Source organism: Erythrolamprus reginae, chromosome 5 (assembly GCF_031021105.1).
Source record: "Erythrolamprus reginae isolate rEryReg1 chromosome 5, rEryReg1.hap1, whole genome shotgun sequence".
Taxonomy (NCBI): Eukaryota; Metazoa; Chordata; class Lepidosauria; order Squamata; family Dipsadidae; genus Erythrolamprus; species Erythrolamprus reginae.
Window position 1 is genome coordinate 58735902 of NC_091954.1, and position 121896 is coordinate 58857797.

Below are 121896 nucleotides of genomic sequence, written 5' to 3' on the forward strand. Positions count from 1 at the left end.
AGTCATCGAAGCATCACATCTAATTTAACACTCTGCTGCAAATACGATCCAGGGCTGATAAACTCATGGTGTCACAGCAGCATCACATGACATATCAGGACTTTTTCTCCCTTAGCTAAACTGTGCAGAGGCGTGGCCAATACATTATGTATCCGTCCCATGGTCAGGAGTTTGACAACCCTGCTCTAGAACATCTCTGAGAGAATACTATCTAGCTTCTGTTTGAAGACTTTTGGCAAAGAAGAAATGATGGCAACCCTATCAGATAGACTCAGCTTAAGAAACAGATACTACCCAGATCTTATCCCAATAAAGTAGCTTATCTTGTAAGTCAGAATGTGCTTCCTTCCTTTTTCATCTTGATGAAAATTAACGAGAGGGGAACGCTGTCTGAGAAACTTTCTCAACGTACTTTCTTGGGCTAGGCTCAGGTTTCATTTATCTGAAGATCTTGCTTTTGTCCTTTAGGGTCATTCTGTTTATCTACCACATTCTATCATGTCCCATGCATCTTACTCCACTCACATATAGCTCAGATAGAGAGGACACTCACCTGACATCTAATTTGAACCTACTGTAGTTCCTTATGGTTTTAAGCCATTGATTCTCGCCTTTCCCTCTGGTCTAGGTTTTAAGCTATTTTTTATATATATCATAAAGAAAGCCATTTCAAAATATTTCCCTTCCTATTATGGATAGACCATTGCAAAGGTATTATTTGGAGACATTTTTTGAACCATGAAAACATGGTTCTCAATTTCCTATGTAAATTTGGATCTCTGCTACCTGATTACTGTATAAATAATTTAGCAGTTGAATTCCATGTTACAAACCATAGGACCAATCTTTAAGGCTAGAAAAGCCAGCTAAACTGTTTGCTGTGTCTCTAACTGAAACCTGTTACTCAGCTCCTTCAAGGCATTAGAAATACATCAACCTTCCCCAAATTGAGATCTCCAAATGTGTTGGATTATCTCTGGAATTCCAGCCTTCATGAACAACTCTGAAAATTCCATCCCAAATGTAACAGGAAAACATGAAATTGGGGACATACAAGATATGACACAATGCAGACAGATTGCCTCTATCAAAAGAAAAAAAATATTCTTATCTGTGTGTCCTGATATTTCTGGTAAGAAAGTGGGTATTAAAATTCCAGCATTTCAAATGCCAATTACAAATAGGGTAAGGCTTTGCACTTTTATTATCTTGTTTTACTTCAACAGGGAAGAAGTGACTATCTCATTTTAAACCAAACGCAAGGAAAAACAGTAAAACTGAAAAACCAGCAATCTGATTCATATATACTGTAAGGCCTGGCCTCAATCCTGCTAAATTGCAATACCTTTGCAATAGACATACAATGGCAGCATTATTTTTGACTGTGTGCTGGTGTATTCATCCCTGTCCCTATCACACCCCCATTGTTTGAGCCCTTGGATTCTAATACACATTTTAGAAACAACTCCATATAAATAGTATGAATTTCCTTGCACTGGAAAATGAGTCTTTAAAAAAAAGAAATTTTAAAGTCTGGGTTAAAAACATTTGTAATTAACTCTTTAACCTTTTTAAAAAATGAGCTTTTAGACAAGTAATATCTTTGATGCTAATAACTTATTTTCCTTTCCCTTCGCTATTAGCATAGTAGTTTTAGATAGACTAGGAGTGGCAGTCTAAAACTACTCTTTTTTATTTAAGAGATTGGATATGTATCCTTACAAAATGAAGCATACAAGACTGAAGACTAGATATCATAGTATTTGATAGAGAAGGGTGGCATTTTTAAAGAAGGCCGTATCATCCATATAAAAATTTGCACATAAATCAAGAAAGTATCAACTTTACAGCTTTAAAAGAAAGTGTTTTTCCAGCATCATCAATACAAAGTACTTAATCAGATTGTAAATATGTTGTCATGATATTGAAAATAAAATTCTGATATTTTCCACTTCCCTTTTAATAGTACTCAGCATATTTATTTGATGAGCTGAGAAAGTTAACTTGCAATAGGTATTTCTGGGAAAACAAACAAGGAAGATAGTTAACAAAGATATTTTATCCTATGCCAACATGATTTTTACATGTTACAATTATTCTGTTCATTTTCTTTCTCCTTTATACTCATGTACAACATTCATTATGCAACTATAATCCAATTTTGCAGTTGGAAGAAAAGATTTATATGGTTTCATATTAGGTAAAAGGTAAAAATAAACTTGCACATGAAAATATGTTTTTTGTACAGGAGAGCTAGCACAAATGAAAATGAAAAAAAAATCAGTGTGAATCAAATAGTATTGTAAACAGAGAATTTCATCTATGGTATCTACAACTAGAGAAAGAAGTAAGTTGAACTGAACAGATCTCAATGAAAGGATCACAAAGAAAGAATACTTTCTCTTAAACCTCTGAGGTCTTAGAAAGCTCAGCTGTTTTGACAGCTGAGCCAAACATTTCTAAGTGTGAAATCCTTCATATTTGATTCTTTCAATTGGTACAGAATAAAAGATGCAGCCTTTTAACTGCATTTTAAAAAGACAAGACAAATATGATTTTTTTTAAAAAACAAAAACAAATACAGATAGTGAATACAATCAAACACTGGCCATTGTGTCAAAGCTTATATTACCAGTTGTTATATCCCAACATCCAGAAACATATTGGAAATTTTGGAACTTAATACTATAATATTTTAAATCGATGATATGGCAGCAGGGGTCCACTCAAATGTGTGTCTTTCTTTTCCTTTTCATACAGAATGTGTGTCCTCAAGAAGTATTTAAACAGTTTAAAGCTAATTTTCCTACAAAAGTTAAAGATGAACAGATCTCAAAGATGCAATATCATAATATCAGGGACCTTAGATGGAAAATAGAAAGAAAGTGCTTCTGAAAGATATGACTTACATTTTCCTTTCCCAGCCTCATTTGTTCAATGTGCTGAAGTACATAGAAAGAACACACTAAAATAAGACTTTTCATCCATCCCTGGGCACACATCCCCTTGGGTTCTGGTTGTGCACTAATATTTTATTTGTTTTATCTCACCTGAAGCCTTTGAAGAGCCAAGGCTCAGTAAACAGACAAGGTGCCACCCACTTCCAATATCCCACCAGTGCTGAACCTAAAACTTGCCTTGCAAACAGATCCCCGCTTCACCCAATTCTTTTCCGGTTGATTCTGCAGAGAATTTTTTTAAAGGACCTCCTAAAGTCATGGTTGAAGATAGTATAGATGACAGGATTCAGGGAGCTATTGCAATAGCCAAACCAGAAGAAGAACTTGAAGAGGGTATCGGGAACATAGCAGCTGCTACAAACAGCAGTCAATGTGTAAGTGAAGAAGAAAGGAAACCAGCAGACAACAAAAACTCCAATCACTACTGCAAGTACAAAGGTGAAGCGTTTTTCCCTGTTCTGTCTCCCCCTCCACCGTGAAGCTTTGGCATTCCTATCCTCTTCTACTTGATTAGGCAAATGGTCTCCAGGCTTAATCTGGCAGAGTTTGGTTTTGCCCTTACTTCTGGGCAGCTTTTCTCCTTTCCTAGGCTGAGGAGTGTCATTGTGCTCTGAAGATGATGTGTCGTCCAGGTCTATACCATTGGTGTCTGTTTCTTGGCTTCCTCTGGCCAATGCTGTCTTCCCACCATTGAGCTTGGTTATCGCAGGCGTATTGTCTTTGTTATCCAACCCATTCTGTCTGCTCTCTACAGTCTCCCCTTGCTTGTTGACAGGCACTCGAGACCTCCTTTTGGCAATCTGGTAGATACGGATGTAGACCAGGATCATGATAAGGCAAGGAGCAAAGAAGGAGCCAATGCTGGAACAGATGATGTACCAGGTCTCCTTGTTGATACTGCAGCTGGGCAATTTGTTCTCAGGCTTCGCTTCTGTTTGTTTCTGGTGCGGAGTCTCGGGCTCACCCTGCTTCATGATGGAGATAAGTGGTGGGAAAGAGATGACCGCGGAGATGACCCAAACCAGGAAGATGATGCTTTTGATGCGGCGTGGGGTGCGCTTGAGGTTGTATTCAATGGCCTGTGTAATGGACCAGTAACGATCCAAGCTGATGGCACAGAGATGCACAATGGAAGAAGTGCAGAATAGTACATCCAAAGCCAGGTAGATCTCGCACCACACCTTGCCAAAGTACCACTGGCCCATCACCTCATTGGCAAGAGAGAAGGGAATGACCAAGGTGGCCACCAGGATGTCCGCTGAGGCCAAGGAAACCAAAAAGAGGTTCTGAGGGGCCTTCAGCATCCGGCTGGTGAAGATAGCAATAATGACTAAGACGTTGCCAAAGATGGTGACGATCATGAGCAGCGTGGCCAGGCAGATGAGGGCTAAGGTAGTGGGCAAGGGGTAAGGAAGGCCCTCCTTCTGCCCGCCCTCGCTTCCATTCAAGCTCCCATTGCCATCCATGTGCTGTGGGTAGCTGTGCTCCAGCTGGAAAGTGGGCAGGTGGGCCAGGGAAGCGAATCCCCCTTGCTCTGAGTCTGGGCTCTTCAGCTTCAACATTAACCCAGCTTCATGGACGTCACTTAAGAGGGGCACGCCCTGCGAGGACGAGGAGGAGGAGGAGGTCCCGCACCTGTTTCCAGCAGGGCTGGTCCTTTCTGCAGAGCACCGGAAAGCCACAGATTCCAATCAGGAGCAAGAGAAGCGGCTTGGCTCAGCTTCCATCACTGCCTAACCGCTTTCCGTTTCAGTCCATTGCCGACCGGCAGGGAGACCGAGTCTCTCTCTCCTTCCTTCCTTCCTTTCCCCACCGCCACAGATTTTCCCTACAAAGTCCACCCGAGACGGGAGGGGGGGTATGGGGCTCCTCAAGAGGCTATTCGCGGCAGGCGGAGCGGGAATCAAAAGTTGCTTCTTACCTTCACCCCGCGTGAGGAAAGGCGAGGACAGGATCTTCGCGGGGGAGAGGCGGCGGAGAGGGAGCCCGGCTTCTCCCGGCGGAGCAGCTCCTGCATGAGGGGCGTCGAAGGGCTCCGTTCTCGCTCAATAAAACCGCGCGAAGAAACGCCAGGAGCCAGTGGGGGAGGGGAGCCGCCTTCTCCTCACACTCTCAGCCGGGCGCCGCTGCTCTCTACCCGTTATAAAGACCGACAACGGAAGCGATTTGGGGCTGAGGGTTGGAAACCAGAGGCAAAGCCGCCGCCGCCGCCGCCTCCTCCTCCAAGAAGGCAGCGCTGGCTCTCCCGGCTGAAGCTCGAGCCGTTCTGGGCTCCCGGCTGAAGCTCGAGCCGTTCTGGGCTCCCGGCTTCACTTTATAGCCCCCCGGTCGGCTCGGCGGTTCGGCGGCTCAGCGTCAAACGCCACGTGGGAAACGGCCCCCGGCGCTCTTCCCCGCCTCTGCCTCGCAGCCGCTTGTCCGGCGGAGAGGAGCTTTGCAGCCGGCCGCCTGAAGCATCAGCCCGCTCGCTCGCTTTTCCCTCGGGGAGAAGGTCCTGCCCGGTGCACACGCCCACCGGCCAACTTCTCGTTCGCTCGCACCTCCACCTAACGCGGCACGCCTCCCTCCGCTCCGCCGCCCTCGCTGAAAGGGGTCAATGCTGCACGCAGGCAACTTATCTGATCCTCCTCCCCGGTGTTATTTACACCCAAGTGTTTTTCCTCTCTACTCGACCCGCTTCCCCTACGTGGAAGTCAAAGCCCCAGTTAGGACCGAAGCGGGAGGACGGGGAGGCGTCCGAGCAAGCAGTTGAATGGACGCCAGGCCTCCACTGCTGTTACACTTTTATACACACACACACACGTATGCACGACCATAATTTGTTAGCCGGGTTTGAGCGTCGCCCACTAATCGGGCATATGGTGCGTCGCACCTATCACCATCCTCTTTTTCTCTTCCTCCTTTCAATTTTATTTTAGTTATTTTCATATATTTTAACTCTGTGAGGATAAGGAGTTGTTTCCTTTCTTGGCAAATCGCACTGGAAAACTTTTTAAGTCGAAGAAAGAGGTTCTAAGCACTTTAAGGTTAATAACATGAATTCAGAGTGCAATTGCACACATGCACAGTGTACATATATGCATGCCCTGGACGCTATTAATTTCAGCGTTTGCGGATTTTTCTTCACAAATGTATCTTTTTCTTTTATGTGCACTGAGAGCATATGCACCAAAGACAAATTCCTTGTGTGTGCAATCACACTTGGCCGATAAAGAATTATATTCTATTCAATGGTTGAACAGGCTGATCTCTCTAGTAATATATCTATGTTTACTGATGTGTCATGGTACAGTATTCATTGGGACTGGCCTGAAGTGATGTGCAAGATTGTGCTATGAAGCATTTTGACAGTAATTCCATCAATCATCAGCTATGGATTGTATCTCACCTGGATAATGCCCAGTAAGTGTACTCCCTCAAAAGGTTGCTTGCATTGAACAGTGTATGACTCACTGTTTCCTTCCAGGAAATTTTCTGACTCCTTGCAGCCAGTACCAAGAAGATGGACCATAATTTAGCATTCAGACAAATCCGTCATCAATAGGCATATAGAAATAAGCCATATTTGCACACCATTGAAAAGAGACAATAAAATAGGTAAGAAGAAGAAAAAACCAGAACATCCTCTCCAGAAACCAACACCCAGATAAACAGGGATTAATACCAGACAAACAACCAAGCAGAAGACAATATTAAGTAGTTCCTAATCAAATAACTACCACAGAGAAAACTACACTCCCATCAACAAGGGGAAGGGCAAGCTGTTATATGTAAACCAGGAGCAAATCTCACATTCAGTAATCTTCACTGAAACTCTAAGCCTAGTCAACTAATGAAACATATGCTACAAACAATCAAGCTAAGAGGATCTCAATGATTCCACAGTTCAATTTGTGTGTGTGTATAAATACACATTAACAAGATATCTGAAGTTATAGGCATATTATACTTCAATAATAAGATCATAACATTTTATGCACATATGAGCACAGTGCAATTGATTGAAAATTTTATTAGTATTGTAAAATCACACAGTTTTGATAGATTATCACAAATGAGTTGTATAGTACCAGCTTCAGAAAGCTTTTCCAGTTATGTAGCTACTTTGGAAAAGCTAAAATACTTTATTTGGTGATAACTTGCTGAATTTTATAAAATGTGAGTCTGCTTAGCTTTCTTTGGATTACAGTCTTTGTGAAATCGAACGATTCAATACCTTTCAGCTCTACTTGTCATGCCATAATTATTCTCTAGCATACATACCTATCCATCATTCAGTTCTCTTTGAGAGTAAGTATCTTTATATAAAACACAAAACCCCCAATAAGTAACAATGAGCAAAAAAAAAAATAAGACCATATTTAAAAGAAAAAGATATTTAAATATTTTGTTAAATCAGTGCAATTTATTATACAGGTAATCCTCAACTTACAATAGTTCATTTAGTGACTGAAGTTACAAGGGGACTGAGAAAAAGTGACTTATGGTCATTGTTCACACTCAACCACTGTAGAATCCTCATCATCATGGAATCAAAATTCTGACACCTTTTGCAACCTTCTGATAAGCAAAATCAACAAGAAATCCGGATTCACTTAACAGCCTGTTACTAATTTGACAACTGCCAACTTACACACTTAACAACTGTGTAAAGAAAGATCATAAAATGAAGAAAATTTTGCTTCATTTTATAATCACTTAGCAATATAAATTTTCGGCTGAATTGTGGTTGCAAATTGAGGAGTGCCCATACCCTGTATAATTCTGCACTTATATCCATCTGTTGGATGTTCAGTTCTGACCGGCTCAAGGTTGACTCAGCCTTTCATCCTTCTGAGGTCAAGTAAAATAAATATGTAGATTGTTGGGGGCTATATACTGACATTGTAAACTGCACAGAAAGTGCGGTAAAGCATATAGAGTGGTATATAAGCCTAAGTGCTATTGCTATAGCTATTACTATGTTATCCTAGAAAATCCTGGGTCTGGGCCAGATATGGGCCCCAATGAAAAACAGACCAGGGTCGAGATGAAGGATATTGGGATCTCTCCCACAGTTTCTGTCACTCCCACCACCTTGTCCTCAATTCTTATAGTAGACAGGGAACATTTCTTATTGTCCTCTTAGCAATTTTCTGTTATATTATTAGCAATTCAAGCTGCATTTTCTACAGGTGCATATCAAAATAGCTTCTATAACCACAAGTTTCCATTTCTTTATGGATAGGTTTCCCCACCCCACCTTTTTTTTTGTATTTACCTTTGGCTCTTTGCTCCTAAATTTATATATGTTTAATGTTTGGATATAACAAATTAATGGTATAATTAATATTAACATGGGATCACACTAGGCATCTCACATAAATCTCATAATTTTTCTACTGTTCTTTAAACTTTTTTATTTTTCATGCAGTCACAACTTCCTTGGCCTTCTCTTTTGATTAGATCCATTCATTCATCCTTCATATAGTTGTGATTAAATCATTATTCATTTTCTGTTTTATGAACCAGAGCATTTCAATGTACTTCTTCCAATGTGGTCACTTATTTTTTAATCCTGTCCCATTTCTTCAGTATTAAATCATTTTTTTTTAATCTTATGACATTATGTGGTCATTTTCATTACTGAATTTCAAAAATGCCTTGTTTTGAGACTCCTATCAACATTTTAGAACACCTTTTGAAGCTGGAGCCCTTTAGATGTACATACTGAGACTGCAACTCAGAGAAATTCCAGCTAACATAGTTAACAGCCAACGTTTTTGTACTGTGGCTCAGCTTCTAATTTTCATTCCTTTTATGTGATAATGTATTGATCATCATATCATAACGTCATAAATGTGCTTTCAATATCCACAGTTTTTATTTAAAATATATTTAAGGGGTAATAGTAGTATCATTAGGCAAACTTGATATAGTATCTTCAAGGAAAGTATCTACAGATAGTTAATATACATGAAAGTCATAATAGTAACATAGCAAAAACTTCCGAAGAGAAGGATTTAGTGGTAGTGATTTCTGACAGTCTCAAAATGGGTAAGCAGTGTGGTCGGGCAGTAGGAAAAGCAAGTAGGATGTTTGGCTGCATAGCTAGAGGTATAACAAGCAGGAAGAGGGAGATTGTGATCCCCTTATATAGAGCGCTGGTGAGACCACATTTGGAATACTGTGTTCAGTTCTGGAGACCTCACCTACAAAAAGATATTGACAAAATTGAACAGGTCCAAAGACGGGCTACAAGAATGGTGGAAGGTCTTAAGCATAAAACGTATCAGGAAAGACTTAATGAACTCAATCTGTATAGTCTGGAGGACAGAAGGAAAAGGGGGGACATGATCGAAACATTTAAATATGTTAAAGGGTTAAATAAGGTTCAGGAGGGAAGTGTTTTTAATAGGAAAGTGAACACAAGAATAAGGGAACACAATGTGAAGTCACTTGGGGGAAAGATCAAAAGCAACGTGAGAAAATATTATTTCACTGAAAGTAGTAGATCCTTGGAACAAACTTCCAGCAGACGTGGTTGGTAAATCTACAGTAACTGAATTTAAACACGCCTGGGATAAACATATATCCATTGTAGGATGAAATACAGGAAATAGTATAAGGGCAGACTAGATGGACCATGAGGTCTTTTTCTGCCCTCAGTCTTCTATGTTACTATGTTTCTATAGTGATATTACTTTACATTAGAATTTAGCAGCTTCTGTTTAGTTCAATGAGATGCCAGAGTAAAACCCTCCATGTCCAATAAGTTTAATATGTCCAGATACAGATATCTAAGCATACCCATGTGTATGCATACATGAGAGCATCTGTGTTTACAATACAGACTCCATTCCCAGGCAGTTTTCTAAGAGCAAGCTTCACTGAACTCGGTGGGCTTCTCTGTTTATTGCACAGTTGAGGTTGCAAAGTGCAATGAGCTTGAACAATTGTTTATTATTAGAACTGATGGGTTTAACCTAAACCGGCTTTGCAAAGACTGAAAATTGTAGCCCCAATTGTAGCTGCTTTAAAGAAAAATAAGAATCTATACTGTTATCTTTTTTTTTTTACACTTTTTACATATCAGACACAGGCAAATTACATTACTACTGTACAATTTGTTTTGTTGCATCACAAGAAAGTGTCCACATTCCAGGCTCACTGGCTATTTTATGACCTGCAGTGATTTAAGTCAGTGCAATCTTTTTCAGGTACCAATGGTTTGTTTGATTTTTACATTTTAAAATTTCTTGTTAATGCCTTTGTCCTTTTCATTTTTATATTATTATCCCAAAGCCTCAGATACTGCCCTTCTTCAGAAAATAAATTGTCTGTAAAATATTTTTATTTTACAGGCATACCTATTGCCTATTGTAGTGTTTCAGAATAATAATGCAACTTGAAAACTCTTTAGGATAAAGCAAGGAATTCTGCTTTATCTTAGAGAGAAAATGTAACTCTGCTTTAAATACCTTCAATACCTATGTGTATGTGCATGTCATATGTAGCAGATAGATATTGTTGTCTTTAGAATGTTATAATTCCGTCATACTGAAATAAAATTAAAAACATCAATATACAGTGATACCTCATCTTACGAACTGAATTGGTTCTGGGATGAGGCTCATAAGGTGAAAAGTTCGTAAGACGAAACAATGTTTCCCATAGGAAACAATGTAAAACTGATTAATGTGTGCAAGCAAAAAAAAAAAGCGCAAAAACAGCGCTCCGCTCTTTTGAAACATCCGGGTGCTTCTCAGCGTTCTCCCGAACTCCTAACCCGGAGGTTCAGCAAAAGTTTGGGTTCGGGCTTGGGTTCAGGTTCAGGAGGCCACTGAGAAGCGCTGCCGCCCGGCTATCACCTTTGCAGAAGAACCATGGAGCTGTTGGCCGTTCGGGAGGCTCAAACGGAGGTGGGGAATCCCAATAGGGAATTCCATGGGAGGATCTTTGATGTCACGAAGACGTCCTTCCTGGAGTCCACGTTTCGGCCGGCCAAGAAGGACATCTTTGTGACATCAAAGCTCCGCCCATGGAATTCCCTATTGGGATTCCCCACCTCCGTTTGAGCCTCCCGACCAGCCGACAGCTCCATGGCTCTTCTGGAAAGGTGACAGCCGGGCGGCGGCGCTTCTTGGCATTCTCCCGAACCCGAACGCCAAACCCGAACTTTTGCCGAACTTCCAGGTTTGGCATTCAGGAGAATGCCGAGAATCCCCCCGGCTGTTTCGGAAGGTGACAGCCGGGCAGCGGTGCTTCTCGGCAGCCTCCCGAACCTGAACTTTTGCCGAACTTCTGGGTTCGGCGTTCGCAGTGGCGGGTTCATAAGGCAAAAAATGTTCGTAAGAAGAGGCAAAAAATTTCCGAACCCCAGGTTCATATCTCGAATAGTTCGTAAGATAAGGGGTTCATATCACGAGGTACTACCGCATTTATTTAAAAATTGATCCGAATTATTTTTGTGTGATAATATCACCAAACATATATACATGAAGTAGTAGAAAATTGACTTCACTTTAAAAAAAACTAAATTAACTTTCCCCAATCTGTTGCCCTCCAGATGTTTTAATCCATAGATGTTATCATTATTGGCCATGTTCTCGAAAGTCAACAGGAGTTGGTCTGCAGAAATGCCATTGTTGGTAAACCTGAACTGCCTTTATAATATCTATTTCAAATGTTGGCACTGTAAATCACACACATAATATAGCATAGGAAAGGGGACACATATGGATGGAAAGTTGTGCCAAACTGTTTATGAATGGCCGTCTGCACACAATCTTGAAATTAAAAACAAGTTATATTTCTAAGGCATCTGCTTGAAAACTAAGTTTGGTCATTTGTGACTCTAAAATCTGTGGAATGGGATGACTAAAAGAACAAATTAATTTCTGTACATTTGTATGAAATAGGAAGAAATATAAGAGAGTGGTAAGCAAGATCTTTTACTTCTTTGTTTGATCTTCAGCAAAATAAAGCAAATTCAGTAACTGCCTAGATGAGATTCCTGAAAGAAAAATCTTTCTTTGCCAAGATTGTTTGCATTAGGATGAAATGTTCCATCTTCTCAAACAAGCATTCTCTCAAATCGAAAGGTAGGGGAATTCAGTTTCAAATGTTTAAACTGTTCTTTTGAGAATCTGTTTGTGATCTATCAAGTGGTAACCATCAAAATGTACTCATGTCTTTTCCCATATCCATCACTGAAAAATTCCCAGTTATTCAAGGTAGTGCATATTATCATCATGAAAAAGGGTCTTTCTGGATGCTTTTTTCAAGGATTATGTATATATTAAGCAATGATTACTTTACCTTTTGTCACTGCTCTACGTTCCACAGTGAATGCTGTCACTGTATCTGTCCATTGGCATTGCTTGTTTACTTTCTCTCCCAGTCAGAACAGATATGCTTAAACCTCTTTCTACTCTATCAGTCACAACCACAAAAAGCAGCACTAAAATCAGAATCAGGTTTCATTTTCTAAATCATGTGCTTAATGGATTTAGCAAGTCATCTGTGTATAACAGCCAATACATTGTAAGCAAAACATTCCTAACCCTATGAACATTTTAAACATCATTTTCCAAGCTATGAGATGCAGTAACTCAGGAGCTGTATTTACAAACTCAATAATTTTCTTTCTAACCTTGGCTTTTGAATGGTATTAATGATTTTACATTTGGCTTTCATTTAGTTTGAATTGTGTTTTAAGGCAATAGTCACTTTGTTTGTCATGTGAATATAAAGTTAGAATAGACATTGAAAACATTCATAATCATAATTCCCTTTCATTTGGAATGCAATGTCACTTGGTGGGACCCAGGAGAAGAGCCTTCTCAGTGGCGGCCCCGATCCTCTGGAACCAGCTCCCCCCAGATATCAGAGTTGCCCCCACCCTCCTTGCCTTTCGCAAGTTCCTTAAAACCCACCTCTGTCGTCAGGCATGGGGGAATTGAAATTTCACTTCCCCCTAGGCTTATAGAATTTATACATGGTATGCTTGTATGTATGAGTGGTTCTTTAAATTGGGGTTTTTAAGATTATTTTTTAATATTAGATTTGTTTTCATTGTCTTTTCATTGTTGTTAGCCGCCCCGAGTCTTCGGAGAGGGGCGGCATACAAATCTAATGAATGAATGAATGAATGAATAAATAAATAAATAAATAAACTTTATTAACAGTAGTAAAATAAAAAAACAACCCAATTTTAAACAGTAGTGTAGCTTTCACTCTTGTATCTCAAGTATAAGAAACTGAAAAGCATTCAGCTTCATTTCACCTCTATCCCATTAGTTGGTTTCATAAACGAGGAGTCATTAGCTTCAGTTCTCCCATCTAAATGACAAGGCAAAATTAAAACTTGCAGGGGAGATGTTGTCAGTCCTCTCCCTGGAACCACATAACAGGGGTGTCAAAGTGGCGGCCGATGGTCAGATGTGTCACACCCAGGCCACGCCCACAAACAAGATACATCACAATATATCCCGTGATGCGATCAAATTTGATGTGATAGCATAAGCATTAAATATAATAGCATAGCATTAAATATAAATGTAGGGGGTTTGGAGTATAATTATGGGATTGATTAAATTTTATTAAGCAGGACTTTTTAAATATCAAGACATTGAAACCATAGAAATATATTGAGTAATTTTTTAGTAAATTGTTATAAAACTGACCTACAGAAGATAATGGAGGCATATAAAGAAATATTCTTGATATTTTAAAAATTGTGCGTGAAACTATAAAGAACAATAAGGAGACAAGGGGATTGTTTAAAGACACATAAAAGAATGTAAAAGTCACTCAACAATTGGGGAGAAAAGAGCAACATAATATTCAGGAAATAGATGAGAAATTAGAAGAAGCAGTTGAAGGGAAAAATCAAAATGAGTTGCAAGAAGCTAAAAATAAAGAAGAGAAAGGATGAATAAGGAATCAATTAGATAACTCCTTAAAAGTTTATAATAGAACGGAGAGAGAAAAGAAAAATCTCTTTTAAAAAAGGAAGTCTTATTGATGTATGTTCAAATAATACAGCAGAAAGAGACAAAGGGCACCCAGAAAGGAATGTTCAGTAGGCACAAATATATCAAAAAGAGCTACAAGATTCCAAGAGAGAGAAAGAGAGAGAGAGATAAAAATCTGACTAAAAAGTGAATAAATGATGGAATTTTAAAGAGGTTGATGGATAAGGACAAAATCAGCGGTGGGCTATTAGCCGTAATGCTAAATTGCACTCACTGCTGTGGCTCTTAAGTACTTGCAGGGCCAGCGCGATTTTGCTTCTGCACCTGTGGAGGTAGCAAAATCATGCACGGAACTGCAAGTGCGCCCGTGTTTTGGTGAGGGTTTTTTTCTTTCATGCATGCCAACACACGGACCCACTTGTGGCTCTGTGTGCGATTTTGCTACCTCCACAGATGCAGAAGCAAAATCACTCTGGCCCCACAAGTACTTACAAGCCGCGGCAGCGAGCGCAATTTAGCGTTCCGGCTAGTAGCCCACTGCTCGACAAAATAGATCAATAAAATGGAAAATTACAAATAGGGAAAATAGTAGTATATATACACTGCTCAAAAAAATAAAGGGAACACTTAAAAAACAGAATATAACTTCAAGTAAATCAAACTTCTGTGAAATCAAACTGTCCATTTAGGAGGCCAACACTGATGGACAGTCAACTTCACATGCTGTGCTAATGGAATAGTTGTGCAAATGAAATATTCAATGAGAATATTTAATTCATTCAGATCTAGGATGTGTTATTTGAGCATTCCCTTTATTGTTTTTTTAGCAGTATATTAACAGATACAACAGCATAACTAAAAATAAGTTAAGCTTAGTAGATGGAAATTTAGGATTAGGGAATCTAATTGTATTATCAACATTAATGGTGTGTTAACGTATATTGTGAATTTAAAATATTAAGGACTAGCTGATACCTGTGCTTTGCTATGAAATTATGTGATGGGGCTTGATAAATTGACACTTAAAGCTTGAAAATTAACGAGTAGTTAAGAAGGGGACCATATTATATTGTTAGAAATGGTAACGTTTCTATTGCAGATGAAGACATTATTTGCATAGCATAGATTTTCAATTCGTCTCTCGGATGAATTGTTCAGGACCTCCCTGTAAACAACATTCCTGATTTTGCTGTCTGGCTGGAGGGTGACAAGGCTGTCAGATGAACTGACTTTGGAGCATGCCACATAGAACTGGCCATGGGAGAAACAGACGGCTTCCCTTACTTGTGTTTTCCTAATCACATCTGTAAATCTTTTCCTGCATTTTTCGTCTCTTCAGTAGAAGGAACAGATTCATCTGAACTGAAAATAAGGTGGTGGTGGGGGGAATCTTTTTCTGCTTACCAGCATCCATTGGTATTAATCTGGCTAGCTTCCTGTTAGTGTATAAGAGAGTTGAGTGTTTGGAAACTCAAACAGTATTTGCTGTGTGAGCAAGGAGAAAGGAAGGAGTCTGTGCATGGCTTATTTCAACTGTTTTGTAGTAAAGCTGCTTGCTGCTGTGAAAGTAAAATCAAAAGCGAAACTGAAACGCCTCTGCTTGTATTTTGTATTTGGATCATATTTCTTTTCAGGCAAGGAGTGGGGAGTAGAATTCCTTAGCATCAGAGCTTGTTAGTAATAATATAAGAAATATTCATGCTCCGATGGTCATTTTGAAAACTCCTTTTCTCATTGAATACTTGTTCTGTACAAAGTTGAATGTGCACAACAGCATGTGAAATTGATTGTCAATCAGTGTTGCTTCCTAAGTGGACAGTTTGATTTCACAGAAGTTTGATTTACCTGGAGTTATATTGTATTGTTTAAGTGTTCCCTTTATTTTTTTGAGCTATGTATGTATGTATGTATGTATGTATGTATGTATGTATGTATGTATGTATGTTGTGGTTATATAATAAAGCACCTCATATCTTTTCTTGATTCCATTTACTCCCTTTAAGAGGTAAGTAAGCAGTGACCTTTGGAGGTAGTAGAGTGGCATTTTTATAGTCGCGTAGCATACAGATGGCATTAGGTATTATTTTCATAATAATAAAAAAGAATGACTAATCACTACAGCTGTGTACAGTGAAAACATTTTAGATGACGTGTTTTGTATCTCATATAAGCCCGCAAAACAAAAAGCTTCCACTATAATGAATCAAATCATTATGAGATTTTTATAGCAGCAGCCATTTTTTTCAAGCTTTTTGTAAAAGTCCAACAAAAAGAAACCATTCTGCTTTAATGAAGAACAGAGTGCACTATTTATGGTAACACTTGAATATTAATTACAACACTTCATAAAGGACCATGAGGACAGCAATGATTTGTCAAATGCCCAGTTTTTACTATTTTGAACCTACAATTGTTTTCTTAACTGCTGTAAACACAATACTGCAGAACATGGTCTCGTTATTTTAGTTATGACATTTTAATTATTTATTTCCACATATCAACAAATGGTGTATAACAGGCAACTCTTCACCTTAGTCCTAAAATATATCCTAGTACACCATAATTTCAAGGAGAGTCAACCTAGGACCATGATGGCGAACCTATGGCATGCGTGCCACAGATGGCATGTGGAGCGCTATCAGAGGGAACCCGAAGCATTGTCCTATGTCAGCTCCAGTATGCATGTGCATGCTAGCCAACTGTTTTAGTCTTTCCGGAGGATGGAGAGGTCGTTTTCACCTTCCCCAGGCTTCAAGAAAGCCTCCTGAAGCCTGGAAAGGGTGAAAAATGGCCCAACCAGAAGTTCAGAAATGGGCTGTGCACACATGTGCAGGAGGCATTGCATTATGGGTGTGGGCATCCTTTTGGCACCTGAGCAAAAAAAGGTTTACCATCACTGTCCTAGACAGACTTTCCAAATCCAATTTACATTTCATTATTAAGCATTGTTGCCTTCACCCAATTCCTGACCACCTTCCTCAAAAATTTGCATTTTCTTCCCTGCTATTTAGAGACCTCTTCCATAATCAATGGAAGAGAAAATATCTAGCTCAGGATTGAATTGACATAGCCTCTAAAGAAACCTGAACCTGTTAAAAATAATCTATCTCCATTGAGTAGTATCTTTAGATTTCCTTACCCTTTCAACCCTCCCTCTCTTTCATTAGTACTTTGCTAAATACCTTGCAGGTTTTATTACTTAAGTAATTCTTCTGTTGCCTAGAACATAACAATTATAGAAACCACAAAGCTAGAAGAGCACTTTAAGTCCTTCAGCCAATTCCAGTCATCATCAATAACAACCTCAACAAGATCCAATTCTGTCATAAACCTATTCCAGAAATAAAGCAATAGCACTTATATACTGCTTCACAGTGCTTTACAGCCCTCTCTAAGCAGTTTACAGAGTCAGCATATTTCCCCAAACAATCTGGGTCCTCATTTTACTAACCTCAGAAGGATGGAAAGTTGAGTGAACCTCGAGCCGCTCAAAATCAAACTCCTGGAGTTAGCCTGCAATATTGCATTTTAACCACTGGGCCAGCACAGCTGTAAATGTCCATTTTTCTTGGCTTGTATTCTTAAATTCTCTAGGCTCCAGTGTTATCTTGCAGATATTTCATAACTAGGCAGGATAATATGTAAAGGGAGTGGGGTTTGATGGCTCTTTATGTTCAGTATTTGCTCTGCTAGTTGTAGTTGAGATGTGATTGCCTCCTTTATGTTTCCTTAATTAAGATTTATTTGCTTCCCTGGTTGTCTGCTGCAGTTTTCTTCTTATTTGGGATTGCTTACCATTCAAATCAATTGGGAAAAAAATAAGAAATTACTATTGTTCCAATTTATCTTCTATAACATAAGCAAGAAATTTTCTTAGATCAGATTGACTAAACTGAAGTCTCTTCACAGATTGTTCAATATCCATAATCTCTGCTCTCATCAATCTGTGCTTGAGCATTTTTTGCTAAATAATTTTTCCTCCAGTACTTAGCCCGTGTCAAATATGAAGGAAGAATTTTTAAAAAACTGAATTGGAAAGAAAAATGATGGAGAATAAGTATACAACGACACCTAGTGACTCTGTTAAGTTACTGCAGGTCTGTTTGACATCCTTTGGAAAAATAAATACTGATCTTGATGCTTGTACAGTACTGTGGTGAGAACATAGAGATCCATTACATCCATCTACAACTAAGTGTTACTGACAGTTTCCTCCTGTGGAAGTAATAATTTACAGTCAGTAGTTCTTTCTGTTTCTTAAAAGCAGTCTGACAGCAATCAGCAGGTTTATTGTGATAAAAGCAAAAATGCATTATTTTTTAAATACACAGCTCCATTTGAAAGTATTTCAGGCAATAAGGAATCCTGAGCTAGAATTGAAGCTTAAGTACTTTGGTTGCCTGAACATATAAAAGTAAATGCAACCTGTATCCACAAAAGAGTTCATGGTGGAGAATTAATAAAGGACTTTCAGACTTAATGGTTCCTTAACCACCTTAATAGTTTAAAGGTCTGCAAAATATTTAATGGGAGCACTGAGGAAAAAATGGTTTCAGCCAAATTATAAGCAGGGAAGATACCTGCCATATTTATGGAATTTTATGGCCAAGAGAATTTGTCCATGATCTCCCATATGGAATTCTTTCATTGTGTTTTTCATGCCATTTACTTTAACTCCTTTTTAAAAAAAGAATCAAACAAAAATCTGCAACTGATTGGCTGCAGAGGGCACACTACACCGCATTGTTGAAATCTAAAAAAAATTCCTACCAGTTCTGTGGGCGTGGCTTGGTGGGATCATGTGACTAAGTGGGTGTGCCTATGCAGTCATGTGACTGGGGATCAAAAAACAGAAGCTCAATGTCCCACTGTGCTGAAGCAGGATTGGACTAGATCAGTGATGGCGAACCTTTTTTTCCTCTGGTGCCAAAAGATTGTGTGGGTGTGCTATCACACATGTGCGAGTACCCACACCCATAATCCAATGCCTGGGGAGGGCAAAAACAGCTTCCTCCGTCCCCTGGAGGCCCTCTGGAGGCCAGAAACAGCCTGTTTCCCAACTTCTGGTGGGCCTAGTAGGCTTGTGTTTCGCCCTTCCCAGGCTCCAAATGCTTCCCTGGAGCTGGGGAAGGGTAAAAATGCCCTCCCACATCCCCCGGGGGCTTCTGTGCGAGCAAAAAATCAGCTGGCCAGCACACACATGCACATTGGAGCTGACCTAGGGCAATGGCTCGCGTTTCAGCAGATATGGCTCTGTGTGCCACCTGTAGCACCCATGCCATAGGTTCGCCATCACTGGACTAGATGAACTCCAAGTCCCTTCCAGCTTTGGGTGATCCTTTAAAACTGCATCTAATGCCAAGTTTGTAGATCTTTCTTCCTTTCCTTCCTTCCTTTCTTATTTCCTTCCTTCCTTTCTTATTTCCTTCATTCCTTTCTTTCTTTCTTTCTACACCCACCCCCCTTCATTTTTGGTCTGTGCCCCCGTTTTTGGCTTAGGAGGCTTTGGGGAAACCTGCTGGGAGCAAAAACTGAAAAATCCCTCTCCCATTTTTGCCCAACCATTTTTGGCCTAGCAAGCTTCAGGGGAGCTTGCTGAGATCAAAAATAGACCCAGTCCCCACACCATTTTTCACCTAGTAGGCTTCTAGGGGGAAAACAGTTCCAAAGATCAGCTGTTTGTTGTTGTTTTTTTAAAAACCTTTTTTTTAAAGTATTTTTTACTAAACCGGTATCATTTTTTACTACTGGTTCAGGCAAACTGGCCCGAACCAGTATCATTTTACCCCTGCTACACCATGACTTTGGATTGGTTCATCCAATCCTGTTGGAAGTTGCACATACCTTTTCTAAAACAACGTTGGTCAAGACAAGTAATGTTCTTTCAAAGATTGTGCTTCATTGCTTCTTTCGATTCAAATAATTCAATTTATCCTACAAGAGAAAACTAAATGTGTGTTTGTGTGCTACCTATTTTATTGCTACAAATAACTACAAGTGTTGAAAATGTCCAAAACCTTACTCCTTTTTCCCACAACTACTCGTCTGAGAGTTGAATTCGGCTCAGAGAGAATGACCAGCCAAAAGTCACCCAGCTGACTTTTGTGGCCAAGAGAAGAGTTGAACTCAGACTCTCCTGTTTTCTCTGCCTTAACCACAAGACAAAACTCCCATTCACCGGCTATTACTCTGGAGATACTTTCTTTCAGTGGAAGCCCCAACCCAAAGAAAATATATGATAATTTTCCATGCATTCATAGGGGCTTGGTGCACTCCTCCAACTCTTCTTTCTGAGGTCAGTTCATATTATCCAGTGCCATTCTTTGCCTCTGTCTCCAGTTTGTTCATAATAGTTGCCAAATGAGATAGGGGACATTGTACAATTTTGACTGTCATGCCTTTTAATAACCCCACAATCATCTCTCTTATTTGGGATTATTTTTATTTTTTGTTTTAGTATTTTTTTAAAAAGTCTTAGAAAATTGTATTTCACTTGGATATTGAACTGAGCAACAAAAGACTATAAATCACACTGAATCTTCCTTGTAGTTATTGTAGTTACCCTTCCACCTCTCACAATACTAGACAATATAGTATCAACAGTAGAGACCTTCAAATTTCTAGGTTCTATCATATCTCAAGACCTAAAATGGTCACCTTATATCAAAAACATCATCAAAAAAACACAACAAAGAATGTTCTTTCTGCACCACTTCAGGAAGCTCAAACTGCCTAAGGAACTGCTGATACAGTTCTAGAGAGGAATGCACCTCTATAACAGTCTGGTTTGGTGCTGCAACCCAAAAAGACCGACCCAGACTTCAGAAGATAATCAGAACTGCAGAAAAAACAATTGCTGCCAACCTGCCTTCCATTGAGGACCTGTATACTGCACGAGTCAAAGAGGACAGGAAAAATATTGACTGACCCCCTCGCATCCTGGACACAAACTGTTTCAACTCCTACCTTCAAAACGTCGCTACAGAGCACTGCACAACTCTACTAAACAAATAATTCCCTCACCATTGTCAGACTTTTTACTACTAGTTTCTATTAGTTTTTCTCATCATTCCTATCATCCTTTTCTTCCCACTTAGGACTGTATGACTGTAACTTGTTGCTTGTATCCTAAGATTTTTATTAATATTGATTGTTTCTTCATTGCTTATTTGACCCCTATGACAATCACTTGAGCAGCTTATCTTAAGGGGCAGTCAGGTAACGGAGGATATTGTATAAATCTTTCTGGCTTCTAGAAGACTGTCCAGAGAATGCATACATTCAGCAACCTGGAAGGTTTTCTGTAATTGATGTTTTCAAAAGGAATGTTTTCCCCTAGTTCTGTCAATATTGGACATCCAATAACTGACAAGGCCAAACTGTATGAATGCTTTGTATGCATGTGATTATGACTATTTTATAATTAATGAGTTCTTTTTAATACAGAGTTTTATAGTTTTAGATATTATATTTGACTTCTTATTTTTCTGTATCTATTTGTATTTATATTATTACTGTTAGCCGCCCTGAGTCCTTCAGGATTGGGCGGCATAGAAGTCAAACAAACAAATAAATAAACATTTACAAGGAAAGTTACTTGAATACAGTGAAAGTCTTTCAGAGAAAGCAAAAAGCTATAAATGTATTTGCCAAAACAATCAGGGTGGATATTTCAGCTGGCAAGTGTCCCAGAAAAAGAGAGAAGCACAAATAACAATTACCCAGCTGGAAATAATCAGAAGCAAAAAGGCACCAAAACAATCCCTGAAGTTCAGAGTTCTTCCTAAAGCCAAAAATGTTCTTTCAAACACAAAATAATAATCACAAAACTAGATGCCAGAATAATCCGTTGTTCTCTGCACCGGGGTGTGACTCTGCTCACTCCTAAATAGCCTGAGGGAATGACCCATTACCCAGAAGTACTACTCATGAGTGACTCTTCTCCTAGCTAACCATTCAAGTCTATTAGATGCTCTTTGCACCCTACCACTCAGAAGAGGCTCCTCCTCTTCCCCTGAGTCACTTAAGGCAGGAAGTGCTGATTGATTCCTGACAGGAAGTGCTACCTCACCCATGTCAGGAAGTGCAGAAGGCCCTGGTTGTTCTGACCCTAACCTCTCATCACTTTCACTGTCACTCTTAGGGGCCAGGAATACAGGATGCCTGCCTCGCCCCTCCACAGTCTGTGAGTCCATCGTTATTTGTGCAAGACACGAGCAGACCACAACATTTCTCCTTAACCCAAACCCAAAACATTTCAAAATGAAACCTTTTAACTGAAAGCTGCAATCTTCTTTCATTTCTGTTACCAATTATTGTCAGTCTTGTTTCCACATCTGTGTACATAGCTTTGTAAAGTCAGAGCCGGAATTAGCAGTAAAATAATAAACATTGCTGTGCAGTTGCTTCTTTCATGAAGATATTTGTTAAATGACTATTGATACTTGTGACATGCTTTAATTACAAGTACAATGAAAAAGCATGCTATCTCGTTTCATTCAATACAGTCAGCAAGATAGCCTGTAATAGATTTGCTGGTACAATGATCAAAACAAAATTTGCAGCATATACTCTTATCACTGCAAAGGAAGAAGCAATTTATTCTTCCCACTCACCTATCCCCAGACATACAGAAAAATGCAATGTACTGTGTTTCTCTGAAAATAAGACCGTCTTTTCTTTTTTTTTGAACCCTGAAATAAGCTCTTGGCCTTATTGTCATGCACTCAAAAGCCCAGTCTGGCCGGCCGGCCGGCTGGCTGGCTGGCTGGCTGATTGATTTGATTGGATTTGATTTGATTTGATTTGATTTGATTTGATTTGACTTGACTTGACTTGACTTGACTTGACTTGACTTGACTTGACTTGACTTGACTTGACTTGACTTGACTTGATTTGATTTGATTTGATTTGATTTGATTTGTATGCCACCCCTCTCCGTAGACTCGGGGCGGCTAACAACAGTAATAAAAAACAGCATGTAAATCCAATACTAAAACAACTAAAAAACCCTTATTGTAAAACCAAACATACATACAAACAAACATACCATGCATAAATTGTAAAGGCCTAGGGGGAAAGAATATCTCAGTTCCCCCATGCCTGAGGGCAGAGGTGGGTTTTAAGGAGCTTACGAAAAACGAGGAGGGTGGGGGCAATTCTAATCTCCAGGGGGAGTTGGTTCCAGAGGGCCAGGGCCGCCACAGAGAAGGCTCTTCCCCTGGGCCCTGCCAAACGACATAGTTTTGTTGACAGGAACCGGAGAAGGGCCACTCTGTGGGACCTAACCAGTCGCTGGGATTCGTGCAGCAGAAGGCGGTCTCATAGATTATTATCAGGAGATGTCTTATTTGGAGTGGGGAACAGGGTAGGTATGTAGGTAGGTAGGTAGATATAGGCAGTGAAGGGCTACCACAATTTTTACTACCACACTGTGGGCATGGCTTATGCAGGACACCCTGCATTTTCTTTAAATATCTTTCAGTGCAAATTGGGTGCTCTGAGGTGGAGCTCCATTTTCGCTACCCTACTGCATTCCCCTCCATCTGGGCAGTAGCCCACCCCTAGATATAGGTATAGATATATAGATATGCATATATATAGATTAGATATAGATATATATGTATATAGATTTATTGTTTATATTTACATGCCATTCTTTTTAATCTGAAAAATGACCCCTATATATGTCAATCTACTCATTTTTATGGCTTAATTCTTTGAGGCTTTTTTCTGCTCCATCGATTATTATGACCAATGGAATAATTCCCAGGAAATGAAAGATGAATAAAGTTGCCTTTAAACAAAATATAAGTATCCTCTTAAGTGTAATAAAAAAAAAATGATAGCACGTTAATAAACCCTACAAGCAACTGCGGTCCTGACATTGAGCAAAATCCTTAAACCTCAGCAAATCATATTAGTACAATGAGTATTGTGAAATGTTAATCTTTTAATGATGTTTTTCTCAAGTGTGACCCTTTTCTTCCTGTACAGATATTCCAATTCCCAAAAGCCTTTCATTGCATGCAGTGAAAAACAGAGAGGGGGCCCGTCTCATCCTTTTGTTGTCACACCTGGTCATGTGGAGCAAGGAAAATAAATTTGCATTCACTTGTATACAGGGAAAATGCCTTTAGCAGTCCTCCAGCCGCATCCACAATTGGTTTTTATGTGTTAATTTGGAGGATCACACATTTCTTGCTAGGCAGACTGAAAGCTTTAATTGAGAAGTACAATAAGTAAAGTAAGTTAGTAAGAAGAAGCAAAAAAATGTTCATACTAGTTGCCTAAAGCAAAAATCTGCAGGCAAGGTTGAAATTCCCTAAAGAAATTAACATAAGTACTGTTTTAATGTGTCTTCATATGCTGTAGAATATCTGGCCTTAAGTCTTGCCATTTCAGTATTAACTAAATTTATTTATTTACTTACTTACTTACTTACTTACTTACTTACTTACTTACTTACTTACTTACTTACTTATTTGATTTGTATGCCACCCCTCTCCGCAGACTCGGGGCGGCTAACAGCAACAATAAAGCAGTGTACAATAGTAGTCTGATGTTAGATTATGTCAGTTTAAAAGAGAGAAAATGGTCACACAGATTTGCAAAACACAGAAAACGCTCAATCATGATGCTCTACTTAAATAGCATCGCTATAGTAGTTGTAAGAACAGAAGGAAGCTGAAAAAAATGACCCAAGAGGGGTGAAACCGAAAGAGATTTATTTTTCTTCAGTCGGAAATAACTGCATGCTTGAACCGCTACTAAAGTATCTAGACGCGAACTGAACTCGAACGTGGGTTCCTGGTATTTATATTTCTTTTTCCCGGCAACGGCTAGGCTGACACTGTTACAAATCTCCCGCTTAAACGAAACAACCAATCAGGAGGATATATTCAAATTTGAACTTGTGGCAACTATTTACATTAATCTATTTACATATTCCACCGTAGCCATGACCTTTGCAGAACTCCACTTGATGTGCCAGTTGCACTTTTTCCAGGACCAGTTGGTTGTTCAGACAATCATTTACACCTCATGGCTGAACTACTGTAAGGTGCTCCATGCAGAGATGTTCTTGAAAGCTACTGGGAAGCTTCAACTAGTCCAGAATGTTATGCACCTCTGCTTCATGAACTTCAATCATTGGGATTGTGCTTTCTGGTGCAACTCAAGGTGCTAATTATTACTTATAAATCCCTAGATGGCATAGGACCAACTATTTGAGGGACTTTCTGGGATTTCTGCCCATCCAGTAAAGTGGTTATGCTCTGTTCTGTCGGCTCTCTGGTAGACTCCTCCCAAAAATTCACAGGTACAAATTTCAGACACACACACATTTGAAAATTCAAAACAATGTTCTTTATAATGAAAATTCACTTAAACCAAGCCCTCTTTTGGTATAGCCAAGAGCACTCGTCTCCAAACAAACTGGTAATTTGTACAAGTCCCTTATCAGTTCTGTGGTACTTAGCTTGAAGCTGTGAGGCAATTCACAGTCCTTCTTCTTTCACACAGTGAAACACACTTTGCCCTGGTTTAGTTCCAAAGCGGGGGGAAATCAGCACACAAAAGGTCAAAGTCAGTAAAGCAGTCACGAAACAGAACGATCAGATAATCCTCCACAATGGCCAAACCCACAGGCTGCTATTTATAGCAGCCTCACTAATTACCACAGCCCCACCCAACCACTGGTGGCCTCATTTTCTTTGATAATAATCTCTCAGTTGTTGTTGCCTATGCATCACTCTCCGCATGCGTGGCTGTATCATTAACTCTTGTTCTGAATCCAAGGAGGAGATAGATAATTGATCTCCTTCTGAGCTGTCTGCCACACTCTCCTCCTCCCTGTCACTCATGTCTTCTTGGTCAGAGGAGCCTTCATCAGCAGATTTCACCGGGGCAAAACAGGCCTGCAGCATGTGGATGTCTCCCCCACATCCACAGTCCTTGGGGCAGGAGCTGGGCCAGAGCTAAACACAACATGCTCCAAATTATCTTAATTAGAGTGTCATATTTTGGGATGCAGGAACCTCCTCCTCTCTATCCCAGTACCTGCTCTCTAGAATGAGGTGCCCCTAAAATCTATAAGGCTCCCACCCTGATGAAATTCTAAGCCACTTTAAGAACCTGGCTATGTTCCCTCTGTTGTTTGCATTGCCGTATCATGATTATTTTCTAGTTACTTTTGTACTTGTTCTGGGGTTTTTTATTTTTATATTACCCCTTTTGCAGTTAGACTCTAAGAATCATATGGAGTTCAACTTGAATGAGTAGGTAGAGATAAAATAAGACCTGATTTGCGTTGTGCTTATGTGTTCAGTTATGTAAATTGAACCAAACCAAACCAATAAAACTAATAAAACATCACAGAACTAATGTTCACGGCTCTTTGATGAGAGAGAAAACATGGCCCGCTATGTTTTATCTTTGCAGCTGATAGCTAAAATCAGAATTTTGTTAGCATACCATGGGTTAATAAATAAAATAACTACCATGGAAGAAAGCTTGTTTATTCAAATACACATCCCAGTACAACTCCACTGGATTTGGATAGGTATAATAAATTTAAATAAATAAATGAAACAGCACACACAAAAAAATATTCTTTATGGATGTTTTTTTGAACTAGGTTGCTGATGCAAAGTAAACGCTAAGCTAAAGCCTAAAAAAGAAAGTATAAGCTAATGGTATAATTATATAACTATGGGGTCTCTAGTGCTGTATTTCTCAGCAAATCTAAGTCTGGTCTTCAGCTCCCAGAATACTCCAGCCAGCTGGTGCCTATCTGACAAAAAAACTGTAAGAACAGGATTGAAAATATATACATCTTAAAGTCACTGGGGTTGAGAAACACTATTGTAATCGTGCAAGAGTCTGAACTTGATAAAAAACACAAAGTCTAGGGAGAAACTTTAAATTTACTCATTAGGTTCATAGTTATTTTATACTGGTATGTTTGTGTGTGTGTCAATTTTTAACATATATATATATATAAGAAATGAACACTCTGGGCTGCCAGAGCCTTTCGGTGGTGCTTAAGGAGGCTTTGGCAGCACAGAACGAACGAAGCGTTTTCCTTTCTCTGGGTGCTTGGAGAGGGAATAAACAACTTTGCGGCAACTCCCTCACGCTGCCTCCCATACACTTGGCGCGAGGTTGTCTCCCAGAGCATCTGGGCATGGAAAGGCAAAAGGGGGGTTCGCCCCGGCCAGATCAACTTGGCTTCAGCCAAACTAAGAAGTCACCACAGTGAAGGAAAGGTGCCAGCTAAAATGCGAATGAGTGAGAGGAGAGGGGAGCCCTACAGCATGGGAAGGAAGAAGAAGCAGGTAGCAGCAGCAACAGCAGCAGTCACCTTTTGGTCAAAGCAGGAGTTCCCCCCTCTCACCCGCCTGGTTTTCTATCTCTGGTACAGTGTTTGGGAGGCAGCCTCGCACCAGGTGTATGGGAGGCGCATGCTTCTCCTCGTCACCTCAGAGTCCCCCTTTTTTTAAAGCCTTAAAAGTTGGATTTTTTTGATTCCCCTCACCTCACCTTCTTCCTTCAGCAGTGACTATCCTCCTCCTCTTCTTCCTCCTCCTCCCACCCAAATTCCAAGCTTTTATTTCTCTCCTAATGGATTATTTGCATGCATTATTTGCTTTTAGATTGATTCCTATGGGAAAAATTGCTTCTACTTAAGAACCTGGTCATGGAACGAATTAAGTTCTTAAGTAGAGGTACCACTGCATTGTGTTCAGTTCTGGAGACCTTACCTGCAAAAAGATATTGATAAAATTGAACAGGTCCAAAGACAGGCTACAAAAATGGTGGAAGGCCTTAAACATAAATCTTATTAGGAAAGACTTAATGAACTCAATCTGTATAGTCTGGAGGACAGAAGGGAAAGAGAGGACATGATAGAAACATTTAAATATGTTAGAGGGTTAAATAAAGTTCAGGAAGTGTTTTTAATAGGAAACTGAACGCAAGAACAAGGAGGCACAATCTGAGGTTAGTTGGGGGAAAGATCAGAAGCAGCAGACATGGTTGGTAAATCCACAGTAACTGAATTTATACATGACTGGGATAAACATATATCCATCCTAAGATAAAATACAGGAAACAGAATAAGGGCAGACTAGATGGACCATGAGGTCTTTTTCTGCTTTCAATCTTCTGTTTCTGTGGACCTATAGAAGCAGCCTCATTCTGCAAAACAGAGCTGAGATGTCATAAAATATTGTTTTTGAATATTCTTCTCTTTAGATCCCATAGGAAAATGTTTTAAATAGTGTTGGGGCAGAGCCTAAAGTCTACTTTAGATTTGCTTCTCATATTGTTAAAAGTGTAGCTTTCAGAGAATTCATGATGGCTTTACAGCTGCAACTCCCATTTATGCACAAAAAGCTGTAATGGTTGAAGGCAGTGGGCCAGAAATTAGGGAGATGCAAGTTCTAGTCCTGCTTTAGGCACAGAGCCAGCTGGATGACTTTCAGCCAGGCACTTTCTCTCACCTAAGGCAGCACCAGTGGCATGCCACTTCTGAAAAGTTTGCTAGGAAAACTGCAGGGACTTCTCCATGCAGTTACCAGGAGTCAAAACTGACTTGAAGGTGCACAAAAATGTTCATGAAACTTAATACACAGGTGGTACATTTTGACCTTGAAGTGAGATGATGGCAGGTGCATTATTGCCTCAGTTTGAGTAAGCAATGCTGAGAGAAACCAGCAAGCAGGATGGATGGATGAGGCTTGAGATTGAGCTCAGAAACAGCGGCATCAAAGCTGTAACACCTACTGGGAAATCACAAAAAAGGAGGAAGATGCATAAGGCTGTAGGAAATTAGCACCTACACCACTCCTAGGCAAATGAAATACAGTGTTCCCTCGATTTTCGCGGGTTCAAACTTCGCGGATAGCCTATACCACGGTTTTTCAAAAAATATTAATTAAAAAATATTTCAGTTTTTTTCCTATACCACGTTTTTTTCCACCCAATGACGTCATATGTCATCGCCAAACTAATAATTTTTGCAAATAAATAACAAAAAAAATAATTATTATTAATAAATAATTATGTTTATAAATATCAGGATCACTAAGTGTCTTATTCAATGGTGAGTACCAGTAATAATGGTGAGTAAATGGTTGTTAAGGGAATGGGAAATGGTAATTTAGGAGTTCAAAGTGTTAAGGGAAGGCTTGTGATACGGTCCATAGCCAAAAATGGTGTATTTACTTCCGCATCTCTACTTCGCGGAAATTCGACTTTCGCGGGCGGTCTCGCAACGCATCCCCAGCGGAAATTGAGGGAACACTGTATTTCAAGAAATATTAAAAAGGCAGAATATTATATTTCCCTGGATGAAAAAATGGAGAAACATGTTTTAGGCAGGGAAAAAGACTCACTCCTTGTAGTCTTTGTCAATGTGCCATTAAGGAATGAGCCCCCCTCACTCATCACCACCATCATCAACCACCACCACCCATCTTTGTCAATGGGCAGTCTATTCCACATAATAAGCATCTATAGGAAGAACCATAATCAGAATCCCAAAGCCATCTCGCCTGAGAAGAGCCAAGCCTGGTGGGACATAGACAAAAGCCTACAAAGTTAGCTAAGACCCCCTATTGTTGGGAGTCTGACAACCAATGGAATACATTTCTTACACAGAAACAGGAAACTTTTAAGGAGGGGCCAACAGAGGGTATAAAACCCAGGCACTTTCATCATCTCAGCCCTTCTCTTCTTCTTCAATATCTTTGAGGCATGTGGTCCCTTTTTGTCCCAGGACCTCAAACCATGTGACTCTGCTGTCCACCACTAAAACCATCTTTCCAGACAGCCTCCATGCTTAGAAACATAGAAGACTGACGGCAGAAAAAGACCTCATGATCCATCTAGTCTGCCCTTATACTATTTTTTTCATTTTATCATAGGATGGATCTATGTTTATCCCAGTCATGTTTAAATTCAGTTACTGTGGATTTACCAACCACGTCTGCTGGAAGTTTGTTCCAAGGATCTACTACTCTTTCAATAAAATAATATTTTCTCATGTTGCTTTTTATCTTTCCCCCAAGTAACTTCAGATTGTGTCCCCTTGTTCTTGTGTTCACTTTCCTATTAAAAACACTTTTCTCCTGAACCTTATTTAACCCTTTGACATATTTAAATGTTTCAATCATGTCCCCCCTTTTCCTTCTGTCCTCCAGACTATATAGATTGAGTTCATTAAGTCTTTCCTGATACGTTTTATGCTTAAGATCTTCCACCATTCTTGTAGCCCGTCTTTGGACCCGTTCAATTTTGTCAATATCTTTTTTTAGGTTAGGTCTCCAGAACTGAACACAGTATTCCAAATGTGGTCTCACCAGCGCTCTATATAGCGCGATCACAAACTCCCTCTTCCTGCTTGTTATACCTCTAGCTATGCAGCCAAGCATCCTACTTGCTTTTCCTACCGCCCGACCACGCTGCTCACCCATTTTGAGACTTCCTGTGTCTTTTTCCCCACTTGGAAGCAAACCCAGAAAGAACATTTCTTACAAAAAGGCATTCATTATTGATTCATCGGTACTATCCACAGCAGAGCAGGAAATACGGTACAGAGTTCCCTCGATTATCGCGGGGGATGCATTCCGAGACCACCCGCGAAAGTCGAATTTCCGCAAAGTAGAGATGCGGAAGTAAATACACTATTTTTGGCTATGAACAGTATCACAAGCCTTCCCTTAGCACTTTAAACCCCTAGATTGCAATTTCCCATTCCCTTAGCAACCATTTAAATTATTACTCACCCTGTTTATTTATTAAAGTTTATTTTAAAAAAATATTTATTAAAGGCAAACAAAAGTTTGGCAATGACATATGACATCATCGGGCGGGAAAAACCGTGGTATAGGGGGGAAACCCATGAAGTATTTTTTAATTAATATTTTTGAAAAACCGTGGTATAGACTTTTCGCGAACTTTGAACCCACGAAAATCGAGGGAACACTGTACTCCCAAGTATCACAGTGACATTCTGTCCCACTTCCTTTCCTATTTAAATGATTGTTTTAATTTAAAACTTTGCTGCAAAACATCAATATCTGGTATCATCTTTAGATGCAATAATTCTTCTGGGCCTTTAAGTGATTTGTTAAATGATACAAATAGTATATGGTCACTGACATTAAACCTTCAAGATTTTTCTAGTTGTAACAATGGATATCGAGAATTGAATCTGGGGTAATAGGACCATAAATACGTTCCACCATTGATTTGGGATCCAAAATCTGTGAAGTAAAAATGCAAAATTGACACTGTTTCTTTTCATGAGCAAAAAAGTTTAATCAAAAAGAATATGCATAGATTATCCTACCCCTGGATCTGCTCCCAATATCCATATCATGCTAGTACCTAAGTAGATACCATGACACTAAGCATTTCTCTCACACAAGTTGACAACAAAAAAGATGTTTGCTTTCCACATCTTCCAAAAATAAAGAACCTAGAAGCACTATTCTCCAAAGCACCTGAAGGTAGGACAAACAAAAATGGATAGAAACTAATTAAGGAGATAAACAACCTAGAACTAAGGAGAAATTTCCTGACAATTGGAACAATTAATCAGGGGAATAATTTGTCTCCAGTAGTTGTGAATGCTCCAACATTAGAAGTTTTTGAGAAGAAATTTGTTTGAAAATGGTATGGGGTTTCCTGCCTGAGCAGGGAGTTGGACTAGAATACCTCCAAGGTCCCTTCCAATAACATTATATTATTCTGTTCTGTTATTCTGTTATTAAAATATAGTATTTATATTATAGTACAATTATTATAATACTTTTTTTCATTTCTAAGTGATGAGGTAATTCATAATATTCACTCTTGGTTTAGTCCAAGTGAATACAGTGGTCCCCCGGGTATTGCGGTCCCGATGATTGCGAAACGGCTAATTTGCTATTTTTGAACCCGGAAGTAAAAACACCATCTGCGCATGCGCGCCCTTTTTTTCTATGGGCACGCATGCGTAGATGGCGCCGGGCAGATCAGCTGCTGGGCGGCTTCCCTGGGTCTTCCCCCGTTCGCCGTTCGCCCGCCATTCGCCCGGCTCGCCCGCCGTTCGCCCGGCCACCCGCCGTTCGCCCGGCTCGCCCGCCGTTCGCCCGGCCTTCGCCCGGCCACCCGTCGTTCGCTTCGCTGCTCGCCCGGCCACCCGGGTTCGTTTGGCTTCGGGACATGCCGGCGGCGACGTTTTAAAACAGCCGCGTGGTTTACCAACTGAGTCCCGAAGTCAAAGGCGAACTTCGGGACTCAGTTGGGAAGCCGCGCGGCTGTTTTAAAATGTCGCCGCCGGCATGTCCCGAAGCCAAACGAACCCGGGTGGCCGGGCGAGCAGCGAGCGAACGGCGGGTGGCCGGGCGAAGGGCGGGCGAGGAAGAGACAGAAAGGGGGCAAAATTGCGTTTTTGGTTGCTTGCTAATAACGGGCAGTTCACCTTCAACTCGTTCCTCCTTCCAAAAAACCAGAGCTGCCCTTCGGCTAGCGTGAGGCTGTATTTGCACAGCGAGCTAGAAACGAAAGGCGAACGTGGGCGTGGGCGGCGGGGAAACCCCAATCTTCGGCTCCTCGCTGCTGGGAAGTAAAAACACCATCTGCGCATGCACAGATGGTGTTTTTACTTCCGCAGCGCTACTTCGCGAAAACCCGCTCATTGCGGAGGGTCCTGGAACGGAACCCTCGCAATGATCGGGGGATCACTGTATAGCATTTGTATTAGGTCTTCCTATGTGAGCAATACCAATCACTGCTAATTAGGGGGGAAATATGAATGACCCTCCCTATAACAGAACCATTTTCCAACAGCTACCACAGCATGATAAAGAATAATTTTAGCTTTACCATACCATTTTCTGTCATATTGAGCATTAGCAGGTGAGTCACTGCTTGGGGCTTGGCTGAAGCTATTACAGCCTTAAAATGTTTATTGCTTCACAAAGACACAAATCAATAGGAAGATATTTCTGAATGCAAAAAGACAACTAGATTATGAAATAGCATTTTTCTTCCATCATTAACTCAGAAGCAAAATCTATCGTAATTCTATTAAAAATATTTACAAAAATGTGCACCAATGGCACATTTGCAGGGTTCTCTATCTAATTCATTCAAATTTGGTGGAAAAAGTCTGTTGAGGCAAGGAAATATCTGAAACTATGATCAAACAGGTCATGAGCTATTTAGTAGACTAATGGGATGAAAAGGTGAAACTAATTTCAGTTGATGTAGACATATCAGAAAAACAAAGAAATTGTAGACAAACTGGAAATACAAATAATGTCAAGATATAAAAAATGATGGTCAAACATTTATCATTCAATTTACAAAATGTGATTTCTTAAAGCTTTGTCTTGAAGAATTCTTTGAGACACAAGAAAGTAAGTTTGAATGAGATTCAGCAAATTGCTGAGTTAAAAAACAAGATAGTTATAAGTAAAGGAAAGGATTATAAACTTGCTTTGTTTGATCAAGGAATATTTCTATAAAATTCTGGAAATTTGTGGACTTTTTCCACTTGGACATGAATACTCATTTATTGAATGAGTAAAAGATGTGAATTATATATATAATCTTATAAGGAGTGGGGTTAGAGTAGGGAAATTTTAAATCTGCCTGTATTTGTTGTAAGGAAGATCAGGAATATTTAATTAATTAATTTAATCAGGAATATTTAAATCTTTAATATTCCTTTTCTATATTATTTGTTTTATACTCTTTTCACTTTGTTTTCAGTTTGTATTATCTTTTTTTATTTATTTATTCGGCTTCTAGGCCGCCCAATCCCAAAGGATTTATTAGTCGCTCAGAATCCGTTTTGGAGTGAGCAGAATATAAAAGCAATAAGCCTTTGGAAGTTGTCCTTCTAGGGAGAACAAGTCACAATAATTAAATTACTCAATTGATCTTGCCATTACAAGAAAGTTTGCAGTTTGTGTACTCCTGGTGATATACCTTTTTCCTTTTTCTCAATCTTATTAAACATTCCAGAAACTTTTCATCCCTAACCTATAATTTTTCGAACAAGTGCAATTTTAAATTAAGCAGTGTTAGACACATACTTCCTGATTCATACTGCTGGCACCATTCCACTTTTTTGTCCTAGGGAATGGTAGGTACACAAGCATACCTGATAAAGCTAAGAATGAGAAAGAATAAGAATAAAAAAGGAAGAGATTTTAAAATATTACACTTCCTCATATACTATTCATTCAAAGAATGCCAAAGTTAGCATGGCAGTGTAGTGGCTACAATGCAGTACTCCAGGCTACTTCTACTGAATGCCAGCAGTTTGGCAGTTCAATTCTCATTGACACAAGGTTGAATCAGCCTTCCATCCTTCGGTAAAATGAGGACCCAGATTGTTGGAGGCAATATGCTGACTCTGTAAACCACTTGGAGGGCAGTAAAGCCCTGTGAAGTATAGAAGTGCTATTGCTATTTTGCACTCCTATACTCAAATACATTGCCTGCTTAGTATAGCAATTGTAGTCATGTGATACTGGTGAATATCAGTAGCTAGGGTATAGGATAAGGGTGAAGGTTCATTCTTTTAGCTTGTGGGTTGGTTTCTGGACATTTCATTACTAGACTAACCTCTTCAGCAGACTTTAGGGGATGTCAGTATTCTTCTGTTTATAAGGGCTTCAGGTGTGGGTATGTCAAGTGAGAATCTTGTCATTAGTGAGTCTTGTGATGGGGAGGTTACATCAGGTGAGCGTCATTGGGAAGTGAACAGGTGGGGAGGGGCCTGTATGGGTTGGTTGAGTCATTGTGGTCATATATCATATCATTGTAATATATGAGAGGGGGGAGAGAAGGAGAATAAGAAAACTTTAGATTTTAAAAGACTATTTGTCCTTTTAGTTTCCAACATGACATTTAAATGATAAAATGCAAGGTCGTGAGTGGATAGATAGGTCATGAATATTAATTATCCATGATATATTGCTTTGTTAATCAAATTTATATAGCCATAGGTCTAAATGGCCTTCAGAATATCAAAAAGAATTGGGGGCAGGGTCAAATTTAACTTTTGGGAAGGAAGAATATTCCACAAGACAGGCACCATAACAGAGAAAAGGCACATCTTCTGGGACCAATTAAATGTAGATCCTTAGATGAAAGTACCCAGAGTTTTCTTCTCTGCCAGATCAGATGGGGTAGACTTAGGTAAGCAGAGAAAGGCAGTCTCTCATGTTTCATATGCCAGAATTTTTTCATATTGTTCCATACCATATGTGATACATTCACTATTGCTTTCTAAGATAATATATTCAGCATTGACCATAATCAGTCATAGCTGTTTTCTGAAGTTTATAACTGAGGGTTAAGGTAGTATTCCTTATATTCAGCTAACATATTAAGTGTTAAAATAAATACCGATTACTTTCTCCTAGTGGCACAGTAGCTATTAAATGATATCAAATACCATAAATGATGCCTCAGCATGATTTCTAAACATATTCACAACAGTGAAGGAATTTGCATGTACAGGTAACTACTTATAATTGATATCCCAAAGAACACCATAAAAATGTAGATGCAAGGACAATGAACTGCATGATACCCAAGGGAACCATCACCAAATTATATTTATTCCCTACCAATGGTGATAAAAAATACTTACATGCCGGCTTCTTTTCAAATGCTGTATACAGTATTTGAAACTTAGAAATGAAAGAGATAATTAATTAGGATTTTTTGTTCAGGTATGAACCAACTCTCAATGGGGCTAAAACTTGCAAATCAATCCCCCCTGGTAGGAACAATAAGTTCCTTGTTCCTACCTTATTCTTATCTAACAGCTAGACTTTGAAGGAATGTAGATATTACACTTTGCCACGATTCAAGGTCCATACTACTAGTCAGGATATCATGTACAAAGTCTGTTATCATTCACAAACAAAACTTCCAGAGTTTGAAACATTAGCATTAATTATTTCACTTCAAACCAAATTTGCAGAATACTTCATATTAAGGTACCGTATTTATCTAAGTATAAGCTGGAACAGAATAAAAGAAAGGAACTGATGAACTACAGTGCTAAAAGCTTCAATCCTCAATAAAAATTCTTGGAAACAAAAAGCTGAATTTCTCTTAGCTTATTCAATTATCAAATTAAAAGCAGAATGCGGGCCAAAGTAATATAATTTATAACTAATTTAATCATGAAAAAATAAGCTGATTTCTCATTTGTATTCCAAGTTATAATTAGATATTTTCTAATCATAATTCCTTTGCATTTAGAACTCTTCTTACCCGATTTCACCACACTTTAATAAATCCCCACAGTACTCCTGTGTTATCTTAATTATATATTACTAACAGCAGAAAAAGTTAAAGAAGTTGTCATGAACTGGAATAGTATAATTAACGGCAGGTATTCTTGGTTTATTTTATACTTCAGCAGCTATAAAAGTTAAAATTAGTCTGCATTTTGAAGTGACCATGAGAAGTAAATCTAAAAAGCAAATAAACTTTTGAATTCTCAAAGTGTTGCAAGAAAAGCAGTGAAGAGCTTATTTATATCTCTATAACACTGGGGGGGGGGGGGGGTTTCCCCCAAATAAATTGTACTATCTTCTGTCATGTTTTTATTTAACCTTGAAGTAAGGTTAAGCACTTTAAAGATCATATCAATTATTTTCTATTACAAATGAAACCTCAAAAATGTGACATGTATTTCATTCAAATAACTTGGAATGCATCTACAATGCTTGAGGAGGTGGAGTTTTTTAATGCTTGGTTACCTCCAGGAAAAGATGCCTCATACTTGCAGCATATGGAATATAAAATGCAGTATGTGTCAGATATAAAAGGTATTATTCCATGTATTAAATATTGCAATATTGCTATACTTTCCATCCATCAGCATTCTTTTTGTGGAGGGGGCAGGGAGAGAAAACAGAAAATAAAGGTTTTAAACCAAGAGTTCCTTTATAAAAGTTCAGCTTTTTATCTCTCGTGCTTAATTCAAACAAGAAAGAAAGGTTTGCAGGTTACAAATAATTCTGAAAAAAATGAGTCTAGAGTATCAATTAACTGCAATGCTGCAGTTTTTAGACAAGATTAGACTTGATTGGTAGAAAATGTCCAAAAGACTCATCAATGGCTCATTTACAAACATACTATTTATAATGGATACAGAATTGATACAGAAAAAAGCAAGCCAATCTTTTATAGACATAACAATCAACATTACAATTCAGAAAGTACATTTGTGTTGCCTATTTTACATGTTTTTATTATCAATTCACAAATTATTGTGGACTCATAGAATCAGGCAGAATTATGTATCTTTCTGCTTAAGACTGCAATATTGAAACAATAAGCAAAAATTTCAGATCTTTACTGAATAAAAAAGCCACCAGGGTTCATATAATTAATCCTAAATGTGCTTTTTAATGTTGGTATATTGTGCACATTACTGCCAAGTGTATACCTAATTAAAAACAAATTCTGACATACTGATTAAAGATACAAAACAAGTGCAATATAGGATTTATAAATGGTCTTTTGTAGTCAGGATTTTGAATAATCAGGAAAAAGTCCCGTGTTCCCCCCTCCTCTCCTCCCTCCCCCCCATATTTGAAGAATATAAAACCATTCCAAGGTTCAGTTTCAAAAATTGCCCAAGTGAACCATTCCATTTTAATTTTTTCTTGTCTTGATTGCAAGTAGATCTCTCTTCTTATAAGTGTCTAGCAAACTATTTTAGGGTGCAAAATTCTCTTCCAAACCCAATGGTGGAATTCAATGCTGTTTTTCTGCTGATGGGTGTCCTCCAGAATTAGGGGAGACTGATTCATTACCTTGAAGATTTTACCTCATAGTCAAAATGCCCTGAGGTGGGGATGCACTCCAGAGGAGCAATGGGAATTCTGGTGAAAATTGGTGACAGCAGTGGAGAAAATCCTGTTTTTCCAGCAAAAATTCATTCATAATCATACAATTTCACATTTGCAAAGATAAATCTTAAGAACTTCAAATTATTAACAAATGTTTAAATAGCCACCAAGGAATTTTAGGAAAACCTTTTAAGACAATGACAATGTTTAATTATTTTTCTTTAACTTGTTCCTGAATGTAGCCTATCAGTTTCTATTAAAATTCTAAGTATGAGCTACAACAAAGACATATAAACTCATTTTGAAAAGACAAATAGTTCCAATTAGCATTTCAATGTTCTAATTTATTACTAGGTAATAAGATTGAATTTTATATTTCTCAAAGTATCATTAAGAAAATAACCATGTTTATAATTGTGTAATAGGCTATTATAATAATGCAAGTAAAATTGACATTTCCTTTCTGTTCTATTTGCCATTAAAATCCTATTAGGTACTATACCACACCACCGTAAGACTCATCCGACAAAGTACTGTATATGATATTGACAACTATGCAGTGACATGTAGTTAGGGGAGACTTTGTTTTATTCCACAGGTGTGGAAACTTGTGGAACTTTTTTTAAATCTAAGAGCTGTACTTGACCTTTGAACACATGTGGAAGACATTACTCCAAGATTGAAGTCAAAACAAAAATTAGATTTAATATATTTAAAGATTTTTTTATCTATAGCCTCCTTCTGCAATATTAAAATTTGATAGCAACTGTTGAAACAGGACTGAGGATTTTTCCAGATATATTTACTTAGACATTCTGAATAAATGTATAGCTGTACAGTAAAACCTCTGGTCAAGACCATAATTTGTTCCCTAGCTTTGCTTGCAAACCGATTTGGTTGCGGGACCCAAACCTAATTTTGGAAATTTGGCACATACAAAAAAAGGGGGGTGCACAAAAGGGGAAATTGAGGGGGGGGATGTTGGTTTAAATTTTTGGTTGGAACCAGATTTGGTCATGGTCAGAAGTGTTCATGACCAGAGGTTCTACAGTATTCATAAATATTAAACCATGATTTATTTGGATTAGGGTTGTTGAACACAGACAAAACATAGTCAGTATTTCATGAGTCAGGTTGGTTTCTTTTTGCCAACTTCTTTCCAATAACCAGAAAAATGGGTAAACCACAAAAACAAAGACAAGCCATAGGAGGTGTGGGTTTTAAACTCAAGTTCAGTTTGGAATTGTATTTTGTGGAAAAAGAAAATTACTGTTTCTTAATTGAAATTGATTTACTAAACCAAAAATTAAATCCAGTACAAAGCTTATTATTATATACAAACCTTATTAAACAAGCTTAACTTTTCTGCATTTTTGGAAGATATGTATTTGTTTGCTATCAGAATCTTTCAGAGATTGAATACATCCTAATGTTTAACCAAAAGATGGAGGAGTAATATTACAAAATCTACAGGTAGTCACTGCTTAATGACCATTCATTTAATGACAGTTCAGTTACAAAGAAAAAAAATGATTGTCACACTTAAGATCACTGCAGAACCTCTGGGTTGCATGATCTTGATTCAGGTGCTTAGCAACTGTCACACATTTACCACAGTCACAGCGTTCTGCAATCATGTGATCACCACTTGTGACCTTCCTATCTGGTTTATGACAAACAAAATCAATGGGACAGCTGGCTGAAGGTTGCAAGTTATGGTCATATGATATTTTGTTTAATGAAAAGGTAATTTGCTTAACAACTGCAGCAAAAAGATCAGAAAATTGTATGCAGTCATGTGATGCTTCACTTAACAACTGCACTATTTGACAACACATTTTCAAGTACCTATTGTTGTTGTAAGTTGAGGACTACCTGTACAATAAACAAGGGAAAGTAAAATTCTCTACAGATATAGCCTTAAATGTTTAAGTAAAAATCAAATAATCATAGAATTTCCTCTTAAGTCTGATGGCACCAATACAAAAAGCTACATACTTTTCAGGAATCATAAATTCATTTTTTAAAGTAAAAAATATAATTTTTTGCAATATGTATAATGCTCTTTAGTCAATAATTATATTTTATTGTAAATGTATTCTCGTTTAACAAAAGCTAAATCTAACCAGGAATTGGAAGTATTAGGATTTCTGTTCCAACTATCAGAATATATCTCGCAATATATTCTAATATATGATTGATATTAATAAATCATACTATGCTAAAGCAGGTTTTTCAGTTTTGCTGTTTTTTATAAATCAGTGAATAAATAAAAAGAGTTTCTAACATGCAGGTAATTTTTTTAAAGAAGAATAGTCAAGTAATCATTTCAACATGAACAATTACAGTACATCAGTATATTTACAGATTAAATGTATAATTAATGTATAATTTAATCTGCCACAATTCCACTAGGGGGTAGGGGATTCCTGCCTGCTATGAGTGTACTATGCTACTTACTCTGTAAAAATTTACTGAAATATCTTCAATCTTTCCTAGAACAATTTTTAACACGTGGCTAAACTCTGACTTTAAAAAAATAAAAGAAACAATTCATTGGAAGATGATTATTTCCACCTAAAATAAAAGTGCATGTGGGCAACATATTAAATACACACATACTAAATAAAATGGAACAAGTTTACAGCTTCAGCAAAAGTAGATTTTAATCTTTTAACCACCACTATAAGCAACTTTGTACTGTATTTTAACACTTCCGTATTCAGACAGATTGCTTGTAGTCAGCTGCAACTATACATCATTATCAACGTATCTAGGTTAATTAGATATTCATATATTTACTTTAAAGTAAGTGGTGGAAAATAAGATGGTATGAATTCAACTATCCTGGTTAATAGAACTGATAAGACTGGATTCCTTTCTCCACATTAGTTTCTGTTGACCTATGGTCTGAGTTTCTCCATGGATTTTCCCAATATCTGAGAGACAAAGAGGGATACTCTTAGGAAAGACACTGTTAACAATTATCTTTTTCTTTAGCAAACAATCCCAAAGCCTTGTCAAATTCAGCAAATCCCTTCATGAAATCCAGTAGTGGGCTCCTACCGGTGCACCTAATTACACGCAACTCCGCAGGTGCGGAAGCAAAAAACCTTGCCAAAACATGTGTCTCCCCGCGTGAGATTTTGCTATCTGCACAGGTGCAGGAAGTAAAATTTCGCTCCAACATGCGCTCATGCGGTAGAGCCACAAAACTGCACACAATTAGGCGTACCGGTAGGAACTCACTACTGATGCGATCGTTTTAAGCCTGCTTCTATTAGATATGTATTCAGTATGGATCCAACCCAATAATATTTTGCAAATCCACTGACATCTAAAATAGCCCTTTAAGGTTTTATATCTGTACCTGCCTTTCTTAAAGGATTTCTTCCTTGCCAGAGATAAAATTAATGAACGCTAAAATTCATGTCACAGATGAAAGAAGTAAATTATGCTGACTCAATCTAAAGGAACATGCACAACCACTAAAATCAATGACTCTTACAAAACAATCTTGAGAAATATTTACTCAGAGCTTATTGGTGATTATAAATGAAACCTTCAGTGAATTGTGTTGATTTTTACAGGATAAGTAAGTATATATAATGATCTATGGTTTGTGGCTATCAAATAGACATTAATATCAAAATAAAAATACAAAACCTTTTTCCATAGATGAAAGATTTCTCTGAAATCTGTGATATATAATTTAAAGAACGTCCCCTTTTCTAATACTGTATCCCTTAAGAAAACCCATCATAATCAATTTACACTGAAAATAAACTTATCTCAAATGTAATTGCTATGTGAGCATCCAATTTGAAATGGCAGTAGCAATCAAGTGCGGCAACAAAAATCACTGCAGCATCATTAGCCCTTTGTACAGCCTTGAAAAAGACAATAAACCGCATGTTTTCTATTCAATCACTTAATGTTTTTCTACTGAGTAATCACATTCTAAATACAAATGAAAAAATGTCCTTTTTTTCCAAACAGACCAGTCTTTAATACTGAGATTGATAGGATGAGGTTAAAAGAATAAATCATGGTACTGAACTGATTATTTTGAAGCAAGTGTCCCATCTTTACAGGGAAAAGTGCATTTAGTTCAGCAGCAAAACAGCACAGCATGAAGATATTGTGCTTTGACGCAGACACTCCATAATCATGGGAGGATGTACAAGGCAAGGCAAGATATAAAACCAGAGTAACATTGTCAACCGACCATAAATTTTACGTATACTGCAGGGTTTCCAAAAAAAGACACATTCATTAATTGCACAAAGACCAAGAAAAACCCTTACATTTATCAGTTGCGGTTCAGATCCATCATTGACGCAATACTAAATCTTAATAGTACATGATACTTTTCTACAAATTTGTCACTTCTTTAAGTGAAAAATGTTGCTTATGTTAAATGAGGCAACCGTAAAATAATTGACTTTTCAGTATGATATGCTTATAACTGATGAATTCAAAGGAACTCAAGCTTCTGTTGGACTTATTTTTTTTCACTAACTAGTTGCTTATATTTTTGCAATAATACGAATCAGTCAATAAAAAGCCCTCAGCAGAAGAATACAACTTCTAGATTCAATTAAACAGAGTAAATCCCAACCTACCCCCAATCCAGTGACATACCCTGACTGTAAACATACAAAACCATTTGTTTTAAAACTTAAAATAAGTTAAAGGATTTTCTAAAATAAAGGAAAATACAAATAATTCCAATATTTTTGTCACAAAATATGATCCACAAGGAATTTAAAAATGATTTGTGTGACTAAGTTGCTTTTTATCCAACAGGAAAAGACTTGGTTTAAAAATATTTTCCCTTAAATTGATCAGCAGTTAATTGACATTGTTTTCAGTGAACTGGTACCCCAAATTATCCAGATAACCATCAAATTCACTAAAGAAAACTTTAACAAGCATTTATAATGGGGGGGGGAATCTAAATGGCTATGTTTCTTCTATGAGCAGGAACATATGTGTGGTCTGAAATTTGCCTGTTTTATATTATTTATGTTTTATAATATAATATACAATCTATATATTATATTATATATACACACATGCACAATACTAACAATGCAGTTTGCATTTAGTAGAGTGTATGGGACAATCCATCTTTTATCCACACTGGGCACAATGTAGCCTAGATACTATATACATAATGACACCACAAAAGCCATTTATATTTTGTACATCATCGTGGAAGTTATCAGTCAGACCATGGCTCGATATGGTCCTTGCATTTTGAGAAACTGGATGATAAAGGAAGGTCCACCTGCAACAATCTGAGCTGGAAGGGTACTGAGCGGACAGTTCTCAATGCTCATTATAGATAGTTTGCTGCAAAGAGCCAGTTCAAAAGGAAGGCTGTTTAGATGTGGGTTGTCATTTAGATACAGTTCTTCCAGATTCTCCAGTGTACCTGCAAAATAATGAGCATTTTTGAAACCAAATATATTAGTCATAAAATAACAATAAGTGACATAGAAACTATTACTGGTTAACTTGTTCTTCTGTCCGTTACCATGAACATCAAACATATCATCTTTTGCATTTAAACAGGTTTACTGAATTCAAAGCACATTTCTAAGTTTGCAGTAACAGCAGTTTATAGTGCTGGCATGAAAAGAAAAATTAATATGAATTTATAAGGGATAAAGCCAATGGTGTGGTGGAGCTGTTTTATATGGCTCATGAGAGCAGATTGTTAAATTTTGGAGAATTTGCAAAACACTTGACAGCAGACATGAACTATAACACCTAGTGTGCCGATCGGTTGTTTCACAGTTAGTGGTGCAGTGCAACAATACCAATGGACCCGGCAAACTTGGTTTTAAAACATTTGCCAGCATACTACTGGATAAAACACTTAAGTTTCTTCAAAAAGCTAAGGCCACTTTCAGCTAGAAAAGTATATTTCTTTCCTTACTGACATCCAACTCCAAAACCTTATTTTAAGAGAGCACATTAAGAACAAATGACAAAATTTTTCAAACAGAGTTGCAAATTTAAACAGAGTTGCAACATTTTCAAAATATTGCAATGAAACAAAATCATACCTCTGTTTGGGAAACCTGAGTACAGTGTTCCCTCAATTTTCGTGGGTTCGAACTTCGCAAAAAGTCTATACCACGGTTTTTCAAAAATATTAATTAAAAAATACTTTGCGGTTTCCCCCCCTATACCACGGTTTTTCCTGCCCAATGACATCATATATCATCACCAAACTTTTATCCACCTTTAATAAATATTTTTTTAATAAACTTTTAATAAAGAAACATGGTGAGTAATAATCTAAATGGTTGCTAAGGGAATGGGAAATTGCAATTTAGGGGTTTAAAGTGTTAAGGGAAGGCTTGTGATATTGTTCATAGCCAAAAATAGTGTATTTACTTCCGCATCTCTACTTCGCGGAAATTCAACTTTCGCGGGTGGTCTCGGAACGCATCCCCCGCGGAAATCGAGGGAACACTGTATATGATGCTGTGCTAAATATCAGAATTGATACAAAATGAATCTTAAATATCATGATTATTTCTCATTCTGTGTGGGAAGCTCAATTTTTTTCAAGAACTCTCTGTTAATTGATGATGCATGATAAGAATAGAGGTCCAGCAACAACAATGGGTTTTTTTTCCCTGAACACTACTACAAATTATTAGTTATTAGCAAAACTAGTCATATGCAAAGTGGGAAGAAAAACAGTTTGGCAGGCATGGTAGAACTTTAAAATACTACCTTTGTAGTTTGTGCATTCCCAAGATTGGTCTTGAGTGGGAAATAATTTAAATATAATAAATACTGCCAGATGCTGACTTACATTGAATATCTCATTTCAGCAATATTTCTCAACCTCAGCCAAATGTGGATTGCAACTCTCAGGGTTCCCTAACTATTGTCCACTGTTGACTGGGGGAATTCTGACAGATGAAGTCCATAAAGCTTAGTTGCTGAGGCTGAGAAACAGCATATCAGAAGTATCTTATCAATACCAGCCCATTAATTTATGGATCATATCTTACCAATTTCTTCAGGAAGTTGTGTAAGAAAGTTTTCTCCCAGCCCAAGATGTGTCAGATTGATAAGGTGACCAATTCCTCTAGGAAGAGTGCTCAATTGATTATTTGTTAGGATCAGTCTCTGTTTAAGGAATATAATAACGTAATCATAAAATTAAAATCCACCAAAGAATTAACAAAAGCAGGTGTCTTTTTTATCATTAAAAGAACAACTTTTTCTTCAACTGTCAACAAATAATGACTGGACTTGGGACTGCATTATTCCAAAATAGAGTGGTACCTCTACTTACGAATTTAATTCGTTCCATGACCAGGTTCTTAGGTAGAAAAGTTTTTAAGAAGCAGCAATTTTTCCCATAGGAATCAATGTAAAAGCAAATAATGTGTGCAATTGGGGAAACCACAGGGAGGGTAGAGGCCCTCTTTCCTCCCAGAAGATTCTTAGAGAGGCCCCACAGAGGCTACTCCCCACCTTTTCCGGCCCTGTTTCCTCCAAGGAGATTCCTAGAAAGGCCCCACAGAGGCTTCTCCCAGCCTTTTCCAGTTACAGTTTCAGAGGCTCAGGATTGTAAGAGGCAAAAAAATCTTGCACACCCGGTTCTTATCTCGAAACGTTTGTAAGTAGAAGTGTTCTTAGGTAGAGGTACCACTGTACATAACTAGACAGTGGTACCTCTACTTAAGAATGCTTCTACTTAAGAACGTTTCTAGATAAGAACCAGATGTTCAAGATTTTTTTGCATCTACTTAAGAACCATCTTCTACTCAAGAACCCGAGCCTGGAAAAATTTACCAGGAAATTTGAGAGCGGCACAAACGCCCGACCAGTTTCCTGCCATGCGCCCTTTAATCCCGGCCACCATGGGCTTTTCTGGGCTGCCAGAGGAGACTTTTGGTGGCGCTTAAGGAGGGTTTGGCAGTCCAGAGCGAACAAAGCATTTTCCTTTCTCTAGGCACTTGGAAAGGGAATAAACCTCTGCCAGTGCCCAGAGAAAAGAAACGTCCCTTCACTGTGGGCAGCCAAGGAGTCACCACAGCAAAGGAAAGGCGCTAGCCACAAAGCGAGTAAGCGAGAGGAGAGGAGAGCCCTTTAGAATGGGAAGGAAGAGGCAGCAGGTAGCAGTAGCAGCCAGTGTATGGGAAGCAGTGTATGGGAGGCAGCCTCGCACTGGGTGTATTGGAGGCACATGCTCCTCCTCGCTGCCTCAGAGTCCCTCTTTTTTTTTTAAGCCTTAAAGTTTTGGATTTTTTTTTATTCCACTCACCTCACCTTCTTCCTTTCGCAGTGACTCTCCTCCTCTTCTTCCTCCTCCTCCTCCCACCCAAATTCCAAGGTTTTTATTTCTTTCCTAATGGGTTTGCACGCATTATTTGCTTTTACATTGATTCCTATGGGAAAATTTGCTTCTACTTAAGAATGTTTCTGCTTAAGAACCTGGTCACAGAACAAATTAAGTTCTTAAGTAGAGATACCACTGTATTATTGAACATGACATATGAACCAGAACTGTCACAAAGTAATATTTCTCATTTTTTATTACTTTATTTATTACTCAGTATAAATTCTCATTTTTTCAACTATAGGGCACTCAAAGTAGCTAAGCTTACAAAAACACTAAACATGAATGTAACAGAAATTAGAAAAACCTGCAAAAAGTTCTGAATGAAGAGATAGGCTTTAACTTCTTTCGTAAGGCTGAAAAGGCTGAGATTACATTTTATGCCATTCTATTTTTAAAAAATAATGTTTTACACTTATACAGTAAATGCATTTAATACATTCTATACAGGGGTGGGTTCTGCTTTTTGTCACGGCTGGTTCACTGACTGCATGCTTCGCTACACGTGCACAATTCAGAGGGAGTAGAACTTCCATGTTGCAAACTGTTGTGATTCAGCCTGAGGCTCCTCAGGGACTGGCTGCGTTTCTGCTGGATCCAGGCCCGGAGGAGGAGGACAGTGAACAGGAGGGGGAGGACCAGGGGGAGAGGAAAGTCAGGAAGAGGATGAGGGGGAGCAGCCTGAGAGCCCCGGGGGGGGGGGGGGGCCTCTCCCCAGGCAGTAGCCTGGCCTCATTGGATGAGGAAGCACAGGCTATAATTGACATGAGACAGCGACGTGCAGCTCAGGGACGGGACCAATTAGAAAGGTATTGGCATCACTGAATTGGCAACAGCTGGGTTTGGGTGTGGTTCTCCTCAGCAGGGTTTAAAAGGCAGGCAAGCCCTTTCAGCCATGTGGAGCGTTATCAATTGGAAGTTCTGTGACCCTGCTTTGCTTCTCGGCGTCTCTGATCTTGGCTTGTGGCCTAGAAGACTGGAAGACTTGGGGGAGGCGTATGTTTGTTATCGCCAGCGTTGTTTTTGACAGCAAGAATCCTGTTTTACTTCATGGCCTTCGTGAAACATCTTTGAAGTTTCAGCATGTTCCTGTTTGTAAGGACATTTTCTGTTACCTGTGTTTGCTTTGAATTCTATAAACTGCCTTTGATTTTTACCAGTGTGTCTGGATACTCTTTTTGGGTTGGTGTTTGCTTCTGGAGGGACCCAGACAGAACACAAACTAGGCAAGAAGCACAGAAAACAACTATGGAGCAGCAACTCAATCTGCAACCCTTGATCAGATGAACTTCTTAAGCAGAGATAAAGGTCAGTATAACCCAGGGGCAGATGGGCGGGCCCACTTTCAGGGATACAGAGAACCGGTTCTCTCTCGGCTTGGAGTCAGCGCTACTGGTTCTAAAGAACCGGTCTGAACTGGCAGCAACCCATCACTGATTCTATTCTAAATCCAGTACGGTAAAGTGGCCAAAGACACCAAGCTACTAAAAAAGAAGTGAAACAAAGGCAATCAATCACTCAATTAAGAAGGCAGGGAGATATTTATATACACTTTGAATTGGACAAAACATGTTTTACCATGTAATTATTTTACCTGTAGATCCCTAAGGTATGCTATTTCATTTGGCAACAATTCCAGCTTATTTTCCTCTAGATCCAATTCTCTCAGTTTCCTCAAATTGCCAATGCCATGTGGCAGATTTCTTAGGAGGTTATTTGACAAAACAAGAACCTAAAATAAAATTATCAGAACATTTAATGAACTGGCTTAAATAATACATTAAATAATGGCAGAATTAGCTAAATATTTTTTTAAAAAATAAAAAGAGCTAGAGACTGTTTACTATTAAACTTTAATGCCATATTGGTTCCAGCAAATATGACTTGTGAAATAAGTAAAGTATTCTTTTTTGGGCAAGAATGAAGGAAACATTTTTCTGGAAACTATAACAGATCTGTAGAAAAATCTAGATTTACACATTCCTGTCAACTGATTTTTAATTTTATAGGAATGGATTTCCATGAATAATTTAATTACAAAAGCATTTAAATTATTTTGGGCATGTAGTAAAGAATTGTTACCTATGTCCTGGTCTGAAACCTACATAACTCTTATCCCCAAGGATACCCAAAATAGACACCTTCTGGAGAATTATAGACTAATCGCACTACTCAATACCGACTATAAAATATTTACATCTATAATTGCGGACAGGCTAAAAAATATATTAAACAAAATTATTCACCCCGACCAAAACGGATTCTTACCAGCAAGAAACATCTCTACAAATACAAGAATCATACTGAATACCATGGAATATTACGATAAAAACTATGATAAAACAATTGCACTAATATTCATGGATCTAAAAAAAGCTTTCGACAGTCTTCAATGGCACTACCTTATAAATCAAATTGAATACATGAATTTCGGCTCCAAATTTCTCAATTTAATTAAAACCATTTATACTACTCAATCGGTCAAAATCCTTTTCAATAACGATATCACAGACACAATCTCTATAACCAAAGGTGTGCGCCAAGGATGCCCTCTGGCCCCACTCATTTTTATTCTGGCTATAGAAACATTCCTGAAAACTATAAGAAACAATCCACAAATTCAGGGTATCACGATTAAGAAAGAACATTACAAATTACAGGCCTTTGCGGACGACATTGTATTTATCTTACAAGATCCCATACAAACAGCACCCATTCTATTTGATGAAATACATAAATTTGGTGAAATATCCGGTCTGCAAACTAACAGGAACAAAACTCAAATTTTGACAAAAAATATGATACCAAAAGATATATTTTCCTTGGAAGAACTAATTAGAATTAAAACCACAAAAAAAATTAAATATTTAGGAATTTGGATGACCTCAAATTATACTACGATTAAAAACGATAATTATGAACGACTTCTTAAAGAAATACAACAAGATTTCAATAGATGGTCGAAACTAAATTTATCCATTATGGGGAAAATATTTGCTATAAAATCAAACATTCTTCCAAGGTTTCTCTATTTATTTCAAGTTGCCCCAATAAATTTGAAGAAATCTTTCTTTAATACCCTGCACAAACAAATAAAGAAATTCATTTGGACAAAGAAAAAGGCCAGAATAAAACTGAAAAATCTTCAAGATCATAGATCCAGGGGCGGACTTGGACTTCCAGATTTCTATATTTACTACCAAGCCACAATCCTAACAATGATAAAAGATTGGATCACTCTCAAAAATACAAGACTCCTAACTTTAGAAGGTTTCGATCTTCTTGCTGGGTGGCACGCTTTTTTAACAACAGATTATCACAAAATACCTAAATACTTTAAAAATCATTATTTGCGTAAAACTCTAATAACAATTTGGTTTACTATTAAAAAAAAATTACTATACTTCAATACCAAAATGGATATCTCCCAATGAACTACTAATTTTTCCTAACCTTTTCTCCCACACCAAAATTTTGAGATACCAACAGTTACTTGACAAATCAGATGCTCTCATATCCAAACAACAATTGAACGATCAAGGAATTAACATAGATTGGCTAACATACTTACAAATTAAATTAAAATACGAGCAACACAAAAAACAATTTGGATTCCAAAATGACAATGTAATAGATACGATTCTTTTCGGGGGCCCTACAAAAATGATTTCAAAACTATATAATTACTTACTAATACAAGAAAATCCTGAAGAAGAAGTGAAATGTTGCATGATAGCCTGGGCTCAGAATTTTGGGTATACGATCAACTTAATCGAGTGGGAGAAAACATGGACATTAAACTACAAAATGACAACGGCAATGTCTTACAAAGAGAACCAAATGAAATTTTTTTATCGATGGCATTTGCCCCCAGCAAGAATATCCAAAATGTTCCCCAACTTTTCACCTACCTGTTGGAAATGCAAAACTAAACCGGGAACATATTACCACACATGGTGGACATGCCCACTTGCACAAAAATATTGGACAACTATCCAAAATCTAATCGACCAAGTCATGTCAATTAAATTGCCACTTAAACCTGAGCTTTACCTTTTAGGTATATTTAGGCAAAACCTTACTAAATCACAAAAATATCTCATCCTACAAATTATAACAGCAGCTAGAATATCGTATGCCTCCTTTTGGAAACGTGATCAAATACCTTCTTTTTTCGTAAAAATTACAAAAATCATAGGGTGTGCTGAAATGTCTAAAACAGCAATGGAAGCACAAAATAAAAAAGATTCAGAATATTATGAAATATGGGAAAATTGGTATAAATGGGTCTCTCAAAAAAAATATCAAAATTACTTATTGTAAAATCTCTATTCCACCGAACTATTAAATGTACCTTCGAATACTCAAATCAATTTCAAACCAATTTAAAAATTGAGCACCAAAAACCAATTAAATTTGCAATAAAATTCATACTATATCTCTTTTTATTTGTCTTTCAACCAACTCAATACACATTATAACACTAACAACTTCCATCAACATAACTAACTTCTATACCTACTTATCATACTATTCATATACTCCCCATACTACTTCCAGACAAAAGTCGTCCCTAAAAACGTATACGCTAAAGGCAGATTTTTCTTTTCTCCTCTTCTCTTTTCCTTTCCCTTCCCTCCCCTCACTACTATAACTTTAAAAAACTTTTCATTTTCCTTATCTACTTGCTATTTACTGTACGTCTATAGTCTTTAGGAAATATATTTTTGTTAAAAACATGACTTAATGTATACACACAATGATTAAGAAATTAAGAAATATAATACTCCTTCCAAGAAATATATGCATTATAATTTATATGTACTACAATGTATTACCATAATTGTTTGACTTTGTACCCCTCCCCTTTTCTCTCTTCCGCCCTACCCCAGATTTCCTTCCTCGCCTTTCCTTCCCTTATTTCCTTTTTCCTTTTTATTATATTTGTAAATAAAGTATTTTTTTTTAAAGAATTGTTTATGTATATTCTTTTAAACTTCAGAAATGAAGAGGAATAGGGGGAAAAGGGCAGGGTAAAGACATGTGAAGATGAGAAAAGAAGGCAAGTGTTTATACAGGTTAGCTATACACACCAATTACAAGAAATACTATATCTTTTATGAGCTGAATGGAAAATAAGGAGAGATTAGATAAAAAGATTCCCTCTATCAACTACTTTCCATACTCACGCTATCAAGCTTGAATTCTTTCTATTAGAATTCATATAGAAAGTCATACAATACATGATTTTTATAGTTTTACCAAGAAAAAACCCAATTGAACATGCAGGTAGTTCTCGACTTAATTACCTACTGACCATTTTACATTATATGGACCTCCCAGAGATTTAAAATATGGTTTTGATCTTTCGCCAGCTGACCCTATCCCTGTGGTAATGTGATCACATTTTAGACACTTGGCAACTGGCCTGTATTTACAGCTATTTGCAGGATCCCATGGTCACATTATCACAGTTCCCCCCCCCCCAGAATGTTTACTTTCAGTTTCCAGCCAACCCCCCCCCCCCAGTGGGTATAATAAATTTGCTTAATGAACACTGTGATCATTGAATGACCGCAGCATAAAAATGTAATAAAATTAAGCTTAATGATCACCATGTTTAAGAACATAATTCTCAATTACAATCATAAATTGGGGACCACCTGTATATATATATTCACCATACAGGGAAATAAAAACTTGCAGATTAAGATAATATAATAGCTGTATCTTCTTTCTCCTCACATAAAACTAAGTCATAATGTGCACAACATAAGTACTCTAATGTGATGCAAATCTGGTATAAAGCTTGTTTAAATAATCGTTCCAAAATTAGGTTGTTTCACAGTATATTTCTAAGTTTGATTAATTATCAATTAATATATCAAGATTGGTCAGGTTTCTTAGAATTTGTTTAGCTGGTCTGCTATATTCTACTTTCTACCACCTCAAGAGAAACAAGTCCAGACACATCTTCAGGAATTTTGTTGAGCTGATTTGTAGCTAAATTGAGTTCTACCATACTGGTCCACGTTCCAAAATCCAGGGGAAGTGATGTCAGCTGATTGTCCTGCAATTTAATATAAATAAAGTTTAGGGTTGGTTTGTCTGTTTTTAAAGAAACATTCACAACGTAATTTAGCCAAGGACAAATGCATTCTATATCTTCAAAAAAAAAAAAAAGGCATGAGGACTATCAATGTTAATTGCCTTTCCTACTGATTCTGAGAAAACACCAGTTTAGTATAATTGTAGTCTTATCGCCCATACAACTGCAAGTTGTCTATGTTAGCTTTTCTATTTTCAACCATCAACAATTTAAATTAAATATGTGTTGCAACAACTTTTAGCTAGCACTTTAAATAGCACTTTAATGATTAATTTATTTGTTTTTAGTTTTAACCAACAGACATTTTCCAAAAGAGCAGTCTAAGCTTGTACTTTTATGAAAAATACTCCTCTGTTTACAACTCCCTAATTTCAACATAACTCATCACTTATGTTACTACATTAGAAAACTGATACTAGTTTTATAAACAAACCTGATTGTTATCCTACAACATCAGGTATCCATGGTATCTGCCACAATTCTCTTTGGCTGCACTTTCATACAATATTTTATTTCATGCTAGAAAATTCATATTCCTGAAACAAAGCCTCACCTTCATGTTCAGCTTACTTAATACTTTTGCTCTAGAAAAAATTCCAAAAGGAATTTTGTTAATGCGGTTATGTTCCATATTGAGAGCGTAGATAGTAGAGAACTGTGAAGGGCCACCCACGGGGTAAGATTGAAAACAGTTCCTTGCCAGAGTTAGACTAGTCAGATTCACAAGACTTGATAAGAGACCCTATGAGAGCAAAATGAACAAATCAAATTATATACTTTATGTACTCTAATCTCCTTGTACTTGAATAGATATTTTTCTCTTATATGCAACCTAGCTATCCTGTTTTTTTCACATAGAAATATCTTTAAGTGTCATGCTTTCTGCTTTTGACAATACTTTTAATAGCTTTAATATTTGCAGTTCTGACAAGTCATAGCATATGTGAGCCATTTGTTAAGTATTTTAAAAGATAGCTCGGTCTCTGAGTTTACTTTACCCCCATGCAGACATGTAAAGTTTTATAAAACAAAAATTATGTCATTCTCAAGAAGAAATTTAAGCTTCAATGTCCCATATAAAAAAGTAAGAGGTGACAGACAAAACTTGCCACTCTTTTGAACTGCCATATCATCACAGGATTCTTCCTTCAATTCTAAGAAAAATGATGTGACTATGGAAGATTTAAACGTTTAGCCAAAGGAAAACAGATCTTTGCTTGAATTTTAAAATGTATAACTACAAATGCAGAGAAATTAAGAACATGAAACACTAATCATTTATTTATGTCATTTTTAAGGAGAAAATATTATTCTTCACTCTAAATGCAGGGTAGGATATTCAGCTGTTTATTCCAAAACTACAGTGAAGATTTTGCATAGCTGATTTTTCAAGAGATCTTGAATGTTTCCCAAAACTAGCTCAAGGCTATCATAATACATTTTGAAACGCATCAGTATTTTAAGAAGGGGCGCTGGTCTTACCTGATACACCTCTTCTCAGAGATGTGGACATAGCATCCAGGCATGGGAGATTTCCATCTGCTCTCTGATTGGATGTTAAAGCTGTTCAGATACATTCCTGTTGCTATGCCTGATAGCTTGAAATGAAGAAGCGAAGCAACAGACTCTGTTGTGCTATATACTCTTAATCTAAACATGTTTCTCCTGAGTGAAGCCCATAGTCTGTCTTAATGTGCCTGCGCTCTCCTACTGTGCATGAGCTATCTGACTGCCGAAGGGATTCCCCTGCCTTGTGACTGTCACCGCCGGGATTTCCCATTTGCTTGCATGGGAATTCCCCGCCCCCTTTTGCTTGCACCTGAGGCGGGGAACGCTGGAGCTGCCCCATTTCCCTGCCACTTTCCTCTCTAGCCGTCTGCTTCCCCATCCTGCTGCCAAAATCTCCCCTAGCCTGCCGCTTCCTTCACCCCATCTCGCTGCTAAAATTGCCAGTCCAAAACCTTGGTATCTTGCCCCAAATCTCTCCAAAAATCGCTCTCCCAAAAGCTTCGTATCTTGCCCCAAATCTCTCCAAATATCGCTCCCCCAAAAGCTTCATACCTTGCACCAAATCTCTCCAAATATTACTCCCCCAAAAGCTTCATATCTTGCCCCAAATCTCTCCAAAAATTGCTCCCCAAAAAGCTTCATATCTTGCCCCAAATCTCTCCAAAAATCACTCCCCCAAAAGCTTCGTATCTTGCCCCAAATCTCTCCAAAAATCGCTCTCCGAAAAGCTTCACTTCTTGCCCCAAATCTCTCCAAAAATCGCTCCCCCAAAAGCTTCGTATCTTGCCCCAAATCTCTCCAAAAATCGCTCCCCCAAAAGCTTCATATCTTGCCCCAAATCTCTCCAAAAATCGCTCCCCCAAAAGCTTCCGAAGCCACCCCAAATCACTTCCAAAGTCTTCCAAACTCACCTCTCCTTTCAAAATGCCTCGTTTCTCCTTGCTGCCTTTCTTCACTCTATTTGCCTGGCATAGGAAGCTTTTGGGGGAGCGATTTTTGGAGAGATTTGGGGAAAGATAGAAAGCTTTGGGGGGAGCGATTTTTGGAGAGATTTGGAGCAAGATAGGAATCTCTGGAGCACCTAAAATGGCACCCAGCAATTTTAAAATGGCTCACCGCAACTGCTGATTTCAATAGAATTCCAGCCAATATATTTCAAACTGCTGTCAAACAAATGGCCAAAGCCTTCCAACTATTTAAAAGCTGTTAAGCAGTCTATCCAAAGTGATAGAGCAATTCATAATAACAAGCAGGCTGTCCAAAGCGATAAAGAAAGCCACAATGTTAGTCAGGCAATGTTAATCAGTACTTCAAGCTGTGATGTTTAAATGCTTGAATCCAAGCCATTAAGTGCTCTCAGAGGTCACAACAATGGCAGGCTGCCTAAAGGGGGCAAGAGCCACTCCTTAGCCTTTAAATAAAACTCCAAAACTTACAGTTCATAGTCTGTAGACTGAAATATAGTTCAAAGAATTTTAAAGCTGCACAGGTGTTATAGCTTCCACTCACTGGTCAATTTCTATAAGAGAATAGGCGTTGATTGCTTACCTGAACGCCTCTTCTCGTACGGTGAGCGGGTACAGCAGTCACATGGGTTGCTCATGTCCAATCCGGTGGAACTGAGCCTAGTATTAAAAAAGCTTGCCGGATCCGCCCCTTCCCCAGAATTCGCGAATCCATAGACTAGGCTCAGTTGTGAAGCTCTTTAGTGTTCAACTCTCATTGTTAGAGGAAGAAAGATATAGAAAGGTAAAGAAGACACATATAAGGGCGGGAAGTGACTGCTGTACCCGCTCACCGTACGAGAAGAGGCGTTCAGGTAAGCAATCAACGCCTATTCTCCGTACTGAAGGAGCGGGTCCAGCAGTCACATGGGACATACCCAATAGATGGTCCCTAGGGTGGGATTAGCTTGCTATCGTGTGAGATAACGGATTGGAGTACCCTTCTGCCGAAGGCAGCGTCCGCTGAAGCGTAAGAATCAATTTTGTAGTGCCTGATGAAGGAATTTGGCGAGGCCCAAGTGGCTGCTTTGCAGACCTCCTCCAACGGGGCTTGAGTCGCCCAAGCGGCCGAGGTGGCTGCGCTCCTGGTGGAATGCGCTGTGATGTTCCTTGGAACTGAGAGGGAGGCCGACTCATAGGCCTTAGATATAGTCCCTCTGATCCAACGGCCTATTACTGTTGAAGACACTTTGGCCCCCATGACTCTGGGATGATAGGCTACAAAGAGTGCTTCTGACCTCCGAAAGGGTCCTGTGCGTTGGATATATATTCTCAGCGCTCTGGTGAGATCCAGGGTGTGCCATCTAATTGCCAAGGGATGGTCTCGTTGGAGGCAGAAGGAAGGTAGGACAATGTCCTGAGATCTGTGGAACATGGAACTGACCTTGGGTAAGAAGGTGGGGTCCAGTCGCAAGACTACCTTGTCCTGATGGAATTGACAAAGGTCCTGCCTGATTGAGAGGGCAGCCAGCTCCGAAATGCGTCGGGCAGAGGTAATAGCCACCAGGAATGCTACCTTAAAGGATAGGTACCTGAGGGACGCCGATTTTAGGGGTTCGTATGGTGCCTGCGTGAGGGAATGGAGAACCCGTGGCAAATCCCAGGAAGGGTACCTGTGGACCTTGGAAGGTCTGAGATTGGCTATGCCCTTGAGGAATTCCTGAACTTCAGGGAAGGATCGGAGAGGCTGTCTGCGGGGACCCCCTAGGACAGATGAAATGGCTGCCAGATGACGCCGGAGGGTGCTGGTGGAAAGTCCTTTATGGAAGCCTTGCATAAGGAAGGAAATAATTCTGTGTATGGGGATGCACAGAGGGGAGAGACCTTCCTGTAGACACCACTGGTGAAACTTGGACCACGTGTGGTCGTAGATTCGATTGGTCGAACCCCTTCTGGCCTTTAAAATGACCTCCACTGAATCGGGGTCATGACCACGCAGTTCTAGATCTCTCCTGATAACAGCCAGGCGGTGAGGTGGAACCACTCCGGGTCTGGATGGAAAGAGGCCCCCTGCCGCAGCATATCCCCCGAAACGGGGAGTCGCCAAGGGTCCTGGACGGACAGCTGTTGGAGATCCGCGAACCAGGGCCGGCGGGGCCAATGAGGGGCGATTATGATTACTCGGGCCCTCTCGGTGAGGACCTTGTGAATCACGTCCGGGAGGATTGGAATTGGAGGAAATGCGTAGAGTAGGCCTGGAGGCCATGGACTCCGGAGGGCATTGATTGCTTCCGCTCCCGGGGATGGAAATCTGGAATAGAAGCGAGGGAGTTGGGCGTTCGCATTGGTCGCGAAGAGATCCAGGATTGGTAGGCCGAATCTGAGAGTGATTTGATGGAACAGGTCTTGATGGAGGTTCCACTCTCCTGGGTCTATCGTTGCTCGGGATAGCCAATCCGCCTGGACGTTGAGACTCCCCGAGATGTGATCGGCTAGGAGCGACTGGAGATGTTTTTCCGCCCAAAGGCCCAACTTGAGGGCTTCCCTCATGAGAGCCTTGGATCTCGTGCCTCCCTGTCTGCAGATATGGCTTTTTGTGGCAATGTTGTCGGTGAGAATGAGAACGTGCCGGTTGGGGATGCGAGGAGAGAAATGCTTCAGAGCCAGGGAAACGGCTCTTAACTCTAGCCAATTGATTGGCCTGGAAGCTTCCTCCGGGGACCACGTGCCCTGGGCTATCATCCCCTGGGCGTGGGCGCCCCATCCCGATAGACTGGCATCTGTAGTGATGACAAATTGATCCGGGCACCTGAACGGGGATCCTTTGTCCATGGCCGGAGACTTCCACCACTTGAAGGATCTGCGAACACTCAGTGGGATGACAATGCGTCGATTTGAGTTGCTGTGCCCCGATCTCTGAAAAGGCAACAGGAGCCACTGGAGTTCCCTAGCATGAAGGCGAGCCCAGGGAATGATGCCTATGCATGACACCATCTTCCCCAAAAGGGAAGATAGAGTAACTATGGATACTGAAGCATTAGATAAAATGTTAGAAATTAACTCCACTATACTGAGTTTTCTCTCGGGAGAGAGAAAAACCTGGGAGGATTCTGAATCAATAATGGATCCCAGGTGAGAAATGGAAGTGGAAGGTTGGAGGTGACTTTTATCAAAGTTGATGGAAAATCCATGGTCCTGAAGGACTGACATGGCTACCGAAAGGTCTGTTTTCACTCTCTCTAGGGAGTTCCCATGAATCAAAATATCATCAAGATAACATAAAATGTGGATGGGAGACGCCCGGATATAGGCCGCCAGGGACCCCAAGAGCTTTGTAAAGACTCGAGGGGCCGAGGAAAGGCCAAATGGCATCGCCCTATACTGGAAATGCCTGCCTTGAAAGGAAAAACGTAAAAATTTTCTGTGGCATTTGGCTATAGGAATGTGAAGGTAGGCCTCAGTGAGGTCTAAGGAGACCATGAAATCTCCCGAATGAATGGCGGCCAAAATAGAAGACAAGGAGTGCATCTTAAACTTCCTATATTTGATGAATAGGTTTAGTCTCTTTAAATCCAAAATAGCTCTCCAACCTCCAGAGGACTTTGGAACCATAAATAGGATGGAGTAAAAACCTAGGCCCTTCTGATCGGAAGGGACCGGTTGAATGGCTCTGATGGACAATAGATGAGAAATGGCCTCCTCCATACGGTTACAATCTGAGGATGACCTGGGAGAAGGGCAGGAAATAAAACGTTTAGGGGGAGGAGAAATAAATTCTAAAAGAAGGCCTGATTGAACAGTGTCAATGACCCAAGGGTCCTTGGAGGTGAGACGCCATTTAGAGGCGAAATGGGCTAGGCGACCCCCTATGGGAATGGAGGTAAGATTACCATCTAGGTTTTTTTGAAGCCCTGTTAGAGGAAGCTCCCCTTTGGAAGCGAAACCCTCTACCCCTGGAGTTCCTACCTTGGGAACGAAAGCGGGGGGAATACTGACCTGGAGATCTCTGATAGGAAGCCGCTTGATCTTGCTGGCGCCCTGGGCGACGAAAGGACTGCGTTTTGGTAGCCTTTTTTGTGGTTGGACCCAAAACTTTCTTCTTGTCCGTGGTCTCCGTGAGGAGTGGATCCAGAAGATCACCGAAGAGAAGGTCGCGCTTTAAGGGGCCCTGGGATAACTGCCACTTTTGGCGAACTCCCGCTTGCCAAGGGCGAATCCATAGGAGTCTTCTTGCCGTTGTAGAAGCTGCAATAGACTTAGCAGAAAATCTAGTAGATTGCAAGGTGGCATCAGCCACGTACTGGGCAGCTGCAAAGACCTTGTTGAAGTCTTGTTGACCTCTCAAGTCATCGGGAGGAATATGCTGTTGAAGTTGGCGAAGCCACAGCAGCGTGGCTCTGGAGAAAAAGGAAGCCGCTGCAGAACTTTTAATGGCCCAGGAATCAGCGGTGAATCCTCTTTTGAGCATTTGCTCAATGCGCTTGTCCTCTGGGCGGAGGACTTCCTCCGCCTCGCCTGGCACAGCCGCTGCCGAATGAAGAATCTTGACAGGTTCATCTGGTTTGGGAAAGGATAGAAGCTCTTCATAGGAAGAGGAAAGTTTGTACAACTTTCTATCCTTGGTGGAGGGATTAAGGCCAGATGCTGGAAATTCCCACTGTTTGAGTAAGGCATCTTTAAATAATTTAGGCATAGGAATTACCTCGTTATCCTCCTGTTCCTCTGTGAAGTAAGGTAAATTCTCCTCTGGGGGATCAGTGGAAGTGGAGGATTGTTTCTCCTGGGCCGCTAATCCCGTAGAAATTCTAGCTTTGAGGAGGAGAGATTTGAATAATTGAGAGGGAAAAATAGTAATTGGAGGAGGAACCTTTATTTGGGATTCCTCATCATCTGATAAGCCTTGGAAAGCATCCTCATCATCCTCTATATCCTCATATTCATCCTGGGAGGAATCTGAATCATCCTGAATAGGAGCTCTGACCGCTGGGGAAGAACCCAAGGGGCGGGAGGAGCGAGAAGGAGGAAGAGGTAAGGAAGGCTCATTGATGGTGGAGAGTTTGGCATCAATGGCTTTGGACAGCACAGCAAATATAGACTGGAACTCAGGAGGTAAACTGGAAATATCAGCAGAAATGGCAGAAGAATTCCTAAAGGCCTGGGAAGATCCTGGCTGGGGGGAATCTTCAATAATATCTGGTTCCTCTGGACCTATGCCCCATAGGTTAGGTTGGGGTCTGTCTAGGTTTGGCTCATCCAGAGATAACACAGGGACCCCAGAAGGAGGTAGACTAGAAGCCTCTGGGGGGTCTTGACTACTGATTACTTGGGCCTGTGATTTGTCATGGATTTTTTGTAGGGCTAGGTCCCTTCTCTTCTCGGCCCTGGTGACCTTGGTCGAGGGGCGGGCCCCTGGAGAAGAGGAGGAAGAGGCCTGGGGGATACTAGTAATTTCATCGCCTGTAGGCCTGGCCTCTCTGGGACCTTTAGTTGTGCCTCTCTTGGGAAAAGTAGCCATAGTCTGACAATTAACAGAAGACAAGGCTGAGCCAATAACTGAATAATAAGGAGAAGAATTTCAAGGACTTCCCAAGAGGAATGGATCCTGCTTCGAGGCCTCGAAGCTGCTGAGACGTGAGGACAATCTGGGCAAACCCAGAGTTCGTGCCCCCAAATCCAGCGGGGCCAGCCTCCCTAAACTTTGTAATTAAGTAAACCAAGGCACTCTGGTTGGAGGCTTAGCCGGTGGAGAATTTAGCCTGGGACCCCCAAGGCCCGCTCCGGGATCCACGCGGTGGACTGAGGCCTACGGGGCTGGCAGGAGGCCAACACGAGAGGCCTAGATTTAAAAAGGGCGCGAAGGCCTTCGCGCCGAAAAAATCGCCCCGTAAATACTTAAAGGGGAAGCGATCGACTAAGTCCAGGAGACTAGAAGGCGTCTCACTCCGCAGGAGGTATTTCTTAAGCCCTTAAATATTTTTGTATACAATAAATAATCAATAATTCAATAAATAAATACTTGCACCAAGACCTCCAGGCCAAAGGATTAGAAGAATCCACAAGCGGCCGCAGGAATCGTAACCGGCAAAAACCGCCGGGGGAAAACGAAACCGCAACTTCTCCCAAGGAAAAAAGCCGAGCCGCTTTATTTTTTTATTTTTTTCTTTTAAACGGCTGGCGCAATTAGTGCAAGTAAATGAATAAAGACAATAAATCTTACTACTTTTTGAAGGAAAGATCGAAGGGAAGGTGTTAGAATGTTGAACGAGCTATCACAATACAACCGCAGGATATGCGAACTGAGCGAATTCTGGGGAAGGGGCGGATCCGGCAAGCTTTTTTAATACTAGGCTCAGTTCCACCGGATTGGACATGAGCAACCCATGTGACTGCTGGACCCGCTCCTTCAGTACGGAGAAACCTAAAGCACAACCGTCTTTGCTGAGCGATTAAGTGAGTGAAAAAACTATCAAGCATAGCAACAGGGCATGACCTGAACAGCTTTGACAAACTCAGTCCATTCAGAGAGCAGACAGAAATATCCCATGCCTGGATTCTATATCCACCATGAGGAGAATTAAAAGTTGAATGTATTATTGTTAAAAGAATCCCAATATAAACAATTTATGAATAGAGTTGGAATAGAGTGAGGCAACCACTTTTTTCAGCTAATATTTTAAGACATGTTTACTTGGCAGGCATTTCATCATTAAAAACTATGTTTTGCAAGTCTGCAGGTTTTTTAAGAAATGCATTTTCTTTCTTCTGCAGCCAAAGTGATATGCTTTAATGGATTACGCTATTTCACTAATAAGTGGTTCATTTTAGAAGCAGTTAAAAATTATATACAGATCAGCACTTAAAAATGCAAACGTCTATTTGTTAACAGTGCTTTAGACTGGGAGCCCATTTATAAAGCAATTTGATTTCTAGTCAGTTTCTTTTGTGTGTTTAATTACATACACTTAAGTAACTTTCCTAATGTTCTTGGGAGGGGAGATTAATTACTAAGCAACTTTCTCCCATTAGCAAAGTCTACAACCAATATTTACTCGTTCCCAATCAACTTTAGTATTAATAATTCATATGATACTTGATGAATTTCAGTGCCTTATTTCTACATCATTTCTTATTTGATGCCAATTCCAATAATTCATATCAACATTATATATCACTTTAAACTGAAATATTAATCCATATTTATTACACAGATATGTAAGTAACTTTACAATCTACAATTTCTTCCTCCACATTACTGAGCTAATACATTTTTGTTTTATATACAGATTTTTATTTTAAAATTTAATATGAGACGTGCTTTGAGGTGAAGATGATGGGAGACATCTCCAATATCCAAAATAAAACTGTATTATTTGTAATAATAATATTTTAAAAACTAATTTGAAATAATAATATTCCAAATCTTGGTTTATAATTTGGAAATATTTGCTGATAATCCTGGTTTCTTTTAACAGGCATTTAATATTGCCTTTTTAATGTTTTTAATCTGTTTGTACATTGTCAAGAAATCTGCATGAAGTCAAGGTCAATTTATGAAGATTGTTATAATGGCTACAATATTTGAAAAATTTTGTAAATTTGATTTAGTTTCATTTATCACATTTAGAAACTACCTATCTTCCTAAAAGATCAACCTTAAGCAGTATAAACCTTTAGGGTTAAATCAATCAGTATGTCATTTGGCAATGTTAAACAAATCAAAAGATCTCTTGCATACACTCCTGTTTACTTTTCAAAATTAAACTAATATAATGAAGCCAAAATAGAATCAAGTGGTTTCTACATTTAATAAAATAAATAAGCAAATCTGGTCCTCAGACTTTTATTTAGTATTATATAATTTATGACGAAGACACTTTTCTTATTTTCCTTTACTCAAATTGAATAATTTATTCAAAAGTAGAGATTCTTGCTTCTCAATTGTCTTACCTCTGGCAAAGTAGAAATAATGTTATTTTCCAAATTTAACTCATCAAGTTTACTGCACTGTGCTAGAGTCCTGGGTATTGCTGAGAGACGATTATATCTCAGACCAAGGCTTTTCAAAGTAGATAGATTTCCTGAAAACAAAACAAAATGTTTAAGAATCTTTTGTTTAGAAATTCCTATTAACCTGTATTTATTCTTGGGAAAGGACAAGTCCCTCTTCTCTTTTATTACTGTTTATTGGAAAAGGCATACACTTTTCACACAAATATATGAATACCTTGAACATTAGGATAATTTTCCAACATATAAATATACTACTCTAACAAATTCATCAATATTTCAACAATATTCCATTAGTCAAGATAATTTTCCACCACTGTGCTTTGCTCTCATTTCTGGCTTCCCAGCAATACTTTTAATGCATAAATCTAAATGCTTTGCAGTTTTTTTAAATCATTACTAGCTGTCATCACCACAATACTTTAAAGCAATTTACACATTTTTAGATTATTATGATAAGTGTTTCCTTATGCAAGGAGGGGCAACATTAATAGCTTTCAAAAGCAGTGAGACAAAAAACCTTGCAACTGAACTTCATGCCAAAAGCTAATTAATGAAAGATCTTCTGTCGTCTCCTGAAAATTGCTTTTGAGTGATAGATACTATTTAGGCAAATAATGAGTACTGGGGAAACACTGTCAAAGTAAACTAATTTATGCACAAAAACCTTAGTTTCACTCATGTGACTCATGTAATAAAAACTCAAGAAATTAATCGGTTTTAAAAAGTGTACTAATGCAAATACACTTAGATACACTAACTAAAAACCTGTAAATTCTGGAAACACAGCTAAAAGTAGGAGAAAAAAATTAGACCTGCCAGCTCATAGCACAACTCTAACTTTAAAATGTGTCTGTAGATAAAAGCTGCACTAAAGCCAGATAGATCTGGACTTTGAGCTAATTTCAGAATTAGATAACCGAATATATCTTGATAAATTCCTCCCCCCCCAAAAAAAGAGGGGGTTGGAGAAAGGACAACCCCCCCCCCCCATACTCAGAATCTTAGCAAAAAGATGTTCATGACATATGGACCTTGCCTACTTTGACTATATTACTAGATTGTCTACAAAGATCACAGATAAAATCTAGTAGTATTACAAATAAATTAAACCACATATACATGTATACAGTGGAAGTTCATTTTAATAGACTAATGGGAAGAAATAGTTTGTTCATAAATGTGCATTAAATATGAAAGAACATCATTGTATGAACTTACATCTGTTAAATACAATATTGAAATTGTGTCCTTTTAATTATTTGAATAATGAAATAATTATCCAAACGCCATAACCCGGTCCATTGCATGAGAAGATCTGCTAAATCAGCATTTTGTTGTACTGTTTATGCCTGAACTCTTTCTGTAAACAAGGAATGTTGCACAGTGTATGGGTAGTATATTAAAATTTAAAATTAAAGCTAGTATAGAAAGTTTTCCTTCTTATTTTACTAACTTCAAATGATTTAATTCACCAAACAACGATGGCAACAGTTATCAATATTTATGAGCCCATAAATATATGGAAAACCTATTTAGAATGTATGAAGAAAATGCTAAAATGAATCAATGCATGCATGCATGATTGAATGAATGAATTGAATTAATCTGTATTGAAAGAAATACAGTTATGTCTTAGCTTGAGAATTTTTAAAAAGGAGGATATAACTAATTATGTTCAGATCTAATGGACTGATAAACACACTCTTGATGAAAACATTCAGTGGAAAAGGCAAGAGTGATATTAATTTCTGAATGAAGGATAGATTTGGACAAAGAAAAGTGAAAGAAACCAGACTGAAAAAGAACAGCCACAGGAATAGATAACTCCATGTAAGAAAACAACTGTTTGTAAAATTATAATAAAATATATTCTATACTATTTATTCAGAGAAAAGGGTACAAAAAGTGCAAAGAATGTAGTCAAAAAACAAGGAACAATTTTAAAAGGCACAATACAGAGAAAGTTTGATGGGAGTTTAAAAAGTTTCAGAAATGGAGGGAAACAGCCAAATGAGAAGGCTCCAATACAATGAATGAAATAACAAATTAAAATTATGAGATGACTTGGGGTTACACCGATATGAGGAAATTTTGGAAAGAGCATTGCAGAGATTTGCATAGTAGAATCAAAATAAATAAAATCAAAATTACTGCCCTTTACAAAAAGCAAGTTAGAAATGGTGCTAAAATCCTGAAAAATACTAGTTATAGCTATAGATGGGCTACCCGGAAAAATGTTAAAATAAGAATGTGGTCTGTTTAGAGTAGTTGTAATGCTTGTTTAACATGATTGTAAAGCCTTCTCCTATGTCAAAAATGGGAAGAATATAGTTATTGTTCTTTTATATAAAGAAAAATATAATAACAGAACAAAAAACTATATGTGCTAAGAAGGAAGATATTTGGTAGAATTCTCACCAAAAATCTATGAGATCTAACAAGTAACAATTTGGAAAATTCACTGAAACTTTATTCTATGGAGGGGATATGCAGATCAGATTTTTGTGGTCATTACTATTTTTGACAAATTTATGAATGTGAGAAAGAGAAACGTTTGAAAGAGAAATATAATATAGTTGAAAGCATATATTTGAAAGTTATATATAAATAGTGAAAAATGAGAGTAAATAGAAAGCTTAATTTTGGGGCATCTTCAATATCATCTACTTCATGTAGTATATTCTTGTTCAAAATGAACCAAGACAGTCATTCCTCACTTTCCTGGAAGCATATGTTTTTCAGCTCATGAAAACTAATCTTTCTTTCACTAAAGTCTTAACATGGGAAGCCATCACCAAGGAGAAGTTTCTATCTCAAAGAAATGTGACAGAATAGGCGTTGATTGCTGACCTGAACGCCTCTTCTCGTACGCTGAGCAGGTACAGCAGTCACATGGGTTGCTCGCTGTCCAATCCACATAGGACCGAGCCTGTCTTTAAAAAGATTGCTGGATCTGTCCCTTCCCCAGAATTCGCGAATCTGTAGATTTAGGCTCAAAAAGTGGTGGCTATAATAGTGCTCTGCTCTGATAGATAAGGAAGGAAGGAAAAAGGCACAACCATACTCAGTAGTACATAGGGAGGGAAGTGACTACTGTACCCGCTCAGTGTATGAGAAGAGGCGTTCATGTAAGCAATCAATGCCTACTATCCATACTGAAAGAGCGGGTCCAACAGTCACGTGGGGCACACCCAATAGATGTGTCCCTAGGGAGGGATTAGTTGGCTATCATGGGAGACTGCAGATGTGTTTCCACCCAAAGACCCACTTTCAGTGCTTCCTGCAACAGGGCCTTGGACCGGGTGCCTCTTTGTCTCCAGATGTGGCTGTTCGTCACCATATTGTCCGTTAGGATCAGAACATGTGGGTTGAAGATGTGTGGTTTGAACTTCTTGAGGGCTAGCGACACTGCTCTCAGTTCCAGCCAATTGATTGGCTTGGTTGACTCCTCCGTTGACCACGTGCCTTGGGCTATCAGGCCCAGAACATGGGCTCCCCGCCCAGCAGACTGGCATCCGTGGTGATGGTAAACTGGTTTGGAATCCTTTGTCCAGGGCGGAGGAGGTCCACCACGAGAGGGATCTCAGGACGACAGGAGGAACGAGAATGGAGCGTGCCAAGTTTCTGATTCCTGATCTATGGAATGGCAACAAGAGCCATTGGAGTTCCCTGGCATGAAGACGTGCCCAGGGAATGATGCCAATACAGGACACCATCTTTCCCAGTAGGGAAGACAGGGAGGCGATGGATACCTTTCTTTGGGACCTAATTTGAGAAATAAGCTTTTTGATGCTGATCTTCCTCTCAGTAGAAAGGAAAACCTGAGATAGGTGGGAATCTATGACTTCCCCCAGGTGCTAAAGGGAAGTGGAAGGATGAAGCTGACCTTTTTTGATATTGATGGAGAAACCATGCTCCTGTAGGATAGACATGGATAATTGAAGATCTGTCCGGGGGCCCTCTTTGAAGGGACCGTGAACTAAAATGTCATCTAAATAACACAGAATATGAATGGGGTAGCCCAGATATGAACCGCCAAGGCGCCCAAGAGCTTAGTAAAGACTCAAGGGGCCGAGAACAGGCCGAAAGGCATGGCCCTGTACTGATAGCATTTGCCCTGAAAAGCAAAGAGGAGCAATTGCCTGTGGCCCTTTAAAATGGGAATATGGAGATAAGCCTCCATAAGGTCTAAGGAAGACATGAAGTCCCCCGGGTGAATGGAAGCCAGGATAAAAGATAAGGAATGCATCGTGAATTTTCTGTATTTAATTTACTGGTTTAATCTTTTAAGATCCAAAATGGCTCTCCATCCTCAAGAGGTCTTAGGGACCATGAAGAGGATGGAGTAGAAGCCAAGTCTTCTCTGAGAAGATGGAACTGGCTGGATAGCACTGATAGTAAGCAGATGTTGGATCACCTCCTCCATGCGGAAGGGGATCTAGAAGAAGGGCAAGAGATTAAACGTTTGGGGGGAATGGAGATAAACTCCAATTGGAGCCCCCATTCAACTGTGGAAATAACCCTTACAAGTACAGCGCCAGCTGGAAAGCGAACCAGGCCAAGAGCCCCCCAATGGGGATAGAGTGGTCATTACCACCTGGACCTTTTTTCAGGCCCTCGAGGAGGAGGAGCCTCTCTGATATTGAGACCCTCTGCCCCTATGGTCCTATCTGATTGGGAACGAAAGTGGGAATTATACTGACCTAAGTTCCTTTGAAACGTGAACCCCTGATCCTGTTGGCGATTGGACCACAGAAAGGACTGAAGCGTTTTAGTAGCCTTCTTGGTAGTAGGACCCAGGATTTTCTTCTTTAAGTAGAGGATCAAGTAAATCACCAAATAGTAGCTTACGATTTAGGGGACCCAAGGAGAGTTGCCACTTCTGCCTCACTCCCGCTTGCCAGAAGCCTCCTGGCTATTGTTGAGGCAGCCACCGATTTTGCCACAAATCTAGAGGATTGTGGGATGGCGCCCGCAATATACTGGGCCACTGCGAAGACCTTGTTGAGGTCCTGCTGGCCCCTTACATCATCAGGAGGGATATGCTGTTAAAGTTGCTGTAACCACAGAAGCATGGCTCTAATTAAGAAGGATGCTGACGCTGCACATTTAATGGCCCAGGTGTCAGTCAGGAAGCATTTCTTGAGCATTTGCTCCAGACGTTTGTCTTCCAGCTTTAAGACTTCTTCTGCATCGCCAGGCATAGCTGCTGCAGAATGCAGGGTCTTGACCGGCTCATCTGCCTTTGGACAAATAAGAAGATCCTCATAAGAAGGTGAGACTTTGTACAGTTTCTTATCTTTGGAGGAGGGATTAGAATCCACGGTTGGGTGATCCCACTGTTTCAACAAAGCGTCCTTGAATAGTCTAGGCATGGGGATGACCTCAGTATCTTCCTGCTCCTCCATGAAGAAGGGGAGATTTTCTTCTTGTGGAGCTGCAGAGGTCGGTGCAGGTTTGTCCTGACCTGAGAGGCCTGTACCTGCCCTAGCTTTGAGCAGTAGAGACTTAAACAACTGAAAGTGAAAAATAGTAGAGGATGGCGGAGTCTTGATTTGAGATTCTTCATCCTCAAACAGGCCTTGGAAGGGGTCATCCCTGTCTTCAGGATCTTCATCATCCTCGTTCTCCTTCTCAGAGGATTCAGTCTGGTTCTTGTGACTCTGTAGGTTGAGAAGGAAGTCATGGATCTAAAACGAGAGTGACTACGAGGATGGAAATGCACATTGATGGCCTTGAATTTGGCATCAATGGCTTGAGATAAGGCAGAAAATATAGCAGCTCAGGAGGAAGGTTAGTAATAGAAGTAGGTAAATCAGAGGGAACCCTGTGGGCACTGGAAGGTTCAGGCTCTAAGGGACCTTGATTCAAATGGTCTGGTACCTCTGGACCTAAGCCCCATAAATTAGGTTGGGGTCTATTTAGGTTTGGCTCATCCAGAGACAAGACAGGTACACCTGAGGGAGGCAGATCAAGGGGATCTGGGGGTTCTGGTGAGCTAACATGTACTTGGACCTGCACTCTTAATCATTTAGCTGATTGTTCATAGGTTTTTTGGAGTGCTTTATCCCTTCTCTTTTCAGCACTGGTGGGCCTGGCCACTGGTGGAGCTGCATGGGAGGAGGACGAGGCCTGGGGCATGATTTCAATTTCATCACCAGTAGGCCTAGGGTACTGAGTATTTCTGGAAGAAGTGCCTCTCTTGGGAATAGAAGAAACCATGGCCTGAACAAATTACAGGTACAAGGTCAAGAGCCAAAATTTGGGAGAAGCAATAGTCTGAACCAATAAATTCCCAAGAATTCCGAGGCCGAGGCGCGTCTGCCACTCAAAGACAATCTGGATCAATCCAGAGTTTGTGCCAATGAATCCAGAAGGGCTAGGCCTCACTGATTAAGCAACCAAGGCACACTTATTGAGAGGCCTAGCACAGGCATAGCACCTGAGACTCTCACAGCCTACTCTGAGCCACGTGATAGACTGTAAGGTGCCAAAGGACCTGTGCGTGGGCGGACCGATGGTGCCGGAATTACTGGACGCTGAGGGCCTTCACGCCAAGGAAACTCAATAAGAGTCAGATTAAGTCCAGGGGAAAGAAACAAGTGCCCTTGTAAAAGTGTCCCACTTCACAGGAGGTAACAGAAGCGAATTAGTAATAAAAACCTCCCAGCTGGGCAGATTTAACGATAGTAAAACTCGGCCAGCTGTAGCAAGGGGGCAAAGCAAATGCACAATTAACTAAAAGCCTGGTTGCAGCTTCTCCACTCGGAGCCGAGCCCAAGGAGGGCTGTCTGAAAGCCAAACTGCTTCGATTGCCGATAAGAAGGAACTAATTAGTTATCTTTTCTGTTGGTTTTAGAGAGAAAAAGAAAAAGGGAAGGTGTTTGTTTGGAGAGGAGCTGAGCCACCACATGTCCTGCCGGTAGGAGGACTGAGCGAATTCTGGGGAAGGGGCGGATCCAGCAATCTTTTTAAAGACAGGCTCAGTCCTATGCGGATTGGACATCGAGCAACCCACGTGACTGCTGGATCCACTCTTTCAGTACAGAGAAACACACATTTTTAAAAATACAAACAACAATGCAATTTCAAAATCATTTACATAAAATATCAAGTAATGTTATTACTATTACCATATTAATTGTATCAACTATTATCATATGTGCAATACATGGGTATAAATACCAGATCTATATATTTATTATAAATACAAAAATAAATTGATTAAATTATTGTTAAGAATGAAAGAGACGAATGATAAAGTCTAAAACCGGTAAGTATCTAAAACAAAACAAGAAATAAAACCACCAGAGTAATATTTTAAAAACTGAGTAATATCACCCTAAGTCAGTGTTTTTGAACCGGTGTGCCGTGGCACACTAGTGTGCCGCGAGACATGGTCAGGTGTGCCGCGAGGCGGCTCCTGCAAGTGGGAACTCTCTCTCGTTCTCTCTCTTCCTTTCTTCTCTGTGGAGGCCGGCGAAGGTTTTCCTTAGTTTGAACGTTCTGAGCAAGCTGGCAGGGGGATGGGAAGCAGCCCCTTTACTGACAGCCTGGGACGGGACTGTGAGAGGGGTGGGCGTTCCCACAGCGCTCGGAGCAACTAGCGGCCGGATCGACAGCGCCGCTGCAGCCACCGCTATGGGAGGAGCCGCGCCCAAAGAAAGACAGAGAGAAGGAAGGATCGGGCGGGCGGGGACAGCCACAAGTGAAAGCCTCAGCCCTGGAGCTCCCACTTGCAGTAGCTGCCCCCAGGCTATTGCCCGCCGCCGCCGCTATTGGCACCCTCCCACGGGAGGCTGGCAAAGGTTGCTTTGAAAGTCGGCCATGGCTTCTCATCGCTAATAGCAGCAGCAGGCAATAGCCGGGGGAGGGGCGGCTTCTGCAAGTGGGAGCTCCAGGGCTGAGGCTTCCACTTGTGGCTGTCCCCGCCCGCCCGATCCTTCCTTCTCTCCGTCTTTCTTTGGGCGCAGCTCCTCCCACAGCGGTGGCTGCAGCGGCGCTGGCGATCCGGCCGCTAGCTGCTCCGAGCGCTGTGGGAACGCCCACCCCTCTCACAGTCCCGTCCCGGGCTGTCAGTAAAGGGGCTGCTTCCCATCCCCCTGCCAGCTTGCTCAGAACATTCAAACTAAGGAAAACCTTCGCCGGCCTCCACAGAGAAGAAAGGAAGAGAGAGAACGCGAGAGAGAGAGCAACAGAGAGAGAGAGAGAGAGAAAGAAAGAACAAGAGAGAAAGAAAATAAGAGAATGAGAGAGCAACAGAGAGAGAGAGAAAGAACAAGAGAGAGAAAGCATGAGAGAAAGAAAATAAGAGAGAACGAGAGAGAGAGCAACACAGAGAGAGAAAGCATGAGAAAGAACAAGAGAGAGAGAAAAAATAAGAGAGAGAACGAGTGAGAGAGAGAGAGAAGGAAAGCAAGAGAGAAAAAGAGATAGCAAGAGAGAGAGAAAGCAAGAGAGACAGATAGGGAGAGGAAAGGAGAGAGAGAGAAATGAGAACAAAAAGGGGAGAAAAAAGGAGAAATGAGAAAATGATTGAGGCAGAGAATGAGAGCTGAGAGAAACAAAAGAGAGAGAGGTGATTCTTGAAGCATATGGTAAAAAGCACCCAAATAATAAGAACCCCCCTCCAGCCCACACCTGTTTTTGAAAAGAATAAAAGAGAGAGAAAAACCAGCCCTCAATTGGTTTTGGAAATGGTTCGAGTGTGTATACACACACACATAAGGGGGGGAGAGAGACAGGGATGGAAAAAGAGAAGTGAGAGGGGGAAGGAATGAGGGGAAAAGGGAGGAAGAGAGAGAAATGAGAAACATGAGAGAGAAAAGGGGGAAAGACAGGAGAAGTACCCAGAAATGAGACAGTGGTATAAATTTGAGGAGGGATGATTGATGATTGACTATATTTATAAGGGGATGTTACATGGGATTGTATATATGAGGGGGTTATGTATGTGTGTATGTGTGTATGTATGTATGTGTTTGTTTGTTTGTTTGTTTATATGTTTGTTTGTTTATTAGATTTGTGTCATTTTAGTTGGTGGTGTGCCCCAGGATTTTGTAAATGTAAAAAATGTGCCGCGGCTCAAAAAAGGTTGAAAATCACTGCCCTAAATTATGTACCCAAATCGTAACTTCGGGTATATCTGACTAGCAATTCTAACCAACAAAACGATCCTTCTATATTGAAAAAAGAGAGGGTGCCTAAATGACTTTTCATGCTATTTGCTTCTCAATGCCTTACATTTACTATATACAATATGTAATAACTTCACCAAGGCTGCGAAGTGCTTATCGTTCCTTAAAATATAGCAAGTAATACCGGTAGTCCTCAACTTATAGCCACAATTGAGACCAATATTTTTATTGTTAAGTGAGACATTTGTCAAATGAGTTTTACCCCATTTTACAATCTTTCTTGCCACAGTTAGTGAAATGAATCAGTGCAGGTGTTAAGTTAATAACCTGGTCCTTAAGTGGTTCTGGCATCCCCACTGACCTTTCTTGACAGAAGGTTGCAACAGATGATCACATGACCTTGGAACACTTCCCACTTATGAACCAGTTGCCAAGCATCTGAATTTTGAACCCATGATCATGGGGATGCTACAAAGGTCGTAAGTGTGAAAAATGATCATAACTTATTTTTGTCAGTGCTGTTGTAACTTTGAAAAGTCACTAAATGAACTGTTGTAAGTCGAGGAATACCTGTACATGTTGCTTATCTATCTTTATATACAATCATAACAATTCTTCACATTAAATAGCACTTCAAACACAAAAACCAGCTACTTCTACTTTTATAGACTCAGCAACAATTTGTGGTGTCTGGTCTTGTTTGTTGTATTATGGATACTTTTGAGAATCAGAGCCTGCATTCTTCCATGACTATGTTTGTTGCTGAAAAAGAAATGTAAATCCTTGTCAACTGGTTTCTAAATCTCAGCATGTTGCTGAAAATATTTTTTCAAACTATCTCAGGCTGAGGGATGTGTTCGTTAGTATCTGGTAGTTATTTTCTAGGAATACTCAGGCAAAGTATTATTTAAAGGGAAAATACCTGTGACCTATCTATCCTCTGAATTATTTTAGGATTTAAGGGGGGGGGGAGAAACCAGAAAATCCTGATATTGGCAGGACAGTCAAAACAAACAAGCTAAGCTACTGCTGAGGACAAAGAATTGCTCATACAAATTTTTTTAAAAAATTGGCTATCTAGCATAGCATTAGTAATCCAGAAAGACTAGGTACTAAAATAACAATGAGGCCAATGCAAGATTTTGCTCAAATGGTTTTCTATTTGCCCTTGATTTGTTCTAAAAGAAAGAGCTCATTTGTCATGCTTTTTTTTTTTACTTAAAGGTTGAAGGCAAGCATAATTTGAAATCAAGCTCTACTCTTGATGATTGAACTACAGTGGTACCTCAAGATACGAACCCCTCGTCTTACGAACAACTCGTGATATGAACCCGGGGTTCAGAAAAATTTTGCCTCTTCTTACGAACTTTTTTCAAGTTACGAACCGGCGTTCGGAGACTGCTGGGAAGCCGCGCGGCTGTTTTAAAAGGTGACAGCCGGGCGGCGGGGCTTCCCAGAAGCCTCCCGAACGCCGGTTCGTAACTCGAACAAAGTTCGTAAGAAGAGGCAAAATTTTGCTGAACCCCGGGTTCGGTTCGGGAGGTTGCTGGGAAGCCCCCCAGGCCGGCTGCGACCTTTTAAAACAGCCGCGCCGCTTCCCAGCTGTCTCCCGAAGCCGAACGCCAAAGCTGAACTTCCGCGTTCGGCTTCAGGAGACAGCTGGGAAGCGGCGCGGCTGTTTTAAAAGGTCGCAGCCGTCCTGGGGGGCTTGCCAGCACCCCCCCAAACCCCAAACCCGGGTTCGGGGGGTGCTGGGAAGCCCCCCAGGCCAGCTGTCACCTTTTAAAACAGCCGCGCGTCTTCCCAGCAGTCGCCGAAAGCCGTTTTTTTGCGGGGGGGGTTTTGGTTGCACGGATTAATTGACTTTACATTGTTTCCTATGGGAAACAATGTTTCGTCTTACGAACCTTTCGTCTTACGAACCTCCTCCTTGCACCAATTAAGTTCGTATCATGAGGTATTGCTGTACATGCTTTCTTGATATCTAAGGCAATGGTTTTGCATTCAACCTCTATTGAGAAGATTTTTCCAGGTCCTACTTCAGCCAAAAAAACCAATTTTCAGGAACTCTCTTTAAATACTACCTTTTAATAATTTTTTAAAATACCTGCATGGCTTCTGAGATCACAATTCATATACATAGCTGCTAAAAACATCTTTGTCCAGGCCAAATTTCAAACAAAAGCAATGTATTGTTTTGTATTCACGAGTTTGAAAATACTGAGATATAAATTCTCTATTCCTCGCCGTGAGCAAGAAATGAATCTATTTGGCAATATTTTATATAAATGTGCATATTATTGTTTCCTCAAAACAAACAAAAATACTTCATCAATCTCATGTGAAAATGAAATGAAAATATTTAAAGTACAAAACATATATATATCCAGAAATTGGTAATTGAAGTTGATAGTACTTTCCAATCCCATTTTGCATCACTATGTATAATTTATTTTACTACATTAATTGCTTTGTCATATATGAAAACTGCAATATTTAAATGGAGCTTATACTGCAAATCGATGCATGTCTACAATAATAACCCAATTTTAAATGAACTTATTGCAAATGATCAACAGGACACCTATAATCAAATTGCTCCTTTACATAATTATAAACAGATATTAATAGTTAGTTTATATAAATTTTAAACCTAGAAAAGATCCAGTTTGGTGTAGTTAAGATGTAGAAACCAGGCAACAGTGAGTTCTAGTCTATCTCAAGGCACAGAAATCCACAGTGTAATTTTCAGTTGATCTCTTAGCCTAACCAAACTCAGGGTTGTGGCTGTTGCTGTTGTTGGGAAAATAGGAAAAGGGAGAAGTATTCCTTGAGTTGTAAAAATAAAGACAGAATGTAAATATAATAAGTGAATTGCTGACATTTTTACTTGCCTATAGTGTCTGGAAGGTCCAAAAGTTCATTGTGCTGTAGATCAAGTTTGGTGATCTGTGTGCAATTGCCAATCTCCTTTGGAAGATGTTCAAGCTGATTGTGGGCTACATCCAGCGTTATGAGGTTATACAACTCACCTGACAATAAACAGAGTCACATTGTTTGAGATTTTGTAGTAAAATGGGACAAAAGGTTTTTCAATATTTAAATAAATGAACAAGTCTTTAATATTGTCATTTTATCTGAGGGATCACAAAGGATTATGGCTAAGATTAAAAAAAAAAAACAATATAAAGACACACATCAAGTAATACTACTTTTTAACATTCTTGAATATTATTGCTTGCTTTTAACATTCTGTCCCATTGTATGTTTTATTTGCTCATTTTTATTAGAATAAAATAAAATAATTAGGAATTGCTAGAGTTTATTTTTTTTAAAATAAACTCTAGCAATTCCTAATTATTTTATTTATTTTTAAATCCAATGCAGCAGAGCTTATTGTTTGAACCCAAACATTTCAATTGACTTTTAAAACTCTACTACAGGTAAACTTTGCAAGAAAAAAACATGTCATTGTGTCCTGGAGTTCCAAGATATATCTTCAAAGTATCATAAATTCTTGTAATAATGAGGAAGTTGTATACAAATAAATAAAATTAACATTTTTATAAAATTATTTGTGGTAAAGGGAAATACTGGGTTAGAGAAATGCTGCCATATTCAACTTGTATTTCACTTTTCAATGTATAATTTTAAAAATTAAAGTAATTCATAATGGCCTAACAAAACAAATATCTGCCTTATTTTATGTTAAGTATTATTATTGTATTTTATTATTATGTAAATTTTTATCATTTAAGATTTTAAAAAGAGCAACTAAGACGTATTTGAAAAAGAAGCATCTTGCAGTATTCTTTTCTTTTGCAGGAATGCTTGAAGAATTCAGATGATCCGAAAAAAATATTCTTAAAAAGATATCGAACCAAGAGTACAAACAAGTTATATAATTAGAATTATACACATCCATTTATATTCAGCTATTGTGAGCATCGATAAAATAAACAGACCAGTCATGTGTCAGCTATCAAACAAGAAAACTAATAATCACTGGCCAATACCTGATTTTAAATCATTCTGCAGAAAAACAATAAAAATTGTACCTAACGGAACAATCCCCCAATTAGCTGGAATCCATCAGATGCCCAGCGTAAGCCAAGTCAGGAGTGAAAATAATGTGTTACTTGACACCTATGGCAAGGGATTAATTACACTGTTCCTCATTTTCAGATCATACACCGTCTGTTCCAAAGTGAACATTCAGTCTAATGAGTGATCCACCCAGGAATCAAAGTTGAATAAAGGATAAGAAAGAAAGGTAATGGAAAGTGAACTCTGGAACCTGAAATCTTTTCCATGTCACTAGCTCTTATTTTGCCTTCATCTACTTCCTCTTCCTCTTTTTCTTCTGGTGCCCATTTTCTCACATTCACCCCACAAAAAATAAGCTTCTGAGACAGAATTTCTTCCTGCAACAGTTTATTTTATGAAAAATAATTCAAACCTTCATAAACAATATTTAAAACAGCCAGTAGTATTAGTTTGACTGCTAAATTTGGTCTGTTTTTCTTAATTTTAATTTTTTTAAGCAGATTGTCACTTTAATGTTCCTCATGATAAAACCTGCACTAAATCATGCAGGGAAAATACAGACTGTTTTCAGAAGCAAAAGAAATGAACGCAAACTTGAAAGCAAAAGAAATGAACGCAAACTTGAAGTAGATGGAAAAACATATGAAATTAAGCCAAGTGTATTAATTTCACAACAATGACTGGCAAAAACAGTAATGATTTTTCTATAATAGATTAGGTTTAGGAATTACCAGAAATACTTTCAGTCCCAATGTTTTTAACACGGCATCCCTTGCCTCAAATGTATGAAGTACTAGGTATTATATTAATTTGCTATTCCTGGCAATAAGGCCCAGTATTATACCAAAGCTGTCGTGTCCATGTGCTAAAAAGCTCAGGAGGCAGCACCTAAAACATTGGAACCCATAATCTAACTGAAATATAATTTCCTTTGGCATACAGTAGAACCCCGACTTACGAGACTAATTGGTTCCGGAAGGAGGCTCGTAAGTCGGAACGCTCGTATGACGAAACATTGTTTCCCATAGGAAACAATGTAAAGTCAATTAATCCGTGCAACAACAACAAAAAAAAACCCGCTGCAACAACAAATTAATCCGTGCAACAACAAAAAAACCCGCTGCCGCCGAACGTGGAAGTTAGCGTTCAGAGACAGCTGCGAAGCAACGCGCGTGTTTTAAAACGTGGCAGCTGGCCTGGGGGGCTCGGGGGGAAGCCCCCGAGCCCCCCAGGCCGGCTGCCACATTTTAAAACACCCGCGCCGCTTCGCAGCTGTCTGCTGAATCCGGAACGCTAACTTCCGTGTTCGGATTCAGCAGACAGCTGCGAAGCAGCGCACGTGTTTTAAAAGGTTGCAGCCGGCCTGGGGGGCTCGGGGGGAAGCCCCCGAGCCCCCCAGGCTGGCTGCAACGTTTTAAAACACGCGCGCTGCTTCGCAGCTCTCTGCTGAATCCGGAACGCTAACTTCCGCGTTCGGATTCAGCAGACAGCTGCAAAGCAGCGCGCGTGTTTTAAAAGGTTGCAGCCGGCCTGGGGGGCTCGGGCGGAAGCCCCCGAGCCCCCCAGGCCGGCTGCCACGTTTTAAAACACCCACGCCGCTTCACAGCTGTCTGCTGAATCCGGAACGCTAACTTCCGCGTTCGGATTCAGCAGACAGCTGCGAAGCAGCGCGCGTGTTTTAAAAGGTTGCAGCCAGCCTGGGAGGCTCGGGGGGAAGCCCCCGAGCCCCCCAGGCCAGCTGCAACCTTTTAAAACACGCGCGCTGCTTCGCAGCTGTCTGCTGAATCTGAACGCGGAAGTTAGCGTTCCGGATTCAGCAGAGAGCTGCGAAGCAGCGCGCGTGTTTTAAAATGTCACAGCCGGCCTGGGGGGCTCGGGGGCTTCCCCCCGAGCCCCCCAGGCCAGCTGCAACCTTTTAAAACACGCGCGCTGCTTCGCAGCTGTCTGCTGAATCTGAACGCGGAAGTTAGCGTTCCGGATTCAGCAGAGAGCTGCGAAGCAGCGCGCGTGTTTTAAAATGTCACAGCCGGCCTGGGGGGCTCGGGGGCTTCCCCCCGAGCCCCCCAGGCCGGCTGCAACCTTTTAAAACACGCGCGCCGCTTCGCAGCTCTCTGCTGAATCCGGAACGCTAACTTCCGCGTTCGGATTCAGCAGACAGCTGCGAAGCAGCGCACGTGTTTTAAAACGTGGCAGCCGGCTCGGGGGGAAGCCCCCGAGCCCCCCAGGCCGGCTGCAACCTTTTAAAACACGCGCGCCGCTTCGCAGCTCTCTGCTGAATCCGGAACGCTAACTTCCGCGTTCGGATTCAGCAGACAGCTGCGAAGCAGCGCGCGTGTTTTAAAACGTGGCAGCCGGCCTGGGGGGCTCGGGGGGGGTGCTAGCAAGCCCCCCAGGCCGGCTGCAACCTTTTAAAACACGCGCGCCACTTCGCAGCTGTCTGCTGAATCCGAACGCGGAAGTTAGCGTTCCGGATTCAGCAGAGAGCTGCGAAGTGGCGCGCGTGTTTTAAAAGGTTGCAGCCGGCCTGGGGGGCTTGCTAGCACCCCCCCCGAGCCCCCCAGGCCGGCTGCCACGTTTTAAAACACGCGCGCTGCTTCGCAGCTGTCTGCTGAATCCGAACGCGGAAGTTAGCGTTCCGGATTCAGCAGAGAGCTGCGAAGCGGCGCGCGTGTTTTAAAAGGTTGCAGCCGGCCTGGGGGGCTCGGGGGCTTCCCCCCGAGCCGGCTGCCACGTTTTAAAACACGTGCGCTGCTTCGCAGCTGTCTGCTGAATCCGAACGCGGAAGTTAGCGTTCCGGATTCAGCAGAGAGCTGCGAAGCGGCGCGCGTGTTTTAAAAGGTTGCAGCCGGCCTGGGGGGCTTGCCAGCACCCCCCCGAGCCCCCCAGGCCGGCTGCAACCTTTTAAAACACGCGGGATACGAGCGCCAAGGAGCTGTCTCCTGAAGCCAAAAGCGGAAGTTAGTGTTCGGCTTCAGGAGACAGCTCCTTGGCGCTCGTATCCCGAATGTGAGCTCGGGAGGCGAACAAAAATGTCGCTCCCCTCCCAGCTCTTATCTCGAGTAGCTCGTAAGTAGAGCTGCTCGTATGTCGAGGTTCCACTGTATTGGGGGCGGGGGGGAGAACCAAGCTCAGCTGGGTGGAGTCCAGTTGCTGTAGGGTTGAAGGGACTTAGGGTCTGACTACAATTTATTGATTGATTGATTGATTGACTGATTGATTGATTTTATTTGATTTGTATGCCGCCCCTCTCCGAAGACTCGGGGCAGCTAACAACAATATAAAAGACAATGTAAACAAATCTAATATTAAAAATAATCTTAAAAACCCCAATTTAAAGAACCACTCATACATACAAGCATACCATGTATAAATTCTATAAGCCTGGGGGAAGGGAAATTTTAATTCCCCCATGCCTGACGACAGAGGTGGGTTTTAAGGAACTTGTAAAAGGCAAGGAGGGGGGGGGCAACTCTGATATCTGGGGGGAGCTGGTTCCAGAGGGTCAGGGCTGCCACAGAGAAGGCTCTTCTCCTGGGTCCCACCAAACGACATTGCTTAGTCGATGGAACCTGGAGAAGGCCAACTCTGTGGGACCTAACCAGTCGCTGGGATACGTGCGGCAGAAGTCTGACACCCAAAAAGTGAATGGATAGAGGTCAACAAACCTTCCTCCTGAATAGGAATCAGGGAACTGGCTTGAGGATCATTAGGACACCATGCCAGTTGGTCAACTATATGGGGCTAAGATGAAAGATCCATGGTCCTGGGATTGCCAGATGCAAAAGCCTCATCAGAATTCCTAGCCAGTTGGGCCCAATTTTGTGCCTTTGCAAACTGCGTCCCTAAGACCTGTTGTTTTCTAAGGGCAACAGAAGCAGATGATTTGGATTTAGAGGATTTGGACTTGGTAGAAAGGCCCTCTACTTCCTTTTTAGCCCTTTTGGGCTGGGAACATTCATCCGTCCTTGAGAGGTGGAAGAATCAGCAGAGCTGCTTCTAATAGAATCTCTGCCTTCAGCCATAATAGCTGCAGTAGCAATAATGATGAATCACTCTTTTAGCTCTTAATCACAAACAGGGGATTCTGTCCCTAGTGGGGATCAGTAGTACTCACTGTGCCTCACAAGAATTGTGGAAGAGCAATTAGCAAGATCAATAGCAGCAGCAGAATCATCAGGAGCAGCAACAGCGAAAGTAGCAGCCGCAGTTTTGGCACAAAACTGTAAATTCGGACATTTAGCTGGAAACGCTAACTGCTTCACGACTGCCAGCCGGCAATATGGCCACTCACATAGAATCAAGCTGGGAGATTTACTTATAGCTTCTGCTCAGAGGGAAAAAAAGGACGCTCACCGTGCCCGTCCTGGGCTCCAAGCTGATTGGAGCTGCAATAAAAGAAACTGTCTACAAAAAGGCCACCCATAGTGAGCCAATAGGGAAAGCCTAGTTGGGAAGTTCTAAGGAGTCATGATGTCAAAGCTTCAAAGGTGAAATGTTGTCATGCAGTTTAAATCGAAGCTGCTCCTCAGAGCCAACACACAGCAATTGGTAGCTAGCTGGCGATCTGAAGGCCACACTTGCCACAGAGGCTACAAGCCCCCCCACAAACGCACCAGTCACTTCCCAGCCAATTGATAATATATTTTTTTTAAATGACACAATTTCCAGTTAAAGTCCTAATTAATTCCTAACAAAAATTAATTAATTGCAACAATTCCCTAATAATCAGGAGCAACTTAATCTGCATCTCTCTTGGCTGAGTTGAAAAAATAGGCGTTGATTGCTTACCTGAACGCCTCTTCTCGTACGGTGAGCGGGTACAGCAGTCACATGGGTTGCTCATGTCCAATCCGGTGGAACTGAGCCTAGTATTAAAAAAGCTTGCCGGATCCGCCCCTTCCCCAGAATTCGCGAATCCATAGACTAGGCTCAGTTGTGAAGCTCTGCAGTGTTCAACTCTCATTGTTAGAGGAAGAAGGATATAGAAAGGTAAAGAAGACACATACAAGGGCGGGAAGTGACTGCTGTACCCGCTCACCGTACGAGAAGAGGCGTTCAGGTAAGCAATCAACGCCTATTCTCCGTACTGAAGGAGCGGGTCCAGCAGTCACATGGGACATACCCAATAGATGGTCCCTAGGGTGGGATTAGATTGCTATCGTGTGAGATAACGGATTGGAGTACCCTTCTGCCGAAGGCAGCGTCCGCTGAAGCGTAAGAATCAATCTTGTAGTGCCTGATGAAGGAATTTGGCGAGGCCCAAGTGGCTGCTTTGCAGACCTCCTCCAACGGGGCTTGAGTCGCCCAAGCGGCCGAGGTGGCTGCGCTCCTGGTGGAATGCGCTGTGATGTTCCTTGGAACTGAGAGGGAGGCCGACTCATAGGCCTTAGATATAGTCCCTCTGATCCAACGGCCTATTACTGTTGAAGACACTTTGGCCCCCATGACTCTGGGATGATAGGCTATAAAAAGTGCTTCTGACCTCCGAAAGGGTCCTGTGCGTTGGATATAGATTCTCAGCGCTCTGGTGAGATCCAGGGTGTGCCATCTAATCGCCAAGGGATGGTCTCGTTGGAGGCAGAAGGAAGGTAGGACAATATCCTGAGATCTGTGGAACATGGAACTAACCTTGGGTAAGAAGGTGGGGTCCAGTCGCAAGACTACCTTGTCCTGATGGAATTGACAAAGGTCCTGTCTGATTGAGAGGGCAGCCAGCTCCGAAATGCGTCGGGCAGAGGTAATAGCCACCAGGAATGCTACCTTAAAGGATAAGTACCTGAGGGACGCCGATTTTAGGGGTTCGTATGGTGCCTGCGTGAGGGAATGGAGAACCCGTGGCAAATCCCAGGATGGATACCTGTGGACCTTGGAAGGTCTGAGGTTGGCTATGCCCTTGAGGAATTCCTGAACTTCAGGGAAGGCTCGGAGAGGCTGTCTGTGGGGGCCCCCTAGGACAGATGAAATGGCAGCCAGATGACGCCGGAGGGTACTGGTGGAAAGTCCTTTATGGAAGCCTTGCATAAGGAAGGAAATAATTCTGTGTATGGGGATGCACAGAGGGGAAAGACCTTCCTGTAGACACCACTGGTGAAACTTGGACCACGTGTGGTCGTATATTCGATTGGTCGAACCCCTTCTGGCCTTTAAAATGACCTCCACTGAGTCGGGGTCATGACCACGCAGTTCTAAGTCTCTCCTGATAACAGCCAGGCGGTGAGGTGGAACCACTCCGGGTCTGGATGGAAAGAGGCCCCCTGCCGCAGCATATCCCCCGAAACGGGGAGTCGCCAAGGGTCCTGGACGGACAGCTGTTGGAGATCCGCGAACCAGGGCCGGCGGGGCCAATGAGGGGCGATTAAGATTACTCGGGCCCTCTCGGTGAGGACCTTGTGAATCACGTCCGGGAGGATTGGAATTGGAGGAAATGCGTAGAGTAGGCCTGGAGGCCATGGACTCCGGAGGGCATTGATTGCTTCCGCTCCCGGGGATGGAAATCTGGAAAAGAAGCGAGGGAGTTGGGCGTTCGCATTGGTCGCGAAGAGATCCAGGATTGGTAGGCCGAATCTGAGGCTGATTTGATGGAACAGGTCTTGGTGGAGGTTCCACTCTCCTGGGTCTATCGTTGCTTGGGATAGCCAATCCGCCTGGACGTTGAGGCTCCCCGAGATGTGATCGGCTAGGAGCGACTGGAGATGTTTTTCCGCCCAGAGGCCCAACTTGAGGGCCTCCCTCATGAGAGCCTTGGATCTCGTGCCCCCCTGTCTGCAGATGTGGCTTTTTGTGGCAATGTTGTCGGTGAGAATGAGAACGTGCCGGTTGGGAATGCGAGGAGAGAAATGCTTCAGAGCCAGGGAAACGGCTCTTAACTCTAGCCAATTGATTGGCCTGGAAGCTTCCTCTGGGGACCACGTGCCCTGGGCTATCATCCCCTGGGCGTGGGCGCCCCATCCCGATAGACTGGCATCTGTGGTGATGACAAATTGATCCGGGCACCTGAACGGGGATCCTCTGTCCATGGCCGGAGACTTCCACCACTTGAAGGATCTGCGAACACTTAGTGGGATGACAATGCGCCGATTTGAGTTGCTGTGCCCCGATCTCTGAAAAGGTAACAGGAGCCACTGGAGTTCCCTAGCATGAAGGCGAGCCCAGGGAATGATGCCTATGCATGACACCATCTTCCCCAAAAGGGAAGAGAAAGTTACTATGGATACTGAAGAATTAGATAAAATGTTAGAAATTAACTCCACTATACTGAGTTTTCTCTCGGGAGAGAGAAAAACCTGGGAGGATTCTGAATCAATAATGGATCCCAGGTGAGAAATGGATGTGGAAGGTTGGAGGTGACTTTTATCAAAGTTGATGGAAAATCCATGGTCCTGAAGGACTGACATGGTGACAGAAAGGTCAGTTTTCACTTTCTCTAGGGAGTTCCCATGAACCAAAATATCATCAAGATAACATAAAATGTGGATGGGAAACGCCCGGATATAGGCCGCCAGAGACCCCAAGAGCTTTGTAAAGACCCGAGGGGCCGAGGACAGGCCAAATGGCATCGCCCTATACTGGAAATGCCTGCCTTGAAAGGAAAAACGTAAAAATTTTCTGTGGCATTTGGCTATAGGAATGTGAAGGTAGGCCTCAGTGAGGTCTAAGGAGACCATGAAATCTCCCGTGTGAATGGCGGCCAAAATAGAAGATAAGGAGTGCATCTTAAACTTCCTATATTTGATGAATAGGTTTAGTTTCTTTAAATCCAAAATAGCTCTCCAACCTCCGGAGGACTTTGGAACCATAAATAGGATGGAGTAAAAACCTAGGCCCTTCTGACCGGAAGGGACCGGTTGAATGGCTCTGATGGACAATAGATGAGAAATGGCCTCCTCCATACGGTTACAATCTGAGGAGGACCTGGGAGAAGGGCAGGAAATAAAACGTTTAGGGGGAGGAGAAATAAATTCTAAAAGAAGGCCTGTTTGAACAGTGTCAATGACCCAGGGGTCCTTGGAGGTGAGACGCCAATTAGAGGCGAAATGAGCTAGACGACCCCCTATGGGAATAGAGGGAAGATTACCATCTAGGTTTTTTTGAAGCCCTGTTAGAGGAAGCTCCCCTTTGGAAGCGAAACCCTCTACCCCTGGAGTTCCTACCTTGGGAACGAAAGCGGGGGGAATACTGACCTGGAGATCTCTGATAGGAAGCCGCTTGATCTTGCTGGCGCCCTGGGCGACGAAAGGACTGCGTTTTGGTAGCCTTTTTTGTGGTTGGACCCAAAACTTTCTTCTTATCCGTGGTTTCCGTGAGGAGTGGATCCAGAAGATCACCGAAGAGAAGGTCGCGCTTTAAGGGACCCTGGGATAACTGCCACTTCTGGCGAACTCCCGCTTGCCAAGGGCGAATCCATAGGAGTCTTCTTGCCGTTGTAGAAGCTGCAATAGACTTAGCAGAAAATCTAGTAGATTGCAAGGTGGCATCAGCCACGTACTGGGCAGCTGCAAAGACCTTGTTGAAGTCTTGTTGACCTCTCAAGTCATCGGGAGGAATATGCTGTTGAATTTGGCGAAGCCACAGCAGCATGGCTCTGGAGAAAAAGGAAGCCGCTGCAGAACTTTTAATGGCCCAGGAATCAGCGGTGAATCCTCTTTTGAGCATTTGCTCAATGCGCTTGTCCTCTGGGCGGAGGACTTCCTCCGCCTCGCCTGGCACAGCCGCTGCCGAGTGAAGGATCTTGACAGGTTCATCCGGTTTGGGAAAGGATAGAAGCTCTTCATAGGAAGAGGAAAGTTTGTACAACTTTCTGTCCTTGGTGGAGGGATTAAGGCCAGAGGCTGGAAATTCCCACTGTTTGAGTAAAGCATCTTTAAACAATTTAGGCATAGGAATTACCTCGTTATCCTCCTGTTCCTCTGTGAAGTAGGGTAAATTCTCCTCCGGGGGATCAGTGGAAGTGGAGGCTTGTTTCTCCTGGGCCGCTAATCCCGTAGAAATTCTAGCTTTGAGGAGGAGAGATTTGAATAATTGAGAAGGAAAAATAGTAATTGGAGAAGGAACCTTTATTTGGGATTCCTCATCATCTGATAAACCTTGAAAAGGATCCTCATCATCCTCCATATCCTCATATTCGTCCTGGGAGGAATCTGAATCATCCTGAATAGGAGCTCTGACCGCTGGGGAAGAACCCAAGGGGCGGGAGGGACGAGAAGGAGGAGGAGGTAAGGGAAGCTCATTGATGGTGGAGAGTTTGGCATCAATGGCTTTGGACAACACAGCAAAAATAGATTGGAACTCAGGAGGTAAACTGGAAATATCAGCAGAAAAGGCAGAAGAATCCCTAAAGGCCTGGGAGGATCCTGGCTGGGGGGAATCTTCAATAATATCTGGTTCCTCTGGACCTATGCCCCATAGGTTAGGTTGGGGTCTGTCTAGGTTTGGCTCATCCAGAGATAACACAGGGACCCCAGAAGGAGGTAGACTAGAAGCCTCTGGGGGGTCTTGACTACTGATTACTTGGGCCTGCACTTTCAAACGTTTTGCTGATTTGTCATGAATTTTTTGTAGGGCTAGGTCCCTTCTCTTCTCGGCCCTGGTGACCTTGGTCGAGGGGCGGGCCCCTGGAGAAGAGGAGGAAGAGGCCTGGGGGATACTAGTAATCTCATCGCCTGTAGGCCTGGCCTCTCTGGGACCTTTAGTTGTGCCTCTCTTGGGAAAGGTAGCCATAGTCTGACAATTAACAGAAGACAAGGCTGAGCCAATAACTGAATAATAAGGAGAAGAATTTCAAGGACTTCCCAAGAGGAATGGATCCTGCTTCGAGGCCTCGAAGCTGCTGAAACTTGAGGACAATCTGGGCAAACCCAGAGTTCGTGCCCCCAAATCCAGCGGGGCCAGCCTCCCTAAACTTTGTAATTAAGTAAACCAAGGCACTCTGGTTGGAGGCTTAGCCGGTGGAGAATTTAGCCTGGGACCCCCAAGGCCCGCTCCGGGATCCACGCGGTGGACTGAGGCCTACGCGGCTGGCAGGAGGCCAACACGAGAGGCCTAGATTTAAAAAGGGCGCGAAGGCCTTCGCGCCGAAAAAATCGCTCCGTAATATTTCTTAAAGGGGAAGCGATCGACTAAGTCCAGGAGACTAGAAGGCGTCTCACTCCGCAGGAGGTATTTCTTAAGCCCTTAAATATTTTGTATACAATAAATAATCAATAAATCAATAGATTAATACTTGCACCAGGACCTCCAGGCCAAAGGATTAGAAGAATCCACAAGCGGCCGCGGGGATCGTATCCGGCAAAACCGCCGGGGGAAAACGAAACCGCAACTTCTCCAAGGAAAAAAGCCGAGCCGCAAACGGCTGGCGCTATTAGTGCAAGTAAATAATAATGATAAAACAAATCTTACTACTTTTGAAGAAAAAAGATCGAAGGGAAGGTGTTAGAATGTTGAACGAGCTATCACAATACAACCGCAGGATATGCGAACTGAGCGAATTCTGGGGAAGGGGCGGATCCGGCAAGCTTTTTTAATACTAGGCTCAGTTCCACCGGATTGGACATGAGCAACCCATGTGACTGCTGGACCCGCTCCTTCAGTACGGAGAAACTAGAGTTCATCCAAAGGAAGAGGCATGGACAAATTGCAACTGAGCCCCTGGCTAATCAGATTAAAAGATAGCCCATGCTTGAACTCTCCAAGCAGTGCACGGGAGAACCCACAATTTTTATTATAACATACTGTCTATCTTTTCCCAAACTGCATCCTGCTTTTAACACACTTTTTTCTCTGGTGTTTCTAAAGCTTTGGTGTGTTCCACTCAACTCCCAAACACATTGTGCAAATATAAGATGATGTGACTAGAAATTATAGTTGCACTTTGAAACAAATCCATTGCAAGGATTTTTTAAAAATTATAAACAGGGCTAGTTAAGTCACCTGAGCGCTAAAGCTGTGTGTAAGAACAGACTTGTGTTTATGAGCACAGCATTGCTTACTCTGCCCACCCACCTGGGATGCTCCACTCATCCACTTGGGATGCTTCTGCTAAAAATTCCAGAATTTTAATTCATATTGGTCAATCCTAAAGTAAACATCAGCTTCAAAATCAAAATTTTAAAAATGGTTATGTATCATGGGGGGACACAATGTATCATGGGGGGACACAAAGATGTTGAGCTTATCTGCTGGAAAGCTGACAGCTTGGGTTCAAGATTCGAGTACTGCAAAATGGCCATGAGCTTCCGCAGGATCTGCTCACCTAGCAGTTCGAAAGCATATAAATGCAATAAATAGGTACCACTTTGATGGGAAGGTAATGGCATTCCGCGCACTTGAATGTATAATCACTGGCATATGATCACAGAATATCTACGGACCATGCTGGCTCCCTTGGCCAAGAAACCATGCTGGCTCCCTAGAATCAGATACAACTAGGCAGTCAAAACCTTTTCATTTACCTTTTTATTTATTATTTCAAGTGAAATAAATCTATGAGACAGCAGTTAAAAATTACCATTCATTATAAATAGAATGTTGAATATGTAGTAAATTTTACCAATCTCAGAAGGATGGAAGACTGACTCAACCTTGAGCCCCATCAGGACAAATTCCAGAGTGTGGGCAAAGTTAGCCTGCAATACTGCATTCCAACCATTGTGCCACCAAGACTTAAATTAGTATCAATATGTTTCAATTGCTTCAATTTTTGCTCATTAATAGCGGACATACAATAATACCAATATAGACAAGAAATAAGCATTTCATACAGGATTTTAAGAAGTCTTACCGATTTCTGCCGGCAGTTGTTTGATTTTGTTCTCCCGTATGCTTAGCATGGTGAGATTGGACAAGTTCTTGATATCTTTTTCCACTGAAGTGATACGATTAAAGCGCAGATAAAGTGTAGTAAGCGAAGTTAGCCTATACACCACAGGAGGAATCTCTCTCAATTTGTTATGCCGTAGATCAACCATACGAAGTTGTTTCAAGTTACCAAGAGAGTCCGGAAGGCTGGTGAGTGAGTTCTCACTTAAGGCCAAAGTTTCCAGATTCAAAAGACAGCCTACCTCAGCAGGTAGTGACTGTAACTTATTTCCATATAAATAAAGTTCCGTCAACTGGGTTAACTCTTTGATAGATGATGGGAGCAGATGTATAGACCTCTTAGCCAAGTCCAAACGTACTGAATTTTCTTCCCGACATTTGTTTAGCTCTTTGATCACTTCAGCGTTACTGGATTTTTTACGGGCACCTGGAGCTGGGTTGGGCCGTTTTATTGTGTTGTCTACTGAAAAAGCCACGCCCGGCTGTGCACTGCTAGAGTCCTTCTTCCCATCTTTGGCTTCCTTCCCTTTGGTCTTAGATTCTCTGTCTTTACTTTCTTTCCCAAATCCACCAGAGGCCTTGGCCTCTTTCTCCCTTTCTTTTGCTGAAGACACTTTGGGATCTTTCTCCTTACAATCTTTTTCTTTTCCAAGACTACTACTCATTGTTCCTCGGTTTAATTAATACCACTTGAAATCCAACGTGAATTTTAGTTAACAAAATCCAAAAAAGAAATTAAGATGATTCATTCACTTTTGATATACAAGGAGGTATAAAAGACAAAAGTGTGATCTAGAAGTCACAAGTGTAGCGGCATAGTAATTATCTGCTACATGTTGGATCCAGACAGCTTCAATATCAGAAACCCCGGCTGCTGGTTCTTAGATAGTCAAAAAAATCTTCATTAGAAGTTCTGTAATATAAGGAGAGAAGAGAGATTAATGCATAGATGCTCTCAAAATCACATGTTGGTTTGCTCTGCAGAAAAAGGATGTAAAATCACAGTTCATAACAATTCTTCTTTAATTGTTTATAAGGAATAAAAGAGATATTTCCCAAAACTGCATTAATAATAAGTTAGAATTGCTATTCTGATTGCATAAAAACCAAAGATCTTAACATAAGTAATCAGCTGACAAGATCATCTGCTGAATGAAGCTCCCCTGCCTTGCTCTAAACTGGTCTTACTTGATAGTATGCTCTGATATTCTGGAATGTAGCTGAACAACTATTACTTTAAAAGTACTGTAAATTGAAAATCTGGAAGAGTAATGCAGATTTGGGGCCCCACAATAACTCTTGAAATTTAAAAAAACATGAAAAATTTATAAAGCTAAAAAAAGATGTTATTTTAAATATATTCTTGACAGTTTAGTACTGTATTCCCTAATCCCACTTAGGTTTTATCCAGCTCTACAAAAAAATATTAGTTTTACTATAGAAAGTCTTTCTTTCTAGCTTTCTCTTCCACTATCCACACAGTTTTCCTATATTCTGTAGGTTTCTCAGCCTTCACAATTTTAAAATCTGTTTCCCAGAATTTCCAGCAAGCAATGGGGAATATGTATTTTAATGGTACCAAGGTTGAGAGAGATTGCTCTAGAAGGTGCTCCAACAGTTTGTTTAGTGACCATTCAAGTGTGATCATTTTTCACACTTATGACATATGTAGCATCCCCATAGTGATATGATCAAAATTCATATGCTTGGCAATTGGTTCATATTTTAATATAAATATTTTTTATTGATTTTTAATATTTAAATAATACTTTCTATACTCCCTATATTAAGTAGGGAACAAATTACCTTAAATAGGATAGCCGTCACAAATCAGTATATGCAATAAGTGTGGAAAAATGTAAGAATTTGCCACATGTATCGCCACTAAATAAGACTCTTAAAAATATTCAGTCAGACTCAGAGTTACTGGTCTTCCAGCATCGCTCTAGATGTCTCTTCTGGCGCTTCATTTCCCAGAGCTCCTCGGTAAACCAGGGAGCTTTCCTGGATCCATCACCATAGAGAGGTAACAAAGGCGCAATCTGGTCCAGTACCCCTGATACCACCCTATTCCAGGCAGCCACCGTGGACTCGGCCGAACTGTGGACAAGGGACTCCGGTATCACCCCAAATTCCTTCTGGAACCCTTTTATTCTGCATTACTTCCTTCCAGCAATTGGAAACAGTTTGTACACCATCCCATGGGGTTTCTCAGCACGTACCATTTTGAGTTCTTTATCACAGTTGTCATGGTGATCTGTGCTGCATTACAATTTTGCATAATCTGTTAAATCTTGAAAGCCATAAATTGCTGTGACTGATGGTCTTATCTACCATCTGATAACACCCACATTGCAAAAATGCTAGCACTAGTGACATATTTGTTGATGGGAGTACATGAAAAAGGTTGACTCGAAGCCAAGTTGCACCAATTTGAGTTTTTTAAAGCAGACACATTCAAGAATATGATTAGCAAAATGAAAAACTGACTCACACAGAGGCTTCTTCCTTAACATGCATTTCTAGATTACTAGAAACAGCATAGTTGACTTCATTTTTCTCTTTATTCCAAGGAGATAAATATAAAAAAGCTAAAGTACATCAGAACAAAGACTTATCCAGCACAATATTTCTATAGCTAACTAGTTATCACTGGTATCTACATTAAGCCCACAAAATAAGGAACAAATACTACAATGAACTCTTGTTTTCTTTTCTACCAATATGTTACATGAAACACTTGCAAACTAGGCTTCCATGTAATCTTTAAAGGCATTGCCATGTGGATTATGTTGCAATAATCCAGGTGGCTGATGATAAATAAAGGCATGAATCATTGTTGTCTCATCCCAGGTGGAGTTACAACTGGCACTCTAGTTGTGGCAAAGAAAAAAAGCCAAACAGCTTCTGTCGACTGTTTCAAGAAGACCATTGAGTTGTGGACTTCCTGTTTCAGCAATAAGCTTACCTATCCAAAGATACCATTGGAGCCACCAAGTATCCCTAAAATGAACAACCAGTAATTCTTTCTTCATAGAATTTAATTTTAGCCTGTTCTCTCCAACCCACCACAGTATCAGCATCCATAAGGCCACACCACCACCAATTTGGCCCAGATTAATAATTTATCAAGTAGTAAACTGATGGAACCAAACCCTGAACTGTCAGGTAACCATTCTCAGTGGCTTCGTGTATGCATTAATCAGGAGGTAAAGAAGATTCTTGCATTCAACGAAGAAACTAGGCGTTGATTGCTTACCTGAACGCCTCTTCTCGTACGGTGAGCGGGTACAGCAGTCACATGGGTTGCTCATGTCCAATCCGGTGGAACTGAGCCTAGTGTTAAAAAAGCTTGCCGGATCCGCCCCTTCCCCAGAATTCGCGAATCCATAGACTAGGCTCAGCTGTGAAGCTCTGTAGTGTTCAACTCTTATAGTTAAAGGAAGAAAGGTTATAGGAAGGTAAAGAAGACACATACAAGGGCGGGAAGTGACTGCTGTACCCGCTCACCGTACGAGAAGAGGCGTTCAGGTAAGCAATCAACGCCTATTCTCCGTACTGAAGGAGCGGGTCCAGCAGTCACATGGGACATACCCAATAGATGGTCCCTAGGGTGGGATTAGATTGCTATCGTGTGAGATAACGGATTGGAGTACCCTTCTGCCGAAGGCAGCGTCCGCTGAAGCGTAAGAATCAATCTTGTAGTGCCTGATGAAGGAGTTTGGCGAGGCCCAAGTGGCTGCTTTGCAGACCTCCTCCAACGGGGCTTGAGTCGCCCAAGCGGCCGAGGTGGCTGCGCTCCTGGTGGAATGCGCTGTGATGTTCCTTGGAACTGAGAGGGAGGCCGACTCATAGGCCTTAGATATAGTCCCTCTGATCCAACGGCCTATTACTGTTGAAGACACTTTGGCACCCATGACTCTGGGGTGATAGGCTATAAAAAGTGCTTCTGACCTCCGAAAGGGTCCTGTGCGTTGGATATAGATTCTCAGCGCTCTAATGAGATCCAGGGTGTGCCATCTAATTGCCAAAGGATGGTCTCGTTGGAGGGAGAAAGAAGGTAGAACAATATCCTGAGTTCTGTGGAACATGGAACTGACCTTGGGTAAGAAGGTGGGGTCCAGTCGCAAGACTACCTTGTCTTGATGGAATTGACAAAGGTCCTGCCTGATTGAGAGGGCAGCCAGCTCCGAAATGCGTCGGGCAGAGGTAATAGCCACCAGGAATGCTACTTTAAAGGATAGGTACCTGAGGGACGCCGATTTTAAGGGTTCATATGGTGCCTGCGTGAGGGAATGGAGAACCCGTGGCAAATCCCAGGATGGATACCTGTGGACCTTGGAAGGTCTGAGGTTGGCTATGCCCTTGAGGAATTCCTGAACTGCTGGGAAGGATCGGAGAGGCTGTCTGCGGGGGCCCCCTAGGACAGATGAAATGGCTGCCAGATGACGCCGGAGGGTGCTGGTGGAAAGTCCTTTATGAAAACCTTGCATAAGGAAGGAAATGATTCTGTGTATGGGAATGCACAGGGGAGAGAGGCCTTCCTGTAGACACCACTGGTGAAACTTGGACCACGAGTGGTCGTAGATTCGATTGGTCGAGGCCCTCCTGGCCTTCAAAATGACCTCCACTGTATCAGGGTCGTGACCACGCAGTTCTAAGTCTCTCCTGATAACAGCCAGGCGGTGAGGTGGAACCACTCCGGGTCTGGATGGAATGAGGCCCCCTGCCGCAGCATATCCGCCGAAACGGGGAGTCGCCAAGGGTCCTGGATGGACAACTGTTGGAGATCCGCGAACCAGGGCCGGCGGGGCCAATGAGGGGCGATTAAGATTACCCGGGCCCTCTCGGTGAGGACCTTGTGAATCACGTCCGGGAGAATTGGAATTGGAGGGAATGCGTAAAGTAGGCCTGGAGGCCAGGGGCTCCGGAGGGCATTGATTGCTTCCGCTCCCGGGGATGGAAATCTGGAAAAGAAGCGAGGGAGTTGGGCGTTCGCGTTGGTCGCGAAGAGATCCAGAATCTGAGGCTGATTTGATGGAACAGGTCTTGATGGAGGTTCCACTCTCCTGGGTCTAACGTTGCTCGAGATAGCCAATCCGCCTGGACGTTGAGGCTCCCCGAGATGTGGTCGGCTAGGAGCGACCGAAGATGTTTTTCCGCCCAAAGGCCTAACTTGAGGGCCTCCCTCATGAGAGCCTTGGATCTCGTGCCCCCCTGTCTGCAGATATGGCTTTTCGTGGCAATGTTGTCGGTGAGAATGAGAACGTGCCGGTTGGGAATGCGAGGAGAAAATTGCTTCAGAGCCAGAGAAACGGCTCTTAACTCTAGCCAATTGATTGGCTTGGAAGCTTCCTCCGGGGACCACGTGCCCTGGGCTATCATCCCCTGGGCATGGGCTCCCCATCCCGATAGACTGGCATCTGTGGTGATGACAAATTGATCCGGGCACCTGAACGGGGATCCTTTGTCCATGGCCGGAGACTTCCACCACTTGAAGGATCTGCGAACCATTGGTGGGATGACAATGCGACGATTTGAGTTGCTGTGCCCCGATCTCTGAAAGGGTAATAGGAGCCACTGAAGTTCCCTAGCATGAAGGCGAGCCCAGGGAATGATGCCTATGCATGACACCATCTTCCCCAAAAGGGAAGACAAGGTTACTATGGGTACTGAAGGTTTTGATAAAATGCCAGAAATTAACTCCCCTATACTGAATTTTCTCTCGGGAGAGAGAAAAACCTGGGAGGATTCTGAATTAATAATGGATCCCAGGTGTAAGATGGATGTGGAAGGTTGGAGATGACTTTTATCAAAATTGATGGAAAATCCATGGTCCTGAAGGACTGACATGGTGATAGAAAGGTCTGTTTTCACTTTCTCTAGGGAGTTCCCATGAATCAAAATATCATCAAGATAACATAAAATGTGGATGGGAGACGCCCGGATATAGGCCGCCAGGGATCCCAAGAGCTTTGTAAAGACCCGAGGGGCCGAGGAAAGGCCAAATGGCATCGCCCTATACTGGAAATGCCTGCCTTGAAAGGAAAAACGTAAAAATTTTCTGTGGCATTTGGCTATAGGAATGTGAAGGTAGGCCTCAGTAAGGTCTAAAGAGGCCATGAAATCTCCCGTGTGGATGGCGGCCAAAATAGAAGATAAGGAGTGCATCTTAAACTTTCTATATTTGATGAATAGGTTCAGCTTCTTTAAATCCAAAATAGCTCTCCAACCTCCGGAGGACTTTGGAACCATAAATAGAATGGAATAAAAACCTAGGCCCTTCTGACCGGCAGGAACCGGTTGAATGGCTCTGATGGACAATAAGTGAGAAATGGCCTCCTCCATACGGTTACAATCTGAGGAGGACCTGGGAGAAGGGCAAGAAATAAAACGTTTTGGGGGGGGGAGAAATAAACTCTAAAAGAAGGCCAGTTTGAACCGTGTCAATGACCCAAGGGTCCTTGGAAGTGAGACGCCAATTAGAGGCGAAATGGGCTAGGCGACCCCCTATGGGAATGGAAGAAAAATTACCATCTAGGTTTCTTTGAAGCCCTGTTAGAGGACGCTCCCCTTTGGAAGCGAAAACCTCTGCCCCTGGGGTTCCTACTTTGGGAACGAAAGCGGGGGGAATACTGACCTGGAGATCTCTGATAGGAAGCCGCTTGGTCTTGCTGGCGCCCTGGGCGACGAAAGGACTGCGTTTTGGTAGCCTTTTTGGTGGTTGGACCCAAAACTTTCTTCTTGTCCGTGGTTTCCGTGAGGAGTGGATCCAGAAGATCACCGAAAAGAAGGTCGCGCTTTAAGGGTCCCTGGGATAACTGCCACTTCTGGCGTACTCCCGCTTGCCAAGGGCGAATCCATAGGAGTCTTCTTGCCGTTGTAGAAGCTGCAATAGACTTAGCAGAAAATCTAGTAGATTGCAAGGTGGCATCGGCCACGTACTGGGCAGCTGCAAAGACCTTGTTGAAGTTTTGTTGACCTCTCAAGTCATCGGGAGGAATATGCTGTTGAAGTTGGCGAAGCCACAGAAGCATGGCTCTGGAGAAAAAGGAAGCCGCTGCAGAACTTTTAATGGCCCAGGAATCTGCGGTGAATCCTCTTTTGAGCATTTGTTCAATCCGCTTGTCCTCTGGGCGAAGGACTTCCTCTGCTTCGCCTGGCACAGCCGCCGCCGAATGAAGGATCTTGACAGGTTCATCCGGTTTAGGAAAAGATAGGAGCTCCTCATAGGAAGAGGAAAGTTTGTACAATTTTCTATCCTTGGTAGAGGGATTAAGGCCAGAGGCTGGGAAATCCCACTGTTTAAGTAAAGCATCTTTAAACAATTTAGGCATAGGAATTACCTCATTATCCTCCTGTTCCTCTGTGAAGTAAGGTAAATTTTCCTCCGGGGGATCAGTGGATGTGGAGGCCTGTTTCTCCTGGGCCGCTAATCCCGTAGAAATTCTAGCTTTGAGGAGGAGAGATTTGAACAATTGAGAAGGAAAAATAGTAATTGGAGAAGGAACCTTTATTTGGGATTCCTCATCATCTGAGAGGCCTTGAAAGGGATCCTCATCCTCCTCCATATCCTCATATTCGTCCTGAGAGGAATCTGAATCATCCTGAATAGGAGCTCTAACCGCTGGGGAAGAACCCAAGGGGCGGGAGGGACGAGGAGGAGGAGGAGGTAGGGAAAGCTCATTGATGGTAGAGAGTTTGGCATCAATGGCCTTGGACAACACAGAAAAAATAGATTGGAATTCAGGAGGTAAACTAGAAATATCAGCAGGAATGGCAGAATAATTCCTGAAGGCCTGGGAGGATCCTGGCTGGGGGGAATCTTCAATAATATCTGGTTCCTCTGGACCTATTCCCCATAGGTTAGGCTGGGGTCTGTCTAGGTTTGGCTCATCCAGAGATAACACAGGGACCCCAGAAGGAGGCAGATTAGAAGCCTCTGGGGGGTCTTGACTACTGAGTACTTGGGCCTGTACTTTCAACGTTTTGCTGATTTGTCATGGATTCTTTGTAGGGCTAGGTCCCTTCTCTTCTCAGCCCTGGTGACCTTGGTCGAGGGGCGGGCCCCTGGAGAAGAGGAGGAGGAGGCCTGGGGAATACTAGTAATCTCATCGCCTGTAGGCCTGGCCTCTCTGGGACCTTTAGTTGTGCCTCTCTTGGGAAAAGTAGCCATAGTCTGACAATTAACAAAAGACAAGGCTGAGCCAATAACTGAATAATTAGGGAGAAGAATTTCAAGGACTTCCCAAGAGGAATGGATCCTGCTCCGAGGCCTCGGAGCTGCTGAGACTTGAGGTCAATCTGGGCAAACCCAGAGTTCGTGTCCCCAAATCCAGCGGGGCCAGCCTCCCTAAACTTTTAAATTAAAGTAAACCAAGGCACTCTGGTTGGAGGCTTAGCCGGTGGAGAATTAAGCCTGAGCGTCCCAAAGCCCACTCCGGGATCCACGCGGTGGACTGAGGCCTACGCGGCTGGCAGGAGGCCAACACGAGAGGCCTAAATTTAAAAAGGGCGCGAAGGCCTTCGCGCCGAAAAAAATCGCTCCGTAATAGAATTCTTAAAGGGGAAGCGATCGACTAAGTCCAGGAGACTAGAAAGCGTCTCACTCCGCAGGAGGTATTATTTTAAGCCCTTTAATAGTAATACAATAAGGAATCAATAAATCAATACTTGCACCAAAACCTCCAGGCCAAAGGATTAAAAGAATCCACAAGCGGCAGCAGGAATCGTATCCGGCAAAACCGCCGGGGGAAAACGAAACCGCAACTTCTCCAAGGAAAAAAGCCGAGCCACAAACGGCTGGCGCTATTAGTGCAAGTAAATAATAAAGATAAAACAATTCTTACTACTCTTGAAGGAAAAGATCGAAGGGAAGGTGTTAGAATGTTGAACGAGCTATCACAATACAACCGCAGGATATGCGAACTGAGCGAATTCTGGGGAAGGGGCGGATCCGGCAAGCTTTTTTAACACTAGGCTCAGTTCCACCGGATTGGACATGAGCAACCCATGTGACTGCTGGACCCGCTCCTTTAGTACGGAGAATGCCTCCAAGCCCATTTCTCCTCTCCTACTCCCATTGATAGGAACTTTCAACTGAGGAAGGAGCAAAGTCGCTGCAGAAAGTGTCTTCAATTTCCAACCCCAAGCTAGTTTAAAAGGTTACCATGAGCAATGCTTCTAAAGGCCACATTTTAGTAGCTCTTTAAATGTCTGAAAGAAACAGGATAGGTGCATTTCTCCCATCCAAGTCTACAAAGGTTATCCATTGTGCCACCAAAACTCTTTCCATTTCATGTCTGAATTCTGATAAAAGATGCAAATACGCCACTTCTTTCAGGATGTTCTATGGTTGGCGCCTCAACTCTTTCTGAACCTTTCCCAGAAAAGGAAAGGCTGGAGTCTGATGATAGTTGTATAGAGTGACTGAGATGTTTTAGGAATTGATAATATACCATGAAGCATGTATCAATGTCATGACCCATTAGAAGAAAGTTGATGAAATACCATTTCTTGAGTAGTAACCATTTAGTCTAGTGCAACAAACTAATAATAATCCATTATCGTGGATGCCAAAAGTGAAATGGAATGTTTCTGTCTTCAGACTTACAAAATCACACAAGTCAGCACCTTACTGTGAAGCCCAGCAAATTCAGATTTATATCTTAGATGCATGGACATGCAAAGGACTGTGCTGTAATCAATCACATTAACTGCCTTTAATAGCTGACTGTCTACCATTTGTCTGCTTCAGTGAAAAAATGCTTTTAACTGCATGTCAGATCTGCCCCTTCAGCAATGTAAAATTTCATACTTTCATTACTCCAATTATATCCATAACTGCTAAAGAACCTGAAAACAGATTGATTTTATTTCAAGAAGCAAGAAAGACCCTTCAGTTCAAGTGTGTGTGCGTGTGTTTGTGTGTGTGTGTGTGTGTGACATCAAAATCCTTCTATTAGCATAAAGCCAAGTACCCAGTCCTAAACTGATATACAATTAACAGTTGTGCCCATTCAGGTCTATACAAAGAATACTTTTTTAAAAAAGGACAGAGCTTATATAGAAACATAAATTAGGATTTTCTTACTAGGAAATTTTATTATAATCTGTAATAAAGCATGATTTTTACACATGCCATTCAATTTTTGCTGCAATAAACCAACATAACTATCATTTTTGAGAAAAAATAACATTAACTAAATTGCAAGAGAAGTATTGTTTATAAAAATCAAAAGAATAAAAGCAAAATAAAAACTATAAAATCTGTATTCTTTCTAAATGTTCATTTTACACAGCAACCAGTCATGGTGAATAAATTAAAATGTTGATATGCACCACAAGCAGCCTGTGAGGTGAGTTGGGCTAAGACAGAACTGCACAGTTATTTTGTAAGAAAAGGTTAAATAACAATTTAACAATTATTCTTAATTTCAGGTGCATCATTCTGAAATAAACAAACATACCGTAATGTATTGATCTGAAATTAAAACAAGCATACATATGAACCCCTTCTTTGTTTCCAAGTCTTACCAAAACCTATCTTTTTACTTTTCTGTATCTCAGTGAATTTAGATTTTTCACATATTTTAAGGGTATGGTCATTGGGAAACAAACCTTTAGTCTTTCTTTTAATATAAATTTAATATAACACAGGTTGGATGTGAATATCATTCTGCAATCAAAAGAACTCTGGAAAATAACCTAACCTTTCTCAATCATCAATAATGGTTAAGCAATGAAAGATGTAATAAATAAAGGTGGCTGACAGGTGTCCATCTAGGTCTTAATTGCATGCTGCCTCCTGTCCTTTCACTTGTCCAAACAGCTCTTACCCTAAGGATATCTCTTCCAGCATTTAGCTGAAAATTAGTTTCCCACTATTTCTTTTAAGATTCTTATATTATTTTCTTATTTACTATAATCAAGTCAGATTCCTTTATTCTTTATTATGCATATCTACACATTTCTCCTTATATGTGTTCCTCTGCACAAATTGCAGACATGTTGATTCCATCCAGATTTGGGTCTCGGGTTTTTTTTTCTGAAGTGGAATCAAAAGCATTTATAACAATGTTTAACAGTAGAGGCTTAAGGCAGAAATAGTATAGCACTGAGACTTCTCAGCAGTTTGCTCCATTAATGAGCACTCAGTGAATACAGCTGCTCAATGGTACAGAACCAGTTTTCTTCAATTGCACTTAGTTCTCTCTATTTTTATTTCTTTACAAGCCAACAGCATGTTGGAAATTCACTATGTAAAAAGGGTCAGAATTCTGTCATCCATCTGTCTATCAGCAAGATATACTGATGAGATAAATACAAAGGGTTCACAAACTTTCTCTCATCATTATCACCTTTGAAGTTTGAACAGAATGGGAGGGGGGAGGCACTAAAAGGAAGATCACATTCAAAAATGGACTAGATTCAGTTAACACTATTTTTGTTTGTCATGAATTAAATATTTTTAAATTGTTCACTGCTCAAACTTTTAACTTTTTAACTTTTCTCTCTAAAGTTACATCATGACTCTATTGTTTCTATAATTTATAATGTCAGCAAGATCAATCAATTTCACCAATCTTTCCTCCATGCAAGGTAGTGCTAAATTTTTCCATCTTTATTGATATAATAATCTTGTCACAGTAATCATATGCTGAAATACAGCATATGTAATCTTCCATTGTTTATGTTTTATCCATAATTCATAAAAGGAAAAGGTTTGGCTTCAATTGATTATTAATTTTAAAAATACTCTGTATTAATATATATATATTTAAGTTCAAAACTTTTTAGTTTTTTAAATGTGGACCGAGCATGTGGGAATGTCTCTTCACATTTGCTCACATTTCCAACATATACAGTGATACCTTGTCTTACGAACTTAATTTTTTCCGTGATGAGGTTGGTAAGTAGAAAAGTTCGTAAGATGAAACAATGTTTCCCATAGGAATCAATGTAAAAGCAAATAATGTGTGCAAACCCATTAGGAAAATCCAAACTTTAAGGCTTAAAAAAAAAAGGCATGTGGACAAAGTGAAGGCTAACGGAGTGGAGACGGACAGCAAGGAGAAGCGAGGAATGGAGGTCCTAACGAAGGCTAATGCCGCCCAAAATTGCACCCAAAATCACCCCTCCAGATGCTTCCTACGTTGCCCCAAATCGCTCCCAAAATCACCTCTCCAAAAGCTTCCTACGCCACCCCAAATCGCTCCCAAAATCACCCCTCTAAAAGCTTCCTACATTGCTCCTAAAATCACCCCTCCAACCACTTCCTATTCCACCCCAAATCGCCTCTAAAATCACCCCAAATCGAGGTCCTAACGAAAGCAAATGGATTGATGAAAGGCAGCAAGGAGAAACGAGACAAACACTATGCCACCCAAATCGAGGTACTAATGAAAGCAAATGGAGTGAAGAAAGGCAGCAAGGAGAAACGAGGCAAACACTTACTATGCCACCCAAATCGAGGTCCTAACGAAGACAAATGGAGTGAAGAAAGGCAGCAACAAGAAACAAGGCATTTTGAAAGGAGAGGTGATTTTGGAAGACTTTGGAAGCGATTTGGGGTGGCATAGGAAGCTTTTGGAGAGGTGATTTTGGGAGCGATTTGGGGCGGCGTAGAAGCTTTTTGAGGGGTGATTTTGGGAGCGATTTTTGGTGGCATAGGAAGCTTTTTGAGGGGTGATCTTGGCAGCGGGATGGGGCGGCTGCGGGGAGCAGAGGAAGCAGAGAGCTAGAAGGGAAATTGGTAGGGAAATGGGACAGCTCCGGCGTCCCCTGCCTCGGGACTGCAGGTGCAAGCAAAAGGAGGAAGGGAATCCCAGTGGGGGCAGCAAGCAAATGGGAAATCCCAGCGGTGGCAGTCGTAAGGCAGGGAAATCCATGCGGCAGTAAAAGAGCGCATGCGCAGTAAGAGAGCCCACACACCCAGGCTCGGGTTCATGCGGTGAAAATGGTTCTTAACAGACTTTTCTTTTATTAAAAATAATTGATATGGAGCAAACATAGAAATAGAATCATGAATGTAATGAATTTTAATGGGTAATTAATGAATTGGGGGTTTTGATACAAAGTATTGGGATCTAGAATTAAGATATCTAAACTTTTGATTTTAAAACATAAAACTCACTGATTCAAAAAGATGAAAACAATGAAATAATGAATTGAGAGATGGGAAATACTTTTTTGTGTTTTTATGTTTGTACTATTTTAATTAAGAAGACTGATATTAATGATGATTATTATTTTACTGATTTATAAGGAGGAGAGAAGTGGGGTAAACTGATGTAATGATTATTGATAAATATATAGATTGTATATTTTAATAATAAATTTTAGAGATCATTAGAATGACAGGGAAGAAATATATTGGGTTTTTCCTGATTGCAGGAGTAAAGGTTTTATGACGATATCTCAATTTTTCTGCAAGACATTTTATTTAGACTTCTGTACATTCACTCAAGTTGCTTGCCATATTTCAGTATCTGCAATTGCTATGAGTAACTTGAAGTGCTACATGTTCTAACATGGACTAGGAACATTGAGCAGCATAGTAATAAGCACCTGGATGATGTTGCAATTTCTTATCAAGAGCTAGATGGTCAGCCGGTTTGAAGAAAATATTCCCCGTAGAACAGCCTACAATTCAACAGGATCTACCAGTTTCCTTATTTGTCCCTCACCCTATAGGGGAGTCCAGATCTAGAGATAGTGGCTGATCCAATGGGGGGCCCTATACATAATAGGAAAGAATTCAGATCAAGATTATGATGTGCCTCGTGGGTGGGTACCAAAATAGTCCAGGAAAAGCCTTTGGAAGCTATGAGATCCTGAACTGCATCTATCAAGATAGCCAAAAATGAATATGCCAACACCAATTTGAAGAACACCTGTTGCAGAGAGATAGCTTCCTTATTGCAATATCCCTTCTCACTGACGTACCTAATAACTAATTGATAATATGGATCCAGCTGCTTCCATCATGCCCTGCTAGGTTTCTATATGATGTCAACAACTTAATTTACTAAAAGTTATTTTTTAAGGATTATTTTATTAGAGAATCATTTGGCTTTTAACAGATCTTTGTTCAGACACTGAAAACTAATTCCTGTAATATAGAAAAGGGCTACCAAACTCATGCTTATTGACATTATTAAAACCCATAAAGTCAAATGAATCCTAATTCCCTCACTCTACATTAATTGAAAAGAGGCACCAAATTTACTGGACAAAGATATTAAACTTCCAGATCTTCTTACTACTACTCAGAAATTAAAGCAAAATTAAACAAGTCAGGGATTTCAATCACCAACCTAACAGCGAAAACTCATTTACAATTAAACAGATTTGTATCTTTGTACTTGCTCATAAGTAGGTATATTTGATCATTACTATACAGTACTTTCATTCTTTGTACTTAGACATTTATCTATAATTTGTATATTTTCATAGAAAAACACCCAAGCATACTTCAAAAACTATATTTTCACTATGTCAACATAATTTCCATTAAGTACAAAAAGTGATTAAGATTTGTATCTTGTCTGAAATACATTTCAGTCCTTGGAATTTCCTGACTTGCATAAATGTATATTATATCTCAGGTTTTTCAACTAAAGCACACCACAAGGTGCTACTCCACAGCATTACTAAATTGCTAAATAACTCTCTCAAGCCAAGTTCATTACATGTATTTCTTTCACATAATGTAAGTTCCTAGGGCAATTCTTGCTGTCTCAAAATAAAATAGGAACACAGACAGAATAATGACACTGAATGAGAAGCTAGACTCCGCCTTCCTGTTCCATAAGGAGGGAAAGCCATCCAGAATGAGAGTAATGCCCTTCTCCAATACAATGTTTGTAATGAAGCTGAACAGTAAAAAAATGTGATTTAGACTTATGTTATAAAAATAATATGATTTCTAAAAAAAACATTACTTTAAAATTATGAGTATAAACAAAGTGGGTTTTTTTTAGACATTTCATAGGGAGGAGCCTTGGTGGAGCAACAGTTAAGATGAAGTACAGTGGTACCTCGAGATACGAGTTTAATTCGTTCCGGACCTGGGCTCTTAAGTCGAGCAGCTCTTATCTCGAACGACTTTTCCCCATAGGAATTAATGTAAATAATTTTAATTGGTTCCAGCCCTCAAAAAACTCACAAAGTTAGTCTAAATTATGCAGAAAGACATGTTTTTAATGAAGAAATGTACATGTACATATAAATGAATAATGAAGTTTCTTTCACTTAACTTGTAAACTTTCTTAAACTTTTAAATTTACATATGTTCAACTTCTCTGCCACCCAATCCTGTAGGGCAGAGGTCCCCAACCCTTTTTGCACCAGGGACCGGCTTTAAGCGATCAAGAGAGGAATGGGTGAATGAATGGACGGAGGGTGGGAAGGAAGGAAGGAAAGAGGGAAGGGACAGGAACAGAGGAAGGAAGCAAGGAAACTTATGAAAGGGGAGAGTAAGAGAGGAATGAGTGAAGGGAGGGAGGGAGGGAAGAAGGTGGGAAGGAGAAAGAAAAGAAGAAATAGAGGAAGGGAAGGTAAAAGAGAGAAAGAAAAAGAGCAAGAAAGAAAGAAAGAAAGAAAGAAAGAAAGAAAGAAAGAAAGAAAGAAAGAAAGAAAGAAAGGGGAAGGGACAGGAACAGAGGAAGGAAGCAAGGAAACTTATGAAAGGGGAGAGTAAGAGAGGAATGAGTGAAGGGAGGGAGGGAGGGAAGAAGGTGGGAAGGAGAAAGAAAAGAAGAAATAGAGGAAGGGAAGGTAAAAGAGAGAAAGAAAAAGAGCAAGAAAGAAAGCTGCAAGCACCCCCCCGAGCCCCCCAGGCCGGCTGCAACCTTTTAAAACACGCGCGCCGCTTCTCAGCTGTCTCCTGAAGCCGAACGCGGAAGTTAGCGTTTGGCTTCAGGAGACAGCTCCTTGGCGCTTGTATCTCGAATTTGGGCTTGTAAGTAGAACAAAAATATCTCTCCCCTCCCAGCTCTTATCTCGAGTTGCTCTTAAGTAGAGCAGCTCTTATGTCGGGGTTCCACTGTATTGCAGGCTAAGTCAGCCCACCGCTAGTTCGATCTTGACAGGCTCAAAGTTGATTCAGTCTTCCCATCCTTTCAAGATCAGTAAAATGACGATCTAGATGATTGGACCCAATATGCTGACAGCTGTAAACTGCTAATACAATTGCTTTCATATTCTGAGAGTTGCTTTGAGTTGTTCATTTGGGAGATGAGCAGCACATAAATTTGGTAATAAAAACCTGATGGTGTTCTTTTTTCCCCCTTTAGTATTTACACATTTATATCAAACCCAAAAGACATTACAGGTAGTCTCTGACTTATGGCCTGTCATTTAATGAACATTTGTAATCGCTATGGCCTCAGAATAGGTGCTTTACTAGTCACCATAAAATGTCACACTGACGGTGCCCGTCACATGACTTCATTTTGGGCACTTGGCAATCTGTCTGCATTTATTACCAGTTGCCAAGTGCCCTACGATTATGTCATCACTACTTGCAATTTTCTCTGCCAGCTTCCTCAGAAAGTCAATAGTGAAAGCCAGAAGGGAAAGTTGCAAGTAAAGGAGATACTAAATTTGAGGTTCATTCCTCCAGCACATCAAGATATGTCCCCTCGCCTCTATGCAGGGAAGGCAAATCCTTCTAGGAGATTTTCTCTTAAAGGAGAAAATCCTTTAAGGAGACCTTAAATCTGGCAAAAAATGCCAGCTAACCGCAAGATTCTTATGATCATTCTCCCCAGTAGAACAGAATTAGTCTGCTGAATGACTACAATTGGAACAGCCAGGATTGCAACTCTTGACCAAAAGTTGTCACATGGAATCCCATTTAACTACTGCTTCACTCAACAACCAAGACTGTGGTTGTTTCAATCCAACTATGATTGAGGAACTATCTATATCTGTATGCAAGTTAAATCCTTAAAATTCCATAACTTTAACCAATATCATATTGGTTGAAACCAATATGATAACCATACACTAATATTTGGCAATTACAGTGGTACCTCAAGATATGAACCCCTCGTCTTACGAACAACTCGTGATACGAACCCGGGGTTCAGCAAAATTTTGCCTCTTCTTACGAACTTTTTTCGAGTTACAAACCGGCGTTCGGAGACTGCTGGGAAGCCGCGCGGCTGTTTTAAAAGGTGACAGCCGGGCGGCGGGGCTTCCCAGAAGCCTCCCGAACGCCGGTTCGTAACTCGAACAAAGTTCGTAAGAAGAGGCAAAATTTTGCTGAACCCCGGGTTCGGTTCGGGGGGGTGCTGGCAAGCCCCCCAGGCCGGCTGCGACCTTTTAAAACACCCGCATCGCTTCCCAGCTGTCTCCTGAAGCCGAACGCTAAAGCCGAACTTCCGCGTTCGGCTTCGGGAGACAGCTGGGAAGCGGCGCGGCTGTTTTAAAAGGTCGCAGCCGGCCTGGGGGGCTTCCCAGCACACACACCCCCGAACCCGGGTTCGGGGGGGTGCTGGCAAGCCCCCCAGGCCGGCTGTCACCTTTTAAAACAGCCGCGCGGCTTCCCAGCAGTCACCGAAAGCCGTTTTTTGCGGGGGGGGGGGGGGTTGGTTGCACGGATTAATTGACTTTACATTGTTTCCTATGGGAAACAATGTTTCGTCGTACGAACCTTTCGTCTTACGAACCTCCTCCTTGCACCAATTAAGTTCGTATCATGAGGTATTACTGTGTCTCCTCATTTTGCATTTCATATGTTCCTTTCACACCACTTTCATTTCAATTCCGTTTCTTGTTAAAAGTTCTAAAGAACTAGTAAAATAAAATATTTTGCACTTAAAGCCTTTTTTTGAAGCTAAATTATCCATTCAGAATTCAAGAAACTAACAACCTAGACAATTTAACTAAGTGGGCAAAGATGCTTATCACCATGGAGACCTTTGCACACTTTCCTATGTTCCCATCAGACCTCTGTGACATATACTGAACTAAAAGCAGCATTTTTATATATTTTTAATTCTATTATAACCAACTAGTTTCAAAAAGGGAAACACCACAGAATTATCATGGCAAATTAAATATATGCTTGTAACTCCATATCCAAATATTTCTGAAAGAATAAAAACAGGAGTTGTTCTGAATGATAGATTCCTCCATATGTCTTCATTAACTCATCACATCATGGTTTACTAAATGATTGTATTTGCAAGACAGACTAAAATTGTCATTAATTTGGTCAATATAACACATAGATGCACAAATTAGCCAAGCATGTTAAGTTGCTGATTAAACAAAGAATAGAATACTTAAATGCTTAAGTTTGCTTAAAATACGATGTGGTGCCTTCTCTTCATTGGCAACCACATCTAAGAACTTTAGTTAGCCTTCAATTTTCTCAACCATAATTATTTTGCAGTACCTCTGATTAAACATAGTGAGTGTCCTTGTCAAACAGTCAAATAAAAATTCTTCATCCTACAGAAACTAAAAGAGATTGATCAGGCTGGATGTTATAGCTGATCAGTGTGTGTTAACAGGTAAAGAGGGAGGAGGGAAAGATTACAAACAGAACTCACACATTTTTGTGGAAAAGTGTTCAGCTCTCTTGTATTCTTAGAAATTACTAGAATATTATGGAGTTTTACAGAAGTAAGGAGGGAGAGGGAAAGGGGGGAAGGCTGGCAGGCATAGTTTTTGTTTGTTTGTTTTTATTGCTTTTACCCCAAATGCTTGTCACCCATGCCTGACTTTGGATAGAGATAGAAAAGATAAAGAGGCAGAGATAATGGCTCTCTAATGAAAAGAAAATAAACATTCCTGTCAATTTGCGTACATTTTGGCTAGTAGGCACAAGGTCAGCAAAAGTCTACTCTATTTTTCAGAATATAAGATACATTCCCTCCCAAAGGAGGCTGGAAATTTGGGTGTGTCTTATACTCCGAACGTGGCCCCACCCACCCATTGGCATCCTCTTCCTGGCTGCAGAGATTGCCACAGACAATGACTTGTGCTTTTGGGCTCCATGCCTCTCGTTTTCAGCCTCCAAACATTCCATTTGGGAGCATGCACTCACAACCAGCAAACTAATGTGCTGAGGCTGACCAGACTAAGGACATTGGTAGGCAGGCAGAATTTTTTTTCCTTGGTTTCCTCCCCTAAAATTAAGGTGCATGTTATACTCTGGTGCAATTTATATTCTGAAAAATATGGTAGTTTTATTCCAAGCATGTTCTCTGTGTTCCATGCAAATTAGAATCTTTAAACAAAATATTATCTTGCAAGCTTTATTAGATTTGTATGCCGCCCCCCTCCAAAGACTCGGGCCAGCTCACAACAACAGCAATACAATATACAAAGTACAAATCCAATATAAGTTAAAACAATTTAAAACCCATAAATATTTAAAAAATGATCATTACTACACAATCACACCATTCTCATATATTACAGTCAGAAAAAGGTGGTGCTGGGGGGACAAGATAGTTATTCCCCCCATGCCTGGCGACATAGATAGGTCTTCAACATCTTGCGGAAGGCGGGAAGAGTAGGGGCAATTCGAATCACCGGGGGGAGTTGATTCCAGAGGGCTGAGGCTGCCACAGAGAAGGCTCTTCCCCTGGGTCCCGCCAAATGGCATTGTTTAGTCGACGGGACCCGGAGAAGGCCAACTCTGTGGGACCTGATTGGCCACTGGGATTCATGCGGCAGAAGGCTGTCCCAGAGGTATTCTGGTCCGATGCCATGTAGAGCTTTATAGGTCATTACCAACACTTTGAATTGTGACTGGAAACTGATCAGCAACCAGTGCAGGCCGCGGAATGTTGGCGAAACGTGGGCAGATCTTGGAAGCCACACGATAGCTCTCGCGGCCACATTCTGCACAATCTGAAGTTTCCAAACACTTTTCAAAGGAAGCCCCATGTAGAGAGCGTTGCAGTAGTCGAACCTCGAGGTGGCGAGGGCATGAGTGACTGTGAGCAGTGACTCCTGGTCCAAATAGGGCCGCAACTGGTGAACCAGGGGCTGAGATATTCAGCTCAGTATCATCAACATATGAGTATGTCAGCCCATGGTGATGGATTATCTCTCCCAATGGCTTTATGTAGATGTTGAACAGGAACGGAGAGAGTACCAAGCTCTGTGAGACCCCACAATGCAGGGAGGAATGCCCGGATCCCTCGCCTATTAATACCAACTAAGAGGGGCCATGAGAGTGGCCACAGAGGAAGGAAATGTAACAGGATAGCACAGAGCCCTCCACTCCTGACCCCTGAAGTCGCTCCAGAAGGATACCACAGTTGATGATATTGAAAGCCACCATTATTTATGACCACTCAAAGAGTATAAACCAGTATAAGATAAAATACAGAAAATAGTATAAGGGCAGACTAGATAGACCATGAGGTCTTTTTCTGCCGTCAGACTTCTATGTTTCTATGTTTCTAAGTATTGGATGAAAAAGAAAGCAAAATCCATTGCTAAGAAGAAATTTGCTCGTACAACAATGGATATAGATCAAATCAATTTTCTTTTTAAAAAATCAACTTTCAATGTAAATAATTTATAATAAAAGATCTGAAAAAATGGAAATTTGTTATGACAGTATGCTGAGCACAATGATTAATAAGTCAAAACAGAATGGAAGCTTCCCAGGAGAAGTAGAAACAAAAAAAATTTAAAAAAAGAAAAATTACTATCCTAAAATGCTACCTAAACAAATAAAAAGGCATAATCCTCATAAACAATTCAATACATTTGATATAAAACTAGTCTGCCACATTCTAGTCTTACATGAAGGGCAGACATCTGGATTTCTCAATTATGAAGTATCTTCATAAATAAGCTTGTATTGTTCACATGGTGTTATTCATTAGTGCTGAGTTACCATCTACATGCCAGGAACACGCAAGTATTTTGACAGACATTTCAACTAAAAAGGTCCCAGAACATTACCTAAATGAATCCAATGTAATGAAAAAAATCATCAATCTATAGTGATGGGCGAACCCAATGGTGTTCGAGTTCGGCAAGTTTGGACGAACTTTACGCAAAATTCGGCTGCACCCGAACCGAACCCGGACCTGAACCGGAATGGGGAATCCCTCCCACGAAGAGATTCCAGGGGTGGAGCTTTGACGTCACCGGCAGGTTGCTAAGGATGCCAAGGTGATCACTTCCTGGATTCCATGGAATCCAGGAAGTGATCACCTTGGCGTCCTTAGCAACCTGCCGGTGATGTCAAAGCTCTGAACGCCGAACACGACCCTGAACTTTGCCCAAAGTTTGAAAAAAAATCGGGTTCGTGTTCGGCATACCGAACACCACAAAATTCGGTACAGACCCGAATTGTGCAGATTCGGTTTGCCCATCACTATCAATCTATAAATTCTTAAAGAATTCTTATTATCATCATTTTTAGATATATAACAAGAAAAACCCAGTTATTTTTATCCACTGGATTACAATATTATTTTTGTCCACTTTGGAAAGACCACAACTTCAGTTTTTACCCAAAAATAATATTACCGGGGGGGGGGGGGGGAAGAGCTGGACAGTTGTATTCAAAAGCTACATGCACCAATAATAGTCACACAAGTACTGTTGAAGAGCAATTATAGCTAACACAAATACCATCTAAGATGGGATGAAGTCATCATGTATTATGCAATGCTTCTACGATAGCCTGCATAAATAGCATCAAAACATTGGATTTGATATTTGCTTAGTCAGGCACAGAAATGGTACATGTGATAAAGATTTTTGAACTACAGTAATGATGCTACTGGACAGAATTCAATAAAAACTAAAAATACATAATTCATTCCAAAAATCAGATAACTAAAACTATATAGATTTACATATGACAAAACACACGGAGGGGACTTAAGTGGCACATCAATAATAGATGCCCAGTTAAAAACTACTTCCTCAATTCATTTACCCAGCAAAGCAACTGCGTTTTCGAAAAGTTTATGTTGTTTTATGGTTTTCAGTATACAGATAGTCCTCAACTTACGGCTATAATGGAACCTACCCATTACAATGTTAGGTACAATGCTGGTACATGACTATTCATTAGATATACAATTGGTCTCAACAGGCTAAGAGTAACTTCCAATGTAGACTAAAAATCTAGCATCATACATTTGAATGCCCATAAAGTCAAATTTTGCTTTTTCCAATTTATTACAGAATGCTTACTTTCCACTTTCACACTGCATCTGGCTTTTATTTACAAATTGTTCTGTTTGTTCCCAGGTTCTTTGTTTCCGATGTTGCTGGTGCAGTCTTCATAAATAGTATGAAAAAATTCTTTTAAAAGTACACCTTAAGGAGACTGCAGAATCAGAAGAGATACTTGCATAACATTTGGGAGATATTAACAACCCAGTAATATTTTCAGAAAACATGTTATTGATTACAAGAATCTTTCAACTTGATTTATAATTGTTTACCTGAAAAATTCTATTGAAACTCATTCCCAGTTAAAAGTACAGAGGATTGGAGCCTAACATTTGTGCGTAGCGGATTCCAAACTAAATAGAGAATTTTTTTACATAAACAAGAGCTAGACACTAACTTGAAATCTTAGACATTAATATCTGTTATTAAAGTGAAGAAAACCTGACCATGAAATCTGTCAGTTGCCCAAATCAATTTACTTTACAGATTGCAAAACATAATTCAATTTTTAGCACGGGTGTCAAACTCGCCGCATCACTTTGCTGTCACATGATGTTTCGCTACGTTTTTTCCATTCACAAGGCTGGGGTGGGTGTGGCCTGCATGTGATGCATCTGGCCTGTAGGCCACCAGTTTGACATCCCTGTACTACAGGCATTCAGACACATGGTTTTTGGATTCATGTAAGACTATTTTCAAAGGATTCTGATCTCTGCTGAAATTGGCACCTGCTATCTCAAGAAAACCATCCTATTTTGCATTTAGATAATCTGATGCTTCAGATATTTGGGTCTACAAACCTTATCAACTCCCTCCAAAGATTAGAATAGTCCCCACCCTCCTCGCCTTCCGTAAAATGCTGAAGACCCACTTTTGTCACCAGGCGTGGGGATAATTACCATCTTTCCCCCTTTTTTATTATGCTTTTGGCCTTACTGTATGATAGATTAGGTTGAATGTGCATGGCTGCATAGTTAGGGGTTTTATTATGTTATTAATGCCTTCTTAAATGGATTTAATTGTTTATTATTAGATTTGTAAAGTATTGTATTACTGTTATGCTGTGAGCCGCCCCGAGTCTTCGGAGAGGGGCGGCATACAAATCTAATAAACTATAAACTATACATTTATATTCCTGAATATTGGCCATTCTCAAATTTTATGGAAACCAGGTCACTGGTTTCCAGCTTTGACTAATTAATAAAATTGTCCTTCCCCAGAGTAAATACAATAGGGGGATTTATTCCATTAACCTAACACAAAATAAATGTTGTACATCATGGAGGTGCAACCCAAACTATGCCAAAGCCTGGAAGAAATACAGTTTTTAAAGATTGTCTGAAGGCTTGCAGAATGTAGGTGATCCAAACCATGAGGATGTTATTCCAAAGGGCAGGCACTGTGGGGGAAACATTTCCTAAATCTCATCACATGCCCTTTTTAACAATGGAGGCAGAAATAATGGGAGAGAGATGGACCACAGTTAGCCAGTTACTTTCCCATGGAACAGCTCATAGTAGACTGTGAACTAAGGTGCACTTATAATTACAGCCAGTCATCAACTTAAAAGGCCATTGGGATTAGAACTTCAATTGCTAAATGATGTGGTCATATAAAATACAACATCATGTGACTGCATTGTTTAGCAAGGACAATTCTGCAGTCCTCACTGCCGTTTTTAAGTGAATATCATGCTGTTAAGCAAGCATCTACTTGCAACCTCCTGGTGACTTCCAACAACCAATGAGTGGGGAAGCTACCGTAACTATATGTTAGAAGTCTAGGTGGCTTACAAATGGACCAGCAGGCAGGTAAATGACTGTTAATGGATGGAGGAAGGGGGAAAAAATTGCACGGGTGGCCGGAAGAGATGTGGCATGAAAGAAGCAGGGCTTGAGGTGGCTTCTGTTGTGTGGAGAAAGGTGCCCAAATGATGGGGTGATGCAGTGTGAGTGCAGCAAGACTGTGGTTGGATGCACAGATGAGAACATTTATCCGAGTAACTTGCAACTTTCCCTACTGGAGTCCCATAAATCATGATTGCCACTGTAATGTGCAGATCAATTGCCAAGTATCCAAATCATGATCACATTTATTTATTTTATTTATTTATTTATTTAGTTCAATTTGTTTGCCGCCAAACTCCCTAAGGACTCACATGACCACAGGGATGCTAAGATGGCCAGAACATCAAAGTCTAGTTATAACCACCACCCATTCAGTGCCATTGTGATTTCAAACAGTGGTTGTTAACTGAGGACTAACTGTATTCAAAATGCTGTGGATTTAGCTGCAGATTTAGAGCGGTCTTCAAGGACGGTCCTCCATTGAGCACATTGCAAAAGCTCACATGCAAAGCAGTCATGGCATGAGAGACTACGTGAATGGACTTACAGCCTGGAGAAGGGCACAATTAGAACATGAGATAAATCTGTGTGTGAAGGTGTTTTCACCTCTTTTCAACCAAGTGTTGTTAGTGGAAGAGGACTTCTAAAATGACATATTAGTTCTGTCTTCACTTAATATTAAAGAGAAAATGAATAGGTAAGCTTTTTGGAAATATAATTCTTCAGTTGAAATATCACTATTGAAAAGTCAATTTTACCAATCAACCACATTTTGATAGGAGGCACCTCTCCCAAAAAACCCTACGTAAAAACACAAACATATTCCTTTGGGAATCAATCTAAAACAATACAGGGCTTTAAAGAGAAAGAACTAAATCTTGTATGATGCTCAGAAAGAAACTGCAGGAGGTGCTAAGTAATAATCTTTAAATACTAATGTAAAGTCAATCTCAGATTGACTTTTAATTATATACTATGACTTTAAATAGCATACTATGGAAGTCAATCTCAGATATTATAGGTTTGAAATGCATGCAATGTAATTACAACTCATGAAATACTCCATGTTTGGTGGAAATACCTTCATGCTATCTGCCAAATTCAGATTTCATAATGTTATACAATAAAACAGAGGTAGCCATGACTGGTAAAAGACACTGAGCTTGTCAGCTGGAAATATGACAGCCTGGTTTCAAGGATGAGCTTCTGTTGCATTTCCCCAGCTGCTGCCCACCTAGTAGTTTGAAACATTCACACATTCAAACATGTCTTTGGACAATGCTGGCTCTCTCAGCTAAAAAAACAAAGATGAGCACCTGCCCCATGGGTTGGACATGACTGCATGGGGTAAACCTTTACCATTATACAATAAACAATAGTTATAATAAAAGAGAGCAGCCAACTGGACAAAACCACAATATGATATGCCTGTCTCTGTTGACTGCGCAAACTTCTATGCCAAAATGCAGAAAATACTTTACACTAGCTTTGCTGGAAAAGAAGAGTGTAGGATAAGTTTGGTTTTCATAAGAAATTTCTGATTGAAGACAAAAGGGTTTGTGGATGTTGAATTGACAACAGAGAAGAGTGGGAAGGAGATAGGAGAACTGCAACTGAGGTAATGGTTGGCAAGATTGACTTAAGCAGTTCCAGCTTTTGAAGCTCAATGCTTTTCATTCTTATTAAAACCACTTCAAAAGCTGGAATTGTTTAAGTCAACTGTTTAGCTCTGTGGACTAATAAACATAAACTGAACAGTGCAGTGATACACTGTTTTGTTGGCAAGAGAGAGACAAATGCAGAGCTAGGAAAGATCCAAAGACTCAGTGAAGACTTGAAGAGGAACAGGCACTCTAGAGACATGTTTACACACTGCAGAAAACCTTTGATGGGGTTGAATATACTACAAGAAATTTTATCAGTTAGCGAAAACATTTACCTGCCAACTTGACAGGTAAAGTAAAGAGACAATCTTGAACAAAGAACATAAAAATTGTTAAAAGTAAATGTTACCTTAGCTCTTGGAAGAAATAGATGGGAAAAAGAAACTTGATATTGCTTGGTATAAGAGAAGTAAAAGGAAACTCTGTCAAGCTTTCAGGTATTTCCTGACTTGACCTACCCTGAAGAATTGACATTAATCTTGAAAAGCCAAGTCTCTCTAAACAGAGACATCAAATCTTATTTTGGTTATGGAGATGGCATCAAATATTTGATGCACCATGCTGCCAGCACAGGAACTTATTAAAGTATTATTGCGATACCAGCAGCAAGTGAATATACAAATAATAAATAATAAGAAAAATGGTTATCCTTGGGCTTTGCATATTTTTTTTCCAAACAAAGACTATGGGTTCAATATACAGTATTGGACAAAGTCAACTCTACTGTTTGGGTGCTGTCCATTTAGCAGAATCTATTAATATGTTGTTGGGATCTAAATGAATCTCTGGCCCCTCTCTTTTTAAAAGATTACTATTATCAATAGTAAGGGGAAGTGCCTTTATAAAATGTATCAATTTATTTTTTAATTACATGGGATCTACAATCAAATTCTGTGTTTTGAAAGACTTATAGTATTTTAAATTTGCTTTTAATTGTTCTCAGAACATATATTTGCAAGAAAAAAGTGTCATAAACAATTACAATTGCAGGCTGGTAGAAATCCAACATCAGCATTGTATTCTTCAGTATAGATTAGCCTAAGTTGAAATATTTCTGTAAAAGCCTGAATATTTATGACATGTAATCAGTGATAAATGGGTTTATAAACAAATGTATTATTTTTCAGGGCTCCCCAGACTATTAGACATAAAGATCCTTTTCCAGAAATTCTAAGCATCTTTTATAAATTTTGAAAGAAAATATACTGTTCCTCTTTCAATATAAACAGTATTTCCACTAAACCCATTATAGCTTTAGATACACAAATTACTGCCACAAGTGATAAACATTTATAATTAGATTGTAATGTAAATTTGATATCACTTAAAAACCTTTGCCTAAATGAATTACTTGAAAATCAACAGACCTCCAACGTTATGAACTTGGAAAGAGCACTGCTAGCTTTAGTTTTCAAAAGTTTACTTTTACTATGGTTGAATTACTATGAAGTACCTTTTAAATCTCATGGTCTAACATAAAATACTTAACTCAGCTCTGTAAAACTTATAAAGGAAAAGGATCACATTGATAAATTAAAAAATGTAATTGTAGGCTGCAAGGGGGTATCTCTACCACAACAATCAACTGTTTGGCACCTACCATTGGAGGATCTTGGCACCATATTTTTCAGAGTGGTGGAAGATCCTTCCTGGCAGCAATATTTAGAGGCAATGGTTTTTGTTTTTTTTTTAAATGCTGGCAGTATACAGCCTGTGGTCAGCAGGCTGCATATTGTACCAGCCTGGTTACTCTTCCTGAAGGGAGGAAACAAGGCTCAGAAAAACTATTACTGTACACTGAAATTCCTTTGCAAGAATTTTAACTGTATGGATCTTGTAGTGTCAAACCATACTTTCTTTCTTCCTTGCCCAACTAAGAACTTTAAATGCTTCACAACATGTACCAGAGCAGTATTGGTTTTTTTAAAAAAAAACTCTGCAAGAGTTGTGGCAAAAGCCATATCTTAAAATGCCCATTTGTTTAGTGCCTCCAAAAAGACTAGGCAAGGTCTTTTAGAAATACACTAAACAAGATCTTTTAGCAGTACTCCAGATGTCATAGGGCTGCCAACCTGGCTTCCCTGCCACTGAAGAGGCAGCAAAGTAATCAAAGAGAGACTTGCCTACAGAATTTGAGGCACCCTTGTATTCGATTGGGGCACCACTTTGCTGGAGAATAAAACAATAGTTACTTCCCAAGATAATAAATCTCTAAAAGCAAAAAAAAAAAGTTAGACTAAGAACAAGCACAAAGGAAAACTTGCTCAAAGATTTAATGTGTTATAATGGCACAAGTATAAAGATATTTCAAAATGTCTATGAATCTTTTTAAAAGGCATCATTTCTTCCTAATGTGTATATTATGATAGAATCATAACTGACAAGTGAAAGCCCTGTAAGTGCCAGCAGTAAGATTATCTGCTGACCCCAGCATATTGTAGGGGAAATTATTACTGCTCTCTGTCTGGAGGCTGACTTACAATTCCACTTGAAGCCTCATCAGAGTGTACAAACCACCTACACCAAAATCACATCTCAAATAAAAATGTGCAAGGTGCACATCCTGGTAATTTCATTGCAAGAATACAGCTGTTGCTGAACCATTGAAAACACATCAGAATTAACAGGCAAGTTTATATGACTTCAGGAATTTCTGAACAACGATCTGTTATGTTTGTCATTTTAAGTAGTCCCTCACACAATAGAATAATCTGATGATATAATCATGAGGAAAAAATTAAAGACTTCTTCAATAATAAAATGCAAGTTAAATAACTATATTATGTATTGCCCAGGAAAAGTATACTATAGATACAAGTGCTAAGTGATTTTGTAGATTGCAAAATGATAACACTATTGATCTAGCTTATTTTAAATACACATGCAAGAACTATGTTACATTTGAAGTATGTGAAGCAAGGCAGTAGTAGTGTTCGACTTATGGATAATATATTCAGCCATTTTCCAAATCAAAGGTCCATTTCTCATCCATCTAAGGATAACATGAAGTGTTCAAGATAATCCTATTTGTCATTAATATTTTACGATTACGCTCAATGTAGGAATATAGCTAAAAAACCTGAGCCGTTGATTCTTTCATCTCATTTTAGATTTCAAGAGAGAACACTGGAACCATATTTATGATATTATCATATATTTATGATATTATTTTCACAAGATTATCCATTTGGGTCCATTGTCTTCGTAAGCTTTTTTTAGGATGTTGAAAATCACAGGGTATACCTTAACTGTTGGCAATTACCTTATCTGATATAAGCCATTAAATTAATTATATACAAAGACAGAGTAAAAGAATTATAAAACAAAGCTACACTCACATTATATATATTCATAAATAGAATTTCTCCACAAATTAGTACACTGAAGTATGGTTTCACCAATTATATGCTTATGTGAAGAATCACTTGCAATCTTAAATAACAAATTTAAGACCATAATATTTCTTATTCTACATTTACGAAATCAAAAAATTATAACAAGGTGCAGTTTTACATGCATCGTAGCATATTAACAAGCTTCACTTCTGATCTTAACTCAGAGATGAGAAAAATAATTATCTGTTTATAAACTATAAAAAATACATATTCTTGTAATTTAAAAATTGCTTTTCTGTTTTTAATTTTTTGCAAAATACTCAATGCAATTTTACCCCAAAGCTCTTGCTTTTCAAACTATTCTTTATAGATGATCACTGCATGTTCATTTCTCTTGCTAAATCAAAAGAATATCAATAATCTAGAAAAACATTATGCAAGTTAATGCAGTGGTTAAAACATCCAATTAAAACCAGGAGATTGTGAATTCTAGTCCTGTTTAGGCTCCAAATCAGCTAGGTGATCGTGGGCCAGTCACTATATGAACCCTAGGGAAAAAAGATAATTGCAATCATATTCAAAAAATATTGCAAAAAAAACCCCCTAAAGGGCCTAGAATAGGAAAAAAATAAAAGCAAAACTTCAACTCCCACCAACTAATTCATCTGACATACTGTACATATATTAGCTATTTTGTTGCATGTTTATTTTCAAGATATAGCAACACATTTAGTTGTATAGTTAGTTGACACATTTTTAAATTCATTAAAACGCAATCATAAGCATGTTTTTTGAGCCTGTGACAAAAATTCAGTAGAAATTCATATATAATCGAAGTATTTATATTTAAAATAGGGCTAAATATGTTGTATAGTATCTAATATTAGAATTCAATATAAATTAAAATCAAGGCAAAACAGAAATAACATTTTTCCTATTGAAAATTACCAAGAATTATCAACTTTAGAAGTCCCCAAATTATCTTTAAACAATGTTTTTCCTAAAGCAGGCCATGAGGTGCATTTAAAATAATGTATATTGTAACTACCATGTTCTGCAGAGTATCATTGGTTATGTAAGTACTTAATAAAAATGATTACTTCAAAGTCCACTTCAAGTTAAATTTTGAAATTTATATGATACTGAACTTTTGAACTTGAACTTTACATAGAAATGATTATTTTAAATATATATATAGCATGCATTTGTACATTGCCATGTGTGTAATATCATAAATATATGCTTAATTATTTCAAATTATTAATTATTTAAGTCTCTCTCTCTATCTATCTATCTATCTATCTATCTATATATATATATATATCTATATATATATATATATACACATACATACACACACACACACATTTCAAAATTTAAAAGCTGTCAAAAACTGCTATTAAGTATCCCAGGGAAAACAGATGAAAGAATTACATTAAAATTGAAAAAGAATTATAAATTTCTGAAAGGATGAAAGTTGGTGTTAAAACCCTAAAATAATTTATTCTTTTACCAGCCTTCTGTAAGATGAGATACAAACTATCACCAGTTTCCTTTGGTATCTGTGCCTGAAATTATATATAATATAGGTGGATCTATTATTAAATAGTGCAGTCATCAGCAAAGCCATCTGCAATAATAAACCAATAAATATTGCAGAAATCGGGTACAATAGTTAACATGCTTGCTAGGACAACTGAAAATTAAACTGATGAAGAAAGACAATGTAAAGATTTATATAGCTTCCTAAAAGTAAAATAGCATGTTCGACGTTAGAGGGGAAATTAAAATAAGCCTTTTTAGCTTTTGCAAAAAATAGCGAAGAAATAACAACAATGCTAGCCTAAATCATGTTTTACCACAATTGAAAAATAAACTTATTAATTTATACTCAATCTGATATCCTGCTCACAAGTCTCTGTGCTTACCCCTGGAACTTATCTGCTATTCACTAGCATCCTCCCCAATTTTCTTTCCTCCAGCCCCTGCCTTCATATATAGGCCCTTTGCCAATAAAGACCATCCTTATGCTCTTTACTTTGTCCGGACCAGTAAGGACTGTGGGTGCTTGGTGGCAGTATGTTTTCTTAATCCTAAATTGCCACTCAGCTCGAACCCTGCCTGGAATTACATCTAATTATAACTAAGAATTCTACAAGTATAGTACCATAATCTAAACATCACAAAGATCAATGTCTCCAATTGTACTGTGAAAATTTTTGATAGTAACAGACAAGAATCTTGCTCTTTACACACTCACAAAAATTTAACACAGCTTATTCCATTACAATTCCCAGACATAGTCAGCATTCCAACATTTAAAGCTTACCGATGTCAAACATGTCACCTAACCTACAGGGTAGATGAATCACAATTAACTCCTTTAGACTAATTCAATATACTAAATTTTACTTGTGTCCTGCTATAAATTGCTATAAAGGCTATAAATTTATGCAATACAAAACCCTGTTACAACTTTTAAGCAGCTTTGCTAAAATAATCAACTTAAGCTCTTTTTAGTTGTAATTCCAGCTCTTTTTAGGCCTCCAATCGGCACAGTGGCAGCAAGACCTGAGAGTTACTAACGGCCCAACCCAACCAGAGAGATGGGAACGGAGAAACCTAGCTAAGGTACCTCACACTACAGGTGCCTTTTAAACACAAATAATCCAGCTCTCAACGGTCTGGGCAGCCTGTGTTTGGGCTTTCTTACTTCTGGTAGCCACCCCAATTGTTGTTGTTGATGAGGAGAACTTGCATACTGCACAAATCAAAAAGAGGGCTGTGAAAATATTTACTGACCCGTCTCATCCTAGATGTAAACTGTTTCAACTGCTACCCTCAAAACGTTGCTGCAGAGGATTGCATACTAAGACAATTAGACTCAAGAACAGTTTTTCCCCCTGAACACCATCTAGACAAATAATCCCTTCAATACTGTCAAACTATTTAAGTCTGCACTACTAGTAGTTTTTCTCATCATTCCTATCACCTATTTCCTCCCACTTATGACTGTAACTTGTTGCTTGTATCCTTAAGATTTTTTTTAGTATTGCTTCCTCATTGTTTATTTGACCCCTATGACAATCGTTAAGTGTTGTACCTCATGATTCTTGACAAATGTATTTTTTCTTTTCTGTACACTGAGAGCATATGCACCAAAGACAAATTCCATGTGTGTCCAATCACACTTGGCCAATAAAGAATTCTATTCTGTTGTTGTTGCTACTCGTTCTGCCCGGTGTCTCTGAAAGCCCAGCCCCTGCCTTCGGTTGTCAGCAGCCACCGCCTCTCCGCCCAGCCTGGATCAGAGGGTTCTCCACCTACAGGCTTGCAGCAGGCAGGCAGGAACGCAAACGGCAGGTCTCACGCGGGGGGGGGGGGGGGGGGGGACACAGACAACAACCCAACCCAACACATTCCTCCACGACCGCCGCCGCCTCGCCAGCCCTTTCCGTCGACACTCGGCCCCACAACCTGAATTTCAGCCCGGGTTGCCCCCTCTGACACAACCGCCGCTTTCCCCCACCCGCAGGCCCGACCCAATCGACCTGAGCTCCATCTCGGGGCACAGGTGCAGAGAGCCTCCCCTTCAGAAAGCAGAAGAGCCCCGCTGTCCCTTTGCTCTTCCCCCCCCCGCCCCCGTCTCCTCTCACCACCTCCTGCCTCCCCCCTTTTCAGCTCGGAGATCGCCCCGCTTTTGTTTTGGTGTGGGTTTTTTTCCCTTCTCCCGACCCTTAGACGGAGCCGCGTCCGTCTCCCAACCTCCCAGCCCGGCCGACGGCCGAACCCATTGTCTCCTTTCGCTCCGGGCCCAGCTTCAGAGACCCTCCCAGCACCCAGGAATCGCTCGCTCCCCCCGCGCAACCGCGGCTCTCCTTTAAGTTCTCTTGCCTCGACTTCGCAGCCGCGCTGGCTCAGGTTCCGTTGGGTCGCCCCGGGCATTCCTTTGCTCCGCGCCTGGGCCCAGAAACCTTCTGCCGTCTCCTGCGAGCGCTTGGCGGCGTCCCCCACGCTCGCCTCCCGCCCTCCCCAAGCTGTTAATCCGCCAGACTCGCCTCTCCTCCGTCAGTCTCCTCTCGCCCGCCCGCCCTCCTCCACGCATCCCAGTCCTCGCAACAGCCTTACCCGCTCCGATTGCCTTCTCTCCGGCGTTTCCTCCCTGCCCTGCTCGCCTCACATTCCTAACCGCAGCCGAAGAGCTACTCCCTTCGGCGTCCGCTCCTACCGCAGGCCTCTTTCTCACTGTCCAACCCCTCCTTACCAAAGAAGGCTCCGGTTTTTCCTGCCGGCCACCGTCACCGCGTACCCAGCCTCTCGTCACGGGACTCCCTGCCCACAGAGACCTCCACGGAACCATAGAGAAGCCAGGACGGCTGGAGGAGCCGGATTTGAAAGCTGGGCGCCGCCATATTTGTTAGGGGCGGAAAACGCTCGCATTAAGTTGATTTGTGGCAACGGACGAGCGCATAACTTGCGGATGACTGAGGGAAAACGTCAAAAAAAGAAAAGCGGTCGATGTACGCGTGAAAAGAACATTGTGTCACCGGAAATGGCCGAAGTGGAATGTCATAATAAAATGTTATTCAACTTGGAGATCAACCTAACGCCAAAAGTGTGCAATTTTTCTCCTTTGGGTCCCCCTTAAAAACAAACATTTATCGCACAACCGCCGCGAAGATGGTCGCGCCAAATGCAAATAGATGAATGTCGTCGGCTCGTGCTAGAAAAGGCCAGATCAGGGCGCCTTCCTTTCTCCCATGCTGGTCGTCCGGTTTGGAAGAACCAGGCCGTCGAGCCGGGGCTTCCGAGTGCCATGTTGGGGGGGGGGGGGCGACCGCTATCGCTTTGCGTGGATGCCAAATTTGTTTTTACCTCGAAGCAGGGCCCCTAAAATAGTGATGGCTGAAAGAGCGTTTATATGTGCTATTGCCCATGCACGAGTGCCCACACCCATAATTCAATGCCTGGGGAGGACGAAAATATCTTACAAGGCCCTCTGGGGGTCAGAAATAGCCTCTTTGGCAAACTGGCTGTTTCTGGCCTCCAGAGGGTGTTTAGGAGGGGCAGGGGATGCAATTTTTGCCCTCCCCAGGCATCGAATTATGGGTGAGGACACTCACATAGGCA

General features: G+C 40.6%; 2 protein-coding genes across 2 annotated transcripts in view; both read right to left on the reverse strand.

The window, feature by feature from the left end:
- ADRA2A (adrenoceptor alpha 2A) overlaps nucleotides 1-5579 on the reverse strand; it is a 6138-nt gene extending 559 nt beyond the window's left edge. Inside the window, exon 1 of the mRNA XM_070752719.1 lies at nucleotides 1-5579. This exon is cut by the window's left edge and continues 559 nt beyond it. Coding sequence (XP_070608820.1) covers nucleotides 3158-4522 — 1365 coding nt within the window. The 5' untranslated portion in view covers nucleotides 4523-5579 and the 3' untranslated portion in view covers nucleotides 1-3157.
- Nucleotides 5580-42980: 37401 nt separating this feature from the next.
- On the reverse strand, nucleotides 42981-121043 carry SHOC2 (SHOC2 leucine rich repeat scaffold protein). The gene is made up of 9 exons (XM_070752736.1): nucleotides 120895-121043; nucleotides 87710-88660; nucleotides 74781-74918; nucleotides 62687-62817; nucleotides 52840-53028; nucleotides 52125-52247; nucleotides 47772-47909; nucleotides 44841-44958; nucleotides 42981-43240 (listed from the first exon to the last, which is right to left on the reverse strand). Exons 2-9 carry the CDS (start codon nucleotides 88410-88412, stop codon nucleotides 43032-43034), a joined length of 1749 nt encoding a protein of 582 aa, XP_070608837.1. The 5' UTR covers nucleotides 88413-88660; nucleotides 120895-121043; the 3' UTR covers nucleotides 42981-43031.
- Between the last annotated feature and the right edge of the window lie 853 nt (nucleotides 121044-121896).

What these genes read in the sequence shown, in the direction of transcription:
- SHOC2 (XM_070752736.1), bottom strand. Translation starts at nt 88,412, where the DNA reads ATGAGTAGTAGTCTTGGAAAAGAAAAAGATTGTAAGGAGAAAGATCCC. An exon ending in ACAACTGCCGGCAGAAATCG is followed by an intron (nt 74,919 to 87,709) that starts GTAAGACTTCTT and finishes GTTTATTGTCAG; the next exon opens with GTGAGTTGTATAACCTCATA. An exon ending in GGACCTTCCAGACACTATAG is followed by an intron (nt 62,818 to 74,780) that starts GCAAGTAAAAAT and finishes TTTTGTTTTCAG; the next exon opens with GAAATCTATCTACTTTGAAA.